Consider the following 144,179-nt stretch of genomic DNA (forward strand, 5'->3'; position numbering starts at 1 on the left):
CACCAACCAGTTTTTGAGATTTTAGGATTCCCCCATTCAAACAGATACTTGGTCTTGGATGGCCGAAATAACTGCCCGGAGGCCGGAGGCGTTGCGAATATGGCCGCCGAGTAAACAGACTTTCCTTGAAAGGGACTTTGGGGAAAGTCAGGGCAACTGCAGTGCATTTTGTAAGAAGTTTGAACTTCACAAAACGGAGCAAGAAGTTTGCTAGTTGAACTACTCTTTAACCTGTTGCTAAAAAAGCAAGAGGATTTTCCTGATCCCTTAATTTGATTATCCTCTCAGCTTCACATCCAGCCCTCCATTTACTGCCAGTCATTCATACAGGACAGTGCTTCAGTTTATTTGTAAGGCATTCTTGCATCCTATAAATTAGATTATTATGATTTTTAAACATTGACAGGTGAATTTATTTATTTTTGCCACAGAAATGGCTTTTCTTTTGGCATTGTTATGTCTCACAAGGTGAGTTTATGGACTAAGCAATGTTTACTTTAATGGTTTATTTAGGTATAAATTCACTGACTTTCTTTCCACTTAGTGTTGCAAATGTAATAGGAAAGCAAAAGATAAATTCTGAAAATATAACACGGATTCTAGACGGACTTCTTGAGGGCTATGACAATCGACTGCGGCCAGGATCTGGAGGTAAGCATAGGCCTCACAGCAGTGAAATAATGTAATATTAAGATTTTCTAAACTGGGTCAAAGACATTTAGATGTCCACATCAATAAAAGGTGATTTTATATACATAGACAAAACATCTACTTTTAAGGTTTCAAATAAGTTTTGGGAGAATAAAATGTCAAAATGTAGGTGAAATAATGTTCCATTTTCATTCAGTGTAACACTTTTATTTATGCAAAAATGTAACATACTTATTCTGACCTGTACGCATTAAAATATATTAAAGAATAAGTGAGCATACAAAATTTTATTGCATTTTAAATGATTAAAAATGATTGCTGACCAATTTAATTTTTGCTCAGAAAAAACTAACAAATTAAACAGGACCCATTCTGATGTACTGACTAAAATTCAAAGCTGTATTACACTTAATGTTTTGATGCTTCAAAACCCTACTATGACATTTGACATTATGTATTTTTATTTACTTTGTAACTGAGTCACATTTTTGCATGTATTAACTTCACAGTCTCTGTAACTGAGGTCAAAACGGATATATTTGTAACAAGTTTTGGACCAGTATCTGATGTTAATATGGTAAGAAAAGACTTTATTTTGTTGTATTATTTATGTACAAATTCCACATCACTGGCAAACCTTAGTTATAATGCTTCCGGTCCTGTGGCTAAAGTAGATGATAAGCTGAACGTCTTAGTCTCTATCGGTTCATAGTAATATCAGTATGTCACGCCTCTCCAACGATATGAATTCATATGGGTTGTAACTAAAAACAGAACATGATTCACAGAAAGAAATTGTTCTCTCTCTCAGGAATACACTATGGATATGTTTTTCCGCCAAATGTGGGTTGATGAGAGGTTGGCCTTTCAGGGGCCCATTGAAATACTGCCTTTGAACAACCGCATGGTGGACAAGATCTGGACACCGGACACGTTTTTTCGCAACGCAAGGAAATCACTTGCACACAACACGACGACTCCTAACAAGCTGTTCCGGATCATGCAAAATGGAACGGTCTTTTACACCATGAGGTAAAATGATCAGATGAGTTCTGAGTAACACTTGAAAAACTGGCTAGAGTTTCCATTTTAACAATATAGATCTTATATAATCTTAAATATGATCTGATATAATTTGGGTCACCTAATAAATATTTAATTTCTCTATATTTTAGGTTAACTGTGAGTGCTGAATGTCCAATGGTGTTGATGGACTTTCCTATGGATGGGCACACATGTCCTCTCCTGTTTGGAAGCTGTAAGATCCATCCATCCATCCATCCACCCACAGCCAAACATCCATCCATCCATAGCATCTATCCATCCACAGCTATCCATGCATCCATCTAACCATCCATCCATCCAACCATAGCCATCTATCCATCCACAGCTATCCATGCATCCATCTAACCATCCATCCATCCATCCAACCATAGCCATCTATCCATCCACAGCCATCCATGCATCCATCCATCCATCCAACCATAGCCATCCACAGCCAAACATCCATCTATCCATCCATCTATCCACATCCATGCATCCATCCATCCATCTAACCATAGCCATCCATCCATTAATCCATCCATCCATCCATCCATCCATCCATCCATCCATCCATCCATCCATCAATGCACTTCTATCCATCCATCCATCTGCATCCATCCATCATCCACCCATCCATCCTTAGCCATCCACAGCCAAACATCCATCCATCGCCATCCACAGTCAATCCATCATCCATGCATCCATCCATCTAGCCATTCATCCAACTATCCATTGCCATCCATCCATTAATCCATCCATCCATCAATGCACATCCATCCATCTGCATCCATCCATCCGTAGCCATCCACAACCAAACATCCATCCATCCATCTAGCCATTCATCGCCATCCATCCATTAATCCTTTCATCCATCCATCCATCCATCCATCCATGCACATCCATCCATCCATAGCCATTCATCCACAGCCAGACATCCATCCATGCATCCATCCATCCATCCATCCATGCATCCATCCATCACCATCCACAGTCAATCCATCCAACCATCCATCGCCATCCATCCATTAATCCATCCATCCATCCATCAATGCACTTCTATCCATCCATCCATCCATCCATCTAACCATCCATCCATCTGCATCCATCCATCATCCACCCATCCATCCTTAGCCATCCACAGCCAAACATCCATCCATCGCCATCCACAGTCAATCCATGCATCCATCCATCTAGCCATTCATCCAACTATCCATTGTCATCCATCCATTAATCCATCCATCCATCAATGCACATCCATCCATCCATCTGCATCCATCCATCCATCCATCCATCCATCCATCCATCCATCCGTAGCCATCCACAACCAAACATCCATCCATCCATCTAGCCATTCATCGCCATCCATCCATTAATCCTTTCATCCATCCATCCATCCATCCATCCATAGCCATTCATCCACAGCCAGCTATCCATCCATGCATCCATCCATGCATCCATCCATCCATCCATCCATCCATATACAGCCATCCATCCACCCACCATTTTTCAACTGCTTTCTCTTATACCTTCAGATGCTTACACTAATCGTGAAATTGTCTACACATGGAGGAAGGGTCTTCAGGCATCTGTAGATTTTCCTCCAGAATCGTCAAGCTTACTTCAGTACGATCTTGTGGGCCAGACCTTGTTCACTGAAACATATAAATTCAGTACAGGTATGTTTTTAGTTATTGCTTGATTTTATCAGAATATTACAGATGTAGCACGTCAAATGTCTTGTACTATTACTACGGTGAATGACTTATCTAATTGTGTGTGTTAAGAGCTACAAGTCAGGCTGATCCCCGGGCAGCTTTCCCTCTGACAGGCAATCTAAGATGCTTAGCTGATCAGGCCTAATTCATGATGTCTGCTTTTAAAAATAGCTGCGTTGCTATAAGCCTGTTCTAGGCTCTGATCATGTACCGAGAATGACCAGGGTCGCAGTAATGAGAAAGGCAAAAGGCAGGGACCGCCTGCTGGGTACCCATCAAATCTGTGGAAATGGATCAGGCACCTAAAAGAAAGGATTGTGCCCCCAAAGTTTACCTCTTACGTTCTGACTTTACCTTTTCTTGTAATTAAGGACAGAAACTAAATGTTTTGGAAACCAGTTCGGCCAAATGGCATCTTATGGATGTGTGCAGGCTGCTGTATTTGCATAATTTGTCTTCTTCGATGTCCTCTTGGCACCGTCTAGGTCTGTATTCTGTCCAGGTTGTCCATTTCTATCTTCAGAGAAAGCTTGGCTACCATCTTATCCAAACGTACATCCCTTTGATTATGGTGGTTGTGCTGTCACAAGTCGCGTTCTGGATCAACAAGGAGTCTGTTCCGGCTCGAACAGTGGCTGGTACGAGTGTCTCTTCTTTTTAAATGGTCATATATTTCTTTGAGTATTAAAATGACATTGAACATCAAGTCTTTTATGGTCAGCAAGACTGCATCTATTTGATCAAGAAATACAGTAAAAATCAATAATATTTTGAAATGGTATTACAATACAACAGAACTGTTTTCAAATGTGATTATATTGTCAAATGTATTTTATTTCAGTGATTAAAACTGAATTTTTAGCATCGTTACTCCAGTCTTCAGTGTCACATGATCCTTCACAAATCATTCTAATATGATGCTCAAGAAAACATTTATGATTATTATCAAAGTTGAAAACAGAATGATGAATTACAAAATGTACTCTATAACAGAGTACACCGCAAAACAGCATAATGCAATGCGCATTTTCAGAATGATGAATGAACTGGAAGTAATATCAGCCCTAGCTTATGTCTGTTTCTTAACTCTTTATTTGACCGTACTGCCAAATGTTGCATTTATATTTCTCCATTGTTTTTAATTAGATAGTCATTTGCAATGCTTCATGGAATTAGAGTTAGTACACACAGAAGGGATGCACCGATATGAAAATTTTGACTGATACGATAACCGATAATTCTTTATATTTAAAAGCAGATAACCGATAAATTAGCCGATAAATCTAAATCCAAATTTTTATGTAATTTTTGAGAGCCTGATTACAAAAACACAAGTTTGACCATTTAAATCCATGTCCCAAACACACAATTATAATGTTCTTATTATAATATTATGTAGCTTATATGACAGACTTGCGCTGCACATGTTGAACTTGACTGTATTTTCCTTTTTGAAGTGATTTCAATCATATTTCAAGCAATTCAGAACCATCATGATGAACAGTGTAAATCTGAAGTGTCTCAGCTGAAGGAAATAATCCATTATTTATCGGCTTTAATATATCAGCCAAATTTTCTTATCGGACCGATAACATTAAAAATGAACATATATCTGCTGATACCGATATGGTGGCCGATATATCGTCTAGTACCTTTATATTTTTGTCAGATTTTCAAATAGTTTTTTTGCTTCAAATCTAATTTTGCAATGTATTTCACCTCGTAGCTGGTTGGAATGGCTTATAACACTTTAACAAAGACTTAAAATCCCTATGTGAAAAATGAATGGGAAAAATACCTCAGGAACCAACGCCACTAAAAAGTGGTAACTACTAGTGGTCTTAAAGAGATAGTTCACCCAAAAATGAAAATTTGATGTTTATCTGCTTACCCCCAGGGCATCCAAGATGTAGGTGACTTTGTTTCTTCAGTAGAACACAAATTATGTTTTTTAAAACGTTGCCGTCTGTCAGTCGTATAATGCGTGTCAATGGGAACTTCGTCTATAAGAGTCAAAAAAACACGCACAGAGAAATCCAAATTAAACCCTGCGGCTCGTGACGACACATTGATGTCCTAAGACACGAAACGATCGGTTTATGCAAGAAACCGAACAGTATTTATATCATTTTTTACCTCTAATACCTTGAGCATCCGGTGTGTGAGGTCTGAAAACGCGTTCTGATGACGGAAGTGATGTCTCGCGTGTATATGTCAATCACTTCCGGCATCAGAGTGCGTTCAGACCTCACACACCGGATGCTCAAGGTATTAGAGTTTAAAAATTATATAAATACTGTTCGGTTTCTTGCACAAACCGATCGTTTCGTGTCTTAGGACATCAATCTGTCATCACGAGCTGCAGGGTTTAATTTGGATTTGTCTGTGCATGTTTTTTGACTCTTATAGACGAAGTTCCCATTGACACGCATTATACAACTGACAGACGGCAACGTTTTAAAAAACATCATTTGTGTTCTACTGAAGAAACAAACTCACCTACATCTTGGATGCGCTGAGGGTAAGCAGATAAACATCAAATTTTCATTTTTGGGTGAACTATCCCTTTAACTATGCACTTTTTTGAGTTTTGTTTCATCAACGTCTCATGCTTTATTTCTCATATTTGCATGAACTTCATGTTCACATAGTCCCTTCTGACCTTCAGGAATCACCACTGTGCTCACCATGACGACTCTAAGCATCAGCGCCCGCTCCTCACTGCCCAAAGTCTCCTACGCCACTGCCATGGACTGGTTCATCGCCGTATGCTTTGCCTTCGTGGCGTCGGCCCTCGTTGAGTTTGCCGCGGTCAACTACTTTGCCACGCTCGAGGCCAACAGGGAAAAACGCAGGCTCTCCAAGGGCTCCATTCTGGAGTCTGTAGCCCAGGGCAGCGACGACGAGCCGGAGACGGTAACTATCTGCTTTGAGCCTCACGTAATTAACACTGTACTCTGGTCGGAGCTCCGATACGCACAACACGAGCACTGCTCTTCACAAACCACTGAACTGTGTCACTGTTATTGTGATGCTAAACGAGTGTCACTGCAGCTGCATACTTACACCTCCCACAGGGGTGGTTAAATACCTCTAAAGTCATATTTAGCACGCATAACTAATCACAGCACATGGCTTAACCTTAACGTGTCCACAGCTGTGTTAAGAAGCGACTTTGATCAGGTGTTCAGTCGTCCGTGAGGAGTCATTCACCTGCTCTGTGCAGCTCTCGCAGCCATGTGTGAATTGTAGTTCTTATCTGTTTTGCTGAGTTAGATATGGTAATTCAACAGGCGCGTAACGTCTCCTGGGACCGCTCTCACACGGGGAGCTCATGGTTGGTGTTTTAAAAATAGCCTCCGTATTAAAACCGCGAGCCATGACTCTTATAATCTTTCACCTGTGCTGTGGATCCATTTGCTCCAGTTCTCTCTCTGGCTTAGAGACGAGGACTGTTAAAGAGGTCATGAACTGCGTTGTTTTATTGTTGTATAATGTTTCCTGGGGTGCATTTATAATGTTAGTATGCTTTTTACATCCAAAATTGTCATAATTTAGAAATAAAAGGCATTTTTCCTTGAAGCCCTCTGATTTGAACACTCCGTTTTAAGGGGCGTGTCTCTGTGAGACTTCAGTGTAAACGCCCACTGCTGTGATTGGCTGACATCTTTGCATATGAAATAGCTAAGTGTTACTCTCTCGAAAACTTTTAGCATGTTTTTACTATTACAGCTCTCAAGGTTAACTGATCATGGAAAGCATTATATTTAGATCGTGGCATGAAAGGTTGCAGTGATGAACATGTAGTCGATCACAGACATGTTGCTGAGATCGTGAAAGCAGTGATTTCGTCAATTTCTGCACACTAACGAATGCTTTCATCATAACTAACAGTGGAAACACGATGTAACTAAGAGATTCGAGTCCAGAACTCAGTCACTGATAAACTCTGTTTGATTGACAGCTCCAGTGACTGTAAAGGGAGCGTTCTTTGATCGCTTTCTATATATGATGTAATCACATTTTAAATAACAGATTATTTTCATCCTACTAAGAGTGAAGTTGAGCGTTTAGTCGCTGGTTTGATTTACTGACACACAGACAAAGATCATGTGACTGTACATGAATCATTAATATCAGATCAGGCATTAGAATGAACACAGTTGCACAGTTGTTGTTGCATTACTGTCGAGTTCATATCGTAAAAGTCTGTTTGCACCAAAATACGATTGATTTACCAAAGAATCCACAGTGAAATGAACCGAATACAAATAAATAAAGCTCAACTGAGACATTCACATTGTTGAAAATAAATAACCATATTCCTAACATGCTTTGAAAGGTGATGTTATTTTAGTCCTGTATCGCTCTTCTCTCCTCCTCATCTCACTGACACACCAGTGGGCGGGGCTAATGATGCAAGGATGAAGTAGGCGTTGATTTCTTCTGTGGAGGCGGAGTTTCACCTATCTGGTGTCAATAAAAGCTTTTATTGGACTAACAAGGAAGTTTTCAGTTCTGAAACTTACAGGATATTCTTATAGTATGATGAGCTCTTATGTATCAAAAGCTCAAGGAAAAGTTGATTTCTCAATTCATGACCCCTTTAATCAATTAAAGTATTTTTACAGTCTTTTACTTTTAAAATTGTAATCGTTTTTTTTTTTTTTTTTTTTTCTTCACACTACTCCTAATGTCAGCCTCCACTGAATTATTTTATTTATTTTTTATTTTATTGAATTACGGCCATTAATACAGAAGAGGATTAGGGCCAAGCAATAATAAAAAAATAAAACCGTCTCGAGGTTAAAGTTGTTAAATTTTGAGAAAAAAGTCGAGATAAAATGTTGAGAATATGCTCATTAATTTATGAGAAAAAAAGTAGTTAAATTACGAGAACAAATTCGTTAAATTACGACTTTTTTTCCGAAATTTAACAACTTTAATCTCGAGATTGTCAGGGTTCTGTCACTTCAGTCTTGCTTATTTCTTGGTTTTGTGACAGAGCTCTGACACTCCCGTTCTTGTCGGGTTTTTGTGTGAGCGTACGGTCTCGAGGGTTCTCGGGGCTGTGCGCTCTCTTGTCTGCGTGCCTTGTTTCATGTTGGGAGCGTGGCGTTCGGATCCCGGCACTCGTGTCTAGTTTGGTTTCGGTTTCGTGTCGGGATTTGGACACTCGCGCTCCCAGTCCTGTCTTTGTTGTGAGCGCACGGTCGAGTGTTCTTTCACTTGCCGTGCGTTCTTGTCTCCTGTTTTGTCTCTTGTATTGTCATGTTGTGTAGCACGTGGTTATTTCCACCTGCCGCGTGCTTTCATGTTGTTTTTGTCTTGTGTTGTGTAGCACGCAGTCTGTGTTTCACGGGCTGCGTGCTCTCATGTTTTGTTTTGTGTGAACACGTGGCTTATGAGTTTTCATAGTCACGTGTTCATGTCTCGTCTTGTGAAAGCACATGGCTTGTGATTTGTCTTCATTGGCCATGTGCTTGTGTCTTTGTTTTGTTTGGTGTGAGCACATGGCTTGTCATGTGTTTCTTTGTGCCATGTGCTCTCATGTCTATTGTCTTGACCCCGCCCACCTTGTTACCTGATTATTGGTTGATTTGCCCCACCTGTCCTCCCTCATTTCCTGCCTCATTTGCTCTCCTATTTATTCTCCTTGTGTTTGCAGTCCTGTGCTGGTTCGCCGTCGTTTATTCCCTCATGTTTTTCCTCCAAGTCAAGTCAGTTAAGTCAAGTCCAAGTCAAGTTTTTTGTCTAGTCTGTTTTCCCCCCTCGGGGTAGTTTTTGTTGTTTTGTTTCATTTTATTATTAATAAAAGCCCTCTTCCCTGCATATTGAGTCCTCGCTCCTTCCAAAAACCTGACAGAACGAACCAGCCATTATGAGGACTCAGCGGAAGAAGAGCTTCTGCCATCCACCAGCCTCCACTCTCTCCAGCCCTCTCTATGATTGCATTCTCCAGTTTAAATACTTGAGCTCCCTCCGTCAACAGGGGATTGACTTGAGGGAGTTTGCTATCAAGTTCAGCGGTGCTGCAGAAGGACTGGGGTTCAACGATCCAGCTCTCAAGGACCTATTTAATTATGCCCTTGATGAGCCCCTCAACTGGTGGAGAATGAGAGGGCTGGACCACCTGAACTTTGAGGCTTTTGTGGACTTTCTTGTTTGCCCGGGAAAGAATGCTGCAGTCTCCCCAGAGGCGATTGTTAATGTTGCTGTTTCCTCAGAGGCAGCTATCTCCATACCAGTGCCTCACCGACATAAGCGGAGGAGGAGAAGGAAGGCTTCCTCCGACCCGGCAAGTCTGGTGATCCCAGAGCCCGCTTCAGGCCCGGAGGCCACCCCAGAGCCGACCAAAAAAGCTGCAGCACCCACAGAGGAGGGAGGCACAGTGCCACTGCCTCACCCTCACAAGAGGAGGAAGAGGAGGAGGAAGGCTTCCTCCGTCCCTCATGGCCCGGGGGCCGCTCCGGAGCCCGCTCCGGCCCGTGGGCCCGCTCCAGAGCCCGGTCCAACCCGTGAGCCAGCTCCAACCCCAGAGGCCATTCTTGTGCCGCTCGGGTGCCTTGCCCTGCCGGCGCCACCCGAGCGCCTTGCCCTGCCGGCGCCTCCCCAGCGCCTTGCCCTGCCGGCGCCACCCGAGCGCCTTGCCCTGCCGGCACCTCCCCAGCGCCTTGCCCTGCCGGCGCCACCCCAGCTGTCTGCCCTGCCGGCGCCACCCGAGCGCCTTGCCCTGCCGGAGCCACCCCAGCTGTCTGCCCTGCCGGCGCCACCCGAGCGCCTTGCCCTGCCGGCGCCACCCGAGCGCCTTGCCCTGCCGGAGCCACCCGAGCGCCTTGCCCTGCCGGAGCCACCCCAGCTGTCTGCCCTGCCGGCGCCACCCGAGCGCCTTGCCCTGCCGGAGCCACCCCAGCTGTCTGCCCTGCCGGCGCCACCCGAGCGCCTTGCCCTGCCGGAGCCACCCGAGCGCCTTGCCCTACCGGCGCCACCCGAGCGCCTTGCCCTGCCGGCGCCTGCCAAGCTGTCTGCCCTGCCGGCGCCAGCCAAGCGCCTTGCCCTGCCGCCGCCACCCCAGCTGTCTGCCCTGCCGGCGCCACCCGAGCGCCTTGCCCTGCCGGAGCCACCCCAGCTGTCTGCCCTGCCGGCGCCACCCGAGCGCCTTGCCCTGCCGGAGCCACCCGAGCGCCTTGCCCTGCCGGAGCCACCCCAGCTGTCTGCCCTGCCGGCGCCACCCGAGCGCCTTGCCCTGCCGGAGCCACCCCAGCTGTCTGCCCTGCCGGCGCCACCCGAGCGCCTTGCCCTGCCGGAGCCACCCGAGCGCCTTGCCCTACCGGCGCCACCCGAGCGCCTTGCCCTGCCGGCGCCTGCCAAGCTGTCTGCCCTGCCGGCGCCAGCCAAGCGCCTTGCCCTGCCGCCGCCTGCCAAGCTGTCTGCCCTGCTGGAGCCTGCCTGGATGGTCCCTCCAGTACCGCCCTGGTCCTTAGCCAGGAACCCTGTCCCGCCGGTCCCGCCCTGGTCTGTCCCCCAGACATTTTGATCCTGTTTTGTTTTGCTGGCTGACTTGGCTCCCCTCCCTCCCTCCCCTCTTTGTCTTTGTGTTCTGATTTTCTGTCATGTTGTCTTGTTGGTGTTTTTTTTGTCTTGTGTTGTGTATGTTGTCATGTTTGTCTTGTGTCCCTCGTAGGGACGCCAGGTGGCGTCCCTTTAGAGGGGGGGTAGTGTCAGGGTTCTGTCACTTCAGTCTTGCTTATTTCTTGGTTTTGTGACAGAGCTCTGACACTCCCGTTCTTGTTGTGTTTTTGTGTGAGCGTACGGTCTCGAGTGTTCTCGGGGCTGTGCGCTCTCTTGTCTGCGTGCCTTGTTTCATGTTGGGAGCGTGGCGTTCGGATCCCGGCACTCGTGTCTAGTTTGGTTTCGGTTTCGTGTCGGGATTTGGACACTCGCGCTCCCAGTCCTGTCTTTGTTGTGAGCGCACGGTCGAGTGTTCTTTCACTTGCCGTGCGTTCTTGTCTCCTGTTTTGTCTCTTGTATTGTCATGTTGTGTAGCACGTGGTTATTTCCACCTGCCGCGTGCTTTCATGTTGTGGTGTTGTCTTGTGCAGCACGCAGTCTGTGTTTCACGGGCTGCGTGCTCTCATGTTTTGTTTTGTGTGAACACGTGGCTTATGAGTTTTCATAGTCACGTGTTCATGTCTCGTCTTGTGAAAGCACATGGCTTGTGATTTGTCTTCATTGGCCATGTGCTTGTGTCTTTGTTTTGTTTGGTGTGAGCACATGGCTTGTCATGTGTTTCTTTGTGCCATGTGCTCTCATGTCTATTGTCTTGACCCCGCCCACCTTGTTACCTGATTATTGGTTGATTTGCCCCACCTGTCCTCCCTCATTTCCTGCCTCATTTGCTCTCCTATTTATTCTCCTTGTGTTTGCAGTCCTGTGCTGGTTCGCCGTCGTTTATTCCCTCATGTTTTTCCTCCAAGTCAAGTCAGTTAAGTCAAGTCCAAGTCAAGTTTTTTGTCTAGTCTGTTTTCCCCCCTCGGGGTAGTTTTTGTTGTTTTGTTTCATTTTATTATTAATAAAAGCCCTCTTCCCTGCATATTGAGTCCTCGCTCCTTCCAAAAACCTGACAGAGATGGTTTTATTTTTTTATTATTGCTTGGCCCTAATCCTCTTCCGTACATTAATCAGCGTGAATTTTGAGCAATTAAGGATCCCCATTTATTTTTATTTACGTGTGAATAGCACTTGAATCCTGAGAAGTGTGCCATTACTTTTTCTGGCAGACTGACAATTTTTCACCTGGTGGATGATAAATAACTCTCATAGACTTACATTAAAGGAGCAACAAGAGCTTGTTGGTGGGTTGTTTTGACACGGTTCAGTATGTATGCACATAGTAACCACCCAAAGCACCCTAGCAACCACTAACAACACTCCAGCATTGTGGCGGCAAGTTTTGCACCAATCACCAATCAAACAAAAGTGATAATCAAGTTATTTTTCCACATCCGTTTGGTCCCCCAGTGTTGCAGAAATTACGTACTGCAGCTTTAAATTGTAGTCAGTGTCATTAAACTGTATTATATCATATACTAATTGATTACCGTTTTTGACTGCTATCCATCACGCTTAAATTATCAGTACCCTAAATACTGATATATATTTTTCTTAGATCAGCTTGATTTGTTTCTTTCAGTTTCTTGACCTATTCTTTTCTTTCATCGTAGCCTCCGCCTGATGGCTATAGTCGGAGAAGACGGGCAGACTCTGTGTTTGAACAGCCCAGGACTCGCGTTCCCATCTTCCTTCAGGGCTCAGCTGTCCCACCCAACATGATGCTGGCAGGCACCAGCGCTATAGACACGTATGCACGCATCCTCTTCCCTCTGGCCTTTGGGATCTTCAACCTCGTCTACTGGTACATCTACCTCAGCAAGGACACGCTGGAAAAGCCCAGGTCTGTGCTCTAATAACGTCCCGACAGACCTCTATAGTTTTTAGTATTTTCTGTTCATTTATGTGTTCTTTCCCTTAGTTATAAAGGGGGAAATCAGTAATCATTTGGTTAAATTAAAGGTGCATTCACACAACCCAGGTGAAAAAGTACATTTCAAAGTGCACTAATTTTGTACATAATATACTAAAAATGCTTCTTAAGTTCTTCTTAAGATAATCTTGTAGTCTTGTAGTACACTATGGGTTCAAATGTACTATAAGTAGTATCTAAATGTCAACAGTTGAGTACACTTATTATCTTAAGAAGTACTGAAGAAGAATTTTTAGTATATTTAGTGCACGAAAATAGTACATTATGGAAGTGTACTTTTTTTCACCTGTAAATGTCAGAATTACTGTAATTACAATATTTCATTATAATAGAACTTAGAAAAATATTACAAAATTTTCGGAGAGCTCTGACTTTGCTGCAACGTTATGCAGAAACACTTACTCACTTTTATAATATCTCTGTTTACTAATTCATATAATTTACTATTATTAAAGGTGCCGTACAATGTTTTTTTTAAAGATGTAATATAAGTTTAAGGTGTCCCCTGAATGTGTCTGTGAAGTTTCAGCTCAAAATACCACATAGATTTTTTTTTTTATTAATTTTTTAACTGCCTGTTTTTGGGCATCATTAACTATGCACCGATTCAGGCTGCGGCCCCTTTAAATCTCGTGCTCCCTGCCCTCCGAACTCTTGACTATAAGCTAATATAACCCTCAAATGGATCTTTAGAAGATGTTCGTCATGCATGCATGTGTCGGATCATGTGAGTATAGTATTTATTTGGATGTTTACATTTGATTCTGAATGAGTTTGATAGTGCTCCGTGGCTAAAGCTAACATTACACACTGTTGGAGAGATTTATAAAGAATGAAGTTGTGTTTATGAATTATACATTTATGACTGCAAGTGTTTAAAAATGAAAATAGTGACGGCTCTTATCTCCGTGAATACAGTAAGAAACGATGGTAACTTTAACCACATTTAACAGTACATTAGCAACATGCTAATGAAACATTTAGAAAGACAATTTACAAATATCACTAAAAATATCATGATATCATGTCAGTTATTATTGCTCCATCTGCTATTTTTCGCTATTGTTCTTGCTTGCTTACCTAGTCTGATGATTCAGCTGTGCACAGATCCAGACGTTAATACTGGCTGCCCTTGTGTAATGCCTTGAACATGAGCTGGCATATGCAAATATTGGGGGCGTACATATTAATGATCCCGACTGTTACGTAACAGTCGGTGTTATGTTGAGATTCGCCTGTTCTTCGTAGGTCTTTTAAACAAATGAGATTTATATAAGGAGGAGGAAACAATGGAGTTTGAGACTCACTGTATGTCATTTCCATGTACTGAACTCTTGTTATTCAACTATGACGAGGTAAATTCAATTTTTGATTCTTGGGCACCTTTAATATCTTAATAATGCAAGATAGAATATCCGGGTTGTCATTTAGTAATTACAACATGACGTGAGCATTAGTTCACTTCAGAATTAAAATCTTCTGATAATTTACTCTCCTCCACATCATCTAAGATGTTCATGTCTTTCTTTCTTCAGTGGAAAAGAAATGAAGGTTTTTGAGGAAAACATTCCAGGATTTTTCTCCATATAGTGGACTTCAATGGACTCCAAATGGTTGAAGGTCCAAATGTCAGTTTCAGTGCAGCTTCAAAGAGCTCTACATGATCCCAGACGAGGAATAAGAGTCTAATCTAGAGAAACCATCTGCCATTTTCTACAAAAAATAAACATTTATATACTTTTTAACCACAAATGCTCGTCTTGCACTGCTCTGTGATGCGCCACGCATGATGTAATCATGTTGGAAAGGTCATGCAAAAACTCCATCTCATTTTCTCCTCCAACTTCAAAATCGTCCGACATCATTGTTTTACCTTTTTTTGTAAATGTCATTTGACTTAGTCTTTGCATGTTGGCTTTGTAAACACTGGATCAGTGCTTCCTCCTTCATCACGCGTGACCTTTCCAACATGATTACATCATGCGTGGCGCATCACAGAGCAGTGCAAGACGAGCATTTGTGGTTAAAAAGTACATAAATGTTTATTTTTTGTAGAAAATGGTTGATGTTTTCTCTAGATCAGACTCTTATTCCTCGTCTGGGATCATGTAGAGCTCTTTGAAGCTGCACTGAAACTGACATTTGGACCTTCAACCGTTTGGAGTCCAGTGAAGTCCACTATATGGAGAAAAATCCTGGAATGTTTTCCTCAAAAACCTTCATTTCTTTTCAAGGAGAGTAAATGATCAGAAAATTATAATTCTGAAGTGAACTAATAACAAATGGAAACGTTTGCTTCTCAGATGTTTTTCATGAGAAAAATTACTATTTTTCTGAAAATTGTAGGACAAACATGTGAGACAAAATAATAAAGCACTCCATTTTTGGTTATAGGTCATAATGCAAAATAAACAGGGACCGTGTTTATTTTTCCTGAATTGGTAATTGCGTGGCTTTCATATTTATTCCTGCTCCGTAGCTTATCCCAGCGACACAGAATGTTTTTCAGGAAACATCATGATGGCACACAGTTTTCCACTGGATCTTTTATCGAAGCTGTAAATACATGAATAATTTCTATAGCTAAAACAGCTGCAGGACTTGAGCAGGTGAAAACAGGAGAGATGATGTTCCTTCTGGGTGACTCTGTTCCTGCGGTTGTTGAGGTTAGAGCCCCATCCAAGATTTATCACTCGGGGCCAACTCTAAAAAAAAAAAAAAAAGATCCCCTGCCACATTCTCCGAAGAATGCTTGAATCATCTGATTTGTTCAAAGGGATCATGAACGTCACATTTAATCCCAAACTTCCTTCAATGCCGAAGGCACGAGATTTACCGAATCAAGAAAATCAACACATCCTCTCAAAATAGTCACTTATCAAACTGCTAAAGTTTCATTATTTGTTTCCTGAGGGGAGCTGAAGGCAGTCATTTGAGGCCTTACAAGATGCAATAATTTCACACAGAAAAAATGTTTTTCATCAAACATTAATCACTGACGTCAGGCGCGTGTCACGTTTTCATCTCTGCTGATCTTGTATTTGTCTTTTATCTCCACAGGAAGATGGAGTGAGTTTCTCCTGAGAAGCACAAGACATATTCAGCATTGTCTACTCGACTGGACCTCTCTGTCTCTCACTTTCGTCATCTAGAAACTTCATCCCTGATGGAGCACGAGTCTGTCTGACACTGTTTGACAAGCATTTGATCCTGTTCCTTTCGAATTTTATCACCTACATATATATACTTTCCACTCCACTTGCCTTTATATTCACAGCCGAGGGCCACGTCGTTATACTAACCCTCCTCTGGTTCTGCTCTAGTTCTTCTCTAGTTCTGCTCTTCTGCATGTGTGTGTGTGTGTAGCATTGATGACATAATCTGCAGCTCTAACTGGTGATGCAACATTGAACCAATGCTTTCAGTGGCCTGCCCTCTACAGAGATGCGGCTCGCACTGCACTAGATCAAAAGCAGTGGGTTTATACTGACAGCTTCAAAGATTTCGCCTTGAAAATAAAGGAGGAAAAGTGTATCCTCAGAACTGAACTTTTACCAACACCATTCACACAGAAGCTTCTCCTGACGCGCTGTAATAGAGGGATGAAGTAAATCTCAGCGTGGGGGGGTGCATGTTTAATATGTATTCTCGGCTCGCGGTTTATTTGATGTTCTCTGATGTTTCTCTAGTTCTCGGCTCTCTCTGTTGGGAGAACATGCACATGTCCAGGAATGCATGATGATTCAGACAACTCATAATGTAATTATGCTTAACATCATAAATGGCTTTTCAAACCCATTTGGAGGAGACAATGCGGCACTGAAGAATAAACATGCAGGTGCTAATGAACATCTTAAGTACATTCGTTTACTGAATTATACTTGCACTGTGTGTGTATGCATTAGCATTTTGCCTGATGTAATTAGGTTATATATGTTTGTTTGTCTGAACTCATGCTAAACATCAAAAGAGAATCATGTTTAAGGATGATTATTTTCACAAATCCATTTGATGCCTGTAATGGCGCATAAATTACACATTTCCTCTTTAAATCATGTCTGTAACACTGTAAAATATGATTTTTTTGAAGTTCTAAATAAAGATTATTGTGTTTGCAAATATTATTTTTTTACTCTTTTAATTTACTGTGTTACTTGCTGTTTCTTTGTAATTGATTGTACACTCTAAAAAACGCTGTTAAAAACAACCCAAGTTGGGTTGAAAATAAACAAACTCAGCGGTTGGGTTAAATGTTTGCCCCAAAAATATTTAACTCAACTATTGTTTAAAAATGACTATATGGCAGACTTAAATGAACCCCAAATAGGTTGGAAATTAAAAACCAGACACATAATTACTGGAGGAAACAATAATAATTAAAAGATGAACATTTATTAATAAGAAATTTAATAAATATTTATTGTTTAATTATTATTATTGGACAAACCCAACCGTTCGTTTACATTTTTAAATTAATTTTTTAACCCAATGGTTGGGTTTGTCCATATTCGACCCAAATTTGGGTTGAAACAACCCAACATTTTTTTTGAGTGTATTAAAAACAACCCAAGTTGGGTTGAAAATGGACAAACCCTGTGATTGGGTTGTTTTAACCCAGTGGTTGGGTTAAATGTTTCCTAGCAGTTTTATTTAACTCAACTATTGTTTAAAATGAACCCCAAATAGGTTGGAAGATAAAAATCAGACACATAATTACTAGAGGCAACAATAATAATCAAAAGGTGAACATTTATTAATAAGCAATTTAAAGGTGCAATATGTAAGATTTGTGTCCGCTAGAGGTCGCTATTCAAAACAAAGGCGTAGCTTGATGACGCCAAGTTTGAGAATGGAATCTCGGGACATGTGGTCTTCACATCACAGCCGGTGGAAACAATCGGGATAGGACTCGGAAAGAACTCATGTTCATGGATGTGATTATTAACGTTACTGTAGTGTGAAGCAGAGCAGGAGCGAGTGTTGTGGAGCTGAACGAGGAGCTGGAGCGATTGCGCAACACACGCCTCACGAGCAGCGGGACTTTTATTATGACACAGTCACCGGCGCCGCTTTTCCGGTCATGAGTATGAGGAAACGCAGCTCTGTTTATCATATTAGATACATTTGAGAGTGTTGAAAATGATGTTATAACGTTACTCTGTGCGTTTGCTCGGCGGCTGCTGTGAGACACTGTTACACACTGCAGTAAGATAGATCCATTTTACAATATCATATTAAATGCTGGATGATTGTGTTGATAAATGGCATGCAATTAATTTTAAACGTATTGTATGATGGAGAAAATGCTGTATTACTGTTACTAAAAATAAAGCTGCATCTGATTATGCTATGTTAGCTACTTCACAAAATAGTGTTTTTCTCTGAGGCACGGTAAAGCATGAGACTCGCAAAACATCAAGAAAATTAGATTTAAACAATAAGACTAAACGTGTTGAGCTATAATTCGTTTATAAATATATCAAAACAGTTGTTCCCTTGTCTATTAAAACGTAATATACTAAAGCATCTTTGGTGTTTCCATGGTTTCCACAAAATAAAACCGGAAACCGAGGGTAACGCGGGTATGACGCAATTGACAGGCGACTCCTCACACGTTAAAATTGCAATTTTCTCACGATTTACAAATAGTTGCAAACATTTGGGTTATTATAAGTACTCAAGTGAACTAAATATATAACACTAGCCTAGTGGTTTTTGGATATTTTACTGCAAAATTCTTACATATTGCACCTTAATAAATGTTTGTTTAATTATTATTCAATAAACATATTAATAAATGTTAATTTCTAACATATTTGGGTTCATTTTAAGCAAGAAATACAGTCATTTTTAAATCATAGTTGAGTGGTTGGGCAAACATTTAACCCAACTTGGGTTGTTTTTTTAGAGTGTAAAAATTTACCAGCAATTTCAGAGTTAACATTTTTTCCAACCCAATTTTTTTTGTTGAGGTCATCTATCCATATATTAGTCAAAGCAGTGAACAACTCCTGAAACAATATTTGAACCGATCTAAAATGATCGATCAGTCATCCTGCACTCGGGGGCGTTTCCAACCTCTTGTCCAATCAAATGCTCTCTAGAACGAGAACGTCCCTCCCCCATAACACCACCTGTTTCTCAGTCGCAAGCGGTTATTCACGTTTCAAGACTCCTGTTTGAATTGGAAACACACCGATTTCATTTGCTCCTCAACTCTAGTATGTCACTCTCCGCTTCTCTCACAATAAATGCATCGCGAAGTAACTCCTAATTTCGAGACGTAATGACGAAGTTCGGTGTGACTGAAACCCCTTCACGTAACCTTCAGGACGCCGCACTAACCTGTCAACTTCCAGATTCACACACACGACTAAAATGCTGCATGAAGATCACCTGATGTCTTCTCTTTCTTGACTTGGTTTATTCAGGCGTCCCTTTAATTTTTCCCCCGCAATGGAAACAGCTCATCCAGCATCATCAGGAGCTGCTCTTTGATCTGGAGCTGGCGTGTGCGCATGCGCAGCTCATTGCCTTCGCTGCACTGGCTTCAGTAAGTTGGATGTGCGCTGTCTTCATCATCACATCCAAAACCCCATCAAAACTGTTGCAATGGAGAGTATCGGAAAAACCCCACATCTCATCTTGTTATGTCCGCTGATCGTGGCTGTGGCGTGCGGGCAGAGGTATGGTTGCATTTTGTGCCTTTTTCGAAAAGAAAATATTGTGGTTTTGGGGATGTAAGAGGAATTTACGAACATCTCGTGATATTATTGCAGTAGCAGAGACCCGAGCAATATGCCAGTGGTCAAAGACACCGTGGACAGACTCATGAAAGGATACGACATTCGGCTGAGGCCAGATTTCGGAGGTAATGCATGAGTAAAATTCGTATAATTGTTGCATTTGCTCTGTCACGCGCACTAACATGCCCAATTACTCTTGTTCATTCATCTTGGTGTCTGATCAGGCGTGCATGAGAAAAAATGAACGCATGCTTATTTATTTAATGCTATTTTTTCCTCCAGAGAGGGATTCTAACTTGGGGATCAATTCAATTTGCAGTGCAACTTTTGTTGCATCATGACTGCAAATGAAATGTCATGCTTTAAAATCTCCTTTGATGCACGCGCATACATACGAGTCCATCAGAGAAGATTCTCAAGCTGTTCTTGATAGAAGGACACGTCTAACTGCTCATTTGTCAGTCATGCAGTTGCATTTGTGCGTTCACCTCCAGTGCTTGTTACAAATCAACAATTTCATGCGCATTGCCACGTGAATTTGGGGTGTTGGTGTTTCATATGCATGTATAATATGTGGGGGTTCACATATGTAATGTCATAAGTGTGGGTTTATGCATGCATGCATGCAATTTCAATCAGTCAGTTCCTTTTTAACCATTTTCCCTTCTCTCCATCAGGCGCTCCGGTGGCGGTAGGGATGAATATAGACATAGCCAGCATAGACATGGTATCCGAAGTAAACATGGTATGTTGCATGTAACAGTTTTTACGTGTGCATTGTAATGTCTAACTTGCTGTTGCTCACACATGATGATCAGATGTGAAGCTGCAGAAGTTCATTGGCATGCTGCGGTATCTGCTCTGCATTTCGCTGCTACATTTGAATTCAAAACACACGCGCACTGGCGCACTCGCACGCGCACCCGCACGCGCTCCGCATGTCTCACACTGTGTTTTTTGAGACCTGCAGTTTTGAGAAACACAAGCACCTACCTTCACACTCAGTGTGTGTGTGTGTGTGTGTGTGGTTTTTTTTTTTTTTGCAAATCTAGTTCAAGGTGAGCGTTGCCCTCTCAAGGAGAAAGACGACACGTGCCATGCGCGCTCACAGAATCATGCGTTTCTTTCTGGGGTTTGCCAGATGCGCATCTGTGAACCCTCTGACGGTGTTTTTGCGCGAGTATCTTCCCTTTTTAAACATTAAATTGTGATGTCAAGCAACATACCTACTGTTGATGGGGACAGCTGAAAAGTTTATGTCGCGCATGCGCACCCTCTGTCGGAGGCAGCGGGTAGCGCAGCTGTAATTGCAGGGGAATATGTATGGCTGTGAAATTAAAGATTTATGGCTCGTACTCATTGCAGCTTTATCATTTCAGTGGGGGTGATAGAGTTTGTTTTCAATTCATTTCCCAGTCGCTCCTTTTAACTCGATGAAGGTGAAATGGACTGTGCCAGGAGCTCTACATTTTGCGTGTGGGAAAACAAAAGCATGCCTCGTTTGCAAATTGAGTTCACACATAGACTGTATTTATAGAGCTGTAGATGGGGAACAAGTAGGTGAGAATGTGTATATTACTTGAACCATGCACAGGGCTTCGGAAAAATCATCTGACGGCTATCCTGGGTACATGGATTTCTGTATCAGGGAATTTTTTACATTTGTTTGGAGAAGTAATTTAAAGTCCTCCTGTGGTGAAAATCAAGTTTTTAATGTTGTTTATATGTCTATGTGGCGTTTTTAAAGGGATAGTTCATCCAAAAAATGAATATTATCCCGTGATTTACTCACCCTTAAGCCATTCTAGGTGTATCTTCTTTCAAACAAACACAATCTGAGATGTATTTAAAAATATTCTTAGTCCTCCAAGGTTTATAATGGTTGTGAATGGGGGTCGTGTTTTGAAGTCAAAAAGAATGCATCTATCCATCATAAACTTAATCCATACGACTCCAGGGGGTTAAAAAAGGTGCGTTTTTGTAAGAAGAATATCCATATTAACTTCCGGCTTGAGGGTGAGTAAATCATGGGATAATTTTCATTTTTGGGTGAACTATCCCTTTAAGACAAACCATGTGCAAATTCATGTCAACACCATTGCTGAGTATTTCTCTCTTAATACTGCAGTGATCTAAAGATAGTTTAAAAACGCGTTTTAAAATCGCTGGTGTTTCTGACGTCACAAATGACCTTTTAGCCAATCACATCAACGTGTGGGCGGGCTTTCGCATGTCATTAACTATAATCGCTCTGAAGCAGGGGAGTCTTATGTATATATTTTTTTCTGTTGATATAAAAAATCAGGTAGATTTAGCAATATGTATGATGTATATTACGATGTTATGATGAACTATATGCATTTGTCCACCGTTGTTTAAAGCGTTTCAGACTCAACGCACTATAAGCAGCTGTTTGATAATGTTGTCAAGCAAAAGGCTAATCATATTAATTACCGTCATGTGTCCGATGTTGTAAAAAGCGATACCGAGTGGATCTCTTTATAGCTCATGAGAGTGAGTGGAGGTGGGGCTAATTAGCATATTCATAGATCCGTGCATACTAAAAGAAGCCAGGGTGTAGAGTTACATTCATAGCTATTTTAAGGCATGAAGAATTTTTTTTCACAGGAAAAAAATGTTTAAATGTGTCATTTGGTGATCAAAGATGAAAATCATTGACTACAGGTGGACTTTAAGTAAATAAAATCCTAAAATATAATGGAAATTTTGGTAGTTGCATATAAATTGTAATAGTTATCATCAGCAGATATAAAATATACATTCAGCTGGAATTTGCTCTTTGTGAATGCAAATGTTGTTGTTTTTTAAATCCTCATATACAGCACATTTTCTGAATTGGGTGCACTTTTCCTAATTTTTTTTTTTTTTATGATAGCATCATAGGCCCTTGTTTTTTGTTATGAGATTAGATATGTTTGGTTATTGTAATTTAACATATTAACCTGCTAAATTGAACTAGTTTTAAATAGTCAAATGTCTATTTTGGCCAAAGTTATTTTAACACAGAATAACAAAACAAATAATTTTCTTAAATTTATGAGAACATAAGTTGATCAACAAGAACCACTTTTATGTACAAACCCATTCTGGCTTACATTATTAATTTATTTTTGTATTATTTTAAAGTCCCCCTGTAGTCAATAATTTTAGCCCTTAAAACTCATCTTTGATCACCAAAATGATATATTTAAACATTTCTTCCTGTGAAAAATGTATTCATCCCTTAAAATAGCTTGAATCGACACCCATGCCTCATTTAGTATACACGGAACCATGAATATGCAAATTAGCCCCGCCTCCACTCACTCACTCACTCACTCAAGCTTAGAGATCCACTCGGTCAACTTACTGAGGTAAACGCTGCACAATGGTATTGCTTTTTACAACGTCGGACACATAGCGGTAATTAATATGATTATGCTTCGCTTGACTGCGTTATCAAACAGTTACACAGCAAAATCAACTCAGAGTACATATGCTCCCTCTCTAAATAGTGTTAAAGTAACACTATTAAAGTTAATGAGATAATTAAGTGATGAATGAGTATTAGTGATGAACACCTGCTGTTAACAAGCAGAAGAAAAGAGAAACACAAGAACTACAGCTGACTTCAGCCACAGTCTTAGATGAAATCACCTGAAGATAAAAGACATTATATCTCTCATGATCTCAGCAGAGGTGGATTATCTTTTCTTCAATTATTCTGCTTGTTAACAGCAGGCGTTCATCACTAATATTCATTCTTCACTTAATTAATCGCTTAATTATCTCATTAACTTTAACTCTGCTTCATTCTTTAACACTATTTAGAGAAGGACCATATGTAGAGTTAAGTTAACTGATTTTGCTGTTTAATAATGTGTTGCTAATATTAGAAAAGACATATATTTCATCATAACATCGTAATATACATCATACACCCGCTATATATTGCTATATATTTTGTTTTTCGATCAACGGAAAAAATATACCAGCTTCATCTGCTTCAGAGCGATCATAGTTAATGATATGCTAAAGCCCGCCCCCACATTGACGCGATTGGTTACAAGGTAGTTTGTGACGTCAAAAACATCAGCGATTGCAGTTTTAAGGAGAAAATACTCAGCAGTGGTGTTGACTGATGAATATTAAAAAGACATATAAACAACATTGAACACTTGATTTTCACCACAGGGGCTCTTTAAGTTAACCGCAAACCTCATTCAAAATGAATTAGAAAATAAAACAGCTCCTGTAAATTATATTTCGACCTCGTTAGGCTGTCATTTTCTGATCGTTCGTTTACTAATCTGGACTGACTGAAAAAGCCATTGATATTCATGGCTCAGAAGGTGCAGTGACCCCTGCGAGGAGTCGCGGCCGTAATTCAGTTTTAGGACGGGTCTGTGGACGTAGATGCTTCGTACTGTGTAGTGATGTGCCTACAAATTACCTTTATAGATCTGTCAAGTTTGTTGCTTGTCACGGTTGAGCTCAGGAATCCCTAAGAGTTGGGTAGAAAAGATGAAAATCTTTGTTTTCTGCAGCTCCAGCAAAATTGGATTTTCAGCCGACAGGATCCTCAACTATCCTAAGGGTTGACAGGGTTGATCTCTGAGATTTGCAGCCATTAGTATCTGCTATTTCCATTCAAAGCCACGCAGCGCTTGCTCTCACGCTCGCCCTCGTACCAGTTTACCGTCTCATTAGTCCAGCGTGATGCCCGCGTCTTAGACAGATGTATGATCTCTCAATTAGGAGCGGCACGGATGCCCCAGGTGTCTTTGTTAGGCGTAACCGCTCGGAGCGTTTTGTTTTAAAGCGAAGCTACCCCCCTCTCTTCATCTCCTCCTGCCTGCCATTTCACACGGATGTAAACAAGAGCGTCCGCTGTGTGTTAAACGTGGCCAAAGAAGCCTCGACCAAAGGTCACCCGTGTTGTTTGGCAATGCAAATCTTTAGGCCAGTCCACGCAAGTTGCGTTTCCGTCGCTTGACATTAAAACGCGAGCTATTTTTGGAGAGAGGCCGAAAGAAGAGGCAAACGCGGGCCATGCTCTCTGCATCTGATGACTCATTTGAGGAAGCAAAACACAAATGGGATAGTATGATATTCCAATCGATCTGTTGCGTTTGCACTGGCCGATCGCTAACACGAGGTCCTCTGTTTGCTGCCTGCATAAATTACGCTGGAAATGACCTTTGTTTGCGGCGGGGACGGTGGATGTGTCGAACGGTTTTCTCTGAAAACATAATAGTCACTTCAAAGGAAAAGATTCAAGCAGACTTGTGCTAGCTCATGGGCTAAATAATTACCGGGGCGGAAACATTGCCCTTATATGTATCATTATCCTGACAAGCATTAATTGCTTACATGAATAAGAGGCAGGGCCGTGCAATGATAGCCTGTGAAATAACAAATGGATGAAAAGACAAATTTAGACTCAATTAGATTGGTCGACTTAATTACTACTAGTGTGTGTAATTGTAGATCATTTTTGCCTAGTCAGTTAGTGTCTGTTTAGTCCTGTTTTATTGAATTCCCAGCTGATAAACAGTGTGTTATTTAGTGTTATTTTTACTTTTTGTTGCTATGACAACACCACCCTTGTCAAAAAATGCGGGGTTAATGTGGGCTCTTCTCTGTTTCGATATATTATGTTTTAAGGCAATGCTGCAGAGTGTTTTTATGAATTCTTTCATATTTAACGTCGTGCGATTGTGGATTTAGCTACAGCCAGAAATAGAGTGGCAACGCTGTGGTCACATGACGTTCTCCTCCAGACAGCAGCAACTTGTATTATAATTTCATACACTGATGAGATCTGCAGCACATCTCACTCTGCTGAGAAGCTTATTATAGTTCTTGCAGGGCTTTTTTTCTTCCTTGCTAATTTATGCGATTAATTCACCACAAGCCGTTAACGTGCACCTAGCACGACTCCTTTTAGACTTTGTTTTGTGGGTTATTTCAGTCTTTTTGTCTTGTAAACTTGACATTTAAAGTTTAAATATTTGGAGAATGCAAATGCTGCTGAATCGTGATTGGTCTTACCTTGCTTGCATTTAATTAAACGGGTGGTTGATTACGATTTGACTTTTTTAACTTTAGTTAATGTTGCTGTTTGAGCATAAACAACATCTGCAAAGTTACGACGCTCAAAGTTCAATGCAAAGGGAGATATTTTCTCTGTTTAAGGAGTACAACGAGCTTCTTCCCGGGTTAGTGACATCACTAACCCTACAATTTACATAAACTCCGCCCCTGAGAACATGCAACAAATGGTGCTTTAGAGAAGAGGAAGAGTTGTTGTAAATATATATATTTATCCACATTTTTTGCTGAAAATCGCCATTTTGGCTGCGTGAGATTCTCCAGCTTTGTTGAGCTGTTAAAGCTCCGCCCTCTTCTGGAAAGGGGGCGGGAGCAGCAGCTCATTTGCATTTAAAGGGAAACACACAAAATTGGTGTGTTTTTGCTCACACCCAAATAGGGGCAAATTTAACAAGCTATAATAAATGATCTATGGGGTATTTTGAGCTGAAACTTCTCAGACACATTCTGCCAACACCAAAAACGTTGCGAAAAGGGGCATTATAGGTCCCCTTTAACTTCTTATACACTGCAAAGATGTATTTCTTGGTGTTTTGATTGTGTCTTGACAACCACATATGCCTGGTTTCACAGACAAGGTCCCTAGTCTCAGACTAAAATGCATGTTTGAGCTGTTTTAAATGAAAGCAACTTGCACTGTTTATAAAAGCTAATTGAACTAAGGCCTAATCCTGGCTTAATCTAAGCCCTCTCTGTGAAACCGGGCCTAAGTGTCTCTGATGCGGCATTTCATTTATGCAGAACTAAATCCTAAACCTACCTAAAGCCCTAAATGATTAGTTCACACAAAAATGGTAATTCTGTCATCATTTACTCACCCTCATGTCATTCCAAACCTATAAGACTTTTTAAAAAAAAGATATTTTAATGAAATCTGAGAGATTTCTGTCCCTATATTGAAAGTCTATTCACCCGAGACGTACGCTTCAAAACATTCATAAAGAGATTGGAAAAGAAATTATGTGCAAGAAACAATTAGGTTCATCAAACAAGTACGTTTGAGCTTATGTTTATGATCAGTGTTTATTACGTAAAACGCTTGATTCATATGGATTCTTTTTATGATCTCTTCCTGAATGTTTTGAAGCCTCGGAGTTGTGGGTGAATAGTAGGGGTGCAACGAAAAATCGATTCGCATGAATCGTGATTCTGTCTTTTACTGATTTGCATCGGTTCAAATATTGATTTTCTAAAGTGTTACACTTCTTTAACTTTGCAGTACTACTTAAAGTCATTGACACGTTGTGTTATTAATCACCGTAAGCCACAAAAAGGAACTACGAATGGTGCTCGAGCTTCGGCCATGTGTCCGTCAACGTTATATGCATGAATTGATCCCGAATTCAGTTCTCTCTCACAGCTTATAGCGCTTGCATGGTCAAATACACACACAATTATGTCAAAATGCACATCGTGTGGAGTATTCATGTGTAAACAGTCTGTTATGTCCAACGCAAACGTAAACAGTTAGGAGAAAATCAGATGTGTAACAGTATATTAGATCTGTGCATTAATTCTTAAAGGGACAGCAGCCTCATAAACTGTTCAGTCTGTTTTATTAATGTTAATTAAAAAAAAAAATCGCTCACTGCTTTTGACTGAAACACTTATGTATCTTTTAATATGAGAGTGTTTTATACAGAGTGTTTTATTTTTACTTTTGATTATTCAATTTTTGTAGTATTTCTGGCTACATGTTAAATAAACCTAGGCTACTGTACTTGAAAACTTAAGTTTGTATATTTTTTTTATTGTATTTGTCCTATTGTTTGCTTTTTTGTTCCTATTTTTAATATCAAAAATAAAATAAAATAGCCTGCCTTGCTTTATTACAGAAGACTGCCAGTCACGTGTGTAATGACTGCAGTCAGCTTAATATTATTATTATTATTATTATTATTATTAATCATAATAATAATAATAATGTATTGGGTTGACTAAAATGAGAAGGAAAAACTAAATAAATTTCAAGGTTCACATTTAAAGAATTAGTTCACCCAAAAATGAAAAGTCTATCATTAATTACTCGCCCTCATGTCGTTCCACACCCATAAGACCTTCGTTCATCTTCAGAACACAAATTAAGATATTTTTGATGAAATCCGATGGCTCAGTGAGGCCTGAGCAATGACATTTCCTCTCTCAAGATCCATTAATGTACTAAAAACATATTTAAATCAGTTCATGTGAGTACAGTGGTTCAATATTAATATTATAAAGCCACAAGAATATTTTTGGTACACCAAAAAAACTAAATAATGATCTATATGGGCCGATTTCAAAACACTGCTTCAGGAAGCATCGGAGCGTTATGAATCTTTTGTGTCAAATCAGTGATTCGGATCGTGTGTCAAACTGCCAAACTGCTGAAATCATGTGACTTTGGCGCTCCGAACCACTGATTCGATTCGTAAAGCTCTGATGCTTCATTTTGATATCGGCAATCACTAGATATTTTTAAAAAGTTTTTTTTTTTTTTTTTTTGTCGCATAAAAAATATTCTCGTGGCTTTACAATATTAATATTGAACCACTGTACTCACATGAACTGATTTAAATGTGTTTTTAGTACATTAATGGATCTTGAGAGAGGAAATGTCATTGCTGGCTATGCAGGGCCATCGGATTTCATCAAAAATATCTTAATTTGTGTTCCGAAGATTAACGAAGGATGTGGAACGACATGAGGGTGAGTAATTAATGACATTATTTTCATTTTTTTGGGTGAACTAACCCTTTAATCCAGAGGGATTTTTTTCTTCAAGACCTATTAAACTGTCTACTGCAGTCAAATAGAAAAAGTAACATAAAATAGTAAACTAGAATCAAATCTATGTATATGTATCAAATAGAAATTTGATTCAAAATCAAGAATCAATTTTTAATCGAATCGTGACCTCAAGAATTGATTTGAATCGAATCATGAGATTCACACTCCTAGAGATTCAATGGACGGACCGAAATATCTCAGAATTCATTAAAAATATCTTAATTTGTCTTTTAAAGATGGACGAAAGTCTGAAGGGTTTGGAACAATATGAAAGTGAGTAAATGATGACAGAATTATAATTTTTGGGTGAACTATAACTGTAACATTTTGTTGAATTATGCTTTGTCCAAGGGTTTTTTGATGCTAAGAATCCTCAAATCTGATGATCTTCTTCTGAAGGATCCGCTTCCTAAAATATATAGGCAACTATTTTTTTCTTAAGACTAGTATGTGTCAAGAAAGGATTAAAATATTATCTGAACTCAAAATAATCATTAATTATTCAGTTTTATTTGCACAACACAATAAACATTTGTCCAAATCTGTTGTTGAATAAGCTGTGATTGTTTCATGTCAATATTCCTCTCAAATGTTAATAATTTCCATGTATCAATTAATATCACTTAATTGAATTAACATAGTAGCCGTGCAATAAGCAGAATAATGTTTTGCGTCAGGTCAAGTTATTTGCGACGATCAGCTGACTGTTCATTACCCCTTATATGGAAAAAGTCAACCATAAGATGTTTTCAGAACAAAGTTTAATCAAATAACAACATTAAACTCTGATTTCCAAACTAATTCTGCAAAGAGGCGCTCGGTTGTAGATTAATTTGAAACACCTGGCATTTGGAGTCTGTCTGACATTGCAATAAACTTTGCCACTTAATCACGTCTTCGACATCAAACGTTTATCTCCAAACATGTCATCAGCATCCTCATCACGGCACTTGCAGTTATGAGCTTAGATTAAGTGAAGTTAATGTGACAGATTTCGCTTGTGTAATCTGTTAATATATCATCCTGTGATGGGGTGTTAGGCTGTTAAATCAAACGTGTTTAAGTAGCTGTAGAAAACGCTCCGTTGGGAATAAAGGCTAATCGGGCCAGTCATGCTATCAGCACCCCGGGTATGACCGCTGGATCTTAAGTCCATCTTTCTTACAACCTCCAATATTTAGAGGCTTGTGCTTAACCAGTCATTCGGATGGTTTCGTTGTCATGACCAATTAATGAAGTCTCCCAAGTCCACGGCGACTGCGTTGGTGTTTCTCTTATTGGGAGAGACAGTGAAACTATGGCAGTGGTGATGTTAAGTGCCCTGTTATCAGCGTTTCCCATCACAATCTCTTTACGCTCTCATTTGCCGCTTTCCACAAATAGGGACGAACAGAAACACTTTGGTGCCGCATGACTTATTCAAAGCATTAGAGGCACAAATCCCATGTTTTTGTTGTGAGAACTTTTAGATATGTTATATAACATGAAATGAAAAGCAGCTAGATTTAAACACAAACATTTTGTGCTCAACCCTGTCACCACATGCATTACAAAACACGTAACTTTGCTTAAAATCATGACACCCCAAAACATTGCATGGTTTGCATCCTGTTTACAGAATGATTGTAACGAAATTAACATATTTAATACATTTATTGTTAAGAGCATTCATCAGAGTTGACAATTCCACCCTGTTATGCAAGGAATTGTTGAATAATTGATTGGTCAGATGACCCCGTCTGTTGTGATCAAAGACTAGAATAACACAAGACGTGTCACTCGTATTGCTTTGAATGGGAGAAAGTGTAACGCGCAATATGGTGGAATAAGTCCCGCCTTCAATATATGAGCTAATCACCGATTGGTAAAGTCATGCATCACTGCAGCAGCCGTTAGAAGCTCCGGTTCCTTTAGAAACAGTCAGACGCGCACAGTCAACACTCAAATGAGACGCGCATTTAGGACTGCGCATTAGCTTGATCCAGCCTGAAAAATACAATTTTTTGCCATGATTTCATTGTTTATAAACAAAATTTATGAGAGATTTGTTGTTGTCAGATTTCATTGGTGATTTCAAATATGAAATTTAATCGAAAGCTTGGTGAACAGCTTTGGAGAATTTGATGTTTCCCCATTCAAAGAGATAGAAGCCGCCAAGGGAAATGACTTGTGTTAAAGGATTAGTTCGTAAGCAGAATAGGGAAGGTGTAGGACATACAGCGTAAGCTTTTTGAAGAATACGAAAGTGCGGTTTTGGCGATGTGCAAGGCGATCATTTGTGTTTATAAAGCATATACAGTTGTATTTTTTTTTTTTTTTAGAAAATGAGCGATGATTTCTCTAGATAAGACCCTTATTCCTCGTCTGGTATCGTTTAAAGCTCTTTGAAGCTGCACTGAAACTGTCATTTTGACCTTCAACTGTTTGGTGCCCATTGAAGTCCATTATAAGGAGAAAAATCCTGGAATGTTTTCATCAAAAACCTTAATTTCTTTTCAACTGAACTAGGCCTGCACCATAAATCGTTATAAAATCGCGATCTCGATTTACCCTGTTCACGATTTAATTTTTAAATGACTTTGATTTAAAAAAAAAAAAAAAAAAAATCAGCCTTTATTTTGAAAGGACCGCTCTACAGGGTTTCACTCGTCGAGCGAGCGCGGTAGTTCGGAAATAAACTAAATGGATATTAATGAAAACCCAGGTCCTTGTGACGAGAATCAGCCAACCACTCAGTCTCAACTTGTTCCGAAAAAAGGCTCACATTCGGTGGTGTGGAAGTATTTTGGATTCAAGCAAGTAGACGAGGGTCAATCTGGTGTGATTTGCGCTTTGCCCTTGTTGCAGCACCACAAGGTAACACCACAAACCTTTACCAGCACCTCAAACGTCACCACAAAGTGCAATATGATGAAGCAGCCGTACAACGCAAGAGATCCGAAAGTCGTCCAAAATTCGCCTATTTAGAGCCATGTTCAGGCCATATTCAGCGCAGTGCGTTAAACTTAAGTGCGTTCAAATTTTTGGTAACCTACTTGAATGGCCAGTTGAATGTTAATTGTACAAAAGGCAAGCAGTTAAAGAGTGTTTCTTCTTTATTCATTGAAGCCTCTATGTTTACAGGCTTGAGGTGATGTGCAATGTTCTAACGTTATAGGTGCCAAAACAAATATTTTTGGTACTTCCAATTTGTTTTGTTTTGTCATGGTTCATGTGTGCAATAAACATTACATTTCATGAGAAAAAAAATTGTTGTAGAGAATCATGATATCAATTCTAAGCTAAAAAATCGTGATTCATATTTTTCCCAGAATCGTGCAGGCCTAAACTGAACAAAGAAAGACATGAACATCTTGGATGACATGGAGGTGAATAAATTATCAGGAAATTTTTATTTGAAAGTGAACTAATCCTTTAAAGGGACTTTGGTTGTGTTTGATCTACTCTCCTCTGATTGGTCAGATGGCCCAGTCTGTTGTGATTGGTCGACCGCTTACAGCACGTGCTGGAAATGAAACGCTCATTACCATATCTGAAAATGGATGTTTATTTAATATTTGTTAAAGCTGTAAAAACTGCACATTATGATTTTAAACAACAGGGGTACACAAATTACAAACCTCATATCAAATCAATAGAAAGCAATAAACTGTTCATATAATATTCAGTTTGACATTCTGAGGTGGAAGAAAAATGTTTTTCTAAAAGTTGAGCACCTCCTTTCACTGACTATTTGTGTGGAAAAGAAAAACCTTTCAGGCCCCACCATATTCTTGGAAAATTACATTTATTCCAATGCCTGGAAAAAAGTGAATCATGTTTTGCTTGATGTTAATTTTGCATAACTGTTTTTTTAAGTGGGTTCAGTGCAGTGTAGATGGATGTCTCCTGAACGTGAAGAGTGTTGGATTTGGGTTGTGACAGGCTTAATGGAGAACTCCCAGCAGCCTCTGCGTCAGTGTCAGCTCAGTGGGAGAGACCCGACAAATGACGTTGTGTCATTCTGTCACAATCTCAATATGATCTATTGATCTGGGTATCCATCTGAAGAGCTGGCATGCCTCACTTTATCTTACATAAGGTTGTTTCGCAGATTTGCAGTGCTCTGCGGTAAATAATGCTATGGCGGTGATCAACAATGAGGATTTTTTTTTTCTGCTTGCCCAGTGGTTTATACTTTTTGTTTTTTACATGCTCTCCCAGTATTTTTCACTGATCCAACAAAGTTTTATTTTTTATTCTTATTGTTGAGCCCTGGTTTGGTGTTTTTAAATGTTGTGCGAGCCAATGGAAGGAAGTCGGTCAGTTGCAATGAGAGTAAAACTGTTAAGACAGATCCTGTTTCAATGACTTTAAAGGGGAAATATAAGTCTCTGGTGTCTCCAGAATGTGTCTGTGAAGTTTCAGCTCAAAATCCCCCACAGATCATTTATTATAGCTTGTCAAATTTGCCTCTATTTGGGTGTGAGCAAAAACACGCCGTTTTTGTGTGTGTCCCTTTAAATGCAAATGAGCTTTTGCTCCCCGCCCCCTTTCCAGAAGAGGGCGGAGCTTTAACAGCTCAACAACAACAAAGCTGGAGAATCTCACGCAGCCAAAATGAGGAAAGTGTTCAGCCTTACATTGTTCAAACCGGAGTCGACACTGATGGAGAGACTCAGGAAGAAGTTACAACTTTTAGACGTTTCTGAATGGTTAATGGATAAATTGATGTAGTTGCTGTGGAGTTGATTCAACTCATCCACTAGCATGTGCCGTCATGTTCATCTTTTGTGTTGAATTGACCCTCGTTTGTGAAGCAGTCCGGCGTAAAATGATGAATGAAATACTACTACAACTCTTCCTCTTCTCTAAAGCAGCCCAACATGGCAGCCCAACCCTTTGCTGTGTGTTTTCGGGTTAGTGATGTCACCAACCCAGGAAGAAGCTCGTTGTAGTCCCTACCAGCCATTTGTTTTAGAAAATATCTCCTTTGCATTGAACTTTTAGCGTCGTAAGTTTGCAGATGTTGTTTATGCTCAAACAGCAACATTACACACTAACTAAAGTTAAAAAAGTGAAATCACAATCAACCACCCCTTTAGAATAGTTTTATTGAATACAAAGACAGCTTTTTCTTGTGTCTGAGACTTCTTTAGTTGACGATTTTTCATGTCACATAAAGAATTCATAACCAATGCGCCCTTAATTAGTACATTTATGCTGCAGATTTAGAGACGTCCTTGATTAAATTAATTTGCACTTGCAAATTTCAGCTCTGTTAAAGATGATTAAACAGCGCAACAGAGGCTTTTTTGCTCTTGCAGAGATTGTTCACTCAAATATTAATATTCTGTCATCTTATACTCACCTCATTCAACTGTGGAACACAAAAGGATACATTTTGAGTAATTTAATGGTCACACCTTTCCTTTACGATGCTTTCTAAGTCTTGAAAGCTTCATATCCTATTGCATTGTAATTGGTTAGAAAAGAGTAGCTAGACGCTTTAAAATTTCACCATATGAAATAATTAGTTGGGAAAAAAAGCAACAAGAGATTTTAATGTTAACGTCTCAAAATATCCACTGCACCTCTATTTTCATGCATGATTCTATTAGCAGAGTGGGAAAAATCCACACGGTTGCATGTGAGCTCACAGAAGCTGTGTGTTTGCATCTCGGTTTGAGATCTATTGATGTCAAAGAAGAGTAAACAGAGCCCAAAGAGGCATCTGCTACCATCTGTGACCATAGTAATTATGCTCACATTTGGCACTGAAGCCAAGAGGAAAGTTCCAAGCCCAGGTGTTCCACATTCTCTACCCTGGCATCCACACTTCACTCGGAAAAATGTATATTTAACCTCTTTCCCCAAAATGTTAATCTACAGAAAGTTTTTCCCATTTTTCTCCCGTTTTTCTTCTTTATGATTGATAACCGTAATACTCTAACATATGCTATGTGCTCTCCTGTTTCGTTGTACTTCATTACTCAACTGGAACACTATAGGATGAAAGAGCTCAGAATGGCGGAATACCATTAGGCATAAATATCATCAAAACATTTCCTCATGCATAGCACAAATCTCATTCTTTCTTAAAGGGAGATAGTTCATCCAAAAATAAAATATTTCTGCTGATAATTTATCCTCATGCTGTTTCAAACCTGAATGATCTTTCATCTATGGAACACAAAGGAGATTTTTAGCAGAATGTTCATGTTGCTTTTTTTCTTACAGTGACAGTTCATGTTTAAATTTACCTCATTCATGCGATTTGAATATGTGCATATCCATGAAATACATGAAATGCATTTACCAAATATGAATGAGATTTGAGGTCTGTGGTGGAGATGATTTTTAGTTAGGGATGCACCGATATGAAAATTTCAGCCGATAACCGATAATTCTTTATATTTGAAAACCGATAACCGATATATTTCATATTTGGGTAAATACTTGAAATGCATTTACCAATTATGAATGAGATTTGAGGTCTGTGGTGGAGGAGATGATTTTTAGTTAGGGATGCACCGATATGAAAATTTCAACCGATAACCGATAATTCTTTATATTTGAAAGCCGATAACCGATATATTTCATATTTGGGTAAATACTTGAAATGCATTTACCAAATATGAATGAGATTTGAGGTCTGTGGTGGAGGAGATGATTTTTAGTTAGGGATGCACCGATTTCGGCCGATACCGATAACCGATAATTCTTTATATTTGAAAGCCGATAACCGATATATTGGCCGAAAAATCTAAAACTAAATTTTTATATAATTTTTGAGAGCCTGATAACAAAACCAAAACTCTTACCATTAAAAGCCAAGTCTCAAGCACACCATTATAATGTGCTCATTATAATTTTATGTAGTCTATATGACAGACTTTGCTGTTCGTTGCACTGTATTTTCCTTTTTTGAAGTGATTTCAATCATACTTCAAGCAATTCAAAACCAAAATGGTGGACAGTGTGCATCTAAAGTGTCTCAGCTGAAGGAAATTATTAATCGGCCAAATTTTCTTATCGGGCCAATAATAACATTAAAAATTAACATGTATCGGCCAATACCGATATATTATGCATCCCTGTTTTTAGTGACTTTATGGTTTTTACCTCACACAAACTTATCGTTTGACTTCACAAGATGTGAAATATAACATAACAAAACATTAATCACTATTAAATCTCCCACTTAACGTTAATCTTGCACAAAAACATTATACATTACTCTTAATTTTAGCATGTGCAAAGCATAGAAATAGAAATCCCAGCCAAGTTTCTGTTAAACTTAAGTTTGTCTAAATGAAAAGAAATAAGTTCATAAAACTCATTATACTTAAAATATATCAGTTCTGTGAATTTGAAAGAAAAAGTGCTAAATACTCAAAAGTTGATTTGACTGAACTAATTTGTTTAAGTTTGTCCTACTCAAACCAATTAATTATTTTGAGCATCATTTGAGCATATTTATTGAAATATTAATTTATTATTAATTTACTTAATATAAATTGTCATTTCTGAATGCTAAACTGAGTGATACGTGTCTCTTGCAGAGTTTAATATGAAAATAAACATAATTTTGTTATATTGGATGTGTATTTCATCTTATATAACTGTAATCACAATAGTTGCATTGTAACTGTCACATCTGGCACACTTTATACCCGCAAACAACCGTGTACAAACCACACCTGGGACTAATTAAACTCAATGAAAATGCTGAAGCCTCAGATCATTTTTACTGTGTTTATTCTAGTCAAACTTCAAGTGCTGGAATGATGTGCAATTACTGTTGTGTAAATTTCCCTCTCCACTTCTTGTGAAGTAATGTCTCGATGTTCCCTTATTCCCTATGGCATTGAATTCTCACTGAAGATGGCGGAACACCCTCTAAAGTCCACTTTGCAGGGCATTTACGGTCGAATAAAACGCAGTGAAACCGGTTTGAAAAGACATAAGCATGAATAATGCATTTTAACATGTTTTATATCTCAGTAAGGAGACGTGGCGAACAGGATTTTAATTAAAAACAGATGAACATTCTGCAATCATTTGCCCATCCTTCATGTCAGTTCAAAACTGAATGACCTTTTTTCTTCTGCATGAGGAGCACAAAAGTTACCAGTTTTTGACCCTTTGAAACCACATTTCTCAAAATATCATCTTTTATGTTCCACACAAGAAAGAAAGTCTAATGGGTTGGGAAGCACATGAGAGCGAGTAAAAGATGACAGAATTGTCATTTATGGGTGAACTATGTCTTTAAGAGTTTGAGGAGGCTAAAGTGACTGTCGCCCAAGGCATCAGCCGCTTCTCCTGAGGGAAACCTGCAGCGTAGATGATCAGCACCATCTTTAACCTACTCTATACATAATGACAGATGCTAGAGATCGGAGGGAATTATGAGAGTCGAGCTCATGGACCATCTGAATGCTCATTAAAAGTTTTATGTAGTCATATCTTTAATTTGGAATCTTATCATTATAATTTGGATTTTCTTATCACATTATGACCATATTATGATCTTTTTCAAACTCTTGATGTTGTTTTTGGGCTCTACTAGAACTTGAATGTTGATCATTTTCCTCATACTCAACCAGGCCCCGCCCCTTTATTCTGCGCATGAATTATTTAAATGAGGAATATTGTGAAGAAAACTCAAGACTACAATGGAGGCGTTTCAGGGAGTTCAGAAACTGATATAAATTGGTCCTCTTTAAATAATTGAACAGAAATGTTGTGCAAAAGCTAGAAGTAGTGCAGTAGTGGTACTATTCTTGTGTACAGGAAATGTAATGGAGAATTGGGGCGTGCATGTGTGTGCAGGTGTGTTTAGCGTGTGTTTGCTCATGCTGAAGTGGCCGGTTGAATGTGCACATGCAGGACAGTGTGAGTCACAGCTGGTTCTTCCAGCGGCTTTTGAATCAGAGGGAGGTTTGTCCTTTAATGCCTGAGAATAACTTTATCAAGTGTGCTGGTTATTTTTGGCAGCAGACGATTGCCGGTTTTAAGAGTTCCCTCACAGGTCACTGCTGGAGAAGCACGGAGAGATAAATATGGGGCTAGAAACTGCCTGCCACCGTTCAGCCAGCCCACTGCCCCCTCATCCTCTGGCCACGCTGATAACCACATCCAAAGCACTCCCAAAAACAAACCAAAGATAAAATCAGGGGCATTTTATCCCAGGAGGCACGGGGAAAGTGCCTGCTCGAAACATTTCAGATGAGAATTAACGTTGCAAAATATAAGCTCAAATAGTGTGTGAAACTGAACTGGTGATTGGCTGATTACCGTGTCAATCCATTAATGCCAGCCTATCACAATAGCAGCCAGTCAAAAAATCGTCCTGAATGTGTCAAACTGGTGGAAATGGATGGGCTAATTACAGAGTAAACAACTCTCACTCGGACATCATCACTTTCGGTCGCATCCGAATCGGAATGAACTTGTAATGACTTGAAGCACAGAGTGATTTGTGACCGAGGCGGTTTCAGCGAGCACTCAGCTGGGTTAAATTAAAAGGTGCATCTGCGTGCCTGCCACCATCTGCGGTGTTTACTGAGGATTTCTTGACTAATGATCTGAAAGAAGGCGACTGCTTAGTAGCAACTAATGAAATAGACAATAAATATGCTGTATTTTTCCAAGTTATTACTTTATAAGCAACTTGATGAGACTTAAAAACGTTATAATATGCATCATGTGGTAACATCTAAATGAATTAATTCAAATAAAATTTACACTGCTATTTGGGGTCATTAAAGGGGTTCTTGATTGTGATTTCACTTTTTTAACTTTAGTTAGTGTGTAATGTTGCTGTTTGAGCATAAACAACATCTGCAAAGTTACGACACTCAAAGTTCAGTGCAAAGGAGATATTTTCTACAACAAACGGCTGGTAGGGACTACAACGAGCTTCCTCCCGGGTTAGTGACATCACAAACCCTAAAATTTACATAAACCCCGCCCCCGAGAACACTCAACAAAGGGGGCGGGGCCATAGTAGAGTGTTGTTGACATGCCATCATTTTACGCCGGACTACTTCACAAACTTAATGCAGGTTTTTCACAAAAGATGAACATGACGGCACATGCTAGTGGATGAGTTGAATCAACTCCACAGCAACTACATCAATTTATCCACTAACCATTCAGAAACGTCTAAAAGTTGTAACTTCTTCCTGAGTCTCTCCATCAGTGTCGACTCCGGTTTGAACAATGTAAGGCTGAACACTTTCCTCATTTTGTCTGCGTGAGATTCTCCAGCTTTGTTGTTGTTGAGCTGTTAAAGCTCCGCCCTCTTCTGGAAAGGGGGCGGGGAGCAGCAGCTCATTTGCATTTAAAGGGACACACACAAAAACGGTGTGTTTTTGCTCACACCCAAATAGGGGCAAATTTGACAAGCTATAATAAATGATCTGTGGGGGATTTTGAGCTGAAACTTCACAGACACATTCTGACTTATTACATCTTGTTTAAAGACGCATAATAGGTCCCCTTTATGACCTCAAACATTTGAACGGCAGTGTGTATACCAAGAAAACTAAACTAAAGGATTGGATCCGGCAGGAAAAGCTCCTTAAAGTAACATTCACAGGTTTCCACTTTACAGTGTGGTTTGAAATATTAATGTCAGTCTTATTTATATTAAATATTGATGTAAACATACAAAAATATTGTAGTGTTGGTTGCCTCTTGATAGTGTAAGGTAGATGCCCATATACTTTTAACCTGGAAACTGTGTAAACATCAAGTTGAAAATGAAATTATAACCCAACTGCAGGGAAAAATCTGTTCCTAATGATCCTAATTTTCCTCTTATTTTTAGGACTACACCCTGACCATGTATTTCCAGCAAGCTTGGCGAGACAAGCGCTTGTCTTACTCTGAGATCCCTCTGAATCTAACCTTGGATAACCGCGTCGCTGACCAGCTGTGGGTGCCCGACACCTACTTCCTCAACGATAAGAAATCCTTCGTTCACGGAGTGACGGTCAAGAACCGAATGATACGCCTGCACCCCGACGGCACCGTGCTGTACGGATTAAGGTACGTCATTTTCATTGTCGTTATCAACCAAAGCTGACTGGTAATCACGTTCATCAGAGGTCGTTTTAACTCCTTTCATGAATCTGTCCGAGCACTGGAGCAAGCTATTTGCAATCCACTAGGGGTGTAATCGTTCAAATCGCTCACGGTTCGTTTCGGTACGGTTCGGTATGTGCTATGTTCAGACCACAGTCAAATAAAAATGAAGAAAATAAGAACAAATAATCACACTACAAAAAACAGCACAAATAAATGCAACAGAGAAAAGATTAAAATAAAATAAGCAGTGCTTTTCATGTTTTTCAGACATTAAATATAAACTAACACTGCATATTATCTTTACTTTACAAAGATTATTGATCATTATTGCAGTTGCAAAAGCCATTCTCAAGAGCAACAAGTTATTTCCTTGTCTTTTTGTTGTTAGATTAACATTAAAAACACATACAGACAGCAGGAATATTAGGCTGCTGTCACTTTAAGACATAATGCACGGATCCAATATACTGATACTGAACACATGCGTTGTCTTTCTCAACTGTTTACCTTCTATGTTTGCTAGCATACGCACCAATATGGGCATGTTGACATAATTTCTGCGTGAATTTGTCCGTTCAAACGCAAGATTTGAAAGAAAACTCAATATCTGAGACGCAGCTTTCTGTGTGCGCGCTTCGGATGAGTGAACGCACAAATCTTTCGCCTCTTTCGCGTCTTGCGCTTCAAAGTTTAAGTTCGCAAGGCTTAAATGAGTTGAGTTTAAACACAGATAGCAATGTTTGCTGTTCAGATCTCACCTGCGAGGTCAACACCCAGGTGTAAATGACTGGTCATATTGCACTCCTATTGAACGAAGACTGTTTTGTCCACGTTTTTTGATCATCACAGAAACATACATTAGCCTGTCTGTTTTAAGCATTGTTATTTTCAACAAACCATATTATAGATGCGTCGTCAGATTTCAGATGAACCGTGGTGCAAGTGTTTTTACAGAGAACCGTTACACCCCTACAATCCACCCACATAACACATTCACGACATGTTCTGAGGCCTGTTTTTATTTTCTCTCTTTCTCTGCTGATTGCATTATGTCGGTGTAAATGACTCAACATCGGTGTCTATGTATAGAAGGGATGAAATTGTTGTTGCTAATTCCAAAGCTGCATATTGTGCGCTCTGTTCCTCAGCCTGACAGCAGTGTCCTTATCAGAAGAGTGCTTAAAAATTAAAAATCTGCATTGCAGCAGATAATTCACTGTTATTAAGCTACCAAAATCAATAAATATAATTTATAACGCTTCATTATGTAAGTGCCCAATTACATAAGCTATTTTTACATAACCCAAAAGGGAAAATGCGTGCAGAAACACTAAATGCACATGATGAAAAATTGATGGGAATGTGTGAGAGTGCCGTGACCTGGCCCGCAGAACATTGCTGCTGGGACTGCCAGCGCGCTGCTTTGTCAATGGAGACCTTCGTATGTGAGACAGCGCCGGCTGCGGCCGCATGTGTGTGTGTGTGTGTGAGCATGTGTTGAGGAGGCAGTAATAGAGCGTTCTCTTTTGTGACATTTGAAATTTAGTGAGAATCTGTGCTCTGTTGCAGTTTGACATAAAAGAGTGTTGGAAGATGTGGTTTGTGAGTGTGTGTTTGTGGGGAGTGTGTTGTCCAAGTAGGTGCCCTGCTCCACTAAGCCTGCCAAAGCATGTTCCTCAATTACCAGGAGAAGAAGAAAATAACAGCGCTCCTTTATAACTGTCTGTGAGAGCCCAGTCTGAAAATTTAGCACAGGCAGGTAGATCTGATTATCTTGCTCCTAAAAGACTTTCAGGCCACCAGCACAATACACAGGCGTAAATACAATTTCCAAGTCGTCATACAACAACTGAGTCATTTTACTGCTTGGCAGTCTGCGTTGTCCTTGTTTTTAATGGGCTAATGTCAAAACATTTTCTAATATTATGCCTTAGACATTTACATATTTGTTTAGTCTCATATTCATTTTTTTTATTTTTTGGAGCCTGTAAAAACCAAGAAACTTTCTTTGATGCGTAGTACACAGGGCTCGACATTTACACCCGCCAAATGCGGGTGGATTTCAGCAGTGGTGTGTAATGCAGTCACTCTACTAACCACTTTGGTGGGTTGAATTTCATATATAACATATTAGGGCTGGGTATTGACACAATTTTCATGATTCGATTTGATTACTATTCACAGGCTTTCGATTCAATTTGATTATTTTGGATGTAGTATTTCAGTTTCAGCACATGGCAAATTTTCTAGAGGAAAAAAATCTCTCAACTAATGCTGTAATCTACACATGAGAGTCAGCTGGTACTACTATAATAATATTGAAGATTAAATTAACTTATTTATATACAAACACTTAAATTACACTCAATGATGTTTTTATTATAAGTAAAGTTTAGAATGACACAATCATATTTCTACTCCAATTCGTATTTTGAAATATAAACATTTAAATCGTGGCTGATTTATTCAAACATGCATTAAATATTGAAGAACATTAAAAATTATAATGAATATGTAACGGTGCATAGCTATATTTATCTTTCTAGAGTTCACTTTTCTAGCTGACTAATGAGTTTATGGTCACTGAATGTGTTTTTCTGAGGTAAATGTGACGTCACGTGACATTGAAGCTGTTTTATTGACGTCTTTCCGAGGTTGAAACACTGATTGAGCGATTACACGAGACATGATACGGATTTCAGTAAGTTGTACTGTATATTTTAACATACCTTCAGATGTTCATGTTTATTTCGCTGTAACTGGTATTAAAGCGGAGGAGAGGATGATCACAAGCTTCTCTTTAACTGAGGCGCTAAAGCAATCTGTCACGCCACATTAAACGGCGCCAAAACCGTATTTATTTTTTGAATCTCATAATAAGATGGACGTCATTTGAAATCTGAGACTTTGCTTCATATCAAAAGTAACAAAGATTATTGTGATTTATTGGATGGGAGGAGCTACATATTCTGCTCATTCATCAACTGAAAACAGACTAGACTAATCGATTCTTGGGATTTAAGAATCAATATCAGTTCGTAAAAATGAGAATCGATTAAAATCGAGAAATCGATATTTTTTACCCAGCCCTATAATATATACATTTTTCAATTGTAGTGTTGAAAAAAAAATATTGAACCCGCCTCCCCTCACTCACTGGTTTCATTTGCTCCAGTTTTTGGTGTTACAGGGCCTGAATTCCAGTGTATTCCCGCAGATTTTGAGCTTACACCCACATAAAGCTGCATTTTAGTACTAAATTGAGTTTTTTTTCGCTGCTTATTGCGCTTAAAGGTGCCCTCAAATGAAAAATTGAATTTATATTGGCATAGTTGAATAACGAGTTCAGTACATGGAAATGACATACTGTGAGTCTCAAACTCCATTGTTTCCTCCTTCTTATATAAATCTCATTTGTTTAAAAGACCTCCGAAGAACAGGCGAATCTCAGCATAACACCGACTGTTACGTAACAGTCGGGATCATTAATATGCACACCCCCAATATTTGCATATGCCAGCCCATGTTCAAGCATTAGACAAGGGCAGCCAGTATTAACGTCTGGATCTGTGCACAGCTGAATCATCAGACTAGGTAAGCAAGCAAGAACAACAGCAAAAAATGGCAGATGGAGCAATAATAACTGACATGATCCATGATATCATGATATTTTTAGTGATATTTGTGAATTGTCTTTATAAACGTTTAGCATGTTGCTAATGTACTGTTAAATGTGGTTAAAGTTACCATTGTTTCTTACTGTATTCACGGAGACAAGAGCTGTCGCTATTTTCATTATTAAACACTTGCAGTCTGTATAATTCATAAACACAACTTCATTCTTTATAAATCTCTCCAACAGTGTAGCATTAGCCGTTAGCCACAGAGCACAGCCTCAAATTCATTCAGAATCAATGTAAACAATATAACAGTATACAATACTCACATAATCCGACGCATGCATGACAAACACTTTGTAAAGATCCATTTGAGGGTTATATTAGCTGTATAAACTTTGTTTATGCACTGTTCAAGGCAAGCATGAGCTCCGTAGGCGTGGAACAGGAGAATTAAAGGGCCACACACCCTGAATCGGCTCATTTATAATGATGCCCCAAAATAGGCAGTTAAAAAAATGAATTAAAAAAAATCTATGGGGTATTTTGAGCTGAAACTTCACAGAGACATTCAGGAGACACCTTAGACTTATATTACATATTTTTAAAAAAAGTTCTAGGGCACCTTTAAACAATCAAATACACACAAAATAATGTTAAAATGCCGGTCTTGGCGAGTATTCACGTAAATACAGTCAGTTATGTTTTGAGTGAACGTAAACAGTTGAGAAAGAAAACGCATGTGTAACAGTATAATGGATCCGTTCGTCAGCTCTTAAAGTGACAGCAGTCTAATAAACCTGCTGCCAAATTATTAAAAATATCTATATGGCATGGTATTGATGTCAAAATTGGCCAGTGAAAATGCTGAGTGGCTAGAAACTAGAAACAACACTAGTTGCAGTGGCTGGTGAGTCAAAAAAAGTTAATGTCAAACCCTGATAGTATAGTATCGATTTTGTCTATAGATACTGATTCACTTTGCTGCTTATTCTGGCCAAGAATCACCTGCTTAGACACAAAAAGACCGAAGCAATATGTATTTAATTTTTTATGTTTTTTGGATATTTTCCTTGCTACAGGATGCCTCAAACAAAACTCAATTTAGTCATCAGTTCTTTCTCAAAAACATTCAGAACATTTATAGTAAACTGTAGTATCTTTTTTAAACACTACTCTGTGTCCATACAACCAATTAAAAACCTGTATGCCTTTATTCCTGGAAGTTGTGTAAATCCAGCCAATCAGATTATTACCTGCCAGACTGAGAAAATGCCTTCTGCTTTTGTGTGGAATGTGTATAAAACAGTCAGTGCATTGAAATGAAACAAAATGACTTCTGTCTGAATTAAACTAACATTGCAAGTATAGTTTTAGCAGCTATTGGCTTATTGTGTTGCGATGTGTGTAAGCAAACATTATGAGGTGTTCAGCAAGTCTATGTACTAGGCCCAATTAAGAAGCGCTGCAGTGCAGTAAGAGCGGCTTCTATCTAAATGCAGTTGACTAATTTAGGACATAATAGACTTAAGCAAATCTAAATGACTACACATGGTGACTGAGAGAAGAAGAAGTGTTCTGTTTACCATCTCATTTACAGTGGATGAGCCACACAATAAAATGGAGACATGATCATTAATTTTCATTTACAGAAAGGTTGCCTATTATATGGAGGTGAAGTGCATCGGCTGGCGTTATTTTTTTTCCAGAAGCTTGAAGATGTGTAAGGGCAGAATAGGACAGCTTCTATTTATAGCCTGCATTAATTTATTTTGTGTGTAATCACACATTCCTGTGCTGTCTTTCTCTGTAAAGGTGGGCGAAAACCAGTGCAGCAGGAAAACTCAGATAGGACAGGCTTCACTGCAAGGAAAATTGCTGAACTGCTTGCAGAATTCAATACTCTGTCCTTCTCTTGCACTTTGTGTCTGATTCTGTCAATAGTGGCTTAGCAGGATCACCAAAGAAATATATATTAAATATATTATATAACATACAACAGTAAATACTCTAATCTTCATGTGACACTTTCCTTCTTTGCGAATTTATGTATCTTCAGTGTTGAATGTAACCATGAACTCTAAATTGATCCTATTTAATCTTTTTTTTTTTTGCATTTGGCACATCATGCATACATTTTATCACTTAATGCATTCCTTAGGAATTGAACACATGCTTTAAAGCAGTGGTCGCCAACCCGTCGATCGCGATCGACTGGTCGATCTTTATCACTGTTCCAGTAGCTCGCGAAAATAATATAAATATGAGTCAGTCTAAAAGGAGATCAGTCTTTAGAAAGATTTCGATGGCAATGGCATTTTATTTTCCACTTACCTCAGAATAAAGTAGCTAATTATTAGTGCATTTCAGCTTTGTTTACAGCGGTAACCAAGGAAACGCTGTATCACTGCTGCTCCATAAGCGCCACCTGCTGTCAGAGAATGAATCTGCATCTCATTCAGCCTGCTGTTTTTGTTTCATGTTTTTTTTGTGTAGGCATTTATAATTTCACAAAGTTAAAGGCAGACCGTTCTGATTTTGCTTTAAATCTTGAAATTAAATCTAATTCAACTAAAAAAATAACTGCTCATGCAACGTGCGTAGCATCTTTGTTTGGATTGTGATTAAAAAGCAGTAGTTCCCTCTAATTTGAAATGGCTTTGTATTTTTGTTTATTATAATAATATTAATAATAAATATCTGCAACCAGTATCAGAATCGGCCAACTTGCTTGTAATAAGTAAATAAATAAATAAGAATCTAAATTGTCCATGAAAAAAATAGTAAATACAATCTGGGCTGTCATTTTCTATCAAGTAGATCTTGTCTTTCAAAAAGGTCGAGGTCAGGGATCTTGGGCTCAAAAAGGTTGGTGACCACTGCTTTAAAGGAATATTTTATAAAGACACATTCCTAGTTTGCATGTGCACATTATTCCAAAGAAAAATACGTCTTTGTAATCTCTCATCAAAATTCGCTCCGCCTCTGAAATGACTTTCCAACGAGTGCTCTTGTTTTTCAGCCCATCCCTCTCCAAAGAATTTTCAAATAGATTATACACCATTTTTCACCATCCAAACAATCACTTTCTAGTAATTCAGTGTGTGAAATCCTTGATCCAGTTCGGGACTAAGATTTTCACTGCAGCGTTTTCAGCCTCATAATGTAATTTAGTCAGAACCCCTGTGTGGTGTGTTTCAGACGGGCCTTAGTAAACAAGGTCGTTTGGAATAAAGGTACACACGGTGCCTTGGGGTCTGTACCCAACCCTTACATGAACCTGTGCGGTGCACGGGGAAACCGTAGTGCTGCAGCCCGGCCATGATAGATGGATGGATAGATGAAGTCTAGTGTGTGGGTAAAGAAAGCAGTCTTTAATGCATACGGAGGAGAAGATCACGGTGTTGGGGGGTTTCAGTGCAGGGAAGTAGCAGTCTAGAGAGTAAACGGCTCCGACTTTTATTCCTCAGACCCTTTTCAAGCTGATACAAGCTGCCAGAGGCGTTAAGCGGCACTAAACCGGTGAGGGTCAGGCCTAGCTTCCTTCTGCTCTTAATATATTGAGCCAAGCCCTCTTCAAGCGGATACAAATCAAGCAGTAAACAGCAGGTCACACTGAGAGGGAGAGCAGAGAAATAGAGATGAGATGAAGTTTTTCTTCCTAACTCACAGACTACTACAAATATAGCTATGGTCTTTTAGTAAAATAAACATTAATATTTGGCAAAAGTAACTACAATTAATAGACTTACAATGAGAAAGACTTTAATAGAAGAAGTGGTTGGGGGGCAATTATAACATCTGACAAATAAATCATTTTAACCCACTCTCACATAAGAGCACACACATCCGGGTTATGATGTTATTGCTTTAATATGTATTTATGTTACTTTGTTTTCTCATTTTATATGGTATTATTTTTTAGCTTTCATGAATAATGTATGCTTAAAGGAAAAGTCTCAGTGGGACCTACATTATAATTGTATGAAGTAAATTAAATCCTTATTACTAAAATATATTGATCAGCTAGAAAGATCAGCTATATATATATATAATATAACCCTGGACCATATAAGCAATATCCAACAATACATTGTATGGCTCAAAATTATAGATTTTTTTTATGCCAAAAATCATTAGGATATTAAGTAAAGATCATGTTCCATGAAGATATTTTGTAAATTTTCTACCATAAATATATCTAAAATTTATTTTTGTAAGTAATAAGCATTGCTGAGGACTTCATTTGGACAACTTGAAATTTTCTCAGTATTTTGATTTTTTTTTTTTTTTTCTTTTTTTCTTTTTTGCACCCTGAGAGACATTCAAAAGTTTGGGATCCGTAAGATTTTTAATATTTTTTAAAAAAGTTTTGTCTGCTCTCCAAGATTGCATTTATTTAATTAAAAATACAGTAAAAACAGTAACATTGTGAAATATTATTACAATTTAATATAACTGTTTTCTATTGGAGTATATTTTAAAATGTAATATATTCTTGTGATCAAAGCTGAATTTTCAGCATCATTACTCCAGTCTTCAGTGTCACATGATCCTTCAGAAATCATTCTAATATGATGATTTGCTGCTTAAGAAAAATGTATGATTATTATCAATGTTAAAAACTTTTTTTTTTCAGGATTCCTTGATGAATAGAAAATTCAAAAGGACAGCATTTATCTGAAATACAAATCTTTTGTAACATTTTACACTACCGTTCAAAAGTTTGGGGTCAGTAAGAATTTTTATTTTTATTTTTTTGAGAAGAATTTAAAGACATTCATATTTTTTTTTCAGCAAGGATGCATTAAATCAATCAAAAAGTGACAGTAAAGACAAAGATTATATTTCAAATAAACACTGTTCGTTTGTGTATATATATATATATATTAGGGCTGTCAGTAGATTTTTTTTTTTTTAAATTGCGCACCCTTAATCACGCTTAATCGCACACTTATCGTGAAATTAGGCATACACCATTTATCTTGTTAAACAAGTCAATTTTTCCATCATTGCCTATATCCAGCAAAATAAACCATGAAATTGAAGTGTGATTTTCACAAAACTGTATTTTCCAGCTTTTTTCAAGGTAAATTTAGATGTCTTACCAAAAAAGGACACTTGCAGACTCCAAAAAGACACTAAATACCCAAATGATATGATTTCATATAATTCATACATTTATGCAGGCTACACCAAAACACCCATAATAGTGTGTGCAACAACAAAGAACTTGTTTACATTTTAGACAAGTCAAGTTGCGATACTGAACAGGATCACAGCAGGGAGAAGGCAGAATCGTGGTCGTAGAACAGGCAGTAGGATCAGGGTAGGCAGATATCAATCACAAGTCCAGTAAACAATCAACCCTCCAAAGGCAGGCAGCAGGGAATCATCGTAGACAGGGAACAGACAGGGTAAATGACAGCCAGACAATCACAATAAGAAACGCTCAGAAATGTAACCAGAGTATACAAGACCTCGCAAAGTGTGTGAGGATGTGAGTGGTTTAAATAGTCCAGGTAATGCAAGGTAACACTGGGTGTGGTGATTAGTGATTGGTGGAGTGAGTGCAGGTGATTGCCAGGGAGGATTATGGGAAGTGTAGTCCGGGAATGACTGGAACCAAACGTGCTTCTGTATGTCACCACAATCATCTTTACTTTGATTGCAATCCTCATCCATCAACTTTCATAGCAAGACGCTGGTTTGCTTTATCCAGCCGAGAAACATAGTTTTCAGATCATCTGGCGGTGGGATGTTTTGACGCTCCGTTCAGACAGGAACAGCGCAATGCGGGAGGACTTGCGCTCTATAGATACAATGACACAATATGACACAGAGTTTGTGTTTTAAAGCAAAACAGACACTGAAATGAATAAATCTCTCTGTCATCTGATATAATCAGCATGGACTTTAAGATCATCTAACTGCGCAACGTAAATTATGTTGTGACGCAATTTCACATGCTTCCATAATTTTTAATGCATGTGATTAATTCAAAATTGTTTACGCATTAAAATAATTTTATGCATTTAACACGTTAAGAATTTTGAATTAATCGCATGTGTTGACAGCCCTAATATATATAAATATATGTATATATATGTATATTTGGTTTTGGTAAGATTTTTTAAAAATGTTTTTTGAAAGAACTATCTTCTGCTCTCCAAGACTGAAGTTAAAATACTGTAAAAACAGTAAAATTGTGAAATATTTTTACAATTTAAAATAACTGTTTTCTATGTGAATATATGGTAAAATGTAATTGATGAATTTTCAGCATCATTACTCCAGTCTTCAGTGTCACATGATCCTTCAGAAATCATTCTAATAATATGATTTGCTGCTCATGTAAACTTTATGATTATTATCAGTGTTGAAAGCAGTTGTATACTTTTTTTTTTTTTGGATTCTTTGATGAATAGAAAGTTCAAAAGAACAGCATTTATTTGAAATGGAAATCTTTTGCAACATTATAAATGTCTTAGATGTCACTTGCTTTTTGTACTTGCTGAATGAAAGTATTAATTTCTTTCAACAAAGAAAAAGTATTAATCCCAATTTTTTGAACGGTAGTGTATAATCAGTTGGAAAACCGAATTGAGCATGTGCTGAATAAGTGTCATCATTCTAGCTTATTTATGATTAATGAAATTTAGTTTGTTAGAAATTGCCTTCGGCTACTACTGCCAATGGTCTCCCCTAACACAGAGGAAAAGAGACAAACTGGATTTAGTGAAAGAAAGGCGGAAGATGGAAAGAGAAGGAGGGGGTTCAGAGATGAGCGAGATTGAGGAAGGGTTAACAATGTTAAGAGAGAGAGAGAGAGAGGAAGAGGAAGTCATCATGATCAACTTGAGAGACACTGAGGCTGCATGTCTAACTCTTCTCACAGCTTTCCAACAACACGCTTCCAGAGACCAATAACTCTCTAATCTATCCATCTCTTAGACACCGAAATGCACAGAGACTTTTGCTGATGATGTAGCGACCTATAAATAGCCTGTTATTTTTACCTCTGCCATCTTGGCCTAATTTCCTGATTTCCCAGAGCTCCCAGTACTTCCACAGTGCTTCCTGTGGATTGTGATTGCGGAATGGTGCGCTGGGAATCTCCAGAGTGTTGATGTTTTTAGCATGCTGATTTATGACTGTAAAGTTGTGAACAAAGAAAGAGATGAGGCTTGTTCTCTCTATATGCTGACAGAACATATGCTGATGAAAAATGCAACCCACAAAAATTAAAAAAATAAATATATATAGTGCCTCACACACCTGAATCAATCAGAGGTGCTTTGGATGAAATTACTGTATGAGCTAGAAAAATAAAAATCATTGAAATATTTTAATGAGCAACGTTTTGGTCTGTCACACTTCCTCAGAGTTATAAAACATGCAAAGTGCAAGAAAATGTAATAACAGATCATTTAGAGTAAAATCAGCTGTTAGTGATGATAATCAACACACTTTCAATTACGAAAATGCAATTCTACACCCAAAAGTACAATAATACACACAAGGCTTACACTTTATATGTTTTGTAAGCCTGAGGAAGATGTTACTCATTCAAATATTTTAATTATTTTTTAAATGATGTCAAATGATTAATCGCAATTAATCGCATCCAAAATAAGTTTGTGTTTACATAATATATGTGTGTACTGTGTATATTTATTATGTATATATAAATACACACACACACGTATACATATGAGAAATATTTATATGTATACATATGTGTGTGTGTGTATTATGGCATGCCGTTCAGGAAATTGTTGTATTTATAATAGTAAGTTTCAGTATATGGAATGAAAGTCTGAAACTGGAATATATGGAATGAAACTGGAATATATGGAATGAAACTGGAATATATGGAATGAAACTTGAATATATGGAATGAAACTGGAATATATGGAATGAAAGTCTGAATATATGGAGTGAAAGTCTGAATTTATGGAAAGAAAGTTTGAATATATGGAATGAAACTGGAATATATGGAATGAAAGTTTGAATATATGGAATGAAACTGGAATATATGGAATGAAACTGGAATATATGGAATGAAAGTTTGAATATATGGAATGAAAGTTTGAATATATGGAATGAAAGTTTGAATATATGGAATGAAAGTTTGAATATATGGAATGGAACTGGAATAAATGGAAAGAAAGTTTGAATATATGGAAAGAAAGTTTGAATATATGGAATGAAACTGGAATATATGGAATGAAAGTCTGAATTTATGGAATGGAACTGGAATTATGGAATGAAAGTTTGAATATATGGAATGAAAGTTTGAATATATGGAATGAAAGTCTGAATTCAAGCTTTCATTCCACATATTCCAGTTTCATTTCATTCAATTTCAAACTTCATATTAAAAATACAATAATTTCCTGAATGGCATGCTGTAATATTTATATAAATTATATTATGTATAAATATAAATCTTTTATATATAAATATATATTTTTGTTAAATACATGCATGGTATATGGAATGAAACTGGAATATATGGAATGAAACTGGAATATATGGAATGAAACTGGAATATATGGAATGAAAGTTTGAATATATGGAATGAAAGTTTGAATATATGGAATGAAAGTTTGAATATATGGAATGAAAGTTTGAATATATGGAATGAAAGTTTGAATATATGGAATGAAAGTTTGAATATATGGAATGAAACTGGAATATATGGAATGAAAGTTTGAATATATGGAATGGAACTGGAATAAATGGAATGCAAGTTTGAATATATGGAATGAAAGTTTGAATATATGGAATGAAAGTTTGAATATATGGAATGAAAGTTTGAATATATGGAATGAAAGTTTGAATATATGGAATGAAACTGGAATATATGGAATGAAAGTTTGAATATATGGAATGAAAGTTTGAATATATGGAATGAAAGTTTGAATATATGGAATGAAAGTTTGAATTTATGGAATGGAACTGGAATTATGGAATGAAACTTGAATATATGGAATGAAAGTTTGAATATATGGAATGAAACTGGAATATATGGAAAGAAAGTTTGAATATATGGAAAGAAAGTTTGAATATATGGAATGGAACTGGAATAAATGGAATGCAAGTTTGAATATATGGAATGAAAGTCTGAATTTATGGAATGGAACTGGAATATATGGAAAGAAAGTTTGAATATATGGAAAGAAAGTTTGAATATATGGAATGAAACTGGAATATATGGAATGAAAGTTTGAATATATGGAATGGAACTGGAATATATGGAATGAAAGTCTGAATTTATGGAATGGAACTGGAATTATGGAATGAAACTGGAATATATGGAAAGAAAGTTTGAATATATGGAATGAAACTGGAATATATGGAATGAAAGTTTGAATATATGGAATGGAACTGGAATATATGGAATGAAAGTCTGAATTTATGGAATGGAACTGGAATTATGGAATGAAACTGGAATATATGGAATGAAAGTTTGAATATATGGAATGAAAGTTTGAATATATGGAATGAAAGTTTGAATATATGGAATGAAAGTTTGAATATATGGAATGAAAGTTTGAATATATGGAATGAAAGTTTGAATATATGGAATGAAACTGGAATATATGGAATGAAAGTTTGAATATATGGAATGGAACTGGAATAAATGGAATGCAAGTTTGAATATATGGAATGAAAGTTTGAATATATGGAATGAAAGTTTGAATATATGGAATGAAAGTTTGAATATATGGAATGAAAGTTTGAATATATGGAATGAAACTGGAATATATGGAATGAAAGTTTGAATATATGGAATGAAAGTTTGAATATATGGAATGAAAGTTTGAATATATGGAATGAAAGTTTGAATTTATGGAATGGAACTGGAATTATGGAATGAAACTTGAATATATGGAATGAAAGTTTGAATATATGGAATGAAACTGGAATATATGGAAAGAAAGTTTGAATATATGGAAAGAAAGTTTGAATATATGGAATGGAACTGGAATAAATGGAATGCAAGTTTGAATATATGGAATGAAAGTCTGAATTTATGGAATGGAACTGGAATATATGGAAAGAAAGTTTGAATATATGGAAAGAAAGTTTGAATATATGGAATGAAACTGGAATATATGGAATGAAAGTTTGAATATATGGAATGGAACTGGAATATATGGAATGAAAGTCTGAATTTATGGAATGGAACTGGAATTATGGAATGAAACTGGAATATATGGAAAGAAAGTTTGAATATATGGAATGAAAGTCTGAATTCAAGCTTTCATTCCATATATTCCAGTTTCATTTCATTCAATTTCAAACTTCATATTAAAAATACAATAATTTCCTGAATGGCATGCTGTAATATTTATATAAATTATATTATGTATAAATATAAATCTTTTATATATAAATATATATTTTTGTTAAATACATGCATGTGTGTGTATTTATATATCCATAATAAATATACACAGTGCACACACACATATTTCATGTAAACACAAACCTTTATTTAGGATGTGATTAATCGTTTGACAGCAATTAAAATAATTACTTATTACTTACTAATTAATTAACTTTGAATCTCTAAAATGTCACAAAATCAAGCAGAAGTGTAAAATGATTGTGACAAGATAAAGTCACCATGAAAGCAAAATTGACAATTCTTCTCTTTTCTTTTTTTTTACAGAAATGTTGCAGTGTTTATTTTAAATGATTTATCTGTGCACACCATTTTTTTTATTATTCATGTGCTCTCCTAATCTTTAAAGGGATAGTTCACCCCAAAATGAAAAATTTCTCATTACTTACTCGCCCTCAAGTTTTTCCAAACCTGTATGAAGATATTTTGAAGAATTTACCCCATTTGGACCCCATTGACTTCCAAAGTATTTTTTTTTCCTGTGGAAGTCAATGGGGTCCATCAACTGTTTGATTACAAACATTCTTCAGAATATCTTCCTTTGTGTTCAGCAGAAGAAATAAACTCATACTGGTTTGGAACGACACGAGGGTGAGTAAATGATGACAAAATGTTCATTTTTGAGTGAACTATCCCTTTAACCAACAACATTAACCTACTCGAAACAACGTCTGTTCTCTTCATGACGTGCGTCTCGACGGAGGGAGAGAGTAAATATCCTCACAACAGACTGCAAACTGGCAGTCAGATCTGCCTCCATTTAGTTAGCAACATTTTCTGCAGACAATTTGGTTCAACCAAGGTGAAAACTTTCACATTTCTCTGCCGAAAAAACAACGATAGTAAACAAAGCTGCATTGAGAATGAATGTTAAAGGCTCTCAAATTGAATTGTGAGCTAAATGATTAAACATAAGCAGTTCTCCAGATTAACTTTTAAAAACCCTCATGAAGTTCAGGGACATCCATTAAATTTTAGTTTCCGACCTCATTTTAATTTCATGTGAAAATGCCTCTGCAGTGGGTCTGATTGTTTTCCTTCAGGTGATATCCACGGAGACGTGAACATCGACACCTCTCCCATACCTTATAGAACAGATTTTATAGAATGTATTGATTGTTTTTCACTGCAGCCCATTTTTAGGCAGTGAAGCACTGCAGTAGACTCTTTTCCATATCAAACTGAGCTTCAGAAGTGAGACTGGTCTGATTATATAGATGTGTGGAGAGATGGAGGGAAGGGGAGGAGGGCTGCTCCAGCTCTGCCTTGTCTCTGTTGTCCTTGAAAAGCGTCAGTAATCCCCACAGTCCCTTGTCTCTGCTTTGCATTCAGGATCACCACCACCGCTGCCTGTATGATGGACCTGAGGCGATACCCGCTGGATGAGCAGAACTGCACGCTGGAGATCGAGAGCTGTGAGTGCCGCACCTCACGTCCGTCTTGACTCAACTCAGATTCTCTCACTGCACCAGATCTCATCATTCTGACCAGAGGGGTTAACATCAAAATTAAAATAAATAAAAATAAAAATAAATGAAAATAAAATATCTGATAATAATTATATTATTATTATTATTAGTAGTAGTAGTAGTAGTAGTAGTAATAATGTCTAAATGATATTATATTTTTATTAAATAGTTTGTTGTTTTTTTATATAATTTGTATTATGCCATAACTAGAGGCCAACAGATATTGTTTTTAGGATTTTTCCAGCATTTATTTTCATGTTGAACTTTTAAGCAATATGCAGAATTTATTTTATTTTATTTTTTATTTTTTTATTTATTACCATAAGAATGAAAAATTAAAAACAATGAAATATGTAAATATGTTTTTTTTTAATTTTATTTTATTTTATTTTATTTTATTTTATTTTATTTTATTTTATTTATTTTATTTTATTTTATTTTATTTTATTTTATTTTATTTTATTTTATTTTATTTTATTTTATTTTATTTTATTTTATTTTATTTTATTTTATTTTATTTTATTTTATTTTATGTATTACCGTAAGAATGAAAATAATATAAACAATAAAATATCTAATTATTATATTATATTATATTATATTATATTATATTATATTATATTATATTATATTATATTATATTATATTATATTATATTAATTATATTATATCTTATCTTGAAATAGTTTGTTGTTTTTTAATAATTTATATTTATGCCATGACTAGAGGTCAATTGATATTATTTTTTTATATATTTTGATATTATTTTAATATGCAGAATTTTATTTTATTATCATAAGAATGATATTATATAAATAATAAAATGAAATTATATTAAAAAAAATAAAATAAATAATAATAATAATGTATAAATTATATCATATTATATTATCATTAAATAGTTTGTTGTTTTTTATTAATTTGTATTTATGACTAGACTAGAGGCCAATTGATATTGTTTTATGATTTTTTAGCATTCATTTTCATGTTGAACTTAAGCGATATGCAGATTGATATTTAATTACTATAATAATTAAAAATAATATTAAAAACAATCAAATATTTAATAAAAATAATAATGTATAAATTATATTATCATTAAATAGTTTGTTGTTTTTTATTTATAATTTGTATTTATGCCATGACTTGCGGTCAGCTGATATTGTTTTTATTATTTTTGTAACATTTATTTTCATGTTGAACTTATAAGTGATATGCATAAAGATTTTATTATTTTTTTTTATTATTTATTTTTATTACCAATGAAAAATTATGATAATAATAATAATGTACTGTATAAATATTTTTTTTTATTAATAATTTGTATTTATGCCTTAAATATAATGCCATTATTGTTAATAATGAAATAATAAATAAAAATGAGATGATAATAATAATAATAATAATAATAATAATAATATCATCACAAATGTAATTTTATATTTATGCAATACTCTAACATTAATCTTCGAAAGCGACGTGTTTGAAAGTGAATGTCTGTGAGGTAAACAGCTGAATAATTTAAGCAGGCGATGCATTAAGGAAGTCACTCAACCTGTAAACACTGTTGTTTCCTGTGAACTCACGGAGGTTTCACTGTTCTGTTCTGTAGAAATCCACCAAGTGCTGCCATTGATCTGTAAGCCCGATATTACCGAACTGATTAAATCAAAAACTCTGCATAGGTTGAACGTATAATGGGTTATGTCTTAGGCAGACCCGTCTGATGTCAGAACCTTTAAACACAGATGATGAGCTTGTTCAGCTGTGCCATGACAGCAGTGCTAAATTATGCAGTTATAGGCATAACAAAAGCTAATCATCTCCCTCTTTATCAAGATGAATGGGCTTTCTATTTTGTCATTATTGCCTGTAATTGTGTGTAACGCAATTTTTCTTGTAATAAAAAGTGAGAGACATAAGAGAAGAATGAGAGGTCTTCTCAGTGTTTTATCTGCATCCCTGGAGTCATGGATTACAGCGCTGTGATGTGATGCTCAGGCTCAGGCTGCCTCCGTTTGATCATTAAGTTGCCAGAAGCGTTAAGCAGCACAAAAACAGTGAGGGTCAGGCCTGGCTTCCTTCAGCGACTAATGCATTGCAGTATTCCCGTTTCCCCCTCTTTCTCCATTTCTGGCTCTTTCCCCTCTTCTTTTACGCATTCCCTCTGTTCTCTTCAAGGTGTTGCAAAATGTAGAATTTAAGAATTGGCTCACTTTTGAAATGAATTCCCTGAACGTGCCCTAAAGGATGTTGAAGTGAAATTTATGTTGAAGTAAGAGAGGAATAGTTAAAGGAATATGCATTTACTGTATATGGGTCATTGACGAATGAGGTGTAAAAAAAATATATATAATGGAGATGTAATTAATTTTGAAGTTTTATTAAGAGTTAACAATGAGCTGCTTTTGTCATTTTTTACTAGATGGACAAAATTTGTCACCAAAGAAGTCATTCGGTTTAACCAAAATTTCGGTTTTACCGAATGACAATATTTTCAATCAATGCTAACAGGCTGATATCTAGCAAAAGGACAATCAAACATTTTATATTTAGTAAAAGTTTTTTAAAATATCACAACATTTTCCATGTTTTATAGCGGTTGCACCGAATGACCTGATGTTTCGGGACATGCGTATGATCAAGTGAAAACATTCATTTTTCAAATAGTTAAGAGAGTTAGTTACTTTACTTCATGACCGTGTGGTCCATTGCAGGTGTCTGAATGATGTCACATGATATTGATCACATGACTTGATTCAAAATGCTCCCTTTATATCGGTTACTCCGAATGACATCAATGAAATTCATTTTTCCGGACATTCTTTCTCATAACAAAGCAACGACTTCTACACATAATTTTAACACAATTTTGCACTATGTTGATATATGATGTTATAAAATCATGCCAGAATAAAAAATACAAACATTTATTACATTTTAAGATATTTTAATCACAAATGAAATGGCTGTATTGGGCTTTGGACGGTTAAACCGAATGACCTTTTGACACTTCAAAATCAGAATTGTGACTTTATATCATGCAATTGCGAGTTTATATCAGAATTGTTACTTTATATCATGCAATTGCGAGTTTATATCTCAGAATTGTTACTTTATATCATGCAATTGCGAGTTTATATCTCAGAATTGTGACTTTATATCATGCAATTGCGAGTTTATATCTCAGAATTGTGACTTTATATCATGCAATTGCGAGTTTATATCAGAATTGTTACTTTATATCATGCAATTGCGAGTTTATATCTCAGAATTGTGACTTTATATCATGCAATTGCGAGTTTATATCTCAGAATTGTGACTTTATATCATGCAATTGCGAGTTTATATCTCAGAATTGTGACTTTATATCATGCAATTGCGAGTTTATATCTCAGAATTGTGACTTTATATCATGCAATTGCGAGTTTATATCAGAATTGTTACTTTATATCATGCAATTGCGAGTTTATATCAGAATTGTTACTTTATATCATGCAATTGCGAGTTTATATCTCAGAATTGTTACTTTATATCATGCAATTGCGAGTTTATATCTCAGAATTGTTACTTTATATCATGCAATTGCGAGTTTATATCTCAGAATTGTGACTTTATATCATGCAATTGCGAGTTTATATCTCAGAATTGTGACTTTATATCATGCAATTGTGAGTTTATATCTCAGAATTGTGACTTTATATCATGCAATTGCGAGTTTATATCAGAATTGTGACTTTATATCATGCAATTGCGAGTTTATATCAGAATTGTTACTTTATATCATGCAATTGCGAGTTTATATCTCAGAATTGTTACTTTATATCATGCAATTGCGAGTTTATATCTCAGAATTGTTACTTTATATCATGCAATTGCGAGTTTATATCAGAATTGTTACTTTATATCATGCAATTGCGAGTTTATATCAGAATTGTTACTTTATATCATGCAATTGCGAGTTTATATCTCAGAATTGTGACTTTATATCATGCAATTGCGAATCTTAGCTTTTTATTATTATTAAGGCCTTTGGACAAAAAAATGTCCTGTCATGTCATTGACCCATATATATATGAGAATACTGCATCCAGTTTTCTGTCTCCGTATCTAATTCATTTTGCATACACTTGCATTCTCAATTCAATTTTTTCAACCCTGCTTGTCTTTCATTTTGTCCTCCACACTCGTGTTTTCTCATCGATCTCTCTTTTCCAGCGCCTTTCTCATGCACACGCTGCACGCACAATTGCGTGTTTTTCTCATCAATTTCATCTGCATATCTGTGCTCGGTGTCAGAAAGCAGAGGGCTGGGATGTACCATCCTGGATCAGAAATGTTTTGTGTCAGTGTGTGCCATTTCACGCAGGCTAATGAGACACAAGCTTAAGCCTACTTCTCCCTGATAAACTTGATTCTTGATACATTTTTAATGGCCGCGATTCAGAAGCAGATTTGAAAGCATAGCAAAGTAGAAGCTCTCCACTCGAGTCTGATGTGGATTCCAGCTCGCCTTATTCTCATCCTTGTTTCTCTGAAGGTCCTGAGGGAATAATGGAGCAGTAACCCCTCAGAGCAGGGTAAAGTGATGTGATCTGTTGACAGTAATCAGTCAGTCAATTGACGGAATCAGACGCGGTGGCACGGAGATAATAGTTTTAATGGAAAGTGAAACACCAGTCCTTCCCAGTCCAGCAGCAGTTTTCTCTAGAGTCCTCGGCTCCCTCTCTCTCTCTCTTGCGCTTTCGTCTGCTCGCCATTTAAAAGCCTTTTCAGACAGCGGGGTGAACACGACTCAACCTTATGTGGTTACGGACTCCAAATGCTCCCACGCCAAGAAGACATATCGGATGATTGTCACATGGCTGAAGCTCTTGTCGTATATATACATCACGTTGCTCTCTGGCCCATTAAACCGAATGAAAAAGCTGTATTTGTTATCTTTGTCGCTGAGTAGTTCATTAATGCTTTATAAGGCCTGCAGCTTTGTTGGCCTTTTTAAGTCTGTACCTGGTTGCTAAGTCATGCAGAGATAACTCCCTTGAATATGAAGAAATCAGAAGCTCATCTTTAATTATTCAATACACTAAATAGGTCACTGGTTCTCATTATAAGTTGCACGCAGACAAACTGGTGCAGACGGAGAAGGAACCTTAGCGAGGATGGAGAACAAGCGCAAACACAAATTCCTTCACGCATGTGGATTCGTGTCTGTTTCATAACCAGCTCTACCCTTACATAATTTAATGATTACTTGTTTTGAAATCTAAATGTCACCGTCAATATTTATATTGCACTTCAGTATGGTGCACGTTGGTGTCCTGTTGATTTATGTAAAGCTTTAAAAACACAAATGCAATGTTTTTGGTTGCGAGAACTATTGGATCTCTACTTAGATGTTGCAAAATATTAAGAACTGGCTTGCTTTTATTTTTGAATTTGAATTGGCCCACATGGCCCATGTTGAATTGATATTTATGTTTAAGTAAGAGAAGAATACAATTAAAGGAATATCATTAGTCAAAACATAATTTTGACTAAATATGCAATATTTTTTCCTTCTACACAGTTAAAATGATTAATAAATCCATAAAAAATGTTGTTCTGCATTACCTCAGAGGTTCCCTTCTTGAATTTAAGTGTTAAAAAACATAATTTTGATAAAATATTACATTATTTTTTTAATTAATTGTGGTTAAAAAAAAAAAAACATAACATGGATCCTTTCCACACATAAACAATCTCAAATATAATTTATCAATCATTAAAAAACAAACTTTTGGTCCTGTTGAGTGACATCTTAATTTAAGCTACATTTACAACCATGTTACCCATATTTGCATAGTTATTTAGTTTGTTTTAATTGTATAAGTTTTGTTTATTTATTGCTAAAATGTTTTTTAGACATCTCAAATATTGATTGGAAAAAATGGGTTTAAATAGAACTCTATCAGTGTAGATTAATAGAAAACAATTGTCTTGTAATATACAATATTCAAATTGAATATAATATTTAAAATATCAGTACGATTAATATATATAAAATCATCATTTATTGTGTACTTTCAATTGGGAGGTGTCTGTCCCAAACCCTAACCCCTAAATTTCAACTTGTGAAAATGATCATTTTTGCAATTTTCTCCATTGCTGTTTTTAAAAAAATGTTTGATTTTTTTTTTTTTTTTTTTTTTTTTTTTTTTAATTGAAGTTAAAATATATTTATTTTATATTTTTAAATCATGAAACTTTATGTAAAAAAAAAAGTTAAATTATGTAAAATTGTCACTACCAAAACTTCACCACGTTTTGGTCGTGACATCATTGTTTTGGTAGTGACAAAAGGGACACATAATCATTTGTTTAGGGGAAATAAACTAAATTTTAGTACAGTTATGCAAATCATTAGTAATTTAATATGTTTTAGTATGTGAGTTAAATTGTGTCATGTGATGTGGTCACTACCAACACATTACTGTCACGACCAAAACATGGGATGATTTGTCAAAAATAAAGTATATTGATTTATCATTTAAGATGTTGTTATAGTGTTTGATTCAAACTAATGAATCCTTCAATTTGAAATCAGTTTGATAAATAACTTTGACTTTTACAAAGAAAGATTGGATTCAAAATCGAACAAATCTCATAAATCACACTTGAAATATCATTAAAATTGTAATTATTGATTTACCTGTGTGAACTTTAAAAAAAAAAAAAATGGCGAAAGCTATATTTTATCAGGTAAATGTAAACAAAATCTTAATAGGTCAATGTAACCCTTCTTATTTAATTATTTATTATTGTGTTTCGGTAGTGACAAATTTGAGGAGATTAAAAATATTCCAAAACTTTCTGAAAATACAATATGAGAATTAACTGTACGATTACTAGAAATGTGTACCTTGGATATTTAAACAATTTGCAAACATACAAAATTTGTGGAAAAAGACACGTTTTTTTTTTTCAAGACTATTCCAACTCTGTCTTTGAACCAATTCTGTAGAATGACCCATATATAATACATTTTAATGTTTTAATATATTTTAATAAAATATTATATTTATATAAAATGTATATATATAATAATATTAATATATTATTAAATTTAGATTTTTAATCATTTAAAAAAAAAAAAAAAAACGTTTAGGCCCTGTTTTGTCCTGTATTGGTTTAAAGTCCCTTAAAGCTTAGTTGCAGAAGGAATACAGTCTTTATCCAGAGCTCATTTCCTGCTGCTGTTCCTCATTTGTATGGAGATGCACTCAGATGTTCAGTTTGTTTTAACGCACATGTGTTTGTGATCCTCCAGATGGCTACACTACAGACGACATCGAGTTTTACTGGCGAGGGGGAAATGGAGCCGTTACCGGGGTGGAGAGGATAGAACTGCCTCAGTTCTCCATCGTGGACTACAAACTCATCTCGAAGAACGTGGTTTTCTCCACAGGTTGAATTTATTCTGTTTTTTCTGTGTGTGGTACAGTTGGGACCATGAGTCAGATCTGTTCAAAAGTAATGTTTGATCTACTGTAGGGGTGGGTGGTATAACCAGCATGAGCAGTTTTATTATGACAACGGTACAAAAAGACAGTTTATTTGATTGCAGATTACATATTTACAAATGAAAGGTATTTATTTTTTTAATTGAACCTTGGACACAAACCAAAAGATATTATTCGAGACTCGAGTAACAAACAAAAGCAAAACTAATATTATAAAATAATAGGTCTCTCCCTGAACTCTTTCAATTTTTTATGAAATACATGCAGCAGTCATTACACACACATCTGTGAGCACACAGAAGCCCTGGCCTGGTATGATCCCTGCAGTTTAACCACCAAATTATTACAAACTGAAATGCTGTGCTGCAGATGTTATTGCATGCTGCATATATATAGTTACAGTGTCCTTTTGCTAAACCTTGAAGCGATGTACGCGATGAGTAAGCATGTGAGTAAGTGCACATAATTTGTGTTTTTCTCCAGTCTTATTATCATCACTGGTCTGCCTTTCAGGAACAGATAAAGTCACGCAGTCTGGCTGTCTGACTCTACCCACACTCTCAGACACGGCGCTTATTATTCTGACCTGTTCTGCCACCTAATATATATTTGTGGCCTGTTTGTTTACTAGAGATGGACCAATGCATTGATTTATCAAATTACTCAGCAATCTGCAATAAGCAAGAACAAGGCTGATGTTAAAAACAGTTTATTTATAATCAATTAGGTACACCAACATTAAGAAGTTTGGGGTCAGATTTTTTTTCTTTCTTTTATTCAGCAAGGACGCATTAAATCAATCAAAAGTAATAATGCTCAAATTTTTTTGACCGATGGCGGCCATGTTTTTCGACATACGCTAATGTCCTCATAGATCATCATGGCTCCTTGGACTAAGACACTGCATGCCAATTTTCACGTCAATCGGACTAACGGTTTCATAGTTATAGCTATTTTCATGTTTTTTTGTGTGTTATAGCGCCACCAAGTGTCCAATCACTGCGTTTTTTTTTTCTGTGACCAAAGATTGAGCCCATTCATATGTGTACCAAATTTGATGAAAATATCTTATTCCACTTAAGAGTTATAGTCATTTTAGTAAAAGTGTTGGCGCCCCTTAGCGACCGCGAAATTAATTTTTTTTTTTTATAATTATTGATATTCAGACTGCATAGAATATTTCTGCACTGGTTTGGTTCCGATCAGGATTAGTTTGCAAAAGTAGGTTTCGGACAAATTTCAAATCAATCAAAAGTGACAGTAAAACATTTATTTGGTTACAAACGATATTGATGAAGATAAAAGATCAAGAATAAAAACGGACACCAAACAATACCTTCACGATTCGATACATATCACAATACTGAACTCACTTCACGATATTATTGCGACACTTCAAGACCTATGACAAAAGGATAACAAAAATTAACTGTTGATTAAAATGCTAAATTTGGTATTATATTGGGGTGGAAATGAATAGGCTTGGACTTGGTGCTGGTAACTCAATGCATAGGACAATAGTGACCCCAGAATAAAAATATTCATGATTCTGAAGCTGATAATACAGAAAAATATATATTTAAAATAATGTAGACCACTTTTAACATAACATAAGACATTTGGCATTATCAGGACCCACCCATTATTATACATTATATTCAACATAGTAGTTCAATGTAGAACTGACACTAAAACTCTGTAAACTTAAACAGTAATTTTCATTTTGGGTGAACTGTACACAATACATATTGTTGCATTTTTGTATTGCGATATATTGTGACACAGTATATTGTTACACCCCTAGTAGTGTACGATTATTGCAATTTCCAATCCATCTCTAGATTTTACCGTAGAGCATGAATGAAACTGTCCTTCTCTCTCTTCTTTTGGACCAGGTTCGTATCCACGCCTGTCTCTGAGTTTCAAACTCAAGAGGAACATTGGTTACTTCATCCTGCAGACCTACATGCCCTCAATCCTAATCACCATCCTGTCCTGGGTATCCTTCTGGATCAACTACGATGCTTCTGCTGCCCGTGTGGCTTTAGGTGGGACAGCTGATCAAGTGATGTGTGTTGACTAACTGCATACCCTCTATATGAGAGTTGAGTTTGCTGACCTCTCTGTACTGTATCTTTATTGTGTATGCTCAGGGATCAGCTTGGATTTCTGGTACTTGTTTTACAGGCTCTTTTCTGTTCGCCTCTCATTGCAGTTGAGTAATACATCAGTGACTGATTTTGCAAAGACATGTTTCTGTATCAACATCCTTGTTGGTCCTGGAACAACATTGGTGTAGTTTTGTCACGCTGGTTCCCTCAACAACAACAACAAAAAAACAATAGGATTTTTTTTTCTTTTGGATTATTGCAGAAAATAAGCTCAAGTTTATGATTCTTACACATTTTCTTCACCATAATAATTGTCACAAATGAACATTTTGAGTTTTTAATACAGAAGTAGAAAGCTAAACATATAATTTAAGTCTCATGTCTTTCATTTAAACTTTATTTAAAAACACTTTCCGTGAAAGCTTAAGGTGTGATGGTTTGTAAGTGTGTGATTATTATAAACATAATGAGGCTTTATTTCAGGCACTTAACCAACAACACATTAAAAACCCCATTGACTTCAGGATGATGGAATCAGAAGTGCTTAAATGCAAACTCGTTTCCGGCTTTTAGGAGTCATGCTTGCAGCGCTCCATTAACAAATCAGATTTTAGCTTCCATTTATAGTCGGATGTGGGATATTCCTATTTGACGTCTCAGATTTCCGAGGGCGTTCCATTTACTCACCACTCGAAAGATGACGAACTGCGAAACAAGAAATCAGCACTACAGTTAGCTTTGCAGGTGTTCGGTCTACCAACCAAATTGCAGAGAATAAGTGATGATACGCATTTATTTTGCAGGTGTGAGATTTTTTTTTACGCACCTGTCTCTGTAAACACTTGCGAAATAGATTGTCTTATAATGTTGGAGCTTTGACTTACTGATTCTTTGCTGAAACATGATTACTTTGTAGTGTCGTCATATTTGTGTGATAATCTGAAGTCCAAAATGTCTTGCTTAGCTGGATCTTTGATAAGGTTTGGGCTCTATAGACGTTTTCAGGTTCTCGCACCAGTAAACACGCCATCGGAGAAGAGTAGAGCTGTCGCTGCAAGAGGGAGGGGAAGTTATTAAATCATTCATAATAAATACTGCAACATTCCATGCAAAAATAAGAATTGTCAATTTTGATTTCATGATGACTTTGAAGCAAATAATGGTGCAAAAATTAGTTGGAGATGTCTCTGAAGTTTGTTCTTAAACCACCTAAAACAAATCAGCACTGATTATTTCAACGGTGTTCATGTTGTCAAAAGCCATCAGACGTGTCTGTTTGGAGCACATCTCTCCTGGAACAACATTCTTGCCTACTTGATAAACTGCAGACGAAGGCCTGATGCGCAGGGCACTGTAAATTCAAAACTTGTACAGGATTTCCGGGAGCCTAGTGTATTGAAATGGTTCGCCAAGAAAGAAAACAGCCCTCACAAAGTCTGTGTGTATTTCAATTACCTAAATTGCTTGTGAGCACTGTTTTGTTTCTTGGCGAACAATTTCAACACACTAGGCTCCCAGAAATCTGGATTTACTGTGCCCTGTGCATCAGGCCTTCTCCTGCAGTTTATCATGTAGGCAAGAATGTTGTTCCAGGATCGACAAAAGATGCTGACAGTGGAGTGCGGTGGTGTTTTAAAATGAGGAAGCAGGTGAATGTGGCCCAAATCTGATTTTTTTTTTTTGCCCACATGTGACTCATGACGGTGTGAACAGTACAAACCACATTGAATCTGATCTTTTCAGATCCGATTTGTGCCACTTCCATACGTGGTACTAAATCCGATACAGGTCAGATGTTTTGTAATGCGACCCCAGTGTGAACAGTCAAATCGTAATTCATGTAATTTTTACGTCAACATTCGTCACGATTCTGCACTCATGGGAGTCTATTCAAAGATTTTACATACCCAATGTTATCAAGACAGTTGCGAAACACAGTCAGTATAAGGACAGTGATGTGTCAGAACTCGACAGCTCTATAATACAAGCAAAACATGAGGGCTCGTTTCATAAAAGTTTCAAAACTGCTCTCTTTTATCACATCATTGTCTTTATTTTTCATATTGCCTGCACATAAATTCGCTGGCTTCCGTGGCACATCACACTATAAATAAATACGTAATAGCTTACTTTAATGCCCTCCGTGTTTACTTACGTATGACCATGCACTGCGATTTTCCCGCGGAATTGGGTTACTTTTTTAAACTTTTGCCACAGGTTGTTTTGCAACCTCATGGGTTGAAGTGACCGCACTTACGCGATATTTAACCTTCAGAACGCGATTTTTACCGGGATACCCCACGTCACGCGATTGGGCTAGTTTTGAGAAGCAATTTAGTGGATTTTATGGTAAAAACCTGGCAACCCTGTTTGTATTGTTCTTTTGCGCATGCAGTTTAGTTCAGAACCATGATCTGTTCACACTGGTAAACCGATATTGGCCACATTTAAAACAACAATGTGAACAACTATACAAAAAAAAAATCAGATCTGAGCAAAAATTGAGTATTAAGGCTTGCAGTGTGAACTTGAGAACGTGCACGAAAACAAGAGGTGGGCTTTATCGCACAAACCAATCATATCCAATCATATCTCAATGGAGGCATTGCCTCCTCTCATGTGACTTTCCCCAATTCATTCTCAATTACCCCCTATCAAACTCGCCGCACACACTTTAAGGGGTCTGTTATTACTCAATGGGCTCAGAGGAGGCAAGCCTCCCTCTGTAACTTCACCTGCTGGTGTCGCTGTTGGACAATGTTACTTTATAAAAACAAGTGACTTTTACACCTTTTAATGTCATATTGCGTGGTTTTATTTTTGTAATATTGATTATTTTCACATCCAGTTTTTTTGAGGAGGCACTGCCTCCCTTGCCTCCTTGGAGGAAATGCCCCTGGATACATAAACATGTCTTGGCAAAATCAAGGTGACCTTAACACATCAAGAGAATTGCTCAGAGGTTGTTCTTTCATTTTTCAAGAGATCTAGACCTACATTGGTCCTGAAGAATCAATGTTTCTCCCAATATTTGTTGAGAAGACTATAGAAAAAAAGACTTTGGTATTGTGGCACATCTGAGTATAGTTTGAGACATTATCTCTTCTCTGAAGCTCTACAGCAGTGTTTCCCAACCGGGGCATTTCAGATATACCATCAATCAATAAAAATCGATTTCTTTTTCACGGCTTGTTGCACTTAAATACACAAAAATATTGTCAGAATGTCCATCTTGCCGAGTATTCATATAAACACAATCCCAAGTGAACGTAAACAGTTGAGAAAGAAAACGCATGTGTAACAGTATATTGGATCCGTGCGTCAGCTCTTAAAGTGACAGCAGCCTAATAAACCTGCTGCTGCCCATGTTTTAAGACAGAGAAATCACTGAATAACTTTTGTTATCTGTATTTTTACAATGAACACTATCCAAGGTTATTTTACATTTAATAAAGTTTTGTAACATTTCTTACCTGAATAGCCCTACTACTACTGTTAGACCTACTTTTTTAAGGAAAACTTAAATCAATTTATTTAATTTGTATATTTGTTCTATTGTATTTATTTGTGCTATCTTTAGTTATTTGCTTATTTGTACTTATTTTATTCCTGACTGTTTTGCTTACTTTTTTTATTCAATTCAAAGTTTGAAATCAAGCAATCTTGTGCGATTGCAACAAAATTACCCCATTATAAAAACGCAAATACATTGAGTAGGGCTGCACGATTAATCGCATGTGATTGTCATGCGTGTCTCGTCAGTAAAGCCGGTTCTGTGATTAGTGGTAAATGTCCATCACCTGCTTTCAAATGGAGCGGCACTTAATAGACAGAGCCGTAGTTCGCGGACAAGCTACGCAATATCGCGTTCATAATCAAAGGCGATTCATATCGATATTGAACGCGATATTGCGTGGCTTTTCAGTGATCTACGGCTCTGTCTATTAAATGCCGCTTCATTTGAAAGCAGGTGATTGTGATTTAGCGGTAATCAGGGAACCGGCTTTACTGACGAAATGCGCGTGAGAATAGCATGCGATTAATCGTGCAGCCCTAACATTGAGACACAAAAACAAAATTATTGATTGACTAGACTTCCAATGGATGGACAAAAAATTAGATAATATTAAAAATATGTAAATGACAATATATAGGTTGGTTCTTCCCAATGGTATCTAATATCGATAATTTTTAAAGTATCGTATCGAAGTTAGAAATTCAAGTATAGTGAAAACACTATTGACTGAAAAAAGGTTGGGAAACACTGCTTTATAGGAGACACATGACACAACTAGGGTCTTTTTTGATCTCCATGTTCTCTCATTACTGTCTAGAAGAAACTAGTGAGATGTTGCGGTTGTGCTTTCCTTCAGTACCTGCCTGTGCTCCAAAAGAGGAAGCTCAAATTGCAAATGAAATTGTATGATGCTTGGACTCAAGTGGGTCTTAAATCTGCCTCACTCCAATGAAGATGCTGCGCTGCCAGAGCTCCCCTCCCTCCTGCTCCAAACTCTATTAGGAGCGCTCTGTAGCCTCTCCTGATCTGCGCTGATGTATTACTGCTGATTAAGCTGACAAACTTTCCTCCGGTCGGTCTTTACTGACGTGTTTTATGTCCAGGGCCATGTTCCTGCCATTATGACAAAATGGCTTCTCCTGACATTGATACTGTGGGGGGGGGGGGACGGCGAGAATAGATCACTGATGATAGAAAGGCTGGGCCTTTTGTGTTTGGGTGAACTTGTCAGAATTAATCGGTCTGCAGTGAGGGGCATGTGACAAGGAAACACATGTCTCAACCCTGCTGTATTGTTTAAACAGAAATACAGCTTCTCTATTACAGACTTGACAGCTCCCTCTCTCTCTCTACGTGGCTTCGAAATGAATTGCTTGAGATTTCTTCAGTGAACATGTTTTCTAAAGCTTAACGTGTGTGAAACAGAGATGATGCTGAACAAATTAAACATTTGGGAATATGGGGGAAATGCTGATGAATTGTTTTTGACTAATTTGGCACATGGTTAGAGGTGAGCTTAGAGGCAAAAATCCATCATATAACTAGATTTTGACATTTTCAAGAAAATCTTCTTGGTGCTTGCCTTTGCAAAAGTCGCCATCGCGATATAGGGGTCTATGTGGTTTTTAGCATTGCTGTGCTGTGTTCTGGGTGTTTGGTAAGCTGTTTTAACTGGTTGCTAGGCAGTTTCTTGCTTGCTCAAGTCAAAAGAGCCCACTCTCAAGACTCTCTAGAGACCCTACTGTTCAACGGTTCGGGGACTGTAAGATTTTTTTGCAACACTTTAGTTTAGGGTCCAATTCTCACTATTAACTAGTTGCTTATTAGCATGAATATTAATAAGATATTGGCTGATACTTACAAAGCAGATATTAATGCCTTATTCTGCATGACTATTTTCTACATCCCATAATCCTACCCAATACCTAAACAACTATTAATGAGCAGTAAATAAGAGTTTGAGGCAAAAGTCATAGTTAATAGTGAGAAATGGACCCTAAACTAAACAATCATTTTATTCAGCAAGGATGCATTTAATTAACAGTAAAGTATTTTGTAATTTTACGAAAAAAAATATAGATTTTCATTCAATGCTGTTCATTTTAACTAGGGATGCACCGATATGAAAATTTTGGCCGATACCGATAACTGATAATTCTTTAAATTTGAAAGCCGATAACCGATATATTTACGGAAGAGGATTAGGGCCAAGCAATAATAAAAAAATAAAACCATCTTGAGATTAAAGTTGTTAAATTTCGAGAAAAAAGGCGAGATAAAATGTTGAGAATAAACTCATTAAATTAAGAGGAAAAAGTCGAGATAAAATGTTGAGAATAAACTCGTTAAATTACGAGTTTATTCTCAACATTTTATCTCGACTTTTTTCTCAAAATTTAACGACTTTTTTCTCGTAATTTAATGACTTTATTCTCAACATTTATCTCAACTTTTTTCTCAAAATTTAACGACTTTTTTCTCGTAATTTAACGACTTTTTTCTCGTAATTTAATGACTTTATTCTCAACATTTTATCTCGACTTTTTTCTCGTAATTTAACGAGTTTATTCTCAACATTTTATCTCGATTTTTTTTCTCGAAATTTAACAACTTTAATTTCGAGATGGTTTTATTTTTTATTATTGCTTGGCCCTAATCCTCTTCCATATATATTGGCTGATAAATGTAAATTAAAAAATTTATATAATTTTTTGAGAGCCTGATTACAAAAACAAAAGTCTCATCATTAAAATCCTTGTCCCAAAGCACACAATTATAATGTTCTCATTATAATATTATGTAGTCTATATGACAGACTGTACATGTTGCACTTAACTGTATTTTAATTTTTGATACAGTGATTTCAATCATATTTCAAGCAATCATGGTGAACAGTGCGCATCTAAAGTGTCTAAGTTGAAGGAAATAATCCATTATTTATCGGCTTTAATACATCGCCCAAATTTTCTTATCAGGCCAACTGATATGGTAGCCAATATATCATGCATGACTAATTTTAACTTTCTATTTTTCAAAGAATCTACCAGGCGAATATTTTAAGTCGCATGTTTTGCGGAATCACTAATGTAGCGAAATATTTGCAAGGCGAATTGCGTGCTGAAATTTAAACAAGATTGAACAAACCCCTAATCTCAAGTATTAATCTTTGTCATGTAACGTTCGTGCTACCTGAAATCATCCTTTGTTGAAATCCATAACCCTGTGTAGGATATGAATAGTGCCACTAAACACATCTCTAGGTCCTGTTTCCACCTGGTATTAAGATGCATTTTGGTCGATCGGATCACAAGTAGACAAGGGAAACACATTCCCGTTTACTCCTGGTGTTTTAATCCATCCACTTTCAACCACTTCTGTCCTGATTTCTTCGAGGGAAGGATCTATGGGCTGGTAAATGTATGGGTTTTTTCAGATCTTTCGATCTAATGGATGAAATAAGCTTGAGCGTGACCGGAGACAACGGAAAAACACTCGAAGAGCATCAGCATTCATTTATGCTCTGACAGCCGACAAGCCGAACGCAGTGAGTGTGTGTTAGAAATCAGGAATGGTGAGAAAACATTGTGTTTGGTGCATTTTTCATCTTCAAACCAAACTTGGGTCATCAGCCGACAAAGTTTGAATCCCATATGACTAGTAGGCAGTCTTTTGTGGCTGTTCAAAAGCATTTGATCTAGGGCTGCACGATTTATCGCGATAAAATCGCACGCGATTTGGCAAAGGCTGCGATTATTAAATGCATGGCATGTCAGAGCTGTACGGCTCTGTGATCAGTAGTAAGTGCTTCTCCATCTGAAAGCCAGAGGGCGCTCTTACATTTACATTTATGCGACATTACATTGCAGTGTACATTATAAGCGACTCAAACTCGCAGTGCTTTCAGATGGATTAGCATTTGGCGCATTTAAGCGATAATCGCGTTCAAGTTCAATGTTATTTTTCGTATCGTGCGATATATCGTGCAGCCCTAATTTGATCTCATGAGCATCTCCACCACAAAAGCAATCTGTCGAATGCATTTTCGACTACCCCTGGAAGCTCAAAACGTTTTAGGCCCCCGTTTACACCTGTGTTTGTCCACTCGTGATCCGATCAACCAAAACGCTTCTTCATAGCAGGGGTAAACCCGGCCTAGGTATCTCTCAACGCCTCTCTCTGGAAGTGCTACAGCTTGCAGCACATCATTTCTGTTTGCATTTGCATTAGCACATTGTGTTCAAGTTTATTGTTGTCAAAGTTTTCATAATGGTTTCAAGCTTGAAGATGACACATGAATAACCTCTGTAATTGCTTAGTTGGCAGCTCCTACTCAGCACTTGCTGGATAATTACGTCTCAGAGTTTTCTTGTTATATAAAGCTGCAATTGACTTGAGCTTCACAGTACTGTGCTTAATTATCCTTGAACACTTTTCTTTGAACTCCAGGTATCACCACCGTGCTGACCATGACCACCATTAATACTCACTTGCGAGAGACCCTTCCCAAGATTCCCTATGTGAAAGCCATAGACATGTACCTGATGGGCTGCTTTGTCTTTGTGTTCCTGGCGCTGCTGGAGTATGCCTTCGTCAATTATATCTTCTTCGGGAGAGGCCCTCAGCGGCAGAAGAAGGCGGCGGAAAAAGCCGCCACGGCCAACAATGAGAAACTCAGGCCCGACCCCAACAAGGTACTGCCGAGCTGACCGCGCACACACACGCCGTGCATCATTAGGGTTTGTTGACAAAGGCCTCTGGTCAGTAGGTGGTCAGTTCTCTGAGGTAATATGTTGTCCTTTCAGGGTCAGTGGTCTTTGGAGATGTATAGCTGTATTATTTTTTTCCACTGGCATAAGCTTGTTCACCAACCACAAGCTAATGGGCTTTTACCCTCAGAAACATGTGATGAAATATCCGGGAGATCGGCGCAGACTTTTGTTAGCTGAAAACAACAGACTCGAGCTCGTGGCTGGCGGAGCCTCTAGGGCTTTCCTTCTAATCTCATTGAAAGAGTTGTGTCTCTCTCTCCTGAGTGCGGCCGACCTCTGTAACAGTGCTGATTTTGTATGCTTGCAGTGGTTGGTGGGAAGTGTAGTTCAGAGAGACGATGCTCTCTATGCCAGAATGAAACAGAGGGAAATTGACGGGTATGACTCGATGTGGGATCCGATCTTTGCGGAGGATGCAGCATTAGGACTAGGCGATCAAAGACTTAAGGTACTGAATATTTGACCTGAAGTCAAAAAAATGCAATGGCTCTGCATCGATAACCAAGCAGAAGTAAACACACCCAAGCTCTTTCTGTTTGATTATTCTTATCATTTCTTTGGATGACTTTCTGTTATTCCTTTAGAGTAATGATGGTAAGCCCATCATCATTTCCACCATTACCCTTTTTTCAGTTACTGTTTGCACCCGAGCCTTCTTTTTCCCAGACGCCCATTCCTGTTTGATCGGCGAGAGTAGCATTTCGAGCGTGTTAACCTAAAGGCCTAAGAATAATGCTAACTTTTAAAATATATATTCTCATTTTATGAGAATAGGAAAGATGTAACGATAACAACAACACACAGGAACGCTTTCATTGCCCTGGCCTTTCCTTACCTCCATCTCTGCAACCTGTTGATCTAGACTTTTGCCTTCATGTTTTTATTTGCATTTTATTTATACGCAGACAGAATTTTAACCATGCTATGGTTGAAATTCGGAAATAACTCTGGATGTTATTGCCTGAAAAGCTTTACGCTATGAGTGCAGTGTAACTACTCAAAACTATGGTTGTACTGCATTCATCCTCGTTTTAAAGGGACACTTCTTTTCAACATCTAGTTCATGATATCCATCATTGTACATCATTCCAACTTATGTAAAAGCAGCATTAGCCTGCGGTCTGTGATTTAAAACGAAGACGGCTTCCAGTAACTTCAAGAGAGTTTTGAAAATGTCTTACCCACAGATCTCAGAACAATGCTGGTTTTGCACGTAATTGCAGTGTTGACTTATGAAGGGCTCGGACTTCGCGTTTAGACCTGACGCCGCAATGTTTCTTCTCTCCGCAGATGACCGCCGATGATATCCGGCTGACCACGGTGGAAATGAAGAACGAAATGGGGCCGTCCGATCTGTCCAGGGGTCTGGGTGACCCACGCAACACCATGCTAGCTTACGACAGCTCCACCCTGCAGTACCGCCGGGCGGCCATGGCTCGGCAAAACTACGGCCACAGCGCCCTGGAGCGCCACGCCACCCAGAAGAAGAGCAGGCTCAGGAGACGGGCTTCCCAGCTCAAGGTCAACATCCCAGACCTGTCCGATGTCAACTCTATCGACAAGTGGTCGAGAATGATCTTCCCCACCGTGTTTTCCTTCTTCAACGTAGTTTACTGGCTTTACTACGTGCATTAAAAAGATCCGGCGAGCGAAACGGACCAAAAAAGAAAACAAAGAAGAGTAAAAAAAGAGAATAAAACAATACACCTTTTGCTGATTTATTTCAAATATATAGTGGAAAGACTAAGGAAAGACAGTCAAAGTAAAAAAAAAAAAATCAGGATGGACTCTCTTTCGATTTTTTTGGACATAAACATTGAGGAAACGCATCGGCGGCGTAACTGGAGAAAAAACATGCAGTACAGGGCTTGTTCCAGAGTTTCGATATACCACTTATATTTGTCATATGTAGATTACTCTGTGGATCAAATATTTATGCTTGTCTTTGCATATATTTTAGGGATTTGTTTTTTGGTTAGTATATGTTTACTTCGTAGCCAACTGCATCCAAGAAAGCTTTACAAACGGAGTCGGTCTTGAAAGTCTATTTTCCTATAGTTAAGCTGTATATCAGATATCTTTTAAAAGCATGCTTTGGTTTGTTTTCTTTATCTCTTGCAGAGAGCTGGAGCACAATGCATTTTCATTTGACACTTTAAAGGTTCTTCTGTTCTTTCAAATGAGTTTGCAGGATGCAATGCAAAGACGCTGTCAGGAAGCCATACAGGGTATTTTCAAAACAGGTCCTTTTACTATTGTGTTTTTTTTTTCTTCTTCTTCTTTTTGATGTTGGGCCAACAAGGAAACTCAGCCCTATTAAAACGAAGGTTTTATCTGATGCAGGGGAAATACGAACAGGCTGGGCCACGACGAAGGACATGTGTGAACCCGTGGAAAGGACGGACTGACATGGACCATTACCCTGGTGGTTGGATTCACTGTCCACTCCGGCTGTGTCAATAGTACCATGGCCGTGTAAATGCTAAACAGTCCTCATCTCTACACTGTATAAACTCTGTGTGGTGAGCCGCTGGGGAGGGGGAACGGCTGTTTGACATCTCTCAAGTGTTTTCCGATACATAGGTGTATCGGATGGAGGCGAAGAAAGACGCAATATATCTGTAAACCATTAACACTATCGATAGATATAAGTTGAAAACTAGTAGCTGATGTTACATCATGGTAAAAAAAAGAAACTTTCTGATTCAATAGTTATAATATCAGATGTTAATGTTATGGTTCATTATTTAAACGTATTTTTTGGTGTATTAGATTTCTTAATGTTGAAGACTTTGGTTGAAGAAAAAAATCTTGCTGCTTAAAAATTGGGCAAAAAGGATCTGAATCTTTTTCAAAGGCCTCAAAGTGTGTACCAGTTGACTTTAATCAAGAAACCGATCATATTGCTACTCTGAAATTTACGGTAACTATCTCTTCAGTTCACTAACAATATGTAAAGGATCTGGATCATACAATCAAGGCATCTGTCAGGCAATTTTGTATAAAATCCTGTAAATTATAATGATATTTCATAATGACCTGTAAATATATATATTGTGTAATGATTGTCAACAATAATGAAAATGTATCTAAATTAAATTATTAAAGCTTAATGAAGCTTATATCTCTTAAACCATTATCTTACAGAATTTTCCTTTTAGTTTTACGGCAGCTTCCATCAGTAAGTTGGAATTACTACATGTTTGTAACATGTTTTTGGTAGTAATTTCATGGTATCCACAAATTAACCATGGTTTTGCTACATTTACTATGATAAAACCATGGTTAATTTTTGTAAGGGTTGGCGTTAACGCATTACAACTAACGCGAATTACGTAATCGGATTACTTTTTCAGGTAACAAGTAATGCATTATTTTTGAATTCACAACAAAATATCTGAGTTACTTTTTCAAAAATGTAATGGAAGTCACCTTGTTTTCCCATTTATTGACTGACAGCTTTTCTGTCCCCATGTTGAGAGAATCGTGAGTAAGCGCAGAGGAGTTGTGAGCATCTCACTTGCACAAAAACAGATTCAGTATTCCTCAAAATGAATAAAATCAGTGCCAATGTCTTGGCTGCCGGCCTTCAATGATGCAATTCAACCATACTAAGCAAAAATGACTAGTTAAACATCATTTCATTTTTAGTTTCAATTGCTAAAATAAGCGTTGAACTTTCTTGCACGGCTGAAAGGTTTGTTTGAGCTGCCCCCTCTACTGTACAAGTGTGAATTTCCTTTTACATTTTCACTTTTGGTGTGGAAATGCCTTTACATTTGCCAAAAATACCTTCTTTTTTTTTTAATAAAAAACAAACAAGCAAGCCCAGCCCAGGTGAGGAAAAAGTAACTCAGATGTAACCTAACTCATTACTTCTCATGAAATGTAACTTAACACAATAAGTTACTTTTTTTAGGGAGTATTGCGATATTGTAATGCATTACTTTTAAAAGTAACTATCCTCAAAATTGCTAGTATACTGCTAACCAGTTTACTAATTGCACACTATATATTGTATACTGCCTACAATTTTTCAAGATTATTATGTAAAACAGATGACGGTATACAACTATAAACATATCAACATAGTATGCTTCATTGTTGTCACTTGACCTCTTCATATTGCACGTTGAGTGGTTTCTAGATATTATTTAGCATTTTTAAATTGAATTATAAATAATGACTAAAGTCTTTCCTTGACGAGATGTTAAAATCACACTTGTAATTATTTCTGGTCACACTAAATATGTAATTATATTTTATTTGTCACACTAAAATGAAAGTCAAGTTGAGTTATTTGCATTATTCTGTTGTGTATTACACATTTTGGTGGATGTATGAGTATGCTGTGCCAATTGCACACAGTATGCATGCTATACACTTCAGAAATAGTATGATAGTGTACTATACTGAACTGAACATGTCCACCGTCTCATTAGATTAAGCATAAGAACAATATTGAATTTGTTCTCAGTCATGTTGTGATTTTAATCCCATTGTAGGCCAGTTGGGACGTGTACATGATTATGTTGCTCTCCGTTCATTATCTCTGGTTTGTTTGAAATATGGATTCTGCTAACACAGCACAGGACTAATATCTTTATGGATCCCTGGAAAATGATGAGCACTTTAATAACTTTGGAAGATTTTCAATAGCCCTTCAATATGTGTTGATGTATTACGTTTAAATTACCATAAATCCATGTGAGCTCCATACAAAGGAGAGGAGAAGATTAAGATGTGTTATTGTCGCCAGGTGATTGAGAGACTAGGGGTGTGTGTGCGCTTCAGGAGCGAGTGGAGTGGGGTGTTGTGCTCACTTTATGACTGACTGGGTGCCAGAATGCATAATGGACGAAAACACTCCTCTGATAGACAGAGAGGAGGAAAAATGCAGTTCTCATGGGCGATGGAGGCTGCCACAGGGGACATTAAGGCAGAAAGGCATGAACGTTTCAGTACACTATGGACTCTGTGTAAAAGAATGGCCCTGTAGGCCAAAGGAGCCGCTAAATGAAGGCTAGGCGGAAATAGAGATCAGAAATGAAGATTTTTCACCTCAACAGAACCCTTACTGACTCACAAACATGCATGAATTTTTAAAATTGTGATTTCCAGGCCTGGAAAAACTAAAAAGTCAAGGGAATGTCTATAGTGAATACAAATTTTGTAGCTTAGCCCTGAAGTTTTTATTTTTTATTTTTTGAGAATACAAAATGATTTTTATTATCCAGTAATAATGAACAACTAGAAACGCCATGGGGGAAAAATCATGAGAATTCATTGATTCAAGAGAAGCTTCACCCCTGAATTACCTGTTTGTGAAGGGCATAGCTGTTTATGTGTTTTATTATTAATTTATTCTTACAGTGGCTTGTAAAGTGGAAAATTCAGTTCTGTCATGTGTTTAGCATATGACAATGTTAAACGGGACCTATTATGTTCCTTTTCAGAAGATGTAATATAAGTCTCTGGTGTCCCCAGAATGTGTCTGTGAAGTTTCAGCTCAAAATACCCCACAGATCATTTATTATCGCTTGTCAAATTTGCCTCATTTTGGGTGTGAGCAAAAACACGGCGTTTTTGTGTGTGTCCCTTTAAATGCAAATGAGCTGCTGCTCCCGACCCCTTTCTAGAAGAGGGCGGAGCTTTAACAGCTCAACAACAACAAAGCTGGAGAATCTCAGGCAACCAAAATGAGGATTGTCAGTAAAGATGTTCAGCCTTACATTGTTCAAACCGGAGTCAGACACTGAAAAAACTGGTGTAGGATTTACTTTAAATTTTTGAGTAAAGTTTCAAAAACTAATTACAAAGAGGTGGCAGGTAACACATTGAATTACACATGACATTTTGAAGTAGAAAGACTGAAAAAGTATTACAATAATCTTTGTTTTATTTATGCCTTACAGAAAATCCATTTTTTACAGTGTATTTCCGTATTCAGTCATCCATGATTTTACTCCTGAGGCCTAAATTCCTCTCCGTTTTAATAGCCCTGAAGCTAACTACGTTAAAGAACTCCACCTGCATAAAGCCACACAGCCATACTCAATGTCAAGTGTAGTTGCCATGGAGATCTGTCTGCCAGTAAGTGAGAGAACAAGTTGGCTGTCTTAAAGACAGGGTTGCACGTTCAGCCCTGGAGTTGGCAGTCAGTGTGACGGGAGCTGCGGTAATTAAATAGTAAAAGTCTGCACACGGGCCAGCGACAGGAAGACTGTCACGTCTGGGGCTGCACTGAACCGCTGCCACAGAGGGACCATCACAGACTGTGCTCAGATGACTTGAGTCCTCTCAAATCGCAGCATTTTTAGTCGAAGTCGTTGATGTGACTCCTGTGACTTTCTCTTTAATATCTCAATTTATGTCTCTTAGAAAGTAATGATTCTCTTGCGTGTCGTATTTTTCACTAGAGAAAAGATCCCATTAATCTCCCACTAGCCTATAGTGATATATATTTAATACAGTGTGTAAAGAGACCCAGGTTCAAACCCTGAGCATATATATTATTTTTAATAAACCAAGCAAAATATCAGTTGAACTGATAAATTCTGCCATTTATTACTCGCCCTCATGTCGTTCCAAACCTGTAAGACATTCGTTCATCTTCAGAACACAAATTAAGATATTTTTGATGAAATCTGAGAGCTTTCTGTCCCTCCATTGACAGTCTATATAACTACCACTTTGAAGCTTCAAAAAGTTCATAAAGAGATTGTAAAACTAATCCATATGAATTGAGCAGTTTAGTCTAAGTTTTCTGAAGAGACTTGATCACTTCATATGATGAACAGATTGAATTTAGGCTTTTATTCACATACAAACATTCATCAACTCACACATCAGTTGTGGTAAACAGAAGCTCAAACATGTTCACTTGACATGCGAGAACCAATGAGGTTCATTCTCGTGTTACGCAGCACGTTTGAGCTTCAGCGAGAACCAATGAGGTTCATTCTCGTGTTACGCAGCACGTTTGAGCTTCAGAGAGAACCAATGAGGTTCATTCTCGTGTTACGCAGCACGTTTGAGCTTCAGCGAGAACCAATGAGGTTCATTCTCGTGTTACGCAGCGCATTTGAGCTTCAGCAAGAACCAATGAGGTTCATTCTTGTGTTACGCAGCACGTTTGAGCTTCAGCTAGAACCAATGAGGTTCATTCTTGTGTTACGCAGCACGTTTGAGCTTCAGCTAGAACCAATGAGGTTCGTTCTCGTGTTACGCAGCTCGTTTGAGCTTTAGAGAGAACCAATGAGGTTCGTTCTCGTGTTACGCAGCACATTTGAGCTTCAGCAAGAACCAATGAGGTTCATTCTGGTGTTACGCAGATCGTTTGAGCTTCAGCGAGAACCAATGAGGTTCATTCTGGTGTTACGCAGCACGTTTGAGCTTCAGCAAGAACCAATGAGGTTCATTCTGGTGTTACGCAGATCGTTTGAGCTTCAGCGAGAACCAATGAGGTTCATTCTGGTGTTACGCATCACGCTTGAGCTTCAGCGAGAACCAATGAGGTTCATTCTTGTGTTACGCAGCACGCTTGAGCTTCAGCGAGAACCAATGAGGTTCATTCTGGTGTTACGCATCACGTTTGAGCTTCAGCGAGAACCAATGAGGTTCATTCTGGTGTTACGCATCACGTTTGAGCTTCAGCTAGAACCAATGAGGTTCATTCTTGTGTTACGCAGCACGTTTGAGCTTCAGCTAGAACCAATGAGGTTCATTCTTGTGTTACGCAGCACGCTTGAGCTTCAGCAAGAACCAATGAGGTTCATTCTGGTGTTACGCATCACGTTTGAGCTTCAGCGAGAACCAATGAGGTTCATTCTGGTGTTACGCAGCACGTTTGAGCTTCAGCAAGAACCAATGAGGTTCATTCTCGTGTTACGCAGCACATTTGAGCTTCAGCTAGAACCAATGAGGTTCATTCTCGTGTTACGCAGCACATTTGAGCTTCAGCAAGAACCAATGAGGTTCATTCTCGTGTTACGCAGCACGTTTGAGCTTCAGCAAGAACCAATGAGGTTCATTCTCGTGTTACGCAGCACATTTGAGCTTCAGCTAGAACCAATGAGGTTCATTCTCGTGTTACGCAGCACATTTGAGCTTCAGCAAGAACCAATGAGGTTCATTCTCGTGTTACGCGGCACGTTTGAGCTTCAGCAAGAAACAATGAGGTTCATTCTGGTGTTACACAGCACGTTTGAGCTTCAGCAAGAACCAATGAGGTTCATTCTCGTGTTACGCAGCACATTTGAGCTTCAGCAAGAACCAATTGAGGTTCATTCTCGTGTTACGCAGCACATTTGAGCTTCAGCAAGAACCAATGAGGTTCATTCTCGTGTTACGCAGCACATTTGAGCTTCAGCAAGAACCAATTGAGGTTCATTCTCGTGTTACGCAGCACGTTTGAGCTTCAGCAAGAACCAATGAGGTTCATTCTCGTGTTACGCAGCACATTTGAGCTTCAGCAAGAACCAATGAGGTTCATTCTCGTGTTACGCAGCACATTTGAGCTTCAGCAAGAACCAATTGAGGTTCATTCTCGTGTTACGCAGCACGTTTGAGCTTCAGCAAGAACCAATGAGGTTCATTCTCGTGTTACGCAGCACATTTGAGCTTCAGCTAGAACCAATGAGGTTCATTCTCGTGATACGCAGCACATTTGAGCTTCAGCAAGAACCAATGAGGTTCATTCTCGTGTTACGCAGCACGTTTGAGCTTCAGCAAGAACCAATGAGGTTCATTCTCGTGTTACGCAGCACATTTGAGCTTCAGCTAGAACCAATGAGGTTCATTCTCGTGTTACGCAGCACATTTGAGCTTCAGCAAGAACCAATGAGGTTCATTCTCGTGTTACGCGGCACGTTTGAGCTTCAGCAAGAAACAATGAGGTTCATTCTGGTGTTACACAGCACGTTTGAGCTTCAGCAAGAACCAATGAGGTTCATTCTCGTGTTACGCAGCACATTTGAGCTTCAGCAAGAACCAATTGAGGTTCATTCTCGTGTTACGCAGCACATTTGAGCTTCAGCAAGAACCAATGAGGTTCATTCTCGTGTTACGCAGCACATTTGAGCTTCAGCAAGAACCAATTGAGGTTCATTCTCGTGTTACGCAGCACGTTTGAGCTTCAGCAAGAACCAATGAGGTTCATTCTCGTGTTACGCAGCACATTTGAGCTTCAGCAAGAACCAATGAGGTTCATTCTCGTGTTACGCAGCACGTTTGAGCTTCAGCAAGAACCAATGAGGTTCATTCTCGTGTTACGCAGCACGTTTGAGCTTCAGCAAGAACCAATGAGGTTCATTCTCGTGTTACGCAGCACGTTTGAGCTTCAGCAAGAAACAATGAGGTTCATTCTGGTGTTACACAGCACGTTTGAGCTTCAGAGAGAACCAATGAGGTTCGTTCTCGTGTTACGCAGCTCGTTTGAGCTTTAGAGAGAACCAATGAGGTTCGTTCTCGTGTTACGCAGCACATTTGAGCTTCAGCAAGAACCAATGAGGTTCATTCTGGTGTTACGCAGATCGTTTGAGCTTCAGCGAGAACCAATGAGGTTCATTCTGGTGTTACGCAGCACGTTTGAGCTTCAGCAAGAACCAATGAGGTTCATTCTCGTGTTACGCAGCACGTTTGAGCTTCAGCAAGAACCAATGAGGTTCATTCTCGTGTTACGCAGCACGTTTGAGCTTCAGCAAGAACCAATGAGGTTCATTCTCGTGTTACACAGCACGTTTGAGCTTCAGCTAGAACCAATGAGGTTCATTCTGGTGTTACTCAGCACATTTGAGCTTCAGCAAGAACCAATGAGGTTCATTCTGGTGTTACGTAGCACGTTTGAGCTTCAGCAAGAACCAATGAGGTTCATTCTGGTGTTACGCAGCTCGCTTGAACTTCAGCGAGAACCAATGAGGTTCATTCTGGTATTACGCAGCACGCTTGAACTTCAGCAAGAACCAATGAGGTTCGTTCTTGTGTTACGCAGCACGTTTGAGCTTCCTCAAGAACCAATGAGGTTCATTCTGGTGTTACGCAGCTCGTTTGAGCTTCAGCGAGAACCAATGAGGTTCATTCTGGTGTTACACAGGACATTTGAGCTTCAGCGATGAGGTTCATTCCCAGATTTTATCAAAAAGATCTTCATTTGTGTTCCGATGATGAAGTCTAACAGGTTTGGAACAAGAGGGTGAGTAATTAATGACAGAATTCACATTTTTGGGTGAACTATCTCTTTAACATTTTGTCTTGTAATAACTCTGTTTGCCATGAGAAAAAGTGATCCTATATAGACCCATAATAATAATAATAATACACACATACATACTCTACTGTTCAAAAGTCTGGCGTCAGTAAGAAATTACTTTTATTCTGGAATTATTTCTGCTCCGCTCAGGTCTCATTTATCTTATAGATGCATAAGTAGGAAGAATAATACTGAAGTATAAACAAGTAGTGTCATCAGACATCAAATAAGGATGGTTTTCCCCAAGTCAAATAGATAGTCCACCCCCAACCTCAAGTTTTGTGTCAGAGTCACAGTATTTACTCAAGGAAATCAACCTATAAGTCTTTATTGATATTCATCACTATGTATTAAACTGGAAGTATTCAAAATAATAACAAACTTCAACTTTAAATGGCACATAACTGAGCTGTCTTAAGGGCTAAGACCTCTGAGCGATAACATTTTCCTCAGGGAAGATAGAAATGCACATGAGACCTATAAGCTAACATTAAAAAAATGGAAAAACAAGAGACCCCTCAACACTCAACATTGTACTCACTTATATTTAGCATTTAAAGAAAGACCTCCTTCCCTCCGTTTTCATTCTTTCTCTTTTCCTCTCTGAAAGGGCCCTATAGTGTTGTCGAGATGCGAGATGGCTGAAAAAAGAGAAAAACCAGATGCTTTCCGCTCTTCAATGCTTCTGTGCCACTGGAGGAATTAGGGATTCACAGATCTTTGTCCTATTTGTCAGGAAGTGGAGAGATGGAAGGGAGGGGAAAGAAACAGAGAAAGAAAGAGGGATGGAGGGAGAGGGGTGATGCTCTACTATAACAGCTGCGCCACCGCGCTGCACGAAACAAGAGGGCCAGGCATCCTGGGACGAGGCAGCCGTACGCTCCACTACTGAACCTCTGCTTTCATCAGACTTACACAACACATGGTGCGCTGCAGGGCCATGTCAGCTAGTGACAGCTGCAGAATGGGCTCTGTGTGTGTGTGTGTGTGTGTGTGTGTGTGCTGCTATACTTGTGCAGAATGCACTGAGACATATATATGAGCTCACTGCTTTTAATCACAGTATGGTATTTATATATTAGTCATTTCAAATGCAGTAGCTGGAGGTGCAGTGATTATATAGCATAAGTTGCTGGATTTTAAACGCTCGGGTTCATGTAGGCATGATTCCTCACAGAGAAAAGCTATGGTCACATTTAGTGTTTTTCAGCAAATTTTTTGCAGGTAAAATCCAGTAATTTTAATAGGAAGCCGTGTGATCGGGAATTTCGTGTCTGGGTGAAAGTTAGTAATGCTGAATCTGCTTGTGATTTGAAAGTGGCTTCTGTGTGACTATTATCCCGCCCCTTGTGCTGCCAAAACAGATCTGATGCGTCAAGGCATGGACTCCACGAGACCGAACGTGTCCTGTGGTTTCTGGTAGACTTGTAGTACTTGAGACCGGTCTTAAAGGATTAGTTCACTTTCAAATAAAATTTTCCTGATAATTTACTCACCCCCATGTCATCCAAGATCCTTCTTTCTTCAATCGAAAAGAAATGAAGGTTTTTGATGAAAACATTCCAGGATTATTCTGGTGGACTTCAATGGGCACCAAATGGTTGAAGGTCAAAATGACAGTTTCAGTGCAGCTTCAAAGAGCTTTAAACAATACCAGACGAGGAATAAGAGTCTTATCTAGAGAAATGATCAGTCATTTTTGAAAAAAATGTAAATGTATATACTTTATATAAACAAATGATTGCTTTCTAAGTGCTTCAGCCAAAACCGCACTTTTGTATTCTTCAAAAAGCTTACGCTGTATATCCTACGCCTTCCCTATTCTACTTATGGAAAAAATTTAACTGGCGCTGCATTCGTTCCGTAAGTAGACTAGCGAAGGCATTGGACATACAGCGTAAGCTTTTTGGAGACTACACTCTAAAAAATGCTGGGTTAAAAACAACCCAAGTTGGGTTGGAGATGGACAAACCCAGCGATTGTGTTGTTTTAACCCAGCGGTTGGGTTAAATGTTTGCCCATCCTGCTGGGTAGTTTTATTTAAACCAACTATTGTTTAAACATTGCTATATGGCTATCTTAAAATGAACCCAAAATAGTTGGGAAATTAAAAACCAGATGCAATTAGAGGCAACAATAATAGACAAAAGGTGAATGTTTATTAATAAGCTTTAATATTTTATTAATATAAATTTAATAGTTTAAGAGTTTATTAATATAAATTTATTAATAAGCAATTTAATAAATGTTTATTGTTTAATAAATATTCATTGAACATTAATAAATGTTAATTTCCAACATACTTTGGGTTAATTTTAATTAAGCAATACAGTAATTTTTAAACAATAGTTGAGTTAAATAAAACTACCCAGCAGGTTGGGCAAACATTTAACCCAACCGCTGGGTTAAAACAACCCAATTGTTGGGTTTGTCCATTTTCAACCCAATTTGGGTTGTTTTTAACCCAGCATTTTTACGGAAACGTGGAAGCACATGCTGTGCTCATTTGTTTATATAAAGCATATACATATTTTTTTTCGAAAATGAGTGATGGTTTCTCTAGATAAGACTCTTATTCCTCGTCTGGTATCGTTTAAAGCTCTTTGAAGCTGCACTGAAACTGTCATTTTGACCTTCAACCGTTTGGTGCCCATTGAAGTCCATTATATGGAGAAAAATCCTGGAATGTTTTCATCAAAAACCTTAATTTCTTTTCAACTGAAGAAAGAAAGACATGAACATCTTGGATGACATGGGGGTGAGTAAATTATCAGGAAAATTTTATTTGAAAGTGAACTAATCCTTTAAGAACATTTTTTGAAGGTCTCGCTGTTGTCTTGGGATTTTATTTCAAGACCGGTCAAGATCACAACTGCGGGGTGATCGCTAAATTGCCTTTGCATTGTCTGATTTCTTGGCTAACATCATTAATTTAATTGGATGTAAAACTTCAAATTTAATTTATTCTGTTACTGTTGTGCCGGGTCAGAAATCAACAAGGGATTGTGTCAAAAATGTCACCAAAATTAATACGAATGCCCACAAAATTCAATATATGATTACAAAAAAGTTCTTGTATGAGATCTTGATATTTATATTATAACATATGGTATAATTAAGCAATATCACATGAAAGAGGGCTATTTGATTTTTTTAATTTTTTATGCATTTGTATTTGTACCACTTCAGATGCAACTTCTGTTCCATCTCTGCAGTGTAGATTTTGTTGTTAGTGATTTCAATTGATTGGTAACAGCTCTATATAGTGTCTTATTATTCTAGTTGTAATTATTGATTAAAAATAAGACATTTTTCAGGCAGTAAATGTGGATCTTTTTTGAGGAGTGCTAGTCTGGTCTTGGTCTCGGTTTAGGTGGTCTTGACTACAACACTAGTTTCTGGCATCAAGATGTTTGCAGCAGGTCCTTCAAATCCTGCAAGTTGTGGGGTCTCCATGGATCAGATTTGTTGGTCCAGCACATCCCATATCTGGATTGAGATATGAAAACGAGTGTATTCTGACACCTTTCTATCAGAACCAGCATTAACTTCTTGAGCAGTTTGAGCTACAGTAGTATACAAAATATATCTTGAAAGTGGTAGTTGTGTAGCTGTCAATGGAGGGACGGAGAGCTCTCAGATTTCATCAAAAATATCTTAGTGTTCTGAAGGTGAACGAAAGTCTTAACAGGTGTGGAATGACATGAGGGTGAGTAATTGATGACAGAATTTTAATTTTTGTGTGAACTATCCCTTTAATTGATGTATACAAATGAAATCTAATTGTAAAGTTACCCGAATCTACAACATCACAAACATCATCTTTGACTTGAGGCACCAAACAAACATCTACCTAGCAACCACTCAGATTGCAACTGCATAGCAATGCTCTAGAATCCACTCAGAACACCTTAGCAACCACATAGCAATGCATAGCAGCGGCCAGTGTGACAGATCATCAGCATTTCCTTCAGAAAAAATCTAGTTCTCTTTTAAGTTTTCATCCGTCACTTCTCTCTCCATGCAATACTTGACAAGCCTTACTAATATTACACTTGTGATGTATAGATAATGTCTTGTATTATATGGACCGAGTGGAGGTGATAGACAGCATTTTATTTTTGTACTCGCTTCAGGTGAAATGACACGTAGGTCTTTACAGTAATGCAGGAAATAATGACATCCGCCTACGAACAAGTTTGTCTTCATTGCATGCATGGCACATGACATCACTGACTGACTCACATGTAATCCTTAAAATACACAACTAGACAAAGGTTTAGACATTTTTAATTCTTTATCCTTTTCACTCTTTCTCTAACCAGCATCACGAGGTGCATCCATTTGAAACAGCACTGAAAGACTAGAGATTTTTTGTTTTTTGCCACTTTTCCCTCACTATCTGCTCTAATTCATCAAATAATTATTAAAAATGATTGATTTTGATTTTGAAAAGAAATCCATACCAAAGACTAGAATAACACAAGACGCGTCACTCGTATTGTTTTGAATGGGTGAAAGTGTAACGCGCAATATGGCGGAATAAGTCCAGCCTTCAAAATAAGAGCCAATCGCCGACTGGTAAAGTCATCGCGTCACTGCAGCAGCCGTTAGAAGCACTGGTTTCTATAGAAACAGTCAGACGCGCGCCTCAGAAATGAGGCACAAGAGACGCGCATTTAGGTCTGCGCATGCGCATTACCTTGATCCAGCCTGAAAAATACCGTTTTTTTGTCATGATTCGAGCGTTTGAAAAAACAATTATGAGCCGGTTGTTGTCAAAATTCATTGGTGATTTCAAATATGAAATTTAATCGAAAGCTTGGCAAACAGCTTTGGAGAATTTGATGTTTCCTCATTCAAAGAGATAGAAGCTGCACTTGAATGCCCGAGAGGCGTTTCAAAGATGGCCGCCGAGTGAAATGACTTCTCTTAAAGCAGAACGAAGTAACTTTTTTTACCTTCATAAATAGTTTTCTAAGTCCTTACGATGGTTAATTGACTTGTAGTGGTGTGTTTGAGGCGAGCATTAACCCCCTCTGGCACGTCTACGCCAGAAAACAGCACTTGCAAGTTGAGCTGCACCGACCCGAAACAATCTCGCCTCATGTTCACGTTCACGCGAGAGTGACAAAATGCTTTACGGTAATTCAAAAACAATGTATATATTATGTCTTTATAAGACAATTTCGAAAATTACCCACCTCCATCGAGTGTACTGTATTTGCAAATTACCCACCTCCTCTTTCTTGTACTGTATTTGCAAAACTACTGCGCTGGCGAGCGTTGTAGTCGTTGTAGTCCAGAGCTGCGCTTATGACAGTGTCATTCACTGAAGGAAACTGTAGGGGGAGCTTCGCGAATCTTGCTTAGTTCTGCTTTAAATGGACTTTGTCCGTACCTTTTTGTATCAAAAGAAACAAAGATATCACACTGGATTGGTACCAGATTGGATTGGACGAGAATATTTTTGGTGCGCCAACAAAAACAAAATAATGACTTAAATAGTGATGGCCGATTTCAAAACACTGCTTCAGGAAGCTTCGGAGTTATATGAATCAGCATATTGAATCAGCGGTTCGGAGTGCCAGAGTCACATGATTTCAGCAGTTTGGCGGTTTGACACGCCGAATCATGATTCGACACAAAAGATTCATAACACTCCGAATCTTCCTGAAGCAGTGTTTTGAAATCGGCCATCACTATATAAGTCGTTATTTTGTTTTTTTGGCACACCAAACATATTCTCGTGGCTTTAAAATATTAATATTGAACCACTGTACTCACATGAACTGATTTAAATATGTTTTTAGTACATTAATGGATCTTGAGAGAGGAAATGTCCTTGCTGGCTATGCAGGCCTCACGGAGCCATCGGATTTCATCAAAAATATCTTAATTTGTGTTCTGAGGATGAACGAAGGTCTTACGGGTGTGGAACGACATGAGGGTGAGTAATTAATGACATTATTTTCATTTTTGGGTGAACTAACCCTTTAATAGTGTAGAAGGGGGCAGGACTTCAGATTCTAGAGAGCATTTGATTGGACAGATGTTTTCCATTGTAGCATAAGTTTTGAATGCTTATATCTCGTAAATGTGAATTTTGTCATTGTTTTGGAACACACTAGCTTTTTCATAACTTTATATTCATACTAAAAGCTGAAAAACTGAAATTTTGATTTCAGGGGAACTTTAAAAGGTACTAAAATGTACACTTTATGTACTATTATAGGCATTAGCAACCTTTAAGGCATTCATTTGCAACCTTCAGGGGTTAAAAAAGGTGTATCATTTAAAAAGATACCACCCCAGTGACAGCTTTTGTACCTTTTTTTCTGAGAGTGTACTGTAGAAATCTAATTTCAAGCATTTAAGCATAAATCTTCAGAACAGAACGTTTTATTTATTATTTTTTAACTTAATTAACAAAATGTCCCAGCTTTTGACCGGTAATGTGAGCACTGTGACTGCGGTGAACATACACCATTATTTATGCGGATGACTGCTTTGAGCTTGAGTATATCCTGCTCAGAGCTTTGATTAATGTAATTGGGTCACTGGGGTGCCGTTGTGTCTTTGAATCTTCATTTCCAGCTTTGATTCTGCCGCTGTATCTGTGGCATGCGGTGCTCTGACAGCATACCTTCACCTCAGACAGGTGTTTGTTCCCACAGAGAGCGGTCAGGGGAGTTTAACAGGTGTAGTCTCAGCCCACATTTTCTTTCACTCTCTCTCTTTCTTTTTCACCGCACTTCTCTTTCAGTCTCACTCGTACAGGTGATGTGAGTCACTGCAGGATTCATATTAAAGCTCCAGATCTAAGTGTCATGCTGGGCTGAGACATCATGACCTGGACAAACCCTCTGACCCTTCTACGGCAGGGCTGGGCGAGGCACAGGGACCGGGACAGACCCGTCAGGACGGTGGTCTCCAACCTGCCCTTTGAAGATCTGAAGAAACGTGACAAGCCGAACCGCCAGTATGAGGGCAACGTGATCAAAACCAACAAATACAGACTTTGGTCTTTCATCCCCATGAACTTATTTGAGCAGTTCCACCGTATGGCCAACATTTATTTTGTGGGCCTGGCCATCTTGAATTTCGTCCCAGTGGTCAATGCGTTCCAGCCGGAGGTGGCTCTTATTCCCATTTGTGTCATCCTGGCACTGACCGCTGTCAAGGATGGCTGGGAGGATTTCCGGAGGTATCAGAGTGACCAGCAGCTCAACAATATGCCTTGCTTCATATTCAGCAGGTAAATGGCTCACACATCTTTGGTGTGATAACTGTAAAGTGAAAATAATTGAGTGATATTAATATTAATATGAAAGTATAGGGTTGAACATGTTAGTTATGCTTAGTGGTTCTGTTGTACAACATAATATTCAAAGCCCATTCGTTTCAGGCCTATTTCTGCTATAATTATAGTAAAGCTGCTTATATTTAAACTTTTATTGACAAAATGTAGTTAATAAAATTAATTAATTTATTAAATAAATGCCATGCTTTGTTTTGTTTAACTAAAATGAATTATTTGAAACAATTATCCATGTATAATGCACTTTCCACCATTGGATCAATTCTGAAAAACAGCAATTTTAAATTTTAAAACAATTTTATGCTTTGAAATAACATAAAATGTGGTATTCATGCCACGTTAAAGGTGCTAAAAATTAATTTTAAATGCTAATACAATGTTTGAAGGGTTCATTTACACAACCCATTCAACAATTACATTAAAGGGGTCATGACATGGATTTTCTTTTATCATTTTAATGTTCTTTGAAGTTCACTTGTAATGATATTAATTGTTTTTGCACTCACACAAACACACAATATAAATATATATATAGTTTATATATATATATATAATTATATTATATTATATATATATATATTTGAGGAAAAAGGGTTATTTTCATCCCTCATTCTGACCCTATGTCTGTAATGATCCTTTTTTAAGGCGCTGCCCCTTTAAGGCTTGTCAGTAAACGGCCACTGTTATGATTGGCTAACGTCATTGCATAGGAAATGGTATCAACGCCCACTCACTATTGCACGTGAGTAAGTGTTTTGAAAACATTATCCATATAAAAAACGATCATACAAGCCGAGCATTCCTTCACTCTTTGTCCTGTTGTCAGCAGACGTCAGAAACTGAACGCACATCTGTATACTGTACCAGTATATCATGATCTCTTAAAAAAATAACAAACAGAATTCAAATTTGATTGACAGGGGATCATAATGCCGTATCCGCCATTTTGTCTAAAAAACCAACCGGACAGAAGAGTCAGTAGGAGATTAATGATTGGTAGACTTAGACTTGAAAAATGGTTTATATTGACGTCTTTCCGCGGTTGAAACAACATTCCTTCTGGTGTTCATTCATGTTTATTTCATGCTATAAATAGGAAGAGATGATCGGTTTATGTTCCGCTTGAACTGAGGCGCTACAGCGATCTGTCATGACACATTAAAGAGCCACAAAACGATATTTATTGGAATTTCTTTTAAAAATGACAGAAAAAAAAGCTGTTTCATACGAAACGTTACTCTGCTTTGCGAAGGGTCAATTGCAAAACACATTTTAATAAGTTAATCATCTTTTCACTATAGGCCTTAAAAATGTGGCTGTTTAGGATTTAGTATTAGTATTTATATGCACTGTAAACCCGAATAAGTTGGGCTATCTCAAAAAAATTTAGGTAATCAGTTACATCAATTTTTTTGAGTTATGATGTTTCCACTTTTAAGTATGCATAACTATCAAGTTTTGAGTTTATAGTACTCATGCATGTTAATTGCTCCTGACTTAAAGTACTGAGTTAGCTAACTCATACACTTAACATGGCAATTAACATTATAATATTTTGAGTTCATCCAAATCAAATGAGTTGTTTACTTCACTTTAAACCCTAATAAGGAAAATGCCAACTACTAATTTGCTAACATGTTAACAATAGCATGGTATAACACATACTGAATGGGTACAGCAACTTAAAACGTGTAACTTACCTGCTCTCAAACCCAGCCGCATGCACCGCTTGTCACCATGATGGTAACTCTCCAAAAACCCACATTAACAGAAACTCTTCTAAATTAGCATAACAAAACATTAATCACTACTAAATCTCCCTTACCATTAATCTTGCACAGAAAAAAACATTATATAAGACTTAATTTGAGCATTTAATCTCCCTTTTGAGTGCCATGGGCAAAACATGCTGGGAAATAGAAATCCCACTTAAGTTCGTCTAAATTAAAAGAAATGAGTTCATACAACTCAAAACAATAAAACATTTCAGTTTACTTGAAATATGTATTGCTGTGAAATACTCATAACAGTTAATTTAACTCAACTAATTTGTTCAATTTAAGTTTGTCCTACTCAAAACAATTGAGTATTTTGAGCATTATTAATAAATACTGTAGTGGAGATGGATGAAACAGCCCTTAAATCCTTACAGAACGCTTTGTGCATCCATTGTTAGGAAAATGTGTATAGTTTCTCATAAAATATATAAAAATAAATAAATTGAAGTTGCCGGGGTCTATATACAGTGACTCCATCAAATGTCTCTCTGCACTCTTTCTTGCCTCTCTGCATCCCTCGCTCTCTTCCCCCCCATCTTTCTGTGAGCTGTCGTGGTGCAGGCTCGCTTGAATTTGTGTTTCACTTCATCTGTGTTTCGAAACCCCATGGGAATTTTTGACCTAGAAATAAAATTTGTGTGGGAGATTTTTTTTTTCCTTCTTTTGAAGAGCTGCACAATGTCTTGCATCCAACGCATTGTGTGCATTTTGACGAGATCCTCAACATTGTGTTGCATCAGAGGGGTAGACAGAGAGGCATCGTTTAGATCTATTTTAAAATGACTGAATAGCTGGTGGGAAAAAATGAGTAATTTACCACACTTGAGAGGTGGAAGGACTGAGAGACTAGGGGTTAGAGAGAGAGAGAGAGAGAGATTTCACAGCAGTCACAGGTACACCCTGAGATATATTCTTACTTCCAAAAGAGATTCCAAATCCATCACTTATTGCCATGGTTACTTAGTCTCTTTCATTTTATTTTGAGCTAAGCCGCTGCTCCATTTTGTGATTCCCAAAGTGTTTCCATAAGGGAGAGCCCAGGTGTCCCAGCAGCACCGGGGCAGGAACTGGCTCGGGTCAGTCGAAAACTGTCCTGACGTGCCTGCCATGCCCAAAGGGAGTGTTGGAAAAACTACCTCTTTTGCCATTTTTATTATTCACAATATGTGCTTTGCTGTTGTTTTGACCATCTCTCAGTTTTGGACAGCTGGGTTATATTATATTCAGAGATGTAACAGACAAAATATTAATTTATTAACTTGTTTCTGGTCTTATATTACATCAGTGCATGTTATTTCAAAGAAGATTGTTTGCTTTCAAATCTTGTATCAAAATATAATGTTGCGGCATTACAGCAGATGTGGCTTACTTTTGTTTAAATATAAGTTGTAATTATACAGATGCAGATACATAAAATGCATCCAGATTCGTACACTGGAAAAACAAATAGTAACCTAAAATGGTAGAATCTGAATTAAATGCTTTTGTTCAAGTCAAAATATTATTTAACATAACTGAATCAACCTAAATGCATTATTTATACCAAACGAGCTAGTTTATCTAAAATGCTGGGTTAAAAACAACCCAAGTTGGGTTGAAAATGGACAAACCCAGACTTCATACGAGTGAGTCATTGAATCATTTACTCAACTCTTTCATTTGCTATTTAATTCAGGAATGAAGTACCGGTACTACAGTTGATTCTGCTGTGGCTTTGCTCTGAAGTGTTTTCGTTAGCTGGAGAAAAGCAGTCAAAATAACTGGCGATATAGTGTCTTAAATGGAAGTAGCTCAATATTAAGTTCTTGTTTATTGAATTGTAATTATATAAAAGCAATATTATACACACAATAATGTGATATTGCTTAAATATGCCACATTTTGTAAGTGAAATGCATTGTTTAGTCTTCCATGTGATTTCAAGAGAATACATTTTAGCGATTGGGTTGTTTTGACCCAGTGGTTGGGTTAAATGTTTGCCCAACCTGCTGGGTAGTTTTATTTAACTCAACTATTGTTTAAAAATGACTGTATTTCTCGCTTAAAACCCAGAATATGTTGGAAATTAACATTTATTAATAAGTTTAATGAATAATAATTAAACAATAAACATTTAATAAATTGCTTGTTAATAAATGTTCACTTTATTATTGTTGCCTCTAGTAATTATGTGTCTGATTTTAGACCAATTGCTGAGTTTGTCCATTTTAAACCCAACTTGGGTTGTTTTTACCCAGCATTTTTAAAGTGTAAGTTACCACTTTTTACAGTGTAAGTGGAGGAATTAGGATTTTGGACAGTCTTTTACAGTAGGTGATGTTGTGGAAGGTATTATTGTGTGTAGATTCCTGAATTTTCAGGCCTTACTTTGAGATCGTAGTCAATACTTTTTGAGGCAGGGAGCACAATACCGTATTCCAACTTCCTCTGCTGATCTGTAGAGTTTCCATACCACAGTGAGATTGAAAAAGTTAATATGCTTTCTATCGCTGCTCTATAGAGCTGAAGCCTTTCGGTCTTTGATACCTCAAAACTTTTTGAGCTGTCGTGGGAAGAAGAGCCTTTGGTGAGTTTTTTTGATGATGTAAGTTCGTTTCAGCACAAGGTTGTTAGCACAGCACCATTCAGTTAGAGATGAGACCTCATTCCTGCAACTCTATCTGTGATCAGATCAACCAGTGTAGCATTTAGTTGGCATGATTGTATTAAATGCTACATGAGGGACAGAGAATGCCTGCATAGCAGTTTCTTCTGGTTCAGAATTTGGAATTTTTCACCTTATTTTTAAACGTGAAAGTAAGCTATTTTCCTTCGGATTCATTAGTCGCTATAGGTAGAGATGGGTGCTTTCGAAACACTGCTTTGTGAAGCTTTGTACTTTGGAGCGCTCATTTTTAATGGTGTTTTTGTATAAGAAAAAACAAAGCAAGAGTAGAAATTAATTGTCTCTTATTGGCCTGATTAGCTAAGCCCTCTATAAAACACAAAACAAGACCGACAAATGAATAAAAGAACTAATTTTGTACAGACACTTCATATTTAAAGATATTTAATGATTTTGTAGATTATATTCAATAGATTATACTTTCAAGAAAACGTTTGTAATAATTGGTTTGTAAAAGATGTACGCATGTCTGGGTTGAGTTTTCATAGTATTTACACTGTTTTGACCAGCAGGGCGTCAGCATCTGGTGTTTTGAGTGCTTTGAAACAGTGAGTCATTCTGCGAAGCGATTGGTTTAATTAATTCTGTGTTTCGAAAAGCTTTGTTTCTCCCATCATTAGCTATAAGTACACACTAAAAAGTGCTGGGTTAAAAACAACCCAAGTTGGGTTGAAAATGGACAAACACAGGGTTGTTATTTAACCCAACTATTGTTTAAATGTCTGGCTTAAAATGAAGCCAAAATATGTTGGAAATGAAAAATAAGACATAATTACTAGAGGCAACAATAACAATCAAAAGGTGAACATTTATTAATAAGCAGTTTAATTCAATTTAGCAATATAAATCATTAAACTTATTAATAAAGGTTAATTTATTAAACATATTAATAAATGTTAATTTCCAACATGCTTTGGGTTCATTTTAAGCAAACAATACAGTAATGTTTAAACATTAGTTGAGTTAAATAAAACAACCCAGCATGTTGGGCAAACATTTAACCCAATCGCTTGGTTTGTCCGTTTTCAACCCAACTTGGGTTGTTTTTAACCCAACCACTGGGTTAAAACAACCCAAACACTGGGTTTGTCCACTTTTAATCCAACTTGGGTTATTTTTAACCCAACCACTGGGTTAAAACAACCCATACCCAAACCCACTAAATAACTAGAAGAATAACAAGTGTAGTAAACCGTAAAACAAATCTGTTTATGATTATGATAATTAAACTAATATTATAACAAACACCAGTTTGCATTTTCATGATTTTCAGTAACTTTTAACATTATGCCAGTAGGTGGCGACAAGTCTTTATGAGTGAGTCATTGAATCATTTATTTAACTGATTCGAAAACTCAGATTAATATGAGTGAGACATTGAATCAATAATATAACCTATTCAAAAACTCTGATTCATACGAGTGAGTCATTGAATCAATAATATAACCTATTCAAAAACTCTGATTCATACGAGTGAGTCATTGAATCATTTACTCAACTCTTTCATTTGCTATTTAATTCAGGAATGAAGTACCGGTACTACAGTTGATTCTGCTGTGGCTTTGCTCTGAAGTGTTTTCGTTAGCTGGAGAAAAACAGTCAAAATAACTGGCAATATAGTGTCTTAAATGGAAGTAGCTCAATATTAAGTTCTTGTTTATTGAATTGTATTGATATAAAAGCAATATTATACACACAATAATGTGATATTGTTTAAATATGCCACATTCTGTAAGTGAAATGCATTGTTTAGTTTTCCATGTGATTTCAAGAGAATGGTGCTTAGGCACCATGATGCACGACAACCAGTAGTGATGATTTCATTCAGCTTCTTGGCAAGGGCTGCTTTCCCTTTATGACATTGTTTTATCATGCTGGAGTTTCATACCCATAAGTAAACAATTCAATTTCAAACGGTTCCCAGCAGTCAGACAATCCCTCGTTCCACTGGCTCCACAAGGGAACCGTCTGTCTGAAAGCAACAAAATCATTACGCTAATCTAATACTTCACACGGTTTTACACTGTACAGTGTTACTAATGCTTGTAATGTGCACGTTTCCCTCCCATATTCGAACTGAATGAACCATGGTGCTTTCCTCCAGCGGTTATGATTGATTAGTTCCTATTCTGCCCCAAAGGGAGAGAGTTTTATAATATTGTTCACACACATAGTCGTGCACTTTCATTAAAACAGCTCAGGGCAGACAAAGTGATGCTTATTCCGTCTTGGCTGTTTAATTCTCTCCTGCTGTGAATTTTTACTGCTGTTGAATATTTAAGAAAATAAGCAGCTAGTCCTCATGTTCGTTTAGTAAACAGGATTTTTGAACTTTCTGAAGAAAATTCGAGTCGTGCTTATACATGCAAAACTGACCACCGTGATGCTAGGGTGTTGTGGATGGTCACTAGGGTGTTGCTAAGATGTTCTGGGTAGTTGCTTGGGCGTTGCTAGATATGGGATGGGTTACTCAATAAAGTGTAATAGGCGTACTTAGAGTGGTTTGTTCAAATCCTTAATACTAAGTAGGTATGAGCAATAATCTAATTTTTAATGAATAATATTTTTTGAGGGGTCAATAGGGATATTTCTGGCATGATAGTCTAGTGATGTAATTTTGTAGTATACAAGGGCTGGAGTCGAATCCTACAATAATATAAATTTCTATAATGCACTAAGGAAATTTGAACTTGGCTGACTGAACTGATGCATGCAGTTAATTAATATTACTCAGTATGCTGTAAAATCAAATCGATTAATCGCGATTAATCACATCTAACATAAAAGTTTGTGTTTATATATGTACACACACACACACACACACACACACACACACACACACACACATATTATATAAACACAAACCTTTGTTGGTATGTGATTAATTGCGATTAATCGCGATTAATCGATTTTATAGCCCTATTACTCAGTACTTAAATGTATAATTATACTGTAACAAGGACATCTTACACAAAGTGTAAACGTTTATTTTCATAATATATAATTAATATTACTCAGTAGGGCTGTAAAATTGATTAATCGCGATTATTGGCATCTAACATCAAAGATTGTTTATATATATATGTGTGCACCAAAAATAACAAAATAGTGACTTTATTCCACAATATATAGGCAAGGCAATTTTATTTGTACATCTCATACACAATGGTAATTCAAAGTGCTTTACATAAAGAAGAAGAATAAAAATAGAACATAAGCAATAAAAATAACAGTAAAAATGGAAGAGCTAGGAAGTTTCAGGGAGTTTTTTGTTGTTGTTGTTGTTGTTGTTGTCCATCAGAGTGGATCTAAACGGATCTATCCATAAGAACAGATCTAAATGGATCTTCCTCTGTATCTAGTGATGGGTGATTTCAAAACACTGCTTCATGATCTTCGAAGCTTGTTTCGAATCAGTGGTTCAGAGTGTGAAAGTCACATGATTTCAGTAAACCAGGCTTCGTTACGTCATAAGTGTTTCAATGGTTCATGTGACTTTGTCAGTTTGATACACGCTCTGAATCACTGATTCGAAACAAAAGATTCGTAAACCTTGATGAAGCAGTGTTTTGAAATCGCCCATCACTAGATAAAGTCATTTTTTTGTTATTTTTGGTGCACAAAAAGTATCATCACTGAAAATCTCCTTGGTTCTGCACAAATCACTAAATTAAAATATTATGGTTTCAAAACGGTGAAATTCAACAACAAAACAAAAAAAAAAACGCTGAGTTAGGGGCGCCATTAATTTTGTATTTAAAAATAAGTACTTTTTGTCTTTTGGAAGTTCATTTCAAAATCCATTTGGCTGAAAACTTCAGGGGCTCTTGCTCCCAACAATAATAGTGATGCATGCTTTACCAAACACCTCTAATGTCTACAAAAGGCAGGTTTGGGCTTGCAGTTTATAATCAGGCTCCTGGACATATGTGGAGAAGAGAGGGGCAGTTGGTGTGGAGGAGGGATGCAGGAGGAATTGTCAGGAGTGAGGCAGGTAGTTATTTATAGATCGCTTTCCTTGTGATAGAACATACTGCCCCCAAACTTTCATTAAGAAATACATCTGCGGCAAACAATGGCAAACTTTAACAAACAGTTGCCAGGCTGGCTGACTTTAATTAGCATGCATGAGCTTTGACATTTGACATGCCTTTGTATCACAAAAATGTGAGTAGGATTCAGTGTAAGTAATGCCTCCCGTCCTGATGAGTCACGCTGATCTTGTACAAATGTTCATGCATGCACCTTTCCCACATAACGTATGGGTTGTTACGCTTCTGCTAGAGCAAACATGACCTACCGTGTTGTATGCAACCTTGCTCATTTCTTTGGTCTGATGCCTGTCATGTGAAACTAAGAAACTTTGGTCTCTCCCCTGCCATTTAACTGAGAGGAATGCAGATATATTGGTTGATTAGATTGAAAAAGCATGCTTTGAAATGCTGGTTGCACCTACTCGTTCATAGTTAACATCAGAGACACTTCAAAACGCATCTCAGATGATAGAATGAGGACTTTCTGATAGAGAGTAACCGGTGATTATGATTGATTATGATGAAATGATAATGATTATGATGGAATTGCCAGCCAAGCATGATCATATTTTATCTTCAGCCACTGTAGTTTTTCACTTTACAGACGGCGTGTGAACGTCACAAAATGAGTTAAAATTCAGCGTGCGGTGGAATGCTGTGAAATGGTATAAGGTGTTGTCTCTCGTTCAAAGATAGAGTATTCAAGAGCAGGTGTTTGTCCCACACATCATCATTTCTTCACACTCACACATTTTGACTGACAGTTAAATGCCAGAAATAGACGTCTCACTAATCACAGACTGCAAACAGTGAGTTCTTCTGGAGCGCTCCTCGCAAGATTTATCTCACGCCACTATCTCAAACAGACATCAGCCACTTCATTCAGAGAAATGCTTGCATGGCACAAAACAGCAGCAGTCCTGCCTAACTAATATTCTTTTGTCAGCCATTTTATTAGTAAAAACATAATTAATTCATTTTCTTCACTTTGTGGTGTAATTGAAATGGATTCAGGTTTGCATGAAGGAAAAGGGGTTGTTTTGAGGACAATTTTTTCCTGGCAGTGGGAATGGACTGTACGTTTATCCATAATTTGACAGCAGCAAGTACCACAAATTCAAAACAACAACAAAAAAGAATTTTTCTTAAGAAAATTATTTGTGCCGTTATTTTCCAAGACAAATAAGTATAATTTCCCCCACTCTTGCTCATTATTGTAATGCAAAAATTATAATAATTATTTTATGTAATGCAGTAAAAAAATACTATATTGCATTAATGTGAATCTTATATCCTTATTTGGGCTTAATTGTTATAAAAATAATCTCACAATGCAAAACAAAAAATCATATTACTATAATGTTTAATACAGTACAAATACATTGCATTAATGGTAATGTTGCTTTATTGCTCTTGATATATATATATATATATATATATATATATATATATATATATATATATATATATATATATATGATATAATAAAAAAAATTGCATATGTGAAAAAATATTATTTGCAATACAGTAAAAATATATTGCATTAATGTGAATCTAATATACTTAATTGTACTTAATTGACAATGTTACAATCCAAAATAATCTCACAATGCAAAGAAACTCATATTAATGTAATGTGAGAAAATATTTTATTTTACTTTTGTAATACAGTAAAAACACTATCTTACATTAATGGTAATGTCCTTAATTGTGCTTAATTTTTATAAAAACAATTGTCTCATATTACTTTAATGTGAAATATATATATATATATATATATATATATATATATATATATATATATATATATATATATATATATATATATATATATATATATATATATATATATATATATGTGTGTGTGTTTTTGTAATACAGTAAAAATTTTATATTACATGAATATGAATCCAATGTCCTTAATTGTTTGTCTTATTTGTTATAAAAAATAATTTCACAATGCAAAAAATGTGAAAAAAGATATTTAAAATCATTATTTTTTGTAATACAGTAAAAAAAATACCATTTTACATTAATAGTAATGTCCTTATATGTGTTTGTTATAAAAACTGTCACAATATAAAATAATCTCATATTACTTTTAATGTGAAAATTATTAAAATATATATATATATAAAAATTCTTTTTTGTAATAAAGTAAAAATGTTACCTTACATTAATGTGAATCTCATGTCCTTAATTGTGATTAATTGTTCTAAAAATAAAAAATAAATAAACAATGCAAAAAATCTCATATTACCCTAATGTAAAAACATATATTATTATTATTACCTGCAATACAGTAAAGATACTACATTGCATTAATAATGTGAATCTAATGTCCTTAGCTTAACTGTAATTAAAAGTTAACACAAAGTATTATACAGTATATACTTTCTTTTTTGGGAGGTGGGTGGGAGAATATGAACTGCAGATTTATTTTATTTATTTATTTATTTATTTTGTAGTGGTGAAATTCACCCGTACTTTTTTGCTTGAAAAACATTAAATGTGTTATCCATGTAACCTGACCGAAGAGAAGACGTGAGCTGGAGATATGTTTAAGATGCTCCTCTGCTGAGTGTGAGGTGTGACCGTGATGTTTCAGACACTAAAGAGCCACCCAACCCGGCTGTGCGTGTACAACAGCATACCTGACATTCACAGCGTGACCCGTGTGCCCTTTGATGACGGCTGACACTGACACTTACTAGAAGATGCAACTCATTCATTGATTCAGGATGAGCTTAGTCAAACAAAACAAAAAAATGCCTGTACACATAGATATGCTCAAATTAGCAATAAATATGTCCTGTATTGCTTCCCATCTCATCATAAATTTTTCATACATGCACTATACAGTCTGCATCCGTGTATTCATACCCATATTAATAGTGTCCGAGTGTGTCTGTGCATTGATATGAAACCCCACAAAGCATCTGAAGAGTCCGTGTGAGGTATTAACTCTCGTCTCCTCACAGGAAACAGATGTGCTTCGTGGAGAGGAGGTGGAAGGATGTTCGGGTGGGGGATTTTGTGAGAGTGCTCTCTAACCAGATCATCCCAGCTGACATCCTGCTCCTGCACACGTCCGACCCTAATGGAGTGTGCCATATGGAAACAGCCAATCTGGATGGAGAGACCAACCTCAAACAGAGGAGGGTGGTGCCAGGCTTTTCTACTCTGGTAAGTGGCTATCATAAAATACCTGTGGGAGAATCTAAAGCGTACAGCTGCAGTGAGCCCGTTAGGACACTTAGGCCCTGTTTACACCTGGTATTGGTCGATCGCTACATACAAGTGTAAACGGGGTGTAAAACGTATCGAGCTTGTCCACTTTTGTAGTGTAAAGTGTAGTGGAAGTCTCCATCTACTGACTAACATGTAAACATTATGGGAAGCGCTCTAGCCAGACGGGATTTAAACTTTGACGGCTGAAGATCCAAGTTTGGTTTGAAGATGAAAAACGTTCCAAGATGAAGATGAAAAACGTGCTCTCTGTGTGTTTCATATGTTAATTGCATGAGCTTATTTCATCCAGATCAAAAGATCTGAAAAACCCATACATTTACCCACCCATAGATCCAGAAATCAGACAAAAGTGGACAAAAGAGACGGATTAAAACACCAGGAGTAAACGGGAATGTGTTTCCCTCGTCTATTTGTGATCCGATCGACCAAAACGCATCTTAATACCAGGTGGAAACGCTCAAATATTCATAAATGTCATTGATAAAGTATTAAATCAAGTGGAATATTACTATAATATATAAACTATAACTATAAAATATTAACAGAAACTGATAAATTAGCTAAATTAATTCTTCCAGATGTTAAAATAATGTTAATAAAACATTTTTTTTTTTTTTTGTGGAAACCATAATGCTTTTTTTTCAGTATTCACAGAAAGTTCAAAAGAACAGCATTTATTTAAAATAAAAATCTTTTTTAACATTATAAATGTCTTTATTGTCATTTTTGATCAATTTAATGCATCCTTTCTAAATAAAAGTATTCATTTCTAAAAATTAAAATAAAATCTTACTGACCCCAAACATTTAAACAGTATATTGTATATCATTTTTATTTATTTATTTAATAATAATTGTTATAAAAATAATCTCACAATGCAAAAAATATATTATATATTATTCTTTTTTGTAATACAGTAAAATTTTTATATTACATTATTATTTATTTTATTTAATAATAATTCTCAATGCAAATGCAAAAAAATCTACTGTAATGTGAAAAAATATATTATATATTATTCTTTTTTTGTAATACAGTAAAAAATTATATTGCATTAATATTTATTTATTTTATTTAATAATAATTGTCAATGCAAATGCAAAAAAATCTACTGTAATGTGAAAAAATGTTATATTATTATTTTCTGTAATACTACATTACATTAATGTGAATCTAATATCCTTAATTGTGCTTAATTGATAATGTCACAATGCAAACTAATCTCATTACTGTAATGTGAAAAAATATAATATATATTATTCTTTTTTGTAATACAGTAAAAAAATTATATTGCACTAATATTTATTTATTATTTATTTATTTAATTAATTATTGTCATAAAACTAATCTCACAATGCAAAAAAAACTACTGTAATGTGAAAAAAATATATTATATATTATTATTTTTTGTAATACAGTAAAAATTTTATATTACATTAATATTTATTTATTTATTTTATTTAATAATAATTGTCAATGCAAATGTAAAAAAAAACTACTGTAATGTGAAAAAAGTTTTTATTTTCTGTAATACTATATTACATTAATGTGAATCTAATATCCTTAATTGTGCTTAATTGATAATGCCACAATTCAAACTAATCTCATTACTGTAATGTGAAAAAATATATATTATTCTTTTTTGTAATACAGTAAAAAAATTATATTGTACTAATATTTATTTATTATTTATTTATTTATTTAATTATTGTCATAAAACTAATCTCACAATGCAAAAAACTACTGTAATGTGAAAAAAATATATTATATATTATTCTTTTTTGTAATACAGTAAAAATTTTATATTACATTAATATTTATTTATAATTTATTAATTATATATTGCAAAAAATATATAGTATTTTTTTTTTTTTTGTAATACAGTAAAATTGTATTTTTTTAAATCACAGTCCTTTTATGTCTTCATACTTCAGTTTTGGACAGCTTCTGAAGTTTCGTTACACATGTCTGCAGGTCACAAGGTTTATAAACCATCACTCTTCATTATGAGTCAGCCAGATGTCACTGAGAGCAGTAAAATAAAGAGTGTGATTGTGTAAAAGATAACTAACAACTCCCAAACACGCACATACCTGCCATAGCCGAGTGACACACACCGCTCTCTGTCACTGAACATGTTCAGGTGTGACCTGTTGATGTTTATTTTGGTCATGCGTTCATCACGACTGCTCAGTTTGCCACGTGTGCTTTCTCTGTCAGACAGTAGGACTTGTTGGACAGCCCTCGTTAGTCAGTTCAAATGACAATATAATTTAAAAAAATGAGGATATAGAAGGAGGAAGTCATGCATGACCTCTCTCTTGTGTTTCAGGGTGAACCATTTCAACCTCAAGCATTTGACAGTACTGTAGTGTGTGAAAACCCCAACAACAACCTCAACCTGTTCAAAGGTTATGTGTGAGTATCTGAAATCAATTTCACTCAATTTCATGCACGATTAACTACATCACGACTCCATCGTGACTGCCTCTTTTGTCAGATCCACACCAATGAGCAGTGTTTGTTTGGCCTTCACTTTTGTCATTTCCTAATGAGGAAAACTGCTTCAACCCTCTGATGCGTCACAGGGGAAAACATGTTCATGTCTCTCTTTTTAAAATTAAAAACACATCACCATTACTAGTTTTCTTGTGAGAGGTGCACATCTGTCCACTAACCCCATTTCTGCTACGTGAGGGGAAAAAATGCTTTTGTACATCATAATTATGACATAAAGGATTATCAAATCATAATTATGGGATGTAAAGTCAAAATTATGACACAAAAAGTTGTCATAATTTTTGGCTTTTTATCTTAAAGTCGACTTTATAATCATAGTTATGACTAAGTATGTCATGATTTCAACTTTATATCATAAATTCAAGTTTTTGTGTCATAATTATTACATAAAATGTAAAAATTATGACATAGTAATAATAATTTCAACTTTCTGTCATAATTTCAACTTTTGATCTCATAATATGACAAAAAGGAAAAAAATGACAGTATGTCATCATTTTGGCTTTTTAATCTCATAATTATGACTATTTCATAATTATTAACTTTGTCATAATTTCAACTTTATAATGTCATAATTATGATTTTGTCATAATTTCAATTTTCTCATAATTTCACCTTTTTTCTCACAATTATGACAAAATGTTCAAAGTATGTCTTAGTATGTCATAATTATTTTTTTTAAATCTAATTATTACTCATATCATAATTTCAACTTTATCTTATAATTTAGATTCATGTCATAAATATGACATAAAAATTGAGAATTATGACTTTGTATGTCATAATTTCAACTTTTTATGTCATAATTGACATAAAATGTTACAATCATAATTTAGTATGTAATAATTTTGACTTTTTATCAAAATTATGACTAATCTCATAAATATGATTTTGTATGTCATAATTTTTATTTTGTAATCTCATAATTATGACTTAGTATGCCATAATTGTGACTTTATCTCAATTGCAATCTTTTCATAATTTTGCCTTTTTAATCTCATAATTTTGATTGACATAAAATTATGATAGTATGTAATAATTTTGACTTTATCTCATATTTTGTATGTCATAATTTCTCTTTTGTAATCTCAGTTATGACTTAGTATGTCATAATTTTAACATTATCTCATAATTTCAATTTTGTCATAATTTTGACTTTTTAATCTCATAATTATGATTTAGTATGTCATCATTTCAGCTATATCATAATTATGACATAAAATGTTAAAATTATTAATATGTAATAATTTTGACTTTTTATCTCATAATTATGACTATAATCACATAGATATGATTTTGTGTCATAATTTTTATTTTGTGATATCAGTTATGATTTAGTATGTCATAATTTTGACTTTTTAATCTCATAAATATGATTTGACAGTCTTATAAGTATGACTTAGTATGTAATAATTTCGACTTTTTACTTAATAATTTTGCCTTTTTAATCTCATAATTATAACTTTGTCATAATTTTGACTTTATCTCATAATTTTGATTATTTAGTATGTCATAATTTTGACTTTGTAATCTCATAATTATGATTCACCAGTAGTCCACTGCAGTATATTTCAGAGGTTGATGCATCAGCACTTGCCATGTCATCTGCCATGTTGAATTCATATTGTTATAAATAATAATTAGAACATATAAAGAGGACATTCATCTACAAAAATGGGTTAGGGTCAAAGGTCGTGGATGTACACCAACATCAGAGGGTTAAACTACCGTTGCAAAGTTTCCCCCACAGCCAGAGCGTAAAGTAGGCTGACAAACAGACTTGGGCCTTTTCTGGTCCCGTTGCAGCCATATTAACTGGGTTATCACGCTGAGAGATGATTCTGATGTTCCCAAGCATTATAAAGCTCTTATCCTGCTCTTCCATTCAAAGACGGCCCCATTACTCACGTGGCACACGTTGAGGTAATTAGTCTGGGTGAATAAGGAAGATGCTGTGTTTGATGTCACAGGGAGAGGCCTGATAAGAGGAGAACGGGCTTCGGCATCGATAGTCTTCTGCTGCGCGGGTGCACAGTGAGAAATACTGATGACACAGCTGGAATAGTGGTGTACGCAGGTACATTTCATCATCACATTTCACACTACCCTCCACAGTACTGTGTGTTCACATGGGATATACTTGGCCACATACACAATTATTTTGTGGAGAGGCATATTTATTGTTTTTAATAAAGTAATGTAAAGTAAAATCGAATGATATTAGCTTAAAATATGCATAGCTTACTATATAATGAGTACATAAAATACATTAGTGCATAATAAAGTCAATTAAAAGTAATTTCTGACACTTGATTAACTGGTAATTAATAAATTGCCTAGCATATTAAGTGAATAATTGAACATAATTCATTTAATTTAAGTATTTGAACATTTAACACTTAATTTAATTCAACCTGAATTCTGGAAAAATTGGGATGTGTTTTAAATTTGAATAAAATGAAAGCTAAAAGACTTTCAAATCACATGAGCCAATATTTTATTCACAATAGAACATAGATAACATAACAAATGTTTAAACTGAGAAATTTTACAATTTTAAGCACAAAATGAGCTCATTTCAAACTTGATGCCTGCTACAGGTCTCAAAATAGTTGGGACGGGAGCATGTTTACCATGGAGTTGAATTTGGTCCCATTCTTGCCTGATATAGGTTTCCAGCTGCTGAAGAGTTTGTGGTCATCTTTGATGTATATTTCGTTTAATGTTGTTCTAAAACCTCTCAGCATTCATGTTGCCTTCCAAAACATGCAATCTGCCCATACTGTATGCACTTTTGCACCTCTATACCATCAGAGATGCTGGCTTTTGAACTGAACGCTGAAAACATGCTAGAAGGTCTCCCTCCTCTTTAGCCCGGAGGACACGGCGTCCGTGATTTCCATCAAGAAAATGTCATATTTGGACTCATCTGATCACTTTTCCAGTTTGAAACAGTCCATTTTAAATGAGGCTTGGCCCACAGGACACAACAGCGCTTCTGGACCATGTTCACATATGGCTTCCTTTTTGCATGATAGAGCTTTAGTTGGCATCTGCAGATGGCACGGCGGATTGTGTTTTTACCGATAGTGGTTTAGTTGGCATCTGCAGATGGCACGGCGGATTGTGTTTACAGACAGTGGTTTAGTTGGCATCTGCAGATGGCACGGCGGATTGTGTTTACCGACAGTGGTTAAGTTGGCATCTGCAGATGGCACGGCGGATTGTGTTTACCGACAGTGGTTTAGTTGGCATCTGCAGATGGCACGGCGGATTGTTTTTACCGACAGTGGTTTAGTTGGCATCTGCAGATGGCACGGTGGATTGTGTTTACCGATAGTGGTTTAGTTGGCATCTGCAGATGGCACGGTGGATTGTGTTTACCGACAGTGGTTTAGTTGGCATCTGCAGATGGCACGGCGGATTGTGTTTACCGACAGTAGTTTAGTTGGCATCTGCAGATGGCACGGCGGATTGTGTTTATCGACAGTGGTTTAGTTGGCATCTGCAGATGGCACGGCGGATTGTGTTTACTGACAGTGGTTTAGTTGGCATCTGCAGATGGTACGGCGGATTGTGTTTACCGACAGTGGTTTAGTTGGCATCTGCAGATGGCACGGCGGATTGTGTTTACCGACAGTGGTTTAGTTGGCATCTGCAGATGGCACGGCGGATTGTGTTTACCGACAGTGGTTTAGTTGGCATCTGCAGATGGTACGGCGGATTGTGTTTACCGACAGTGGTTTAGTTGGCATCTGCAGATGGCACGGCGGATTGTGTTTATCGACAGTGGTTTAGTTGGCATCTGCAGATGGCACGGCGGATTGTGTTTACCGACAGTGGTTTAGTTGGCATCTGCAGATGGTACGGCGGATTGTGTTTACCGACAGTGGTTTAGTTGGCATCTGCAGATGACACGGCGGATTGTGTTTACCGACAGTGGTTTAGTTGGCATCTGCAGATGACACGGCGGATTGTGTTTACCGACAGTGGTTTAGTTGGCATCTGCAGATGGCACGGCGGATTGTGTTTACCGACAGTGGATTAGTTGGCATCTGCATATGGCACGGCGGATTGTGTTTACCGACAGTGGTTTAGTTGGCATCGGCAGATAGCACGGCGGATTGTGTTTACCGACAGTGGATTAGTTGGCATCTGCAGATGGCGCGGCGGATTGTGTTTACCGACAGTGGTTTAGTTGGCATCTGCAGATGACACGGCGGATTGTGTTTACCGACAGTGGTTTAGTTGGCATCTGCAGATGGCACGGCGGATTGTGTTTACCGACAGTGGATTAGTTGGCATCTGCAGATGGCACAGCGGATTGTGTTTACCGACAGTGGTTTAGTTGGCATCTGCAGATGACACGGCGGATTGTGTTTACCGACAGTGGTTTAGTTGGCATCTGCAGATGGCACGGCGGATTGTGTTTACCGACAGTGGATTAGTTGGCATCTGCATATGGCACGGCGGATTGTGTTTACCGACAGTGGATTAGTTGGCATCTGCATATGGCACGGCGGATTGTGTTTACCGACAGTGGTTTAGTTGGCATCGGCAGATAGCACGGCGGATTGTGTTTACCGACAGTGGTTTAGTTGGCATCTGCAGATGACACGGCGGATTGTGTTTACCGACAGTGGTTTAGTTGGCATCTGCATATGGCACGGCGGATTGTGTTTACCGACAGTGGATTAGTTGGCATCTGCATATGGCACGGCGGATTGTGTTTACCGACAGTGGTTTAGTTGGCATCGGCAGATAGCACGGCGGATTGTGTTTACCGACAGTGGATTAGTTGGCATCTGCAGATGGCGCGGCGGATTGTGTTTACCGACAGTGGTTTAGTTGGCATCTGCAGATGACACGGCGGATTGTGTTTACCGACAGTGGTTTAGTTGGCATCTGCAGATGGCACGGCGGATTGTGTTTACCGACAGTGGTTTAGTTGGCATCTGCAGATGGCACGGCGGATTGTGTTTACCGACAGTGGATTAGTTGGCATCTGCAGATGGCGCGGCGGATTGTGTTTACCGACAGTGGTTTAGTTGGCATCTGCAGATGGCAGGGCGGATTGTGTTTATCGACAGTGGTTTAGTTGGCATCTGCATATGGCACGGCGGATTGTGTTTACCGACAGTGGTTTAGTTGGCATCGGCAGATAGCACGGCGGATTGTGTTTACCGACAGTGGTTTAGTTGGCATCGGCAGATAGCACAGCGGATTGTGTTTACCGACAGTGGTTTAGTTGGCATCTGCAGATGGCACGGCGGATTGTGTTTACCGACAGTGGATTAGTTGGCATCTGCAGATGGCGCGGCGGATTGTGTTTACCGACAGTGGATTAGTTGGCATCTGCAGATGGCACGGCGGATTGTGTTTACCGACAGTGGATTAGTTGGCATCTGCAGATGGCGCGGCGGATTGTGTTTACCGACAGTGGATTTGTTGGCATCTGCAGATGGCACGGTGGATTGTGTTTACCGACAGTGGATTAGTTGGCATCTGCAGATGGCACGGCGGATTGTGTTTACCGACAGTGGTTTAGTTGGCATCTGCAGATGGCACGGCGGATTGTGTTTACCGACAGTGGATTAGTTGGCATCTGCAGATGGCACGGCGGATTGTGTTTACCGACAGTGGATTAGTTGGCATCTGCAGATGGCACGGCGGATTGTGTTTACCGACAGTGGTTTAGTTGGCATCTGCAGATGGCACGGCGGATTGTGTTTACCGACAGTGGATTAATTGGCATCTGCAGATGGCACGGCGGATTGTGTTTACCGACAGTGGTTTAGTTGGCATCGGCAGATAGCACGGCGGATTGTGTTTACCGACAGTGGATTAGTTGGCATCTGCAGATGGCACGGATGGCACAGATGGCACATCTTTACTTTATCTAAGATATCCTTTTATAGCTAACCATGTGACAGACCTGATATCAGTTAACTAAGATGTTCTCCCATTGAATCTTTTCAAAATTTCTTGCTTTTCCAGCCATTTGTTGCCCCGTCCCAACTATTTTGAGACCAGTAGTAGGCATCAAATTTGAAATGAGCTCATTTTGTGCGTAAAATTGTAAAATTTCTCCCTGTAAACATTTATGTTATCTATGTTCTATTGTGAATAAAATATTGGCTCATGTGATTTGAAAGTCTTTTAGTTTTCATTTTATTAAAATTTTAAAAATATCCCAAAATAAAAGCTTGCTGATTTTAGGTTTGGAAAAGTTGAAAATTCATGTATAAAATAAAAATAAAAAATAAATAAAAATAAAAATGTAAATAATAGCATTGTATTTTAAGTGTATTATAAAATAATTGTATTTTTATTTAATACTCATTTTTTATTTTAAAATATAATAGTATTATCACACTTTATTATTTTGTTCACAGCTTTGATCAAAGGAATAAATTCCACTTTACTATATATTCACATAGAAAACAGCTATTTTAATTAATAATAATATTTCACAATTTTACAGTTTTTACTGTGTTTTTAATCAAATAAATGCAGCTTTGGTGAGCAGAAGAGACTTCCTTCAAAAACAACCCAGACCTTGAATTACTTCCACATCCTTTTCTTTAGTTTCCTATCTGTAAGCTGTTTTGTTTTTATAAATCACGTTGTACATTTCCATTCATCATCATTCATAATGATAAAGCCTAATATACTGTGACATCTAATAGTGCAATAAAGCCATGCTATACTGCCAGACTCTTTTAAGTCTTTAACATCCCATTTACACTGGCAGTGACGCAACAAACTAGAACACATTCTCCCATTATAATCAATGAAGCCGTCTATAATGCAAACACGTGCATCAGTTTAGTTGATTATAATGGCGACATTCTGTCGCAGTGTACTTACTGAAAATGGCATTTTCTATAGCCCACTATGCCTCTCTTGATAATTTATACACATGGTATGGCTTGTAAATGGGTGTTGCTTTTTTACAAATGTTGTTGTTTTTACATCATAATTTATTCATTGCAGGACAGGAGACCAAATCCATGTTAAACAACAGCGGGCCCAGGTACAAACGCAGCAAGATCGAGAGGAAGATGAATACGGATGTTCTCTTCTGTGTGGTTCTTCTATTTTTCATGTGTCTCATCGGAGCCCTGGGTACGGTACGGGGAACATCCCCTCGATATTTCAAACGCACACTACACGCTGCAGAAAACACATTACTTCAACATACAAGCTCCGAAACGACACTTTGATTCTAAACGCCGAAAAACGAGGCTGTGTTCAGTGTGAGCCGCTTCAGCATGCGGCTGATCTCACTGCGGTCTACAGAGATAAAGAGTAAAGTGCTTTTACGACCTCACTCAACCCTTTTCCTTCTGTAAGGCATGAGCCAAAAAAGGACACTACAGATGCCCAGAATAGCTCTCTCACACACCGGACTCTTATGAAAGCAATAATTACTCTCGCTCTCTTTCTCTGTGGTTCAATGATGCTTTATTGGAATATCTTTATTGAAATACAGTACTGTCAGAAGCAATGTCATTAATGAATGTAAATGTCTCTGTCTCTCAGGCCATTCTATCTGGTTGGAAACTTTTACCACTATGCCCTCATACATCGTCCCTGACAGTAATGGAAATTACACCCCTTCAGTGTTAGCAGGATTTTACATGTTCTTCACAATGATCATCTTACTACAGGTACACAATCTGTCACTTACACTGCATATGTTAGGAACATTTAGTGAAATAGGGTACACTAACATCTTAAAAGGTTCTTTACTTTTCTTTGAGCTTTTGATACATAAGAGCTCATCATACTATAAGAATATCCTGTAAGTTTCAGAACTGAAAACTTCCTTGTTAGTCCAATAAAAGCTTTTATTGACACCAGATAGGTGAAACTCCGCCTCCACAGAAGAAATCCACGCCTACTTCATCATTGCATCATTAGCCCCGCCCACTGGTGTGTCAGTGAGATGAGGAGGAGAGAAGAGCGATACAGGACTAAAATAACATTACCTTTCAAAGGATCCTAATGCGAGGAATATGGTTATTTATTTTCAACAATGTGAAAGTCTTAGTTTTATTTTTCAATTTATTTGTGTTCGGTTCATTTCACTGTGGATTCTTTGGTAAATCAATCGTATTTTGGTGCAAACAGACTTTTACGATATGAACTCGACAGTAATGCAACAACAACATGTCAGTAACTGTGTTCATTCTAATGCCTGATCTGATATTAATGATTCATGTACAGTCACATGATCTTTGTCTGTGTGTCAGTAAATCAATCCAGTGACTAAACGCTCAACTTCACCTTGTTTCTCTTAGTAGGATGAAAATAATCTGTTATTTAAACAGTGATTAAATTATATATAGAAAACGATCAAAGAACGCTCCCTTTACAGTCACTGGAGCTGTCAATCAAACAGAGTTTATCAGTGACTGAGTTCTGGACTCGAATCTCTTAGTTACATCGTGTTTCCACTGTTAGTTATGATGAAAGCATTCGTTAGTGTGCAGAAATTGACGAAATCACTGCTTTCACGATCTCAGCAACATGTCTGTGATCGGCTACATGTTCATCACTGCAACCTTTCATGCCACGATCTAAATATAATTCCATAGATCTAAATGTAATGCAACACTTTACACAATTATTTAACCTTGAGAGCTGTAATAGTAAAAACGTTCTAAAAGTTTTCAAGAGAGTAATACTTAACTATTTAATATGCAAAAATGGCAGCCAATCACAGCAGTGGGCGTTTACACTGAATCTCACAGCAGACACGCCCCTTAAAACAGAGCGTTCAAATCAGAGGCTAAAATCAGGGTAGAAAAAATGCCTTTTATTTCTATATTATGACATTATGATGTTATTTTTTGATGTAAAAAGCATACTACAATTATAAGTGCACCCCAGGAAACATTATAAAACAATGCATTTCATGACCCGTTTAAGATCTGATCACTGAAAGGTTCTTTTAGGAACCATAAATGGTTCTTTATGGAATCATTGTGAAAACTCCATTTGGAACCTTTATTTTTAAGAGTGTTTCATACATTTTAAATGCATCAAATGTCTTTTTCACCGTTCAGCCTAAAATGGTGATTTTGGTCTGTCCCAAAAAACAAAACAAAAAAACATACAACAATGTCATAATTTTGACTTTGATAGTCATTGTAAAGCTTAATTTTTAATTATCAACTAATTTTAATTACCAAAACACTATGTTCCATATTTTGTGCAAATCCATACCGCATGTTTTTCCCCATTACAAACTTTTAACATTACTTAAAATTTTGACATCCAAATAACATCATTTAGACCATTTCTGCAACATTTTGCAGATATATTGGTGCAAAAAAAAATATTTTTCTTTTAATTCATGAAAATATGTGGACAGCTTAATTTAGACCAGGTATTTATTTAAATAGGTTCTGATATTTATTTGATGTTCATTGCTTCAATTTATTTTCATTTATATGTACATTTATGATTTTAAACTATATTTAGATGTACCAAATTTTGTTAATTATCTTGTCAACCTCATATAAAATAAAATACCTGATATAACATTTAGTTTCACCTTTTGAGTTTGACAATCAGTACAGTGTTTCGTGAAGGTTAAGCATTTTCTTTCTGTTAATACAATTTTTATTAAGCTTTATATTACACCCCATTCACAGATTGAGATTGCAGGTGTTTATCTCGCTCCTGACACTCATTTGTCCAGGACTTTCTCTCTAGGTGATGATTCCTGTGTCATTGTATGTGTCGATTGAGCTGGTGAAGATGGGGCAGATCTACTTCATCACTCAGGACGTGGAGCTTTACGATGAGGAGCTGGACAGTCGGGTCCAGTGTCGTGCTCTGAACATCCCAGAGGACTTGGGACAAATCCAGTACGTCTTCTCAGATAAGACAGGGACGCTTACAGAAAACAAGATGGTATTCAGGCGCTGCACCATCATGGGGACTGAATACTGTCACGATGAGAACGGTGTGTTTAGATACTGTATTTTAAATTGTTCCACAATATTTATCTTTTCTAGTTTGATTTAGTTTTTTATGACCATTTTGCTGTTTTTAATTACTATTTGTATGTTTTGTTCTGTTGATTATTATAATTATCTTACAGTATAATAAGGACAGGTTTTATTTTTGGCATTCCTCAGCTGCTCGCTTGGCGGTTGTCAATGGAGCAAATGAGGAGGAGGTCACTATCTTCCAACAGACAAAGCTTCCTCCTCTCTTCCCTCTGGAAGAAATACAGGACTGCCACACGGGAGACAGAAATCATGCCAACACTCAAGTCACAGCTGCCAATCGACGCAGATCAAAAGTGGCGGCGGGAGCCCAAAGTGACATGGCCTTCAGCAGTCCTCTGGTGAGATCATAGATCAGAAGACGCTGATATCTGTGTTTCAGAGTGGAGATTGGGAATTCAGGATGATTTGTTTTGAAAGAAAGTTCTCTTTCACGCTCTCCTAAAATTGGCTGGATGTTTTGAGGTAATGGGAATTTAGTAGATAAACGAGAAGCCTGTTTTGCTCGGCATTCATTTTGGCCATGTGCACACAGTTTTAGGAATGACAACGACATTTAAATATGTGATCAAATCACTTAAATTATTATATGAGACAGACTTACTTGCAAAATTGTGATGATGATTGACAATATGGTAACCAAAGCAAAGATCTGGCATCTCACGCATTTGATTTCTGCTATTATTGACTAAAGTAATATTACAGCAACCAAAAACTTAACTTAAAACCCTACAACTTTAAAAATACAGGTAAATACAGTCAATTTTGGAACGTAAATAGTTGAGAGAAAATGCATGTTGTGTAACAGTATATTGGATCAGTGCATACACTCTTAAAGTGACAGCAGCCTAATAAACCTGCTGCTGTCTGTCATGTTAATCCTCACTCGGTGCTCTTGACTGAATAACTTTTGTAACTTTAATTGTAAACATTAATCTGTATTACATTTTTACAATGAGACTATGCAGTGTTATTTTACATTAATTAATTTACATTAATTACAACAAAATTACCCAAATTATCAAAACAATTATGAGATAATAACAAATTAACTGTTATGGCAGTATATATATGGCAGTTTTTCCCATGGTATCGAACATCAATATTTTTTAATTGTATCATATTGAAGTGGGAAAAATACTAGTACACACACCAGGGTTAGAAATTAACATGGGCTTGGGGCAAGAATGCCACCAAAATTAATGAAAATGCTTCCAAAAACCAAGGAATGGTGCAAAAAAAAAAAAAAAAAAAAGTGGTGTTTTCCAGAATATCCGCACGTTTGCAAATGTGTTTACATTTTAAACACAATATTGCCAATATTTTCTGTTTTTCCTCTATTTTTTCAACGAAAATAGTTCCAAACAGTAAAGCCATTGCCGTCTCCTTGCAACACAGTTTCAGTTTCGTTAGTGAATGAATCCGCGTTTTTGAATGAATCATTCTAATGAATGACTCGACGGCTCACTCAGTCAATTCTGCTTTGTCCCTGAATGAATCAGTCATTTTAAACGAGTTGTTTGACTGAATGATTCAATGACTAATTCGTTAAGACAATGATTTGCCGCCACCTACTGGCGGTTCTAGTGCCGTCAAATTGATTAATCGCGATTAATCTAACATAAAAGTTTGTGTTTACATAATATATGTGTATATATATATATATAGGGGCTGAGGGATGAAGATTGAATGCTGTTTTTGTTTCCGATCGTGATTATAACAATACTTCTGGTTAAAGAGAGAAAATGCGTTAAAAAATATACTATTAAGAGCGAAATATGAGATAACATTGTAAATATAGCAGAGGTAAAGTAGTTGTAGTCGCATTGCATACAGTGTTTTTGTCTTTTTTTCCTCTGGGGGTGGGGGGAGGAGTCCCTAAACATAACTAGGTCAAGCTCCACCCATTACGTCCAGAGAGGGGGAGCTGGACGCCATTTGGCATTACAGTGAGCAGGTGCATATTTTTTATATTTTTGGATTTATTTGAGGTATACTATGTTTGCTGTTTTTTCTAGCACCTCTGTTTCTTCTGCATACAAAAAAGAGACTTCTAAATCTAAAAAATGAAATCCATTTAGTTTAATTTTGTACACACAGACGCCCAGTCGATAAAATTATCAGTTAATGGAAATCCTGCTGTATTTTCCCCATGGTAATCGTGGGGAAAATAGAGCTGAAGTGTATAATTCCTGACGTCTTGTCCCTGACCCATCTTCCTTCCATGCTCCTGCATGCTCACGGTCTGCCCTGCAGATGGCCGAGCAGTTTGGTGTCAGTTATGAGCACAGCAATGCTGGCTCTGATCCGCTATGTTTCGATCTGTTGACATATGGGGCTGCTGGGGTGCATTAAACATGGGCTACTGATACTGTACAGATTGTCTCGCGTCCCGCTGCCTCATCGTATGATGTTGCGTCTTTTGTTGTTGTATGATCGTGTCATTTTCCACCTATGGAAACATACCACATGGTCTTGCTGTGCATGATGTAAACGGGCATGCGCCTAACTGTTCGTATTTCCTCAAACAGGAAACAGTGGTGGTTCCAGACAGGAAGCTGATGCTGGAGGTGGACCGTCAGATGGCGAGCATCCAGAAGGGACCCTACCTGGACTTTTTTTTGACTTTGGCCATCTGCAACACAGTGGTGGTTTCCACAGTGACGGCCCAGAGACAGAGGGTGAGAGCGTGGACGGCACTGACCTTGCTGGAGCCGAGAGGGTTGGGGACTCTGACTCACAACACAAAAACTGCCCTCGTGTCAAAACAATAACAATAATAGCCTACCATGTAAATTATGTAAATGAGTACCTGTGGCCGCAGACTCGTTGCCCAGAGGTATTTTATTACTGCCCCTGCATGACTAATTCTTCTTTGGCTAGTGCTTCGCAGCCCAGTGGTATGCATTGTAATTACTACATTTTAATTCTCAAGCAAGCTCCAATGGCTCACTTGGTGGAGGCAATTAGATTTTTCATCAGTCGGACGGACAGCGTCCCCCAAGTCCACCCCACATGTCTGTAATGAGTTGAGTCTGAGAGAGAAGTTTAGTGTAGCTGAGTATCCTTCACTGCTGGTCAGTGCTAATTTCCCAAATTGCACTTGAGGACCCCGAGCAAAGTACTTTGTCCAGGGTAGAAATTATATTTGGCCTCAGACCTGTAGCACTGAGACATTCAAAGACATTGGGTCAACATTAATTAAGTTGATTACCAATGGAGCATGATTGTATCACCCTAGGTCCATCACAACCTAAGAGGCAGTCACAATGTGTGCAGATCCACAGTACCTGAAGAACGAGATTGTTAGAGCGTGGGCTCACTTTCAATATATGCATTGTTTCAGTTTTATTAGGACACACAGTTAACACTAGAAGTCCCAGAGAGCAGCCATTTGGCTTTTCTACCTATAAAACCCGCAGGACAGCCGATGGGCTGGAAGTCTTTAGGCTAATATCCTTAATCAGCTGTGAACAGTTGCTTTTGTTATGTAAACAATGTGGGGCCATGCTGAGACACTTCAAGGAAACTTGTGTTTCACTTTGCCATCTTAGGGAGAAATCAACACACATGTTTTTTTTTCCTTTGTTGCTGAGATTGATAAAAATAGTACACAATAAAATAAAGAAACCAACCATTTGTACACATATTTACAAATAATATTAAAAAGTGAGTGAGTACATTCCAGCAATCACTCACAATCCTGGCACTGCCTGGCAATATATTATAAATACATTTTGTATATATTCATTATATATTAATCTTATATTTGAAATACATCATAAGTCCATTTTTAAAAGTGTTTGAAAGATGGGTTCAAGTGTACTACAAGTGGTAAGTAAATAAATTTTTCTATACAGAGATAGTATGTTAAAAGCACATTTTAGTTCAAATTCATGGTGTCTCAAAATAGCTTAGTTGAGTACACTTAGATGTTCTTAAGATTATCTTAAGAAGTACTAAAGAAGAGCTTTTAGTATATTAAGTACAAAATAAGTGCATGGAAATAGAGCACTGTACATTATGGAAGTGTAAAAGTGTACTAAAATAAAGTGTATTTTACTGCACTTTTTTTTTCACCTGGGTAGACACTCCAACACTTTCCGTTTGCATTAAGATTATTTTTATTACCACACTGGCAGATATTGATCATTTTACTTAAGTAAAATGCACTTAATTTAGATCCCCCCAGGAAACAAGACTAAATATCATATATAATTTTCTCATATAGAAAATCCATGTTGATTTAAGATTTTTTTTTAAATTTACTTGAAATAGGATAAAAAAAATACTTAGTATGAAAAGCATTTTTTCAGTGTGAATGAGTGAGTTAACTTTTTAAACATCACTTGCACTCCCTCATTTCAGGGTTAACATACTCAGAGTTTTCACTTAACCTCCTTTCTGAAACCGGCCCATGGTCAATCAAGTTCTCTGCTTTTAGCAGCCCTCCCTCCCCCACACATACAAACAAGCCACAAGCAACCATTCACACACACACCCCCAACCCCCCTGCAGATTGCTCAGGTAATGACCATATTTACACATGAATTGATGCTAATGATAGCCAAAAGACTAGCCAGTTAGCATCCACTTGGCTAAAGGAGGGTTACAAATCTCTGGGACTTCTAGTGTTAATACAGAAAATCTGATTTAACCCTCTGGTGTTGTTCGGTCATTTTAGGCCAACAAAAAAAAGAAGAAATTTCAGTGGAATGGTACTAAACTCTATAAGACCACAAAAAAAAAAAAAACGAAAAAATTGAAAAAGCTAACACACTTGTGTTGTGACCGCCATAGGAAATTAATGAAAAATATGAAAAAAGAGCAATTTTTGGTGGGTATAACCTACAAATCAGCCATGATGCAATGAAGGGGTGACACACAAAAAATATCAAAAGTGCAAAATAGACAAGGAAAAGCAAGGAAGAGGTTACACAAGAGTACAAAACAGACACAACCACACTATTATATACAATATACAATATGGCAAAACTGATACAGAAGACTCAAATAAGAGGTTGAAATCAGATCAGACCCAGATTGATTGAGCTCTGATAAAGAAATCCTGTTCAATTTGTTACATTTTTATTAAATTTTGATGTTATATGGAAGTTTGACTGTTGTAAAATATATGCAAAAACTGACATTTCAAATCAACATTTTAAACAAAAAATATCTAAACCTTGACAAAAAGTAGTCTTTGAGAACACCTACATAAATACACAAATCCACAACCTAATAAAAGTATGTTTTTTATGTCTAAAAACTGCTATATAGGGACCTAGTGGTTACAACATGGCATAAACATTAGTTTTTCTTTTGTTACTCACACTAGATGGCACTAATCTGCCTTCAAAAATCAGACTTTAAAGGCATTTGGCCCTACTTTAATGATCTAAGCGCATGGTCTGAAGCACATGGTCAGGTGCACTTAGGGCGTGTCCAAATTCGAATTGCTAGTTTAACGATGGAAAAAAATGGTCTAAAAGGGTTGTGCCTAGTCTCTTAATGAGTCATCGGTGTGTTTTGGGTGTAACATGCAATAAACCAATCAGAGTGTCCTCTCCCATTCTCTTTGCAGTTTGCAAGCAGAAAGACTGAATGCTTCTCCAAAGAGGAATCCTTTTATTTTTAATATTTTGGCATGTTTGTTTGCTACTGAGCGTCCCTGTGTGTGTGTGTGTGTAACAGGCACGTTGCGCACCCGCCTATAGGCTCATATTATATATTATATTATATAATACGCACTCTTTAAATCACAACCAAAAAAAATACCATTGACTTTAGAGCAGATTTTTGTTGGTCAATGGCACTTTCTGTGTCATTTTCAGTTTCCTCAAAATAGCAACACGCCTACAATGTACCTGAACACACTTCGTTTTCAGACCAGCACATGCATTGGCGAACAGATGGGCGCAAATGCATTTGCTATTTAAACAACAGGACGTGAAAATGAAAACTGAAACTAGCTAAAAACGTCGCGCCTGGTGTCACATTGCGCCGGGTGTATGATAGGGCCCTGTGTATCTATTTTAACATGAAATACAGCTTTAATTGAAAAAAATAAAAACTATTACAAAAATATTTTTTTGTAGTTTTTCAATGGGAAATAATTATTACCTAAATATTAATTAGTGACATAAAATTGTCTCAAAATACTAAATAAGAACGAAAAAAATATTATTGAACAAAACATGTGACATTTATTTTACTGAAAATAAAAAAAATAATACATTTCAGTCATATTGCAAAATATTATTAAATTCAAAAAAACTTTTCTATGTTAATATATTTTAAAATTTAATTTATTCCTGTGATCAAAGCTGAATTTTCAGCATCATTACTCTAGTCTTCAGTGTCACGTGATCCTTCAGAAATCATTCTAATATTTAAAATAGAAATTTTTTGTAACATTATAAATGTCACTTTTGATCAATTTAATGCATATTCGCTCAGTAAAAGTAGTTATTTATTTAAAAAAAAAAATATTACTCATCCCAAACCTTCAGACTGCCAACAAGGACTTTATAATAAGATTTCATTAATCACACTCACAATAAAAATAGCCATATTCATTTCAGAAGTGATAACTCTACTCACTTAATTAGCACGCAACTTGGCACGGTCTCACATGCTTTTCTTAAAAAAACAAAATGTAATAATGCTCTTTTCCATACAGCATCTGTCAAGCAAATAAACACATGTTCTTTTCCAGGTCAAAGGGCGCCGTACCTCTGCACACTCAGGTGGTTCATTTCATAACATGGGACAATGGTTCAGAAAGGGTTCTCTGCGGAAAGTCTTCAGCTCCATGAAGTTCTTCAGGAGAGGCGGGGACACACTCGCAGATCCGTTCGCCAAAGATGAAGACGATCCTGACATGTTTCACAGCTCGGACATCTCCGACTCAACCACAGGGCAGAAGGTCATTTCAAGTGAGAGCGAGTTTAAACGCAGGTCGGAGGAGGTGTGTTTTGAAGCCCACAGCCCAGATGAGGCCGCTCTGATACATGCAGCAAAGGCTTATGGGTTCACCATGGTGGAACGCACTCCTCATTACGTCACTGTCAAGCTGCCTGATGATTCGCTGCTGAAGTTTGAGGTGCTGGACGTCCTGACCTTCGACTCGACGCGGAGGAGGATGTCCATAATAGTACGACACCCACACACCAATGAAATCATCATGTATACTAAAGGAGCTGATTCGGCCATCATGGAGAGACTGGGGAATGTGTTTTCAGGTGAGAATGAAAGACGGAGTCAGGAAGTGTTATCAGACAATTCCTGATCAAAAACATGAACTAATGTTCACCATTCACACTAATGTAATCAAAAGTCTTTTGCCCATCATATGATATTCTGATATTGGAGTACAGGCTCAAATTTTATCCATGAAATATTAGTGATATTTACCCTGAGGGCTTTTTTACCTTTTATAAAGGGCATTTCCCCCCTAATCTTGTATGTATGCTTCATCTTTCATTTTAAATTCTTAAATTTGATCAATAAATTGAGTTAGAATAATAAGACACTACTGTGCTTTTAGCAATCAAATGAAATAATTTACACTTAAAAATTACAACTGCGTTAAATAAAGTTATGAGATTGTTTTAAATATTTTTTTTATATATATAAAAGCATTAAACTGAGTGTTGCAGTGAGATGCGCTATGGCTACAGCATTGAAATATGTTGTAGTTGAAATGTAATCAATGTGGCATGATGCTAACATAATTAACATGTTGTTAGCATTATGCTATCATAATTAGCATGTTTTGCTAGCATTTTTAAACAAGATGCTAACATGATTAACATGTTTTTAGCATTGTTAACACGATTAGCATTTTGCTAGCATTTTTTAGCCAAATGCTAACACTATTAGCATTTAGCTAGCATGCTAACACAATTAACGTAATGTTAACATGATGTTAACATAATGCTAATGATTAACATGATGTTAGCATTGTTAACACAATTAGTATGTTGTTAACATGTTTATCATGTTAACAACATACTAATTGTGTTAACAATGCTAACATCATGTTAACATTACGTTAATTGTGTTAGCATGCTAGCTAAATGCTAATAGTGTTAGCATTTGGCTAAAAAATGCTAGCAAAATGCTTGTAGCAAGACGTTAACACAATTAACATATTGTTAACATGATGTTAGCATTAATGCTAGCATGATTAACGTGTTGTTAGCATGATGTTAAAACAATTAGCATGTTGCGAGCATTAAGGTTAACATGATTAACATGTTAACATGTTTGTAGCAAGACACTAACTCAATTAGCATGTAGGTAGCATGATGTTAACACAATTAGCATGTTGCTAGCATTATGATAACATGATTAGCATGTTGTTAACATGTTCGTAGTAAGATGTTAACACAACTACCATGTTTGCTAACATGATGGTAACATGATTAGCATGTTGTTAACATGTTTTTAACAAGGCGGTAATACAATTAACTTGTTGCTAGCATGATTAGCATGTTGTTAACATGTTTGTAGCAAGACGGTAGCACGATTAGCATGTCGTTAGCATGATTCTAACATGATTAGCATGTTTGCTAACATGTTTGTAGCAAGACATTAACACAATTAGCATGTTGTTAACATTATGTTAGCACATTTTGACTTGTTTTATCATGTTTAACCCTAAGCTAATTGCTATTAGCATGTAGATATTCACTGCTAGCATGTGAAGCATGTTGGAAGTCCAGTTTTTGTTAACATGAATCAAAAGAGCCAACCCCCATTTCTATATGATGTTCTTTTGCTAAACGGTTGCTAGGGTAGTCTGTTTGGCTGCTAGGGAGTGGCTTGGCAGCTGCCAGTAATGCGTGTTGTTTGTTTTTCCACAGATATGTCACAGGTGGATAGTGTGGCGAAGCAAATTGCTGTAAGAACTCAAAAAGACCTCGACATGTACGCCAGGGATGGATTACGGACGCTGTGCTTTGCCAAAAAGGTAGAAGTTTTGCAGAATCGACGCAGTAAGATCTGAAAACAGTTTAACAGTGTTCCTCATTAAAGCTCTGTGTTTTTCTCTGAAGGTTATCAGTGAAAATGAGTTCAAGGCCTGGTTTGCTATCAGACAGGAGGCGCTGGCAGCCATCGATGAGAAAGAAGAGCGTCTCATGGACACTGCAACCTACATCGAGAACAACTTCACTCTGATGGGTACAGTCGCGCACCGCTAATGATTGTCATCCTCATCTTCCAAAGACATCCAAAGTCAAACATGCTGAAGTATTCACAGTTTTGTGACATTAACTCGTATGTCCACAGGGGCCACTGGCATTGAGGACCGTCTCCAAGAAAATGTCCCAGAAACCATCCAGGCTCTGAGACGGGCTGGCATGCAGGTGTGGGTGCTGACAGGGGACAAACCCGAGACGGCCATCAACATCGCATACTCCTGCAAGCTGCTGGACCATGAAGACCTGGTGTTCATCTTCAGCACAAACAGGAAGGTAATTGTGCCAGGCTCTAACTAATGCTTTTATAACTGGGCAGACCAGACACTCTTCCAGTGATCTGACAGGGCACGACATGTCATGTGTAAATCGGTCATTCACTTGTCTAAGTAAAAAAGTTTTTTTTTCTAAAGTAATATTCTCAGTGTTCTATCAGCTTTGACATATTTAAACCTGTATATTTGTGATATTTCCTTTTATATAGGGTATTTCCCCCCTAATTTTATTAAATGTATGCTTCATCTTTCATTTTAAATTCTTAAATTTGATCAATAAATTCAACTAGAAAGTACATTTCTTGAAGAAATAGCGAGGAGTGCTTGCTGTGCACAACTGCACTGCTCCATACTCTGCTAGCATGTTTTCAGCAAGATGTTAACATGATTTACATGTTGTTAGCATGAAGCTAACACAAGTAGCATATTGTTAGGATGATGCTTACATGTTTAGCATTTGTTGTTAGCATGATGATATCACAATTAACATGGCGCTAGCATGTTTTAACGCGATTAACATGATTAGAATTTGTTGTTATCATGGTGATATCACAATTAGCATTGGTGCTAGCACGGGTTAACACGATTAACATATATTAGCATTGTTAACACACTTAGCATGTTGTTACCATTATGTTAATATGATTAGCATGTAGTTGTCATTATCTAACGTGATGCTAACATAATTAGCATGTTTTGCTAACATGATGCTCTCACAATTAGCTTGTTTGTAGCATGTTTTTAACAAGATACTAACATGATCAATGTTTTAGCATGCTGTTAACACATTTAGCATGTTTTTACCATTATGTTAACATGATTAGCATGTTGTTAGCATGATCCTAACATGATGTTAGCACGATTAATATGTTGTTAGCATGATGTTAGCATGATGCTTACATGATTAGCATTTGTGGCTAGCATGATGATATCACAATTAGCATGGTGCCAGCATGTTTTTTACAAGATGTTAACACGATTAACATGTTTTAGCATTATGTTAACACACTTAGCATGTTACTACCATTATGTTAACACAATTAACATGTTGTTAGCATTACATTAACACAATTGGCATGTTTTTAACAAATGGTGCGGGACAAGTTACACGCCAAAGTTTTGTGTGGAAGAAGAATAATCAAATCAAATTAGAAATCATGATTAGCTTGATGCTAGCATGTTTTTAACAAGATGCTAACATGATTAACATGTTTTTGACATTATGCTAACACAATTAGCATGTTGTTAGCATTGTTAATACAGTTATCATATTGTTAGCATGATTCTAACATAATATTTTGCTAGCATGTTTTTAGCAAGATTTTAACACTATTAGCATGTAGTTAACAATATGCTAACACAATTAGCATATTGTTAACATAATGCCAACATGATTAGCATGTTGTTAACAAATGGTGCGGGACGAGTTACACGCCAAAGTTTTGTATGGAAGAAGAATAATCAAATCAAATTAGAAATGTTGGAAAGAACGATACTTTTAAACATGAAACTAAAGCACCAGTAGGTGGCGGCAGGTGACCGTCTTAATGAGTGAGTCATTGAGTCATTCATTCAAACGATTCGTTCAAATGGCTGATTCAGTCAAGAAAGAGACAGTTGTTTATGAATGAGTCATTGAATCTTCGACTCAACCAATTTGTTCAAAACGCTGAATAATTCAGTATTGAGTAATTCTGTGAGTTGCGCTATGGTTCTGCTGTGATCTTTGTTTGGAACTATTTTCGCTGCTGAAACAGAACAAAAACAGCTAATATTACATCTAAAATGTAAGTGACTTAATTTTAACTACTTGTTTATTGAACTGTCGTATGAAATCAATCGTGAGGTATTCAGGAAGACGGCACTCTTGGTGATTTTGTATCGTATGTTATAAATATAAAAACTCCACATTTTGGATTTTAACCACAGTATGTTAAACTGAGTTTCGAGTGTGCTGTGTCATTTGTTTCGATTTCTCCTCGAGATGAGGCTGTGCAAGCCTCAACAGCACAACCTTGTTATTGTCAGTACATTATACATAATTATCCACTATCAGTCGCCACTTACATTAAATGAAATCAGAATCATTGTCACGTTTTGGTGATTCTCTAGTTATTTAGTTATTATTGATGTTTTAATCAGGCTGCTTGTCCGGTTGGGCATGTAAAATTCTCTTTCATTTGCCACTTCAAAAAATCCACTCGTCCCATACAAGCGTTGACGTCGAGCCCCGATTTGACCTTAATTGGTCAACCAGCTTCATCAGAAAAATTAAATAGGGGCTTTAAACAGAATCAACCATATCAGATATCTGAATATGAGCATGTTTTTCATGAGTTGCACATGTTGTTTGGGATTTAAAACACTGAACCCGCACAAAACAAAAAAAGGGGTTAATGGTTTATCTGGGACAACAGAGGCTTCAGTGTTACACGGTTTCATCCTCTCAAGAGTGAACTTCTACGTAGCGTTCAAACATACAAATGTGCTTGTATCAATTTGTCAGATATGCTGTTTTTCATTTCATGTCTGCCTGAGTCTGTTTTTAAGAGAGCTGAGAAAAAGTGCATTCACCATTCTGAATGGCTCATATTGCTGCTCTGTAATCCCATTTTCACACTTCTGAGGAGGGCAGGAAACCGTTCTACTTTCATTTCAACATTAAATCCCTTACTGAAGAGTTCCACATATTGTTTTACACACATTTTATGAAATGCCTCATCTTATGCATCTCTCTTTCTGTTGTCCTAGTAGTATTTTTTAAGGTACAAGATTATTTGTCACCATCTTATATCTTAGTTTATTCCCAAAATAGAAATCTGTGTGGAAAATGCGAGACTCATAAGCCATTTATGTAACATAGTGAAATGGGCAACAACTGAAATTTAATTTGGATGTAACCTTAACCTAGATATATTCTCAAACCAGCAGTGAAGTATGATGTCACAACTCATGAATATTAATTAGGTCATGCTGTCATTGCAAGATAACCTGTCTATTCACGTAATCTCGTTCAAGATAAGATTTGAAACGCTGCTGTAGTTGATGTGACGTCATGCTAATGTGTTCCACAGCACTCCTGTGATAACGAAACAGCTGCAGTTTTCAGAGCCAGATGCTGCAGTTGATCTTCACCACATACTGAAGGCATGATGGGAAATGACTTACTAACATCACAGCTTCATTGGCTTAGAACATCTGTCATATTTTTGGCTTGTCTAAAATGTAGTGTGTTAAAAGTGTGGTTGATTATGATTTCACTTTTTTTTAGCTTTAGTTAGTGTGTAATGTTGCTGTTTGAGCATAAACAACATCTGCAAAATTACGACTCTTAAAGTTCAATGCAAATGGAGATATTTTCTCTGTTTAAGGACTACAACAAATGGCTGCAAGGGCCATACATTTATCCACTAACCATTCAGAAACGTCTAAAAGTTGTAACTTCTTCCTGAGTCTCTCCATCAGTGTCGACTCCGGTTTGAACAATGTAAGGCTGAACACTTTCCTCATTTTGTCTGCGTGAGATTCTCCAGCTTTGTTGTTGTTGTTGAGCTGTTAAAGCTCCGCCCTCTTCTGGAAAGGGGGCGGGGAGCAGCAGCTCATTTGCATTTAAAGGGACACACACAAAAACGGTGTGTTTTTGCTCACACCCAAATAGGGGCAAATTTGACAAGCTATAATAAATGATGTGTGGGGGATTTTGAGCTGAAACTTCACACACACATTCTGGAGACACTAGAGACTGATATTACAGCTTGTAAAAAGGGGTGTTATAGGTACCCTTTAACTCTTATATCATTTAAAATAAAAATGGATGTAAAAAGAATACAATAAAATAGTGATATAGTATCCTACCATTCAAAAGTTTTGGGCCAGTATGATTTTTTTTATTTAATAAAGATGCATTAAATTGATCAAAAGTGGCAGTAAAGACATTTATAATGTTACAAAATATTTCTATTTTAAATAAATGCTGTTCTATTCATCAAAGAATCCTGTTTTCGCTAAAATATTTAACAGACTCAAAAAAACAAAAAACAAATGTAAGCCTTTTTTTCAAGATTTACGCATTTCAATTAATAGTAAAATTTCAATAAATTAAATTTAATAATCTATACATATTATTCATATTATGAATTAAGAATATTAAATGAGTAAAAAAAAACTAGAGCTTAATAAAACATTTTGTATATATTTTAATGGAACAAAGGAATGTTTAGTTTATGTGTTACGTATTCATAAATTTTAACATGTTTTATTATTTTTTTTAATTGATTATGAATCACATAAACTATACAGTATGATTTTTTTTATTTTGAGTGCAGCACAACTCTTTTTAACATTGATAATAATCAGAAATTTTTCATAAGCAGCAAATCATCATATCAGAATAATTTCTGAAGGATCATGTGACACTGAAGACTGGAGTAATGATGCTGAAAATTCAGCTTTGATCACATAAATATTTTACTATATATTCACATAGAAAACAGCTGTTTTAAATTATAATAATTTTTTAAGATTGTACACTGAATTACCTGTTCATCATATACATCATCTGGTTAAAGTATATGTATTGCAAACACATCTGCAATAAATAATGTTAAAGTAGTTTTTGTAGTCAAAGTAAAACACAATCCTTGTTATTTTGCAGTCTGTGTGTAAAATGAGGATAGAAGACACACTGGGAGAGGTGCGACGGTGTTCCCGCTCATCCGGAGCAGAAGCCCAGTCCAGGGGTTATATTCAGCTGGTGATCGATGGACCGACTCTGAGCATGGCCATGTCAGACGACCTGGTGGAGCAGTTTGTGGAGCTTTGCAAACACTGTCGTGCGGTGCTTTGCTGTAGAGTGACGCCGCTGCAGAAGAGCAGTGTGGTCAAACTCATACGGCAGAAACTGAGGGTCATGACCCTCGCTGTAGGTAATGAAACCTCTGATTTGAGGTGGAAGGGTTTCTGAAATCATTTATGAGATTACTTAGAAGCACATTGGTTTTCTGTTGTGATTCATTATGATCTGTGTCGATTTAGGTGACGGCGCCAATGATGTGAACATGATTCAAGCTGCAGACGTTGGCATTGGCGTTTCTGGACAAGAGGGAATGCAGGTTTGTATTTTTGTGTTCTGTAACCCACTCCCTTGTGAATTTTCTGATTGACTGGATCAGGTCTGTTTTAAGTCGCCACTGTGATCTTGTTTCTTCCCTATTGTGATGAATAGCTGAGTGAAACGGCTTCCTGAAGAAAAAAAAATAGATTTTTGTCCATTGGGAATTGAGGGAGGGGCACGTTAATGTTTTTAATTAAAGATTACCTATATGTTTTGTTTTTTTTAATTCTTTCACTGCCATTGACCAAATTTTCCGGCTTTCTGTGTTTTCAGCGCTATACATTAGGGGGCGCTATTACATATCATCTGAAAGAGTACAGAATCTCCAAATCAAAACAAAGGCGAAAAAGAAGCAGAAACAAGTGATAGAAGTGTTGTTTATAGTCTTTGAAAAAAAAAGAACAGAAGAAAAAATGCGATTTTATCAGCTTTTTGACGAAAATGTTGCTCTTTTATGAAACTTTCAAGTGTTAATATTGCATGTTTAAATATTCATACAACAAAATATTCTCAGGGCAAGTTTTGTGAAAATGATTTTTTTTTTAAAATGCTGGCAGGGAAAGAGTTCAAAATAATACTAATAATGAAGTGCACAAATCATTTATAATAAACATTTCATAAAAAAGAAACGCCAGTTTACATTCCACGGTGACTTTAAGTTCTGTGTTTGTGTCTTACAGGCCGTCATGGCCAGTGATTTTGCCATCACACGCTTTAAACACCTGCAAAGACTGTTGCTGGTTCACGGACACTGGTGCTACTCAAGGCTGGCCAACATGGTCATCTATTTCTTCTACAAGAATGTGGTAATTATCACCATATCTACATTTAATATAAATTCTTAAAGGGGACCTATTATGGCCATTTTCACAAGATGTCATATAAGTCTCTGGTGTCTCCAGAATGTGTCTGTGAAGTTTCCGCTCAAAATACCCCACAGATCATTTATTATACCATGTTTTAAATGCCCATTTTTGAGTGGAAGGAAAAACATGCCGTGCATGTATCTTTAAATGCAAATGAGCCCCCTTTCCAGAAGAGGGCGGAGCCTGTACAGCTCCAGCTTCGAGACAATGGCGGACTGTGTTCAACTCACTCAGGGGAGGAGCTAAACTAATAGGCCAGAGTCTGTCGGCAGTTGTGGGCGGGACCTGAGCAGTATGACGTCCCTTTGTACAGAAAATGAAAATGGCTTGTTCTATGAGACTGTTGGGGATTTAAAAAAGGAGTGTGTGGATTTTGAAAAGTGAATTTTACATAATAAGTCCCTTTAAGAACTAAATGGCGCTTGATTTGAGCGATTAAGCAACTATAAGCGACTGAACGCTAGTGGGCTGAGCCTATGATGTGATGATGTATAACTATGGAGGCGGGCATATGCAAATATATTTGCCTGTGTGACATCACAGGTCACCAAATATCAAAACAAGCTGTTTTTGGAGCTTGATTAAATAAATGCTTTGGACGTTTTAAGCTCTGAAACTTGCAGGATGTTTTAATTATACAAAGACCTCTAATGTGTCAAATAAATCAAGCCGAATATGATTTCTCATGTCATGACTCTTATAAAATATATTCAAATAAAAAACAGTTATTTTATATTGTAATAATATTTCACATTATTACAGTTTTTACTGTATATTTGATCAAATAAATGCAGCCTTGGTTTCAAAAACATTAAAAAAAAATCTTACAGACCCCAAACTTTTGAATGGTACTGTACATCACAATCATCGCAAACTCTAATCACATTCATCTGTTCCATCAGTTATTATAACGTCCTTATGAAATATGAATAATCATCACCAACCCTCACTAACTAACCTGTGTCTTCTCACTCAGGCGTATGTGAATCTGCTGTTCTGGTATCAGTTCTTCTGCGGCTTCTCTGCCACCGCCATGATCGACTACTGGCTCATGATATTTTTCAACCTGTTCTTCACCTCGGCTCCTCCCATCATGTTTGGGATAATGGACAAAGAGGTGTCAGACTCCACTTTACTAAGCCTGCCTGAGCTCTATAAGAGAGGACAGCACTCGGAGGTGAGGAATCGCACTCGTCACGTATCACAATTTATCATTACTCTACCGCTGTATTAATGGTAAAACTTTACAATAAGGAACAATACTTCTACAGCATAACATTCACAGCATTTGATAGCAATCATAAACGTTATCCTGGTGTGTATGGCTCTGCTATGTATAGTGGGCGTCCATACGGGTTTTGCACAAAAGATGAACATGACGGCACATGCTAGTGGATGAGTTGAATCAACTCCACAGCAACTACATCAATTTATCCACTAACCATTCAGAAACGTCTAAAAGTTGTAACTTCTTCCTGAGTCTCTCCATCAGTGTCGACTCCGGTTTGAACAATGTAAGGCTGAACACTTTCCTCATTTTGGCTGCGTGAGATTCTCCAGCTTTGTTGTTGTTGAGCTGTTAAAGCTCCGCCCTCTTCTGGAAAGGGGGCGGGAGCAGCAGCTCATTTGCATTTAAAGGGACAGGGCGTGTTTTTGCTCACACCCAAATAGGGGCAAATAGGGGTTGTAAATGTCAAGCCCTGTCTTATAACACATTTAAACATTTGATTTCAGGGCTACAGACGTTCAACGTTTTGGATTGCAATTCTAGATGCTTTCTATCAGAGTCTAGTGTGCTTCTTTATTCCATACTGGGTAAGAACATCTGTTCAGTCTCTTGTCTGTTTCTGTATCATGTGTTTTGGAGTAATGTGTTATCTAATCACTGCTTGTACTTTCTCAAGACATACAACGGTTCAGACATCGGCATATTCTCGTTCGGCACTCCCATGAACACGGTCTCTCTGTTCACCATCATCCTGCATCTGGCCATTGAGATCAAGAGCTGGGTGAGTTTACGCTCCACTTCATCACTGCAGAACACAATCACACGGCATCTATCATCTCACATTCACTTTGTATAGACTGTGGTCAGGGCAGCGCCATATTTAATCTTTGACAGGAATGAAAACGAGGCTGTGAGGGATAAAAGACAGTGGATTGTACTGTTGTTTAACAACAATCCAATGTTCAGCCGATGAAACATCTTACCAGGGGTCGAAAAAAAACTTTTAGTATACAAAAACTCCATAAAACAGCTTGTTATGAGTAGAGAAAAGTATGTGATCTTCAAATTCTGTAAATGAAAATTAAATCCAACCTGACTAAGCTCTATTAGTGCAACATTTTCTTCACTGATTAACAATGAAAATATATTCTTAAAGAAGAATGATTGTGAACGATAACACTTTGATAAAACACTTTTGTTTTGTTCCCTGGTGACCACTTATAATGTTACTCAAGGTTTCTTGTCTCTCGGATTGATTTTGCTACTGTACCTTTAAGACTATGTAAACAGTCTATTATGAATGGCTAGCCTTTTCACACTTAAATAAGTAAGAGCATTTACACTACTATTCAAAAGATTAGGGTTAATAAGATTTATTTTAAAATGTAATAATCAGAAATGTTTCATGAGCAGCAAATCATCATTCTAATATGTGACTAAAGTAATGATGCTGAAAATTAAGCTTTGAAATTACATTTCAAAATATGTTACAATAGAAAACTGAACTGTTATTTTGAATTATAATAAAATGTCACAATATTATTGTTTTTTAATATATGCAGGCTTGGTGAGCAAAAGTATGGAAGATGATTAGGACCAAGTCTCGAGATTAAAGTCATTATAAACGCGATTAAAAAATACAATGTTGAGAATAAAAACATTAAAATATAAGAATAAAGTCATTTTTCAAGAAATATAGTCTAAAAAAATGTTTAGAATAAACTCATTAAATTAAGAATAAATTCGTTGAGTTGAGAAAAAACTTCGAGAAAAAAGTCGAAATAAAATGTTGAAAATAAATTCCTTAAATTTTGAGAATAAAGTCGTGTTTCGAGAAAAAAAAGTTGAAATAAAATGTTGAGAATAAATTCATTAAATTTTGTGAATAAAGTCGTGTTTCAAGAAAAAAAACATTAAATTTCGAGAAAAAAAAGTTGAAATAAAATGTTGAGAATAAATTCATTAAATTTTGAAAATAAAGTCGTGTTTCGAGAAAAAACTTGTTAAATTTAGAGAAAAAAAGTCGAAATAAAATGTTGAGAGTAAACTCATTATATTTTGAGAATAAAGTCATTGAGTTTTGCGAAAAAACTTGTTAAATTTATAAACTAAATGTCTATACACACTCGTCCACCCTAGGGTGAAGTCATTACGCATATCTGCACATAGGATGGTTTATTAATAAGGTGTGTACAGAATTTGATCTTTTTTAAATAAGCGTTTTTCACTTTAAGCATTTTAGAATATCCTGTTTTCTTGCGAGTACCTTGTGTACATTTTACTGTTTTTTCTTCTAAAAAAGACCCAGCCGCTTGCTAATTAAATGTTCGTTTACTACTTTTTATTCGTTTATAATTAGCTAAAGCTGTATTTTTTGTTATTATTTCTTTGTTATGAATGCATGTTTATTCTCAACATTTTTTCAACTTTTTTCTTGAAATTTAACAAGTTTTTTCTCAAAACAATTTGTCTCAAAATGTAGCGAGTTTATTGTCAGCATTTTTTTTTTTACTTTTCTCGAAATGTAACAATTTTTTCTCGAAACACAAATTTATTCTCTAAATTTAGCAAGTTTAATTTCAACATTTTATTTTGAGTTTTTTTTCTCAATTTTTTCTCGAAACTGACTTTATTCTCAAAATGTAGTGAGTTAATTGTTGACATTTTATTTAGACTTTTTTCCTCGAAATTTAATTTCGAGTTTAATCTCGCATTTTAATGACTTTAATTTCAAGATGGTTTTATTTATTTATAATTGCTTGATCCTAATCCTCTTCCGTACGAAAGATACTTATTTCAAAAACATTAAAAAATCTTACCGACCCCAAACACATGAATAATAGTGTAAACGAACAGAATAAAATTATGTTCTTCAAGTGTTTAACAGTAATCCTATCTAACCTACTTCTTTATTTCTATGTTACTTTGACTGGGTGGGCCAGAAGAGGCATTTTGTGACATGAAAATGTATTTTTCATGAAATGAGCCGTGTTTGTTGCAGACGGCGGTGCATTGGGTGATCATGGTCGGCAGTGTGCTGGTGTACTTCATCGTGACTCTGGCCTACAGCGCCATCTGTGTCAGCTGCAACCCTCCCTCCGACCCCTACTGGATCATGCACAAACAAATGGCCGATCCCATGTTTTACCTCGTCTGCATTTTAACAACTGTTGTTGCTTTATTGCCAAGGTAACCAAAGTTTAGCGTTACCATTATGTGTGTATAATAGCATCCAATCAGTGACGTTGTTTAGATGTCATACATGAACATTAGGGGTGTAAATCGGATATAACAATATGATCTGACATCGATTATCTTAGCCAGCAATACAATATTTGCAAAACCTCAAAACTTGTCTCGATACGATTACGATTTGATAAGATTCAGGGGCCCACGACTGATCTATCTGTATTAAAGTCACCATGAAATCAAAATCGACAATTCTTATTGTTTTTTTTGTTTTTGTTAATGGAATATTGCAATGTTTATTATAAATGAATTATCGGTGCACATCTTCATTATTGTTTTAAATTCATATTCCACCTAATCTTGAATCAGAATATCTTCTACTCCCTCTTGCAGCATCTCTTCTCTGATGATGAGGGCGGGGCAACCTGTCACTCACATGTGATCCACCAATAGCAAACCACAACCATCCAATCAATTCCCCACAGACAAAATCATGCCCCGCCCAACATTTGTTCTTGTTTGAGAAGCAGTTTCACTCTGATATGCGGCACAATAGAGACTTCCATTTCATGCCAACTTTAAGATATTATTTTATACAACCAGTTACATTTTTTTATAAACGCACAAACGCAACCAAAATATAACATGAGCATTAAATTAAACTCTCTGAAAACTATAAATCCTTAATCCGAACTGGACATCCACAACAAACAACAGACTTCAGTTTTTTTTATTTTTTGCCTATATATATATATATAATTCATAGCCTAATTAGCACTCAAACGCAAACATAAAGTTAACATATTAACGCTATCAAACTCATCAGAATCGCATGTTAGCAAACATCCACAAAATACATGATCTGATATGCTGCATCACAAACAGTTTGTAATAATCCATTTTGGGAGTTATATTTGCTGTGTGAGCTTCTCCTGTATTGTTTATGCCTCAGTGTATTGGAATCGCGAGATTGTGGGCGGAGCATGACCTCATTTGCATTTAAAGTTACACATTTTTTCTCCCACACAAAAACATGCAGTTAATACATGGTACAATAAAAAAACCCACAGGGTATTTTAAACCTAAACTTCACAGACACATTCTGGGGACATCTTGTAAAAAAGGGGTATAATAGCATATTACATTTTATCGATGCATCGATCGATGTATCAGATTGCACCCGTAAAGTGTATACACAGTATTTCAAATGCAATATCCTCCCTTTTTTGTCTTTACCACTGTTTTTTTTTTTCTTTTTTCAGGTACACCTTGCATGTCCTAAGGGGAACGCTGGCACCCTCCCCTCACCTCCGCGCGCGGCAGCTAGAGCGACTCCCCCCCTCCTATCGGGATCAGCGGATCAGAGAGTGGCGTGGTCTCCGAGACACGTGTATTCCTCCTTCCCTCAGATCCCAGGAACACAGCTCCTCTGCCTGCCCCAGTGTTTAAAGTACACAGTCCGGCACATGTACAGAACGACAATGCCGCAAAGCTTGAATTTTTCAAACCCGATATTTATGTTTTGCACACACGGATGGCATGCAGTCCAAGGAATGAAGCTGTGCTTTTCTATTTTGAATGTGCTCAAACCATTTGCATGAACTTCACATGTTTCTGCGCGCTCAGTTCACACTTGATCAATACATGCGTGGCGTGAATGAATGTAATCTGTTGGGTGGAGGATGCAGCTGAGCCTTTTCTCTTCCTGTTGTCATGTGGACCACATTTGTATGCATTTGCGCTTTGAGCTGCTCATGCAATAATTGAGGTTTGCAGATGTTACATAATATCTTGGTTCATATATTCAGAGCTTGTTGTGCATGCTGACAGAAATACAAGCACCACAGTGCGATTAAGGAGGCTGGATCTTCTTCTTAATTCCTAATAAATTTATTGGCTCCTAAAAGCGTGTTGATGATGTCTGTGTACGTATGCATGTGATCACACAGTCTTGCGCCGACATTTGAATATTTAATTGCACTGCTGACGTCTGGCTGACGTTCTTCACTCATGATGGGGTCAGTGATGACCTCACGCGCAGACAGATCATAGCCGCGCGAGCGTGTCTCTTTTCCCCATCCTTCCAGCATGTGTGTAACATACACCACAGTCAATGCTCAGTACGAGGAAAAAAAGTGTCCATCGCTGCTTCTATTTGCAGAACCCACGGCGGTTTTATGTAATGATGTCAGACGTGTTTCTGACGGGCCGCTTCTGCTCTCTGGTGGCAGACTGATGAACTGCAAACACATCATTCATTTATGAAAGCCACGTGACAGCGTTTCATTCCACTTATTGAAAGATTTCTACGGGTGAATAGGTAGGTATAATCCGAATTAAACTGCTACATTTATTTTTATATTGTGATTTTAAACTTTTAATATATACAAATTCGGTATTATCTTATTATTTAATATGCACACATTGTATTTTTTATTAAGTGATATAGGTCCCCAAACAAACTTTTTTTGTTTGTGAAAAAGGACATTAAAAATATTATTTAATAAAACACCTGTATGTAATATGTAAATGTATGTTCGTAACAAACAGGGTTGCCAGGTTTTCACAACAAAACCCACCCAATTGCTCCTCAAAACTAGCCCAATGGCATTTCAGGGGGGTCCCACGGTAAACATCCACATTTTTGACGGGGCTTTTCTGGTAAAATTCGCATTCCAGGGGCTAAATATCACATTATTTGGGGTCGATTCAACCAGCGGACATGAAAAACAAACCGCAGCAACAGTGTAAAAGTAGCCCAATTCCTCGGGAAAACTGCGGACTTGACAACACTGCGCACAAGTCCTGAAAAGTGAAGCCAAAGCGTCTCGATCGCCCCCGGGTGGTTGGTCCCAGTATAGTCATAAACCCCGCCCTCTCCATGTAATCAAATGGGATGTGAGGCAAATTAAGCAATTTAAACTTCAAATAATTTTTTTACAAAAAAGTTTTCTGTCATTTTATGTCGTTTTTATCACGCTGATGTAAGTTCAAGAGTTCGTTTTTAAAATAGGTTTGGTTATTTGACGCTATAAAAACGGGGGTGTGACATCATGATTGACAGCGTTTCTGAGCGAAGTAGTCATTTACCCGCGGAATTGACCTTTCGCCGGGAGTTTGATTGACAAGCGATCTAACCAATCAGAACGCCGCATCCGCCATTTTGTCCGTCAAAGCAGCCAGTAGTTAAAAGATTAACCTCGGTGGAGTAAAACTTGAAAAATGGTGTATATTGACGTCTTTCCGTGTTTGAAACAACATTGATTCTCATGTTCATGGACTAATAGGAAGAGATGGTCGTTTTTTACGAGCGGTTGAGCTGAGGATCTACAGCAATCTGTCACGACCATGGTCACGACACATTAAAGAGCAACAAAACGGTTTTTATTGTTTGAATTTCTTTAATAACTACACGGTTTGAAAGCTGGGACTTTGTTTAATATCATAAGTAACCTACTCTGTCTTGTCTGTCGATGTGTGTTCAGTATCCTCTTTGTTCCGCGATGTATTTTTCACTGCGTGTGGAGTGACAGCGCCACGGCTTGTCGGACAAAGCAACAGTAACTAAGGGGGGCGGGGCTCGGCGAAAGGCTAATTGGGCTACTTTTACACTCTTGCCGTGGGTTGTTTTTCATGTCCGCGGGTTGAATCAACCTAAATAACGTGATATTTAGATTTGGAATGAGAATTTTACCAGGGGAGCCCCACCAAAAATTAGAATTTTACCCCCTAGAACGCGATTCTGCTCACAACTGCGCAGAATCGGTCTCGAATCAGCACAAGATGTCGGCGCCATATTGATTGGGACATTGGCGGCTTGGAAGAGAATGGATGGAGGTGCGTTGTCCATATATATTATTTTAACAGTCTATGGTTTGTAATGAGATTGTGTGATGACCATGACATTTGTAATGAAATATATATGTAAATAAAACATTTTAATATAATTCAAGAAGCAATATTTAAAAGTATGGGTTTCTATTATGAAATATGAGATTTACATTATGATTCATGAACAAAATATGAAAATGGCATTTAAGTTATGCTATTTGATTCTGTAGGTGTACGTAATATAAAACTATAAAAATGACATTTTTATTCATTTCAATTGTGGATGTTTTTTTAATAGTTTGAACAACAACCCTATCTGTAGGACCATCTCCTTAAAGTGAGACCTGCACAAATAAATTCAAGAGACATACAAACAAAACAGTAAATACAAACAACAAATAATAACATTTTATTAATATTGACCTTCCTTTGAAATGTAAATATCTTTAAGTATTCTATATGCTACCAAACATTTAAAAAAAAACACTTCCCAGTAAAGCTAAAGCTTTTTTTGTGAATTACAGTGAATAACACATCAGTTGCACTGGTTTGCTATTAAAAAGAATCGATACAACTACACCAGATCTAGATATTCAAATTCCCATGATAAGAAACACTTTACACAGTATCATTTCAATGATCAGAGTAACATACAAGGACAAATGCATATTATACGTTAATAAATCTAAAAATAAATAACGGCACATTGTTTTCAGGAGCCAGAATGTTCAGTACACAATAGTTATTAAAATATTTGCATTGTCAAGTACAAAAATAATTGGTAGGAAAGGCCTGTTGCAATATTTTTAATAAATACAGTGTAGAAATAATGATTGCCACTGCCAGAGAATGATTGTTTAGTGAAATATACTTAATTAACCAGTTTATAGTATTTCTGTAAAAATGAATGGTATCACTTTACAATAAGATCTCATTTGTTAACATTTAATAAAGGCCTTCTGAAGCGAAGTGATGTGTTTTTGTAAGAAACAACATATCCATATTTAAAACTTTATAAACTATAAAACTAGCTTCCGGCAAACGTAAGTAACTTAATGTGTACGCTGCAGTTTATAAAGTTTTAAATATGGATAATTTTCTCAGAAAAACGCATTGCTTCGCTTCAGAAGGCCTTTATTAAACCATGGAGTCGTATGGATTACTTTTATGATGGATGGATGCACTTTTTTGGGCTTCAAAATCTCGGCTCCCATTATAAAGCTTGGAAGAGCCAGAATATTTTTTAATATTACTTTGATTGTGTTCATCTGAGAGAAGAAAGTCACCTAGGATGGTTTGAGGGTGAGTAAATCATGGGATAATTTTCAATTTTTGGGTCAGCTATCCCTTTAACAAATTAAACCTTATAGTAAGTAGTGTTACCAAATGACTTGTTAAGAAAAATTCTTCCCTTTTTTCTACAACTAGAAGCTGTATTCTGGTTAGGCTATAGAAAAAAGGTTAGCAAGTCCCTGAGGCCCAGTGAATTTTACATAAAGAACTGGTTTCACGTGTGCGCACTTGTGTGGAACTGTAAACACTTTAAATTCAAATCCCATCTCTGAGATCCAAGCAAGTCATGTTTCTACTACAGCAGCTCTTCCACACTAATGATCCAGATGTTCTGTTTCCCAATGCTAAATTTTAATTACCCGGTTCTGTTTAATGGCTGCCAAATGCAGACTGCTTGTTCACATAGGTAGACTACAGTGGATTTCTAAGTGCTTTGATGCATCTACCATGTGGGCATCATATCAGGAAACCAAATCCGGCCCAAATGTTTGGAGACCTCGCTGTGGATCTGCTCGATGTTGTACATGTTGTCAGGGATGAGCACCTCCTCCATGATGGACAGCTGGCTCAAGCGGCCGCCGCATATCTTCACGAACTCCATTAAGCCGCTGCAGGTGACCTCACACTCGCCCAGGCCGATGGCCGTCAGGCTCCTGCAGCGCTCGGCGATACGGATCAGCTCTTCGTCCAGCGGCTCGAGCCCATTGGCGCACACAACCAGCTCCACGAGACGCGGGCAGTTCAGGCCAATGCGGCCCAGCATGTCTTTACTGACCACCCGACCGAAGTACAGATGCGTGACGGGCGTCTCCTCACGGAAGAAGGGCTCGAACTCCTCCTCGTTCAGGAAAAAGTTCATGACGATGTTGACCTGGGGCGAGTGGCGGATGAGGGCGTCCCAGCTGCTCTTCTTGATGCTGTGGAACTGGGTTTGGCCCGGATTCTCGCTCACCACGTCGATGCGCAGGTGCTCCAGGTGGACGTGCTTCTCGGAGGACAGGGCCAGCAGAAGCTCGTCGCTCAGCAGGTGGTAGTTCAGAGCCAGTTCGCGCAGGCCGTGACACTGATCGGCTACACACAGGATGCCTGGATGAGCAAGAGGCAATGAGGTTAAAGGATTAGTTCACTTCAGAATTACAATTTCCTGATAATTTACTCAGCCCCATGTCATCCAAGATGTTCATGTCTTTCTTTCTTCAGTCGAAAAGAAATGAAGGTTTTTGATGAAAACATGTCATTGTTTGAAAGTTTGAACTAAATTGTCATATTCAATATGCTAGTGCAAGTATATAACAATTAGTTCAAACTTTGACCTGTGGAGGGCAGTAATAGAGCAGTGTCGACACTGCCGGAATTATAATAGAGAAGAAGAAGAGAGCTAGTTCAAGATGAGCATTTATGGTTAAAACGTATATAATTAAAATTTTTTTTTTTTTTTTTAGAAAATTACAGATGGTTTCTCTTGATAAGACTCTTATTCCTCGTCTGGTATCGTTTAAAGCTCTTTGAAGCTGCACTGAAACTGACATTTGGACCTTCAACTGTTTGGTGCCCATTGAAGTCCATTATATGGAGAAAAATCCTGGAATGTTTTCATCAAAAACCTTGAAGAGAGAAGGACATGAACATCTTAAATGACATGGGAGTGAATAAATAATCAGGAAATTTTAATTTGAAAGTGAACTAATCCTTTAACAAGGGTATAGTATACAGTAACTTTCATTATGGCCCTGTCAGTAAAATCCATAAGTATGCAGGGTTTCCTGTTTGCCATTTTTAAAGGTGACCTATTAAGTCTCTGGTGTCTCCAGAATGTGTCTGTGAAGTTTCAGCTCAAAATACCCTGTGGATTTTTAATTATACCATGTTTTAACTTCCTATACATGGGTGGCAGAAAAAATGATTTGGTGTGTGTACCTTTAAATGCAAATGTTCGTGCTCCCTGCCCAATACAGTGAGGCATAAAAAATACAGGAGAAGCTCACACAGCAAATATAACTCCCAAAATGGATCATTACAAACTGTTCGTGATGCAGCATATCAGATCATGTATTTTATGGATGTTTGCTAACATTCGATTCTGATGAGTTTGATAGCGTGCTACACGGCTAACGTGGCTAAAGCTGCACACTGTTGGAGAGACTCGATAAGAATGAAGATGCGTTCATGAATTATACAGACTGCAAGCGTTTTCGTGTTAAAAATGAAATAACGACATGACTCTGGTCTCTGTGAATACAGTAAGAAACAATGGCCACGTTTAACAGTGCATTAGCAATGTGTTAACAAAACACATTCAGAAAGATAATTTGCAAACATCACGAAATATCCCTGACAGCAACATAGTGTCGGCCCTGATCTGGCCCACATCTGGTCAGCATGTAGTCCACATGTACCAAATGTGGGCCAGATCTGGGCCACACTATGTTGCTGTCTGGGATATATGAAAGTGGATCATGAACAGTTGGTATCAATCCATCTTTGAGAATAAACTTCTGTGTCAAAGTTACTGGATTGTCCTTTTTCACGTTTTCTGGGTTGGTAGATGCACCCGATTATATCACTTAAACACGGAAAAAGTCTGATTTTCATAATATGTCCCCTTTAAGCAAAAAGAACGGTTTGGCCCAATGGTGGAGAAGTCGGCATTCATGACTGGCCTTTATAATATTACAAATTTATGCTCTCAAACAATGGCGATCACCATTGTAAAGGCACAGCTTAGTTTTTGTAGTGTGTTCTGCACATTTGACACTAGTTGGACTCATGTCTGTGTTTTTTGGCCGATTGAGCATGTTGAATCAGTGTCGGAGCCCACACTCTAAAAAATGGTGGGTTAAAAACAACCCAAGTTGGGTTGAAAATGGACAAAAACAGCGATTGGGTTGTTTTAACCCAGTGGTTGGGTTAAATGTTTGGCCAACATGCTAAAACTATTGTTAAAAATGACTATATTGCTGACTTAAAATGAACCCAACATAGGTTGAAATTAGGTGAGATCACTCTGATTGGCTGTTCAGCTTAGAGCGAACCAATGCACAAGAAGAAAAATGAAAATGACACTCTAAAAAATGCTGGGTTAAAAACAACCCAAGTTGGGTTGAAAAATAGACAAACCCAGCAATTGGGTTGTTTTAACCCAGGGGTTGGGTTAAATGTTTGCCCAACGTGCTGGGTAGTTTTATTTAACTGTTGTATAAAAATGACTGTATTGCTTAATTAAAATGAACCCAAAATATGCTGGAAATTAACATTTATTAATATGTTTAATAAATGAGCATTTATTAATAAGATAATGAATAATAAACAATAAACATTTATTAAATTGCTTATTAATAAATGTTCACCTTTTGATTATTGTTGTTGCCTCTAGTAATTATGTGTCTGATTGTGGATTCATTTTAAGCCAGACATATAGTCATTTTTAATCAGTAGTTGGGTTAAATAAAACTACCCAGCAGGTTGGGCAAACATTTCACCCAACCACTGGGTTTAAACAACCCAATCGCTGGGTTTGTCCATTTTCAACCCAACTTGGGTTGTTTTTAACCAAACATTATTTAGAGTGTAAATTAACCCCAAAATCGAGCTTAAACCAATTTGGCTTTGTGCGATTATGAAATCACAAAGGCTGAGATTGATTTTATGTGCAGCTTGTCATTGAAGCACAGCTTTGTGATCAGTGATAAATGCTAATCCATCTTAAAGCACTGCAAGTTTGAGTCGTTTATAATGTACATTTGAAAAAGCAACATGCGTCAAACATCTTTTTCAAACATGAGAAGCATTGATGAACCTCATGTTTAACAAAAGACAACATTTAATAACATGTTTTTACTCCAAACTCACTTCATAACATCAGTTTCATAGTATTCTAATACAGTGATAAAGGCTATGTCAATTAGCATTGCATTATAAATATACTTTATTATCATGAAAATACCCGAGAAGGCTTGAAGAACTCAGATAAAGCATATATTGTCATAGTCGTGTGTTTTTGTACGAGAGCACCCTCTGGCTTTCAGATGGAGCAGCATTTCCTACACAGAGCCGTGCTTCACTAAGAAGCTGCGCATTAAAAAAAAAAACAGCCTTTGCCAAGTCGTATTCGGTTTAATTTCGATTAATTGTGCAGCATTAAAAGCAAGCAAACAATGTAGTCAAGAAGGCAAACATCTAAGGCTCTTCTTATCAGACATATGTGAAAATGTTAAGCGGTTTGTATCAAGAGTGCTGAAAAGTGAAGCCAAAGCGCTTCAAACGCCCCCAG

At 37.1% G+C, this 144,179-nt stretch overlaps 4 protein-coding genes across 5 annotated transcripts in view; 3 read left to right on the forward strand and 1 right to left on the reverse strand.

Annotated features, from left to right (window-relative positions):
* The first annotated feature begins 433 nt into the window (after positions 1–433).
* gabra6a (gamma-aminobutyric acid type A receptor subunit alpha6a) lies at positions 434–17,013 on the forward strand. Its single transcript, XM_067384988.1, has 10 exons — positions 434–468; positions 545–651; positions 1,161–1,228; positions 1,463–1,683; positions 1,827–1,909; positions 3,228–3,371; positions 3,896–4,048; positions 6,079–6,206; positions 12,635–12,864; positions 16,015–17,013. Exons 1-10 carry the CDS (start codon positions 434–436, stop codon positions 16,025–16,027), a joined length of 1,182 nt encoding a protein of 393 aa, XP_067241089.1. The 3' UTR covers positions 16,028–17,013.
* A 2,553-nt stretch (positions 17,014–19,566) lies between these two features.
* On the forward strand, positions 19,567–74,699 carry gabrb2a (gamma-aminobutyric acid type A receptor subunit beta2a). 2 transcript variants are annotated; one of them, XM_067384986.1, is made up of 10 exons: positions 19,567–19,640; positions 19,734–19,825; positions 20,378–20,445; positions 39,403–39,623; positions 55,029–55,111; positions 62,475–62,612; positions 64,563–64,715; positions 72,742–72,986; positions 73,372–73,512; positions 74,355–74,699. In XM_067384986.1, exons 1-10 carry the CDS (start codon positions 19,567–19,569, stop codon positions 74,697–74,699), a joined length of 1,560 nt encoding a protein of 519 aa, XP_067241087.1. The 2 variants fall into 2 exon arrangements, with proteins under 2 accessions (XP_067241087.1, XP_067241088.1); XM_067384987.1 differs by lacking the exons at positions 19,567–19,640; positions 73,372–73,512.
* A 15,462-nt stretch (positions 74,700–90,161) lies between these two features.
* Positions 90,162–136,618, forward strand: atp10b (ATPase phospholipid transporting 10B). Its single transcript, XM_067364095.1, has 21 exons — positions 90,162–90,571; positions 102,093–102,297; positions 104,696–104,781; positions 106,854–106,960; positions 111,880–112,011; positions 112,429–112,556; positions 114,610–114,862; positions 115,038–115,249; positions 117,440–117,589; positions 121,627–122,152; positions 123,779–123,885; positions 123,971–124,097; positions 124,206–124,390; positions 129,044–129,314; positions 129,424–129,500; positions 130,183–130,308; positions 131,345–131,545; positions 132,103–132,183; positions 132,273–132,377; positions 134,598–134,785; positions 136,048–136,618. The coding sequence occupies exons 1-21, from the start codon at positions 90,162–90,164 to the stop codon at positions 136,232–136,234; spliced, it is 3,864 nt and encodes a 1,287-aa protein (XP_067220196.1). The 3' UTR covers positions 136,235–136,618.
* Positions 136,619–140,284: 3,666 nt separating this feature from the next.
* fbxl3l (F-box and leucine-rich repeat protein 3, like) overlaps positions 140,285–144,179 on the reverse strand; it is a 14,060-nt gene continuing 10,165 nt past the window's right edge. The window contains exon 4 of the mRNA XM_067364197.1: positions 140,285–140,995. Coding sequence (XP_067220298.1) covers positions 140,352–140,995 — 644 coding nt within the window. The 3' untranslated portion in view covers positions 140,285–140,351. The remainder of the gene's footprint in view (positions 140,996–144,179) is intronic.

This window comes from Chanodichthys erythropterus, chromosome 1, assembly GCF_024489055.1.
Source record: "Chanodichthys erythropterus isolate Z2021 chromosome 1, ASM2448905v1, whole genome shotgun sequence".
Classification (NCBI taxonomy): Eukaryota; Metazoa; Chordata; class Actinopteri; order Cypriniformes; family Xenocyprididae; genus Chanodichthys; species Chanodichthys erythropterus.

Excerpts from the sequence above, each read along its gene's own strand:
- gabrb2a (XM_067384986.1), top strand. The coding sequence starts at position 19,567 with ATGGAGAGTATCGGAAAAACCCCACATCTCATCTTGTTATGTCCGCTG. Across the intron at positions 19,826-20,377 it reads GCTGAGGCCAGATTTCGGAG|GCGCTCCGGTGGCGGTAGGG; the intron begins GTAATGCATGAG and ends TCTCTCCATCAG. Across the intron at positions 64,716-72,741 it reads TGCTGCCCGTGTGGCTTTAG|GTATCACCACCGTGCTGACC; the intron begins GTGGGACAGCTG and ends TTTGAACTCCAG.
- atp10b (XM_067364095.1), top strand. The coding sequence starts at position 90,162 with ATGACCTGGACAAACCCTCTGACCCTTCTACGGCAGGGCTGGGCGAGG. Across the intron at positions 124,098-124,205 it reads GAACAACTTCACTCTGATGG|GGGCCACTGGCATTGAGGAC; the intron begins GTACAGTCGCGC and ends GTATGTCCACAG. Across the intron at positions 134,786-136,047 it reads GTTGTTGCTTTATTGCCAAG|GTACACCTTGCATGTCCTAA; the intron begins GTAACCAAAGTT and ends TTCTTTTTTCAG.
- gabra6a (XM_067384988.1), top strand. The coding sequence starts at position 434 with ATGGCTTTTCTTTTGGCATTGTTATGTCTCACAAG. Across the intron at positions 652-1,160 it reads ACTGCGGCCAGGATCTGGAG|TCTCTGTAACTGAGGTCAAA; the intron begins GTAAGCATAGGC and ends TTAACTTCACAG. Across the intron at positions 1,229-1,462 it reads CAGTATCTGATGTTAATATG|GAATACACTATGGATATGTT; the intron begins GTAAGAAAAGAC and ends TCTCTCTCTCAG.